Source organism: Neodiprion fabricii, chromosome 1, assembly GCF_021155785.1.
Source record: "Neodiprion fabricii isolate iyNeoFabr1 chromosome 1, iyNeoFabr1.1, whole genome shotgun sequence".
In the NCBI taxonomy this organism is placed as follows: domain Eukaryota; kingdom Metazoa; phylum Arthropoda; class Insecta; order Hymenoptera; family Diprionidae; genus Neodiprion; species Neodiprion fabricii.
In genome coordinates, this window is record NC_060239.1 from 37,666,891 (window position 1) to 37,806,053 (window position 139,163).

General features: G+C 39.1%; 16 protein-coding genes across 21 annotated transcripts; 5 read left to right on the forward strand and 11 right to left on the reverse strand.

The window, feature by feature from the left end:
• Positions 1-426: 426 nt before the first annotated feature.
• On the forward strand, positions 427-4,297 carry LOC124188079 (putative GPI-anchor transamidase). The gene is made up of 4 exons (XM_046580432.1): positions 427-618; positions 993-1,586; positions 3,682-3,792; positions 4,002-4,297. Exons 1-4 carry the CDS (start codon positions 556-558, stop codon positions 4,236-4,238), a joined length of 1,005 nt encoding a protein of 334 aa, XP_046436388.1. The 5' UTR covers positions 427-555; the 3' UTR covers positions 4,239-4,297.
• Positions 4,298-11,862: 7,565 nt separating this feature from the next.
• Positions 11,863-29,164, reverse strand: LOC124188107 (acidic mammalian chitinase-like). Of its 2 annotated transcripts, XM_046580470.1 has the most exons (5): positions 29,061-29,164; positions 28,607-28,673; positions 27,751-28,424; positions 27,347-27,639; positions 26,460-26,881 (listed from the first exon to the last, which is right to left on the reverse strand). In XM_046580470.1, the coding sequence occupies exons 2-5, from the start codon at positions 28,671-28,673 to the stop codon at positions 26,722-26,724; spliced, it is 1,194 nt and encodes a 397-aa protein (XP_046436426.1). In that variant the 5' UTR covers positions 29,061-29,164; the 3' UTR covers positions 26,460-26,721. The 2 variants fall into 2 exon arrangements, with proteins under 2 accessions (XP_046436425.1, XP_046436426.1); XM_046580469.1 differs by lacking the exons at positions 26,460-26,881; positions 27,347-27,639; positions 27,751-28,424; positions 28,607-28,673; positions 29,061-29,164 and adding exons at positions 11,863-12,182; positions 12,547-12,839; positions 12,937-13,607; positions 13,949-14,173.
• On the reverse strand, positions 14,935-18,515 carry LOC124188108 (probable chitinase 2). 2 transcript variants are annotated; one of them, XM_046580472.1, is made up of 6 exons: positions 18,173-18,515; positions 17,966-18,085; positions 16,651-16,718; positions 15,622-16,292; positions 15,247-15,539; positions 14,935-15,167 (listed from the first exon to the last, which is right to left on the reverse strand). In XM_046580472.1, the coding sequence occupies exons 3-6, from the start codon at positions 16,715-16,717 to the stop codon at positions 15,023-15,025; spliced, it is 1,176 nt and encodes a 391-aa protein (XP_046436428.1). In that variant the 5' UTR covers position 16,718; positions 17,966-18,085; positions 18,173-18,515; the 3' UTR covers positions 14,935-15,022. The 2 variants fall into 2 exon arrangements, with proteins under 2 accessions (XP_046436428.1, XP_046436427.1); XM_046580471.1 differs by lacking the exon at positions 17,966-18,085.
• Positions 19,734-22,749, reverse strand: LOC124188109 (acidic mammalian chitinase-like). The gene is made up of 5 exons (XM_046580473.1): positions 22,620-22,749; positions 21,429-21,535; positions 20,531-21,201; positions 20,156-20,448; positions 19,734-20,076 (listed from the first exon to the last, which is right to left on the reverse strand). Exons 2-5 carry the CDS (start codon positions 21,493-21,495, stop codon positions 19,935-19,937), a joined length of 1,173 nt encoding a protein of 390 aa, XP_046436429.1. The 5' UTR covers positions 21,496-21,535; positions 22,620-22,749; the 3' UTR covers positions 19,734-19,934.
• Positions 29,165-34,991: 5,827 nt separating the features above from the next.
• LOC124188110 (39S ribosomal protein L54, mitochondrial) lies at positions 34,992-35,896 on the reverse strand. The gene is made up of 2 exons (XM_046580474.1): positions 35,736-35,896; positions 34,992-35,412 (listed from the first exon to the last, which is right to left on the reverse strand). Exons 1-2 carry the CDS (start codon positions 35,836-35,838, stop codon positions 35,108-35,110), a joined length of 408 nt encoding a protein of 135 aa, XP_046436430.1. The 5' UTR covers positions 35,839-35,896; the 3' UTR covers positions 34,992-35,107.
• Positions 35,897-36,026: 130 nt separating this feature from the next.
• Positions 36,027-42,197, forward strand: LOC124188102 (protein brunelleschi). The gene is made up of 13 exons (XM_046580463.1): positions 36,027-36,332; positions 36,644-37,620; positions 37,699-37,972; positions 38,048-38,246; positions 38,338-38,549; positions 38,671-38,869; positions 38,983-39,397; positions 39,486-39,706; positions 39,780-40,140; positions 40,277-40,433; positions 40,518-40,692; positions 40,804-41,027; positions 41,104-42,197. Exons 2-13 carry the CDS (start codon positions 36,683-36,685, stop codon positions 41,293-41,295), a joined length of 3,567 nt encoding a protein of 1,188 aa, XP_046436419.1. The 5' UTR covers positions 36,027-36,332; positions 36,644-36,682; the 3' UTR covers positions 41,296-42,197.
• A 57-nt stretch (positions 42,198-42,254) lies between these two features.
• On the reverse strand, positions 42,255-44,592 carry LOC124188104 (ATP-dependent DNA helicase PIF1). Its single transcript, XM_046580466.1, has one exon. It carries the CDS (start codon positions 44,333-44,335, stop codon positions 42,479-42,481), a length of 1,857 nt encoding a protein of 618 aa, XP_046436422.1. The 5' UTR covers positions 44,336-44,592; the 3' UTR covers positions 42,255-42,478.
• A 5,303-nt stretch (positions 44,593-49,895) lies between these two features.
• Positions 49,896-50,712, reverse strand: LOC124187920 (eukaryotic translation elongation factor 1 epsilon-1). The gene is made up of 4 exons (XM_046580099.1): positions 50,626-50,712; positions 50,296-50,502; positions 50,119-50,214; positions 49,896-50,027 (listed from the first exon to the last, which is right to left on the reverse strand). Exons 1-4 carry the CDS (start codon positions 50,710-50,712, stop codon positions 49,896-49,898), a joined length of 522 nt encoding a protein of 173 aa, XP_046436055.1.
• Positions 50,367-54,042, reverse strand: LOC124188105 (inosine-5'-monophosphate dehydrogenase-like). The gene is made up of 2 exons (XM_046580467.1): positions 50,802-54,042; positions 50,367-50,502 (listed from the first exon to the last, which is right to left on the reverse strand). The coding sequence occupies exon 1, from the start codon at positions 53,819-53,821 to the stop codon at positions 52,247-52,249; it is 1,575 nt and encodes a 524-aa protein (XP_046436423.1). The 5' UTR covers positions 53,822-54,042; the 3' UTR covers positions 50,367-50,502; positions 50,802-52,246.
• A 977-nt stretch (positions 54,043-55,019) lies between these two features.
• Positions 55,020-58,284, reverse strand: LOC124188103. Its single transcript, XM_046580465.1, has 5 exons — positions 57,909-58,284; positions 56,309-57,803; positions 55,949-56,193; positions 55,646-55,836; positions 55,020-55,453 (listed from the first exon to the last, which is right to left on the reverse strand). The coding sequence occupies exons 1-5, from the start codon at positions 58,270-58,272 to the stop codon at positions 55,385-55,387; spliced, it is 2,364 nt and encodes a 787-aa protein (XP_046436421.1). The 5' UTR covers positions 58,273-58,284; the 3' UTR covers positions 55,020-55,384.
• A 1,955-nt stretch (positions 58,285-60,239) lies between these two features.
• On the reverse strand, positions 60,240-67,149 carry LOC124188106 (solute carrier family 35 member F5). The gene is made up of 10 exons (XM_046580468.1): positions 66,882-67,149; positions 66,247-66,462; positions 65,298-65,435; positions 64,984-65,040; positions 64,148-64,411; positions 63,880-64,062; positions 63,469-63,785; positions 63,127-63,375; positions 62,952-63,004; positions 60,240-62,819 (listed from the first exon to the last, which is right to left on the reverse strand). Exons 2-10 carry the CDS (start codon positions 66,406-66,408, stop codon positions 62,794-62,796), a joined length of 1,449 nt encoding a protein of 482 aa, XP_046436424.1. The 5' UTR covers positions 66,409-66,462; positions 66,882-67,149; the 3' UTR covers positions 60,240-62,793.
• Positions 67,150-68,322: 1,173 nt separating this feature from the next.
• Positions 68,323-77,874, forward strand: LOC124182359 (Bardet-Biedl syndrome 4 protein homolog). Of its 3 annotated transcripts, none has more exons than XM_046569510.1 (10): positions 68,323-68,579; positions 68,809-68,951; positions 69,058-69,170; positions 69,488-69,582; positions 69,656-69,818; positions 70,111-70,264; positions 70,890-71,012; positions 73,723-73,909; positions 75,712-75,920; positions 77,565-77,873. In XM_046569510.1, exons 1-10 carry the CDS (start codon positions 68,498-68,500, stop codon positions 77,664-77,666), a joined length of 1,371 nt encoding a protein of 456 aa, XP_046425466.1. In that variant the 5' UTR covers positions 68,323-68,497; the 3' UTR covers positions 77,667-77,873. The 3 variants fall into 3 exon arrangements, with proteins under 3 accessions (XP_046425466.1, XP_046425476.1, XP_046425485.1); XM_046569520.1 differs by having other exon boundaries at positions 68,324-68,469; positions 77,565-77,874; XM_046569529.1 differs by lacking the exon at positions 68,323-68,579 and adding an exon at positions 68,632-68,649 and having other exon boundaries at positions 77,565-77,874.
• Positions 72,122-73,035, reverse strand: LOC124182374. The gene is made up of 2 exons (XM_046569541.1): positions 72,710-73,035; positions 72,122-72,614 (listed from the first exon to the last, which is right to left on the reverse strand). Exons 1-2 carry the CDS (start codon positions 72,873-72,875, stop codon positions 72,403-72,405), a joined length of 378 nt encoding a protein of 125 aa, XP_046425497.1. The 5' UTR covers positions 72,876-73,035; the 3' UTR covers positions 72,122-72,402.
• A 3,558-nt stretch (positions 77,875-81,432) lies between the features above and the next one.
• LOC124180938 (G-protein coupled receptor dmsr-1) lies at positions 81,433-111,545 on the reverse strand. Its single transcript, XM_046566894.1, has 6 exons — positions 111,369-111,545; positions 110,959-111,269; positions 89,006-89,721; positions 86,150-86,261; positions 85,629-85,819; positions 81,433-84,466 (listed from the first exon to the last, which is right to left on the reverse strand). The coding sequence occupies exons 3-6, from the start codon at positions 89,512-89,514 to the stop codon at positions 84,064-84,066; spliced, it is 1,215 nt and encodes a 404-aa protein (XP_046422850.1). The 5' UTR covers positions 89,515-89,721; positions 110,959-111,269; positions 111,369-111,545; the 3' UTR covers positions 81,433-84,063.
• A 3,558-nt stretch (positions 111,546-115,103) lies between these two features.
• On the forward strand, positions 115,104-116,257 carry LOC124181098. Its single transcript, XM_046567307.1, has 2 exons — positions 115,104-115,837; positions 116,028-116,257. The coding sequence occupies exons 1-2, from the start codon at positions 115,180-115,182 to the stop codon at positions 116,105-116,107; spliced, it is 738 nt and encodes a 245-aa protein (XP_046423263.1). The 5' UTR covers positions 115,104-115,179; the 3' UTR covers positions 116,108-116,257.
• Positions 116,258-125,898: 9,641 nt separating this feature from the next.
• LOC124183073 lies at positions 125,899-130,742 on the forward strand. Of its 2 annotated transcripts, none has more exons than XM_046571085.1 (3): positions 125,899-127,933; positions 128,181-128,438; positions 128,817-130,742. In XM_046571085.1, the coding sequence occupies exons 1-3, from the start codon at positions 126,634-126,636 to the stop codon at positions 129,071-129,073; spliced, it is 1,815 nt and encodes a 604-aa protein (XP_046427041.1). In that variant the 5' UTR covers positions 125,899-126,633; the 3' UTR covers positions 129,074-130,742. The 2 variants fall into 2 exon arrangements, with proteins under 2 accessions (XP_046427041.1, XP_046427050.1); XM_046571094.1 differs by having other exon boundaries at positions 128,181-128,339.
• The last annotated feature ends 8,421 nt before the right edge of the window (positions 130,743-139,163 follow it).

The window sequence follows — 139,163 nt, forward strand, 5'->3', positions numbered from 1 at the left end:
TACTTTAAAGACTGTGGAACATTATATAGGTGTATAAATGTTTAAATAAATTATTATAACGTCGACATAATTATTTGGAACCGTGATTACGATAAATTTGTCGAGCAAATTCCTTCAATCTCTAATAGTACGGCCTGTTTCAGCTTACATCATTCCAAAATCTTATCGAAATCTCGAATCTAGAAACTAATGACTCTGGCATGAATTGTGAAATCACGTGATTTTCGACAAGATCAACTGTTCATAATTAATGCGGCGTACAAATTGATAGCTTTCGAGCCAACCAATATCCGCGTAATTGCAACATGGTTGTCACTCTGCAGGCGTGAATTGGCCGCGCCTAAGATACCGCAACCGTACATACACCGGGCAATCAAAACACGCAGATTCGAGATAACAACTCTTCGATACCGGGAATCGAAATCTCGCACGCTGTCAGTTACAACATTTCGTGAGGCAAACAACGCGCACCTGACCAAGCGAAATACGCGACGAAACATGAGAATTGAAATGTGTGATATTTGTCTATAATACAATACACAGAAAATAGTAAACATGCGATCTTGGGTGATACTTTTCACCCTCTCCACGTGTGTCTTATCCGCGTTTTCACTCGAGGTAAGATGAACAACACACAACTCGTATGGTTACAAGTCAAGCTTTAGGTTAGGGTCAACAAGCTTCAATGCCAAATCTCTTTTACTCTCAGGGCTTGAATTTATTCATGTAAATGTCCTGAGGTACGCCTCATGCTTGTCATTTCTACCGCGTCAAAATCCGATTTCATAATCAACGAATAACCGAATGATTCAAACGCAGACAAAGTTATAGGTTATAATTTTTTCCCTGCGACGCGAACATCGCCCAAAATCAACAACGATGCCGCTGTTATAAACTAAAATAATTTCTGTGTCATTTTGTTGCACGGGATCGTAAGATCTTTGAACCTACCATGTCAGAAAATGTGGTGAATGTAAATGGAATTGTTTCAGGCAACAGAAACTGGGCACTCGAACAATTGGGCGGTGTTAGTAGACACGTCGAGATTCTGGTTTAACTATCGACACGTAGCCAATGTCCTGTCGATATACCGAAGCGTGAAGCGTCTCGGCATACCGGATTCTCAGATAATATTAATGATAGCCGATGACATGGCGTGTAACCCGAGAAATCCTCGGCCTGCTACTGTTTTTAACAACGCGAAGCAGCACATAAACGTTTACGGCGACGACGTAGAGGTCGATTACAGGGGCTATGAAGTCACCGTGGAAAATTTTGTCAGGTTACTGACAGGCAGGCTTCCGCCTGAGACCCCTAGATCTAAAAAACTCCTCACCGACGAAGGGTCAAACATTTTAATCTATCTTACTGGCCACGGTGGAGACGGATTTCTCAAATTTCAAGACTCTGAAGAGATAACCAGTCAGGAATTGGGAGATGCCTTAGAACAAATGTGGCAGAAGAGGAGATACCACGAAATTTTATTTGTCGTCGATACCTGCCAAGCGAGTTCTATGTACGAAAAATTTTACTCGCCTAACATATTAGCCGTGGCGTCCAGTTTGGTCGGAGAAGACTCCTTGTCGGTAAGTATTTAGTTCTAAATTTAAACCATACTTTGATTACAGTTTTTCAATGTTTTGTAATGTTTTTTATCGTCATTTGAGTGCAGCTATTAATGACGCGTGTGAAGTTAGCATATCATTTCTCAGCATATCAAAAATTAGATGGAGTTCTATTTGCATCCAACCGAGTTTTATAGTTCGTGATAGTTTTCAACAATAGTTCTGATCGTTTATTACAAAAAAAAGAAAGTTGAAAAAATGATGTGCTAACTTCGCATAGCATATCACTATTTCGACACTTACTTCTGTTGGACTTTTTAGTATTCGGTGAGTTCTATAGTTCTATAAACAAAACTCGAGGAGTTCTGTCAGAAAAACCATGAAAATTTGTTTTTTTTCTATTTAAAAAATTTATAAATCATATTTTGAATGTACGATCATGATATGCAGAAGCTTTTACGGGAGTTCCAGGCTTTGATAATTTTTGACATCGTAGTATTTGTGTTTGTGAACAATCTTCCGAAGAGTTCCGGCCCTTGAGCATCGCTGAATAATTATAAAAAATTATTAACTTTACCCGACTCGTACAATTGTGATATGCTGTCGCTTCTACGTGAGTTCTATGCTTTCATCACGATTTTAATGCCAGAAAGTCGTATAATTTTTTTTGTTCGCTTCGTTCAGTAATCCATGAATACGTATAAATCAACTGAAACTGTAAAATTCGAAATCTTTCAAGTTTCAATGGATCTATGTATATTTATGACTTTTCAGGCGAATCCAGAAAAAAAAAAAATTATACGATCTTCCGACGTTAGTAACGCGATGTATTGTTAGACAATTCTGACAGAACTCCTCGAGTTTTGTTTATAGAATTATAGAGCTCACCGAATACTAAAAAATCCAACAGATGTAAGTGTTTTTTTTTTTTGTAATAAATGAGCAAAGCTATTGTTGAAAACTATCATGAACTACAGAACTCAGTTGGATGCAAATAGAACTCCATCTAATTTTTGATATGCTGAGAAATGATATGCTAACTTCATACACATCTATTAATGCTATTCTTGCCTTTTACCCCCTCATCTTTGGCTCTGGACTGTTTAATTCTTTAACATCGATTCGACTTTGAACGGAAATTTGTAAACCATTGAATTTGATTCCCCATGGCTATGCCATAATAATGCTGGATTATTTTTCGAAATTTCTGACTTGCAGCATGCGTACAAATTAAAAATACTGCCTCTCAGTTTTTGCACAACATTAAATACGACATGTATTCTGTCTTCTTCGTTTTTTATCGCTAAATTTAAATTTCAACAGATTTGAAGATCTGAAGTAAATATGTATTTCAATTTCAATTTGCTGAAATGTAAAAACCCGCCTTGTGTAACTTTTAATTTAAAACATAAGATTTATGAGTCTCGGTTGACTTAAACAACACGGAATTATTGTATCTTGGCTCGTGCGAGATCAAAGGTGGCTGTCTGACGGGAAGATTTTATCTTATACTTCCAAGTTGACTTAAATATAACACGAAATTGGTTCGCGAAATAAACTATCATACGTACAAAGTATACCACTAAAACAAATATGAAAAAATTATCTTCAAACTCCTCCTACCACTTTACTTTTTCTCTCTTTTAACCAACAATTTTATGGTCTAAAATCATTCAGAATTTACACTTCCAATAAAATATAAGTTCAAGAAATTGCTAAGCATAAATAGGCAATGTCATTCGTAAATCTTCTATTTCATCGTGATTAACTCGATTACAAAAATAAAAAAAAATCAAATAAAAACAGATATTGGATGATTATTTAGTATACGACGACACCAGCCGCACTAAACTCTCAGTTCGCGGAGAGATCAATTCAGCTTTAACGATTACTTTAAATAAACCAAAATACATCGCGCCACTCACAATCAGTCATGCTTATCGCTGACTGTTGAAAAGAAGCATTTTTTATTTCATTTTCTGATCAAATTCGGAGGCTTCAGCGTAATGATTCATGTAATGGTATCGTTAATGAAATCCGGTCTTTTCCGTCTTACCGCAAAGATATCATTTACGTTAAACGACTGTCCCTTTTCATAAACATATCTTCTTTCCAGCATCACGTCGATCCGGCAATCGGAGTTTACATAATCGATCGTTACACCTATTACGCATTGGACTTTCTGGAAACGGTAGAACCTTCGAGTTCTAAAACGCTGAGCGAATTCGTGAGTATAAATAATTCTTAGCTCGATACGTCCGCGAAAAATGAACAAACATTTTATTATCGAAACGAGAACGTTCGTCAGTTACACTGGAAAAACTCCATAGGAAGAAAAACATTTTATTATTAAACTGAGTTCCGGTTAATCGCGGTTCGATTGAATTTTCAAAACGTCTGTCTATCTCCTAACCATTTATAATTCATTCCCTGCAGCTAAAGGTGTGTCCGAAAAGATTTTGCATATCAACTGTCGGTGTGAGAAAAGACCTCTTCAGAAGGGATCCGAAGAACGTGCCGGTCACCGACTTTTTCGGATCTCTCAGACCCGTCGAGTTGACTACAAGCACCGTAAACGTCAGTCCGGTTCAACTGAACAATACTAATTCGCCAAAGAAACCTGTGATCAAGTACAAATACGTCGATCAATTTCCCGACTTGTCGTACGTATAGTGTAGATAAATAATTGATCGCCGACTATAAGCGATAAATAATATAAAAACTGTACCGTACATTTGTTTGTGTGGTTTTTTTTTGTTTTATTTTTTTTTTCTAACCTCTGTTTCGTTCGTTCTACTTCCGACCTTGATCCTGAGCTGCACTATATATCTTTATCATTGTCACATGTCCAAATGCGTATGTATTTTTAATCGATCAATCACCAAAATCAGCCTTCACCTAGTCTTCGCTGTTCATGAATGGTCGTTATACATAAGTAATCATGAATGTATCTGTGTACATCGTACAACGTTATTCAATCGGCGATGACGTTTGGTTTACGTTCCTTATCGGCTATTAGCGCTGATTATTCGTCGTCTGTTCATCAGCGTGTACCAACACTTACGCGGTACAACGACAAAAATAACGATAAGTAACGAACGTGGTCCAAACGAATCGTAGATTTTTTCTTGACGAAGAAAGATAACTAAAAGTCACGTCAAACCTGGTTGAAAAACAGTCGCTTCAGTCCGCGATAGGATTCGTGTCATTTAAATTTTTCCGCTTTGCTACTTTTCCGGTTGCTATCGGAGCCAATTATGGATAGATGAGTGACTTGTGATAAGTTATGATCGAAGAGCGGATTGTGATCTAAAAATGCCATAATATCGCAAATACACGTCAAGATCTCACTTGAGCAAGGATCGGTGTAGATATTATATTTCGTTTCCGCTTTATGAAGTATTTTTTTCTTTTACGTATCCGAAAATTTCGTCTCTAATTGCTTTGCAACGAATTTCGAACAATAATTTATGTTACGTTTAGTCCGAAATAATCTGTACCAATTTCGTGTGACGAAATATGATTGAATTTCTTACGTCATGCGACATGTTATAGCTGTATATGAATATCACGAAAAGCCTTATGTCTTTATACCGAGAAGCGTTTACTATCAGTAGAAAAAATAATTTCTCGAAAGGAAGGCTGACATGATTGATTTCTCTTATTTTTCCATTCCCGATCACGAAAAAGATACGTGTGAAAATAGTCCCGCCCAACATTGGTACACATCCATACACCTACACGTGTAAACGATAAAAGTCACACAAGCTTTGACGCAATTATTATTTCTAGTAATTTCAATTGCGTTGTATCCTAAGGTCAGTTAGCTATCGTACGAGGAAAAAACAAATGCCCAGATCGTATAAGTAATTATATAAAGTCATGAACAAATCTTAAAGGCCGCCTCGTAAACATTTTCTGATGTCATCGCTGGATACTCGGTATATATTCGGTAATTCTATCTAGACGATTCGATAGCAAACTTTCTGCGGTAAAACACTTTTTACGTTTACTTTCTTGCTGTATGCACGATACTGAAATAGGAAGTTCGAAGGTGGAAACGAAGATTACGAATCTCGTATAAATTGAACTGAAAATGTGATGCGATGTGAGTGGATTAGGAGTTTATTAATTTTTGAATTGTATTTTTTATAGCTAATCTATTTAAACTGACGAAAACTTGAAAAAATGAGTTTCGAATTTCAAGGAAATCGACAAGTCGAAATATACGTGAATCAATTTGGCTGAAGATAAATAAATATTCTACTTGTTTTTCCTCCCGTTGAATTAAAGTTTTCCTATTATCAGATCGGTCACGGTCAGTTAGCCCTGACCGTTCGACCCTGCTGTATTAGGTCAAGAAGCGCGGGTATACCGAGTACTGAGCGAATGATGATTCTTCGTAATTAAGGTGATAACGAAAAAACTGGAATATATATAAGCGTGACATCTCGTCGAGAAGAGCCAGTAACGACTCTACAAAAATTCCGTACACATCTTAATCGCGTATATAATATACGTTGTTGCACGAATTCCCGTGATTCAAATAATTTTCGTCCAGTTCGAGAAGGACAATTCTTGATCTAATAATCTGCGTATACAAGTTTTCCGAACAAATCGTAGGGCAACTTATCGTCAGGATATTAACGCTTCTCTGAAATCAAATTCGTGCAGAATATTTCAGCTAAGAGTTCAAAAAAATTCAACGGTGAGTAAAAATCATCATTCAATAAATCTGATAATTTCTAAACACTCTCAAGAATTCTTGGATAAGATTTAAAAGAAAATCTTTAACTTTTCACGTCGGTGGGTGAATTTTGATACGTCTGAAATTTGTGAAAACATATTTTTTTTTTTTAAATTCATATTTCTGAGCAGAGTTTCCGCTCTCCGCTTGTTCACCTTTTGAAGGGAATACGAATTGAAAATTCCCGCGTCGTTTGCAGGTTGAAAATGAAGGCGGGAATTTCAACGGTATGTTTGACTCTGTTCGCCCTGGTTAACGTGGCATGGTCTTTGCCTCTGTCGGGGAACCAGGACTTTGTACCTGCGAACATCGTCGCCAAAGAATCGATGCCCATATATCATCCGATGGAACCGGCGAACTACATTTACGCACGGGAACCGTACCTCTCACGTCCGGTGTGCGTGAAGGAGGGATACTTCCGGGATCCTTACAATTGCGGCAAGTTTTACCAATGCGAAGCAGCCAAAGCCGTGCCAAACGCGCTCTACTGCCAACAGGGATTCAGTTTTAATACGGAAACGAATTGGTGCGACTATCCGGAATACGTAATATGCTAGCGGAACATTTATTCTTATACGTATGTAGGTATAACGTGTGCGCATGTGCGATATGCTGCAAAGATTGTAGAACAAATCACTTTTTGTACGTCGATGCAGCTTGACATATCTCTTCGAGCCTCTCTGTCGACGATGGCTGATGAGAATTCCTGTATTCTTTTAACGTAAGACTTACATGTGTAATCTTTTTTAAATTATTTCAATAAACAGTATAAATTATTTTTGTTAAACGTATGATATTCCTTCACATTCCTTCGACAATATTGTTAGTCACGTTTTTCATATCACAGAGTCACGATTATTCTTAAATCAATACGATTTTTCTTCGTAATATCATTCATATTTTATTTCGTTTCATCGGTAAATACTTTGTTCTATAATATCTATCACCAGAGGCCAAATTGAGACGCTTCCCGGTCCCAACAACTTCGCGTAACTTGCGTTTTCGGTTAGGCTTCTGCGGCTGAAAAACCCATTGTTGATTAACAATTCGACGCTAAGTCATTGCCCATTCAATCAACGCTAGATTCATTCGAATTTTCTATTCTATATGTCCTGATCATGACAACCTTCGTAGTAGTTTCGTCTTGTGTTTGGATTAAGCACTAGGCTATCTATGTCCAGTGTACCACTAAACTTTATCACGCTGTAGATAACATTTACAACACATTATTTTTTTTTTGCTATCGTTTCTGTTTCGAGTAGTTGGGTAATTGCTTGACGAATTGCACAGTAGAGACTCTATTTCGATGAGTAAAATTTGTTAAACTACAAAATTTCCGATAATCAATTTTTTCCGCTACCCTTAAAGATTTCAACGTAAGACCAAAGGTCAGTATTATATCCCATTGTTGATCTCACTTGCGAATCTATTTACAACTAATCGTTCGTAAGTCGAAAGATAAGTAGCGTATTTTCAATATAGTTTTGTGTTAAGGCGTGACTACTTACACTTTTCAAAATGAGCTAGCGTAAGCTTACTCATTGTCGGCCATAGCGTGTAAATCTCAGTGAACATCCGCATGCTTGCGGCTGATAATAAATCAAAAATCGCAAGTGAACCTCGTAAAACAAAAATGAGATTCAGGCGTGAATGAACTTGTTTGTCCGGTGATTATCGCCTCATGAGAAACCCGTTTCCCTTGACGACGCACGATGTATTTCATGCCTAATCTTAAGTGGTCCTTAATTTCAATTCTCAACTTCTCTTGTGGTCGCACGATTTCCTTGCACCAAATTCTCACTAGTGCAGATTACAAATACACGTTAAGTCACACGCGAGCTTTTTTGCAAGGATATTATTATAAACGTGTAAATAGAGATTGAGATAAGTACATAAACGTGACTTGTTTCAATTCTTTCCTCTTTTTCAAATAATCGATTCATTTTTTATAAATTAAGCTTCAATCTTATACCCAACCTGAAAAGATCACGCAATTGAGCGCATTCGCAAAACAAAATGAGTGAACAATCAGTGAAAGAAAAAGCATAAATGTGACTAATAAAAAACATTGAACTGCAGCGCAAATTAAGTATAGCTTGCGGAAGATGGCTTTATATTCAACGGTGCACGTCTCGATTTTTGATGACTAATCTTCGCCGTCAGAGTTAAAACATGTAAGCAAAATCAAGCAAAGGTGATGCAGTTTTACTGTAAAATATCGGAACTCATTTTTTTGTTCAGTTAAAACTTGAAAGTGAGTGAATTTTTGTATTAGTTACAAGTTACTTAGTTACAAATCATTGCCCGTGGACTTTATCGGGAACCTTAAGATCAAAATCATCGTACATTATCGTATGTCATATCATACATCATACATACATAGTATCAAAGTTCGAAGCCAAATTTTGGATGCTCGGAAGTTCAGAAAGTGACGTCACCCAAAATCTGTTCTCACTTGACGTCATCGATCTGTAATAATCGTCGACGACCAAAATCAGCTAGCCGAATTCCTCAGTCTGGATACAACCACGCGGTAGAGAGGACGTACGAGAATCGCGCTCCGCAGATTTCGAGTACCGGGTTCTCTACCTCCGTGGTTCCTGCACTCCGGGTTCGCTTCTTGGTGCAACTCGAGTTCCAGGACAAGCGCTCCGTAGTTTCTATGCTCCAGGTCCGCTACCTGGTGAAACTCGAGTTTTAGGTCAAGCGCTCGGTAGTTTCTGCACTCCAGGTCCGCTACCTGGTGAAATTCGACTTCCGGGACAAGTGCTCCGTGGTTCCTTATAGTTCCTACGCTCCAGGTGATTTACCTGATGAATTGCGAGTGTCAGCTCTTCTACCAGGTGAATTTCGTCGCAGACCCACTGCTAATTACGCCCTCATTTTCTGGATTCGTGTGCCGGTTTCCATGAAACAAACATTTTCTACGTTTGCACGACCGTTTCAAAATTACTTGACTGGCAAAATTATCTTAGCTCCGCAAAAGTTTAACGTAGACTGAGCATAATCTAATAATCGATTAACCGGTTCGTATGACGTGCCGCGACAGGCCCGGTGCACTGTCTCACTAAAATTCGTGCAGCTTCCATAATTCCCCGAATTTTTTATTGGTTATGGGGTTAAAATATTCTTAGAAGATGGGGCTATTGAAATATACAAAAAAAAAATCAACGGTTTTCTGAGAATTAATAAGTGTATGTACCCCCTTAAACGACAGAGTTTTTAGTGATTTGAGTTTCTCGCAACCCCTATAGCTTCTAAAGTAATGTGAAAGTTCAGCATTAAATCCAATAGTTTATTTTCGGTGAGAATTTATGTACAACTTGTTACTTGTTAGAGGAACAAAACGTGATTAGTATACGTGTAATTTACCCACATATTTACAGTCATGGGAATATGCGAAATCGAATCCGCTCAGCAACAGCAAGAAATATGTAGTGAACATCCACATATTTGCAAGTAATAATGAATCAAATCTCACCGTAATGAACTCAGTACATTGTGAACGGTATTCGATCGTGAGTAGTCTAACACAGGTTTCAAAATATTCATATTTATACTGCCCCCTTAAAGTTACATTCGTCCGCTGATTATATCTGAATACTCACAAACCTGCGTATCTGTCGCATAAATGTTTATCGCCCCGTAAATTGTACGGAAAGTGTTTTCCTGCACGATGCACGACATACTTCGTGCCTGAGTAGTCCTTGAATCCAACTGTCAACACTTGCGGTTACACGATTTTCGTGATTAAAATTCCGGCTAACGCAAATATCAAATTATGAATGCTCGCAGTTTCAATCACGCGCAAGCTCTTCCGCAAATATCATTACAGCATAAACTTGTAAATATTTTATATTAGTAAATGCAATAAGTATGTATACTTTGCATTTCAAAATGACTCTTGATTCTTCTCTCTTCCCAAATATTAGATTTATTTTGTATACTCTGTCAAAAAACGTACGGTTTACTGCATCGATACTACAATTGGAAGAACATTGAACTCACTTTCACTGTGTACATCTATTGCATTTACAAGTACAAAACAAATAAATGAAGGACGTGATCATGGCTTATAAAATACGTTGAAGTAAGACGGGCAGATGATTTCTTCAAAGCAGCTCTGCTATTGTTGTATACAATGTCCGATAGCGCAAGTCTTGGGTTTGAAATGCCGAAACTTTGCGTTTCAATTGAGATATGTATGAACAAAATTAATAACGATAATACAGTCACAGCCTATAGTCATAATTCGTTCTGGTTAACCTGAAACTGGCTGACGTTCGACTTGAAAATCACCCATCGCCTAGTTGCGACAAAAATAAACAGAACGTAGCATTCGCTCTATTAGAAGACTTTTAATCTGCCGTAAACTATAAATATAATAAATATCACTGGCGCTGTTGAGAGTCGGGCTTAATCTACACAGATCCGGTACGTAAAGTTAGTTCTTTAAATTAGAATCACTGTTACTTTTGGCACTAGAGAACAAACTCGAAGCACGTGGATCAGGGCGTGCACAAACGAATATTATCCCTGCAGATGCCCTAAAAGTCGTCGAATTTTCGAGGATACCAATAATCAATACACATCAAATTGATCAGATTACACCACAATATAAATTTCATTCGGTGCACCGATTATTTTCCGACAAATTATTTGCGATGAAACAACAAACTGTCACGGATCAGGTTTTGTACACAAATTCCAACTTTTAACATGCAGTGGTAATGCGACTAGTATTGTAATTATGTGAAACAGTTCTCGAACATTTCTGAAATATTTCATGTAAATATGCCTGATGTGTTATCGAAATGTTTTGAATGTGAAGATATTTCTACCATATTTTTATAATGTTGCAGTGAAATATAACATCAACCTGTTCCGATCTAAGATTTTTGAAATGTTTCAAAAATATTTTAAAATTAATAAAGTTGGATCCAAAATTTTCTGAATCTGAAATTCAACACAGTGGCCCGAATTCAAAGTTTAGCGTCGTTTTCACCAACACATTTGATGATAGATTTTTACACGCGATATTCATGAAAATCACAGAAAAAAATTGTATCAGCGGAATTATAAAATATTACCGCATGTTGAAAGTAACGAATGAGTATGCGAAATCATGTTTTTATAGTTGACCAAGCTCAGGTTGCAGCTCCGACGAAATTGACGAACATGTAAGTGCACTTTATAGTATAGAAAAAAGGATTTGATATCACCACACGCATAGGTATTTCATTAGGATTTTTCAAAATTACGACGAATAACTTCACTTTGATATAGTTTGTTCTAGTGAGGGATGAATGAATTATAAACTGACAATTATCGAATTCCTATCTTCATTATCGATTTATTCAAGAAACTAGCATATGGCTTATCGGCGGTTGCGACATAATTTAATGAACAGAACAATCGCCTTGATTACAAATCATTGCCTGTGGACTTTATCGGGAAGCTCAAGATCAGAATTATATTTAATAGCAGATACAATTTGTAGAAGAACCTGCAATCGGATACGAAAGCTATAAATGAGTTACAAGTTGTAAGTAAATTCTTAAACCATCGCAATTCAACGACATTTTTATTTATTAATCTGTTAAACCTATATATCATTGCATACGCGTGTTCAAATGTCACTTTTATGATTCTAATAACGAGAACTGTTCTAGTCTGATTCATCGCTTGAATCTTCGTCAGACTTACTGCTGGAGCTGCTGGAGCTATCCTCGTTGATTATTTTATTGAGAGTTTTAACAAGAGGGTATTTCTCCCCGTAGAGACCTCGAAAGTCATCCAAGTCCATGGCCCAAACCGAGACGCCACCCAGTCCCAAAGACTTGACATAATTTACTTTTTCTGTGAGGCTTCTGTAGGTGGAAAACTCAGTGATCAGTGATCAGTGATCAATTGATCATTCGTCGATTATTAATTTATCGCCCAGTCATCACCTGTCTAACCAACCATATATCCATTAAAATTCTGGTTTTTTGACTACCACCTTGACAACTTCGACAACAGTCTCGTTTTGGTTTTGGATTAAGTACAATGTGTGTGTTGCTCAACAGAATCACACTGTTACGAATAATCTGAGAACATCAACCGCGGTCTTTAAAATTCCACCATTTATCGCTCCGTAATAACGAATCTCATATTATTCGATCAAAGACTGTTGTTTTAGATGCCCAAGATACACAAACGACCAGTCTCTAGATACCCGTGAGCACTACTTACTTGACATTGTCATATGTGACCCACTGGTCACCACTGTAAGCATAAGGCACCCGCTGCTCCTCGTCGAAAACGACAGTCCAGTTTCCCTCAGCCTCATTTTTGAGGATTTCGTAGTAGGCCAGTGTTCCATTTTCCTGGGTGTACGGACCTGCATTACCAACTCCAGATACAGGTGATCCAGGTGCGTGTACAGAAGAATCTACAAGTGTCCAGGTTTTTCCATACATGGCTGTACCAACCAATACCTTTTCAGATGGTGCCCCCTGATCCAGCCAATAATGTATCGATGCATTCTAAGATCACAATAATTGTGTTAGTTAGCAATTACTCTAACGCCGGAAGGTTTTGTCTAGATTAATGACGGGCATTGCTGTTACCACGCAGACTTACAATATTGAGGGTTTGCTCGAATGTCGTATTTTCTCTTCTCGCGGCATAGAGAGGCGTGTTGTGCCCAGTGAAGTTATCCCAGGAACCATGGAAGTCGTATTCCATGATATTGACAATGTCGAGGTACTTCGAGATCCCTGGAATATCGTACGAGATACTTGCTGTGCCTTCGGAGGCACCCAAGGCCGCGCTCAAGATCAGATCATACTCGTCAAAAAGTGCGCGAAGTTCCTGAAGAAGAAGAACGAAATTCTCGACATCCGTTTTGGCACCGCCACGTTGAGCCGGATACTCCCAGTCGCAGTCGAGACCGCTAAAATTGTAACTGAGCACGAATTCGAGTGCGTTTTTTGCGAACGTTGATCGCAGTGTGGAGTTGCTAACCACCGTGGAAAAATTCGTGGATCCCTGGCTCCATCCACCAATTGACACTAGGGTTTTCAATTCAGCGTTCTGATCCCGGAGGGCGTTGAATTCCTCGAACCCACCCAATCCACCGTCTGTGTAGAGGTCTCTGTACTCGTCCAACACCTGGACTTCGCCATTCGGGGTGATGCCAACGAACGCGTAGGCCATGTGAGTGCAGAGAGTTGGATCTATATCCGATATATTGAATCCTCCCTTGCCGGGTCGGTAGAATGACCAGCTTCCAAAGTAGCAGAATACTTTATCTGTGATCATCAAAAATGGTATTTCAATGCATTTCTTTTGTTATACATCCAGAGGATGATCACTTATGATGTCTATCATAAAATTTCCAACGCCACACTTTTTATTTTTATTTTTTTGCTAACTTCACAGCCACGTAGCGTATTACGGACAATCAAAATTCGTTAAATGACAGAGTTTTTAGTGATTTGTGTTTCTCGCAACCCCTATAGCTTCTAAAGTAATGTGAAAGTTCAGCATTATATCCAATAGTTTATTTTCGGTGCGAATCTACGTACAACTAATTACTTGTTAGAGGAACAAAACATGCTTAGGTATACGTATAATTTACCCATATACTTACAGTCATGGGAATGTGCAGAAGTGGATCCGCTCAGCCATAGCAAGAAATATGTAGTGAACATCCACATATTTGCAAGTAATAATGAATCAAATCTCACTGTAATGAACTCAGTACATTGTGAACGGTATTCGATCGTAAGTAGTCTAACACAGGTTTCAAAATATTCATATTTATACTGCCCCCTTAAAGTTACATTCGTCCGCTGATTATATCTGAATACCCACAAACCTGCGTATCTGTCGCGTAAATGTTTATCGCCACGTAAATTGTACGGAAAGTGTTTTCCTGCACGATGCACGACCTACTTCGTGCCTGAGTAGTCCTTGAATCCAACTGTCAACACTTGCGGTTGCACGATTTCTGTGATTAAAATTCTCTTTAACGCAAATATTAAATTATGAATGCTCGCGGTTATAGTCACGCGCAAGCTTTTCCACAGATATTATTACAGCATAAACTTGTAAATATTTTATATTAGTACATGCAATAAGTATACTTCGCATTCCAACGTTACTGATTTGGATACTTATCTGTTTTCAAATACTCGATTTATTTTATATACTCTCGCAAAAACGTAAAGCTTACTGCATCGATTGAACCTACAATTGGAAGAGCATTGAACTCACGTTCACTGTTTACATCTGTTGCATTCACAAGTACAAAACAAATAAATGAAGGACGTGATCATGGCTTATAAAATACGTTGAAGTATGACGGACAGATGATTTCTTCAAAGCAGCTCTGCTATTCCTGCATTCAATGTCCGATAGCGCACGTCTTGAGTTTGAAATTACCAAACTTTGCGTTTCAATTAAAACATATATGAACCAAATGAATGACGATAGTGCAGTCACAGCCTAAAGTTATAATTCGTTCCGGTTAACCTAAAACCTGCGAACATTCGAAGTGAGAATCACTCACGCTTTCGCTCTATTAAAAGACTTTTAATATGCTATAACCTATGATCATATTAGATGTCACTGGGATAATCGAGACTCGGACTTAATTTATTCAGAGCCTGTACATAAAGTTAGTACTTTAAATTAGAATCGCTGGTATTCTTGGCACGGGAGATCAAACTCGAAGCACGTGGTTCAGAGCGTTGAGAAGAGGATACTTGTCTCCGCAGATGCCCCGAAAATCGTCGGTTTCAATGCTCCAAACCATGGCGCCTCCGAGCCTCATCTTTTTGGCGTATTTTGCCTTTTCCGTGATACTCCTGCGGTTTCGAAAGTCACAATGGGACATAAATGTGATGGTAAGTAATTTGGAGCTACAATCGACGATCAAATACTCACTTAACGTTGTCGTAGCTGACCCACTGATTGCCGTTGTGGGCATAAGGCACCCGCTGCTGCTCGTCCCAAGCTGTAGTCCACGTGGGCTTTACCTCTTGTTCGCAGATCTCGTTGTATCCCAGCATTCCGCGTTGCCTGGTATACGGACCTGCTGTGCCAGGCCCAGAAGCCTCAGATCCAGGCACGTTTTTGGCGAAATTCGAAAGAGTGAAGGTCCTCCCGTAAAGAGCTGTTCCCAGGACAAGTTTTTCGGCTGGTGCGCCCTGGCTGAGCCAGTAATGCACCGATGCATTCTGGGCTCACGGCATTTGGAGTGGTTAGTCAAGAGTCGAGCATCAATGGAGGACAGTAAAAGAAGTGTCGGTGGATACTCACGACGTTAAGACCTCGAGCAGTTGCTGTCGTCTCTCGCGTTGCTGGATAGAGAGGAGCATTGTGACCAGTGACGGGATCCCAGGAACCATGAAAGTCGTAGGTCATGATGTTGATGAAGTGAAGGTACTTCGAGATTGTCGGAATGTCGTATGATAAGCCGGCAGAGATTTTGGCTGCGGCAACAGCCGCGGTCAAGATAAGATGGTGCTCGTCAAACCGAGCCCGAAGTTCCTTCAAGAGGAGAACAAAGTTTCTGACGTCCGCCGGGGTGCCACCTCGCTGATTTGGATATTCCCAGTCGATGTCGAGGCCGTCGAATCCGTATTTGAGTACAAAATTTACCGCGTTGTCAGCAAAATGTGACCTTAGAGCCGGCTTCCCAGCGACTCTGGAATACTTCTCAGAGCCTTCGTTCCAACCCCCGATTGCCACGAGAGTTTTCATTCCTTGATGCCGCTCCCGCAGGGCGTTGAATTTCTGGAAGCCAGCTTTGCCCCCGTTGTCGGGTAAGTCGGCCCACGGATCCAACACCTTGACTTCGCCCGCTTCTGTGATTCCAACGAACGTGTAAATCATGTGGGTGCAGAGGCTCGGGTCCAGGTTCGATATCTCGATTTTTCCATTTCCAGGACGGTAAACCGCCCAACTTCCAAAGTAGCAGACTATTTTATCTACGTAGGTAAAAAATTCTCTGTTAACACTCATGGTTCCGAGAATAGCAAAAAATTGTCTTGTTCTACAGACTTTTCAATGTTACATTCAAAGTATGACAATATGTCAATACCTTTTCTATGAATTTATATCCTCAGTTTCAATGTAAAAATATGTGTATTCTATAATATTGATTTTCCATTACAGACAACTCAAAAAAACTAATCAACCAACTCAAATCACTTTTTTCTATGAATTTATATCCTCAGTTTCAATGTAAAAATATGTGTATTCTATAATATTGATTTTCCATTACAGACAACTCAAAAAAACTAATCAACCAACTCAAATCACTCGTACGTTCAGATACGAACTTACCAGGTTCAGTTTTAACTACAGTGAGCCAGCTGAGTCCCAGGATGCAAAATGCGATGAGCAGCCGCATTCTGTAAATGATAATGTTGATTTGTTGAAACGAAAAATAAGAATACGATACTGAAATTGCAAAAAAATCGATTTGTCACAATAAATCTAGCAAACTGCAATTTACAATGACAATAAACAATTGTTCGCAACACGAAACGTGCCTGAGTGAACCGTTGTGATGGCTTTCATTTTTCTGACACTACCACATGTGCACACGTACAAGTGAATTTCGCATGATGAATTCTCAAAGACGAGAGCATACTTTTCAAATGTTTTGTGACGAAATGATTCCTTATTCAAAATTGTTGTGGGTGAAATAGCAGTGGGATATTACAGTTAAATCGAAAGTAACGAAATAAATTATTATAAAATATTCCGTCAACAGCTGATACACGTATTCTCTATACACACACTCTCAACGTCCACGTGGCTACAATGGCTACGGCTGAAACGCCTGCGATAGCATTTTGGTTGTTCAACGATTCACAGCACTTAGATACTACTAGAATTTATTTCACCCACAACAAAACAGCAGCTCCAATAGGTTAATTGCAACACCGTTGTTGGTTAATCTCTATTTACTGATATTTGACGACGCGAAAATTCAGTGATGAAAGATGGTGCCACCGTTAACTTTTCGGCTCGGCTTGGAGCTGTGCTGAAATATCCAGGCATTTGAACAAAACATGTGAAACTATTTGTATTTATTATAATTTGCCAGATCGTCGTATTGGCCATATGAAATGCATATGAATTTTGAATAACTTGTGAGGAAAACGATACGTAATTTGCGCGTGTAACCTAAAACTTATCATTGTTTACCTCTGACGAAAATCTCCACCGACATATAATTGAAAAGCGACAATGAGATTCATTGACAAATTATTCTGAAGTACATTATTTGTTATTCTGCTTTCGACTTCAGATAGAATGTTAGTGTTAGACTCGCCGTCAAATGTTTGGGGATACATATTTTAGCTCCAATATTACGAAAATAAAGTTTTAATCGTGGAATATGTTACCTAGTGGAAGAAAAACTGGTTAAGCCTAGGTTACTGCAGTTATAGTTCGTAAATCTAATCATAAAATTTAATTTTATGAATATTAATAAACAAATCAACATTTGTGAAGTAGTATTCCGAAACGCGACAGAAAAAATTATGTCGGTTGTGATTGAGCTAGGATTGTACGACAGGATCTTTAAAGCGACTTCACAACTTAGTTGGTATGCTGAAAGTTTTCTGTATAATGTAGAAATAGTCTTTACCTGATAAGTTTATATAAGAAGGATCTTCGATATGTAGGTCATCAAAACAACAATATAGTTTGCATGAACGTTTCGACCCTAATTCCGGGTCATCCTCAGGACGGTTTAATTGAATTTTTTCTATTGTCAAACAGAAACCTTATTTTGACAACTTGCTGATAGGCGAAAGTGCAAATGAAACAACTTGAAAAATTGATGATAACTAACCTTATAAGCGAAACACCGTCACACACGATTCACTTCACTTGAATGGTAAATTTATTATATACAAACTTTCCACACGTATGATGTATATTTTGGAATACATCCAAAGCACATCTCTTGTTCAGATAGGACGCCAAAGTTGACGTTCTAGAAAACGTTACGGTTATATATAAACGTGGTATGATGTCCACCTCTTTCTCCCTACCCATTAACGAAGAGATTCGTAATACGAGTATTCGAATCAAAGTTAAATTGTTATGGAGTTACTGCGTAGCTGGATTTAACCGACATCGCCCTGCGTGTATCCTGGCAGCCGGAAAAAGCCAGATGAAACGACCGACCGCACAATGCACAGTTAGTCATGCATTCTCTAAATTTAAGCTCATACATGGAAACAAAGATAGAAACATATTTTACTTGAACATTCAAGCAGCCGTCGATGATCACAAGGACGGTGAGTGTCTGCGGTTTTTGACACTGCTTTGTTTTGCTTACAGCAGTCCAGTAAAATTTACATATTAAATTTAGTGACCATGAGACCCAGCAGGTTTCACATCTTGTATCTATACGATGTGATCATTATAATTCAGCTCGGGTGCAATTAGGTAGGAGACGTCATTACGAAACTCATTTTCGGCATACAATGCGCGAAAATATTCGACATCTTTTGTTGAGTATCGAACTATGGTTGGGAATTCATGTCGATGAACTACTCGAACTTTTTTTTATTTATCGGGTGTTCTCACGTACGTGAATTTAATCTCGAATGGTGGTAAAGAAAAACAGCTTTGTTATCCTTCCGTTGACGAATATTGATTTTGGTATTTGAATTTATTACTTTTTAACTCAAATTGAACACGCCGTGCTCAAAGTATGAAAAATATAATGTGAGAATTCTAATGAAACATATCGTATTAATTACACAAAAAAAAATTTCATAATACACGTGCACGTATTTGACAAAAACGTGAGTTAACTTTTTTGAATACAACTTATCGCTGGCATTAACTTAAATTGATGGAAAATCTAACAATGGCATCGATCATGAGCTCTGAACGCAATATTAAAGTGCTATGGGTACATGATTAAGGCAAGCTATTCGAATCAAACAGATAGTTTTGTAGCATTAAAGACTTATTGAAATAATAATGTTCTTTAGATTTCGCGATGGGTTCGTATGATGATCACTTTGATATTGAACTACAACATTTTCAACGACCCATTTTTCGTTTTTTCTCTTTCGAATAGCTAGACAGCCACTTGGCCAATTGCATACAAGAGAACATATTCTGATAGTCAAATATTGAACTGCAAAGTTCCAAATAATTCATCCTTTTCTCTTAGTTTTAAAGCTTCTAAGGTGAAAGAAAAGTAAAGCCTAATATCCAATGATTGAAGTTGGGTGCAAATCTTTTAACAATTAATTAATTCATATTGTGATTTAAAATCAAATGACGGTGATACGGTCTCAGAGATATATTTTTTTTGAGTTATTCTGAAACTAAGTAACTTTCGAGGTTAGAATCTACCGCTAAATTGGGGGAAAATAAAAACAGTACAGCACTCTGTTTTGTAAAGGGATTTTTATTTATCGTAACCTATATTATACATTGATGAACAGCACTTAAATTGTTGAGACTCGGACCTATTCTACTCGGGTTCAATACATAGAAGTTGTACTCTTGGTTAGAAGGTTTCATCATTGGTACTCCTGGCATAAAAAGTTTAACACGAAGACCTTAAAAAATTGAACTACGGAACTATCCTAACGAAGCACGTGATTGAGGGCGTTGAGAAGAGGATATTTGTTTCCACAGATGCCCCGAAAATCGTCAGTTTCAATGCTCCAAACCATGGCGCCTCCGAGCCCCATCGCTTTGGCGTAATTTGCCTTTTCCGTGATGCTTCTGCGGTTGCGAAAGTCACAGTAGAACGTGAATGTGAAGGTAAGTGATTTGAAGCTACAATTAACGATCAAATACTCACTTGACGTTGTCGTAGCTGACCCACTGATTGCCGTTGTGGGCATAAGGCACCTGCTGCTGCTCGTCCCAATCCGTAGTCCAGGTGGTCTTCACCTGTTGTTCACAGATCTCATTGTACCCCAGCATCCCGCGTTCTCCGGTATACGGACCTGCTGCGCCCGGCCCAGAAGCCGCGGATCCAGGCATGTTTTGGGCGGAATTCGAAAGAGTGAAGGTCCTTCCGTAAAGAGCTGTTCCCAGGACAAGTTTTTTGGCTGGTGCGCCCTGACTGAGCCAGTAATGCACCGATGCATTCTGGGCTCACGGTATTTGGAGTGGTTAGTCAAGAGTCGAGCATCAATGGAGGTCAGTAAAAGAAGTGTCGGTGGATACTCACGACGTTAAGACCTCGAGCAGTTGCTGTCGTCTCTCGCGTTGCTGGATAGAGAGGAGCATTGTGACCAGTGACGGAATCCCAGGAACCATGGAAGTCGTAGGTCATGATGTTGATGAAGTCGAGATACTTGGAGATTGATGGAATGTTGTACGACAAGCTGGCGGAGTTTTCCGTCGCGGCAACAGCCGCGGTCAAGAGAAGACGGTGCTCGTCAAACCGAGCTCGAAGTTCCTTCAAGAGGAGAACGAAGTTCTCGACATCCGCCGGGATGCCGCCTCGCTGATTTGGGTATTCCCAGTCAAAGTCGAGGCCATCGAATCCGTATTTGAGTACAAATTCCAACGCGTTGTCCGCAAAGTGTGACCGCAGAGCCGGCTTCGCAGCGACCCTTGAATACTTGTCAGAGCCTTGGTTCCAACCTCCAATTGCTACGAGAGTTTTCATCCCTGGATTACGCTCCCGCAGGGCGTTGAATTTCTGGAAGCCTGCTCTACCCCAGTTGTCGGACAAGTCGGCCCATGGATCCAACACCGCGACTTCACCCGCTTCCGTGATTCCAACGAACGTGTAAATCATGTGGGTGCAGAGGCTCGGGTCTAGATCCGAAATCTCGATCTTTCCATTTCCCGATCGGTAAATCGCCCAACTTCCAAAGTAGCAGACTATTTTATCTATGTAGGTGAAAAATTCTCTCTTAATATACACTCTTCTCAAAATAGAAACAATTACTCTTGTTCTACAGAATTTTCCACGTTGAATATATCAACACAATCTCGTCACCGATTACAATTTTTTATCTAAGTGAAAAAAACCGTGTCGTTGAGCGATCTTCGCTTTAAATGACTAAAGTGATGAACTCAATTCAAACCTCTCGTGTACTTATAACGTAAGAACTTACTCTGTTCACTTTCAGCCACGCTAAGCCAGCCGAGTCCCAGTATGCAAAATGCGATGAGTAGCCGCATTCTGTGATTGACAAAACTGAATGGAAGATCTGGAGTCAGCCTGTTGAAAGAACCGTTATAAAAAAATTATCCGTCAAAGAGTGTATTTCGCGCGCGATACAAGTTCAAAATGTATATCGGTAAAATCTCTTCGGTTAAAAGTCAGTTATAGATTGGAGCCCCAATGGCGTAACACTTCACTGTAGCGATACGTACAGAATCGCACTGAGTTCGCAATCAGGTGTGTAAACTCTGGCTGATTATCCGAGTCAACGTATGGTAAATCTCTGATACATGATTGATCAGTCGCGTTCTTCGACTCACTTACAATCAGTTGATTTCGAACGGTGACCAATCACATAGTATTACTACACCTACCCATTCACCATACGTGTTATCAATGTACGTGTATACCTACCCTTACTTCTTTTAAGTTCAATACAGCCGATAAAAACATGCGAAGTTAACCCGATAACAAACAGTATGTACATAACCACATCCTATGGTGACTAATATGTATGTGTATTACATACAAACGACACGTCGCAATACTGATTACGCGAATGATATTGTAGGAAAATATGTTTGCGAGTCATCACTCCTGCCTTCATGAGAAGTAACAATGTAACCACATCCACCGGTTTGTTTAAAAAACCTGACCTAATTATCTGGTCAATTTTTAAACCGATCCGGTTATTCTCAAAATGCAGACACGATCTTGAGGCAAACCCGAAATCTGCTGACTCGTTTTTTCACTCTTTCTGTTCTTGTCGACGAGTTTAGTGATTTTCGATATCGTCGGACGAACGTTGACGGAATAATTTAAAATGCCCGGATCCTGGTACGGATAAGTAACGAATACCGTATGCTAGCCATCCTTTACTAACTTCTATTAACGAACTGTATCACTTATCGTGTGAAAATATTTGCAGAGATGTAGAAAAAGTTTACCTCTGCATAGGATAAAAAAGATAATAATACCAGTTATCTGCAAGACGAATCACTTCGATATCTGACAAAAGTATTTTACGCGTTGCGAAAATCCGTCATTGACACTGCAGAAACTACTTTGTCACAATTAGTTAACCGAATCTGTTCAACTCAAACTTGCGATTGGCAACGCTAGCGTGCCTGAGTTTACTTACCCTTCAATTTATGAATGATTTCTTTAATGTATACTTCACCGAAATTAACGGTTAGTATAAATAAACTGTGTCTTCTTCCAAATGGCGTATATCGCGTGCACAGATTGGACACTGAAATTGACGCTCTGGAAAACGATGCTGTTATATATGTACACGATTTATGATGTTCACCTCCTTCTTCGTTCGCATTAGCAAGGAAATGTGTAGCAGTACGATTTCACAACAAGTTATTGTGTTTTTATCGGGTTTACCCCCGATGTCATCCTGCATGTTCTTAATAAACGGTAAATGTTGTGAAAAGAATACTTATAAACACCGCAGATCGCTTTTTTCAACTTGTTGTTTACCGTACGTGTGAATTTAATGGAAAGAAGTTGCTGTTCGAAATTCAAAATTGAAACCCAGACGTGAGGTTGAGCAACGTTTTTACGATTGCATATAACAATAGATTTTCATATCAACTTGAAACGCGTGAAAAATTTTGTTTATAGACTTGCGAAATATTGTCACATGATTAACATTGCATATCAATTTGCGAAACCGACTGCATGTTTATTATCGTGGAAGCTCAGGATGCGGCTTTGATGAAATAAAGTGGAAATTAAGATCAATGTAACCGTTCTTTATAGCGTTGAAATACCGATTTCGCATTAACACAGAATAATAACGATAATAATAATAAACATTATTTATTATAATTTTGTTTGTAAACAAGGGAGTAAGGAGACAAGTAAACTAGGTTCGCAATCGCAATAGAAATACCCTGTACAGATATGGATATTCAATTGGTATTTTTTAACGACGCAACTATTAATAATGTCATACTATTTTCAGGGTGATTGAATATGCGATGCCGATAATAAAATTCCTGTCTTCGTTATCGATTAATCTGTGAAACTAGCAAACGGCTTATCGACTTTTTCGAATAGATTCAGTGATGATTGCATCGTATTCACTGGAAATCTATGTCCCTAGTCTTTCCTAGGAAGTTTAAGAATTAGATTCACTAAAAGACGTAATTTCTCGAAGAGGCAATCGTACCCGATGGTCATGAAGGATATGAGTTGTCAATTGCTTTTTGAATGCTTTGGGATACAAGGATATTTTTATTTATCCGAACCCAAATACAAAAATTATGTTCCAATCATTGAAAAAAAATATTTGGAAGTGTTTTTTTTTTTTTTTCTAATAATATGAACCAGCCCGTGACATAAATTCATCTTTTAACATCAATTTAGAACCAAGTTGAACAAAACTCAACAAGCGGTTTGAAGTTCATCTGGCAATCGCTCTGCGCTTTATAGAGCTATATGCTGACAATGAGTGGAATGATGATTATGATTATTAAAATGCTGGAGCGTAGATTACTGCCTGCGTTATTTTCAATAACAAAACGAGTTTGCGTGAAAGTCGAAACAAAGCAGATTACTTATCGACAGAATTTCGCGCGTTCCTGCATGCGAACCGTTTATAGTATGATAAAGTCTAACAATAAGATAAATAATAACACACGTTTCTAAATCAGAAAACTCGGTTAGAATGAACTGTGGATTTGTTATTCCAGCGTGCCAATTTAATATATCTATGACGAAGCATCTTATTGTAAAGAATTGTAACTTTATAATAAAGCAGACTGCCCTTATACATTTCGTTCCTCTACAATTCGAGCTTGCAGTTCAGTAAATCCCCCAAAGTTCATATCTTTATACCTATAAATTCTTTTCCCTGTATAGACAACTACAGATAATCGTTCGTTTTCTTTCAGCACCCGAAGACCGCCTTCCGGGATGATGTTAACGAATGTCTGCATCATGCGAGTGCACAGTTTCGGATCCACTTCCGATATTTCGATTATTCCATTTCCGAAACGGTAAACTGACCAGCTTTCAAAGCGGCAACTACTACAGCCGTGCAGGTAATCGAATATTGTTTGTTAACGCATATTTTTACAACTTCAGAGTTTCCGATCATTTATTTTCTCCCCCAATTTTAGAGCTTCTGAAGTGAGTGAAAAGGTTTACATTATATTCAGTGGTTGATTTTGGGTGTGAATCTGATTACGACTAATTATTCTTAAAAATGACAACAATTATATTTATAGTGGTTTATATTCAAATATTCTTGTGTGCAGATTGAGCATTTATACTTATATTCACGGGAATGGCCTAGAATAAACCCGCTCAATTGCATCAAACCAGCATGCAAAACTCAACAAACATCCGCATATTTGGTAGTGATAATAAGAAAAATCACAGATGAATTTAGTATAATGAAAGTGATGTTTGAACACGAATAATGTACGGGACTTTGGAGACCTTCATGTGAACGTCCGCTGATTTATGTGTATCAGTGTATGCAAATAGTTCATCCTCTCAACGATAAACGATATATTTTACGACTAAGTGGTCTCTAAATTCAACTCTCAACGCTTTTGGTTACAACGTTTTCTTGCAGAAAAGTTTTACTAATCGTAAAACGTATTGAAAATGCCTGCTGTTTGGGATACGAGTGGAGCTCAGTCGCAGATATCGCTGCACTTATAAACAGGTAGATTTTGCGATCCATGTAAAGTGACCTGTTCGAATTTTTCCCTTCCGCAAAATTATGCTGGATTCAGATTTCGCAGTCTCAAAAATTTCAAACTTCTCAAGCAAATAAAAGAGTGACATACTGTTGCTTTGTACCATATCTCGAATAAATTTGATTGAATTCCCCTTTACAGTTACTTGGAAACAAGGTTTCCCATCGAGGTACGTAAGGGTTTTCCGAATTGTTAAAAACTTCATTTTTCTACATCAATTATTTCACGAGAAATTGGAGTTGAGAATGTAAACTTTTGTCGGAATGTTATATCAACGCTGCCTTTTTAACGTAATTTGCCTTTTTCAAATCTGTGAGTATTAATATTGAATGAAAGATCTCGAGTGAATCTGTTGCAACACACGGTTATAAATATCCTGTGTTTCGAAGTGCGTATTGCGAGTGCGATACGGGTTTACGATGTCTATCGCTGAAATCAATTCAACTCTGAGACGATAATATTCGAGCTTGAGTGGCCTGATATTTCAGTGTGGCGACATGCACAGATTCGCACTGAGTTCGCAATAAGGCGCCTATACGCTGACTGGTTATCAATAATCAATATCAATGCACGGCACAACTCTGATGGATGATCGATCAGTCACTTTCTTCGACTAACTTACAATCGGTTGATTTCGAACGATGACAAACGACATAGCGTCACCACACCCATTCATCCGTTACACTTGTTATCGAGGTATACCTGCCTGATTAGGAGTGACCGAGGCGGTAAAAACGTGCAAAGTTGACGACAAATGGTATAACGACATTTACGATGTGCGTCACACGCCAACCACCACTCGCAGTATTTGACACCTTGGTATAATATAGGAGAATATGTTTTGCGGGTCATTACTAAAGCCTCGTTTGGAAGTAGCAGCATAACGCCCTACAACAACCTGTTTAAATAATCTGGTCTGTTTGTCTGGTTATTCGGTAAACCGATCGGGTTACTCTTCGAGCAGACTTGATCTTACGCCGGTACCAAGTTCGGATGACTCGTTTTAAATTTCTTATTTATTTTTTATACATAAAAGCTCTTGAGTTCGAAATTGTCGATTTTAATTTGTTTTTAGCCTGAGCAGCGTTTTGACTACGGCATTTGATCGGACATAAATTATTGAACGCGATATTCACCAAAATCACGAGAAAAAATTTTGTTCGTAAAAATGACAGATATTGCGACATGACAAACATTGCGTATTAGTCCCTAGGAGGCAAAAACCTACAACTACAGTCTGTGAGTAGCAGACGTTGTTTCTCGAAGCGGCAATTGGATACGAATAGGTTATCGAATGAATTTAACGCTTCACGGTTCAAGGATGCTTCTTCCTGATATGTACGTATAATGGCATACTGTTGTTGAAATAGTACATGTCATTATAATATCTGAAGTCCACAACTGTTCTAGCTTGAGCTACTGCTGGAGCTATTGTTGAAACTGCTGGATCACCTGGCACTAAAGACGCCAGAGTCGCTGGAGCTGCTTGAAGTGCTGTAGCATCAAACCCACCTAGTCGACCTAGCTACTGGTGCTAGAGTCATTGATTCTTGCATTCAGGGTCTTCAGTAGAGGGTACTTTTCCCCGTAAAGGCCGCCGAAGTCATCCAAGTCGATTGCCCAAATCGAGAAACCTCCTAATCCCAACCCCTTTGCGAAGGCAGCTTTCACATCCAGACTGCTGCAGGGGCATAATTTATTACACATTAAGTTGGTTTCATTCGCGTCATTAATCTCCTAATCAGGGCCTGTTTCGGTAGGGTTGAAAAGAGCATCTCAATCTTGCTCCCTTGCCTACACCTCATTATTACGCAATATAATTGTTTTACCGATTCGTTACAATTTCGATTTACAAATCACCTGGCACTGACAATGAGTAATTTATTCTCATTCCAGTCATTTATAAAGCGATATAACAATCGCGTTCACGACTACGGAGTAGGATTCATTATTAAGGTAATGCCAGCGATTCAATAGTAACGAGAAATGGGCCCGATTTGTGCCGAATGGCACGATTCGTCTCAGAGTCATCCTATTCTCTGAAATCCGATCGACAAACAACAAATTTCATACCACCATTGAATTGTTTCGTATACTCGGTTCTCGGCGCAATACAGCCTCGGATACTTGTGGGCGCATTATTTACCTGGGATTATCGTAGGTGACCCACTGGTCACCTGAGTAGGCGTACGGCACCTGTTGCTCGTCGTCATAAACGGTAGTCCAGTTTCCTTCCGACAACTTCTCGAGAATCTCGTAGTAAGATAACACTCCGCTTTCCTGAGTGTAAGAACCCGCGTTACCAACACCGGTAACCGGTGATCCAGGCGTCGTTTCGGAGGAGTTCGTAAGAGTAAACGTTTTTCCATAAAACGCAGTGCCAAGGAGAAGCTTTTCAGCCGATGCTCCCTGTTCCAGCCAATAATTCACGGACGCGTTCTGAGCTCACAAGAAATAATTGGTACATCAAACTCCTCGAACGTGTCCACTGTACTAACGGAGTTACAAATTCCGTATACTTGAATGTCGTACAGTATAACTTATACTCACGATGTTGAGAGTTTTCTGGGCTGCCGCTGTTTCCCATGTCCCGGCATAGAGAGGTGTGTTATGGCCTGTGTAGGTATCCCAGGACCCATGGAAGTCGTATTCCATTAGAGTGATCATGTCAACTGCAGCTGAAATTCCTGAAACATCGTACGACAAGTCCACGGTTGATTGGGAAGCTCCTACTGCCACGGTCAAGAGTAAATCCTCGTCGTCGAAAGTATCGCGAAGTTCTTCAAGGAGAAGAACGAAGTTCTCGACATCCGTGTCGGCACCGCCACGTTGGGCCGGATACTCCCAGTCGACGTCGATACCGCTAAAATTGTACTTGAGCACGAATTCGAGTGCGTTCTTTACGAACGTTGATCGCAGTGTGGAGTTGCTAACCACGGTGGAAAAATTCGTGGATCCCTGGCTCCATCCACCAATTGACACTAGGGTTTTCAATTCGGAGTTCTGATCCCGAAGGGCGTTGAATTCTGCGAACCCACCCAATCCTCCGTCTGTGGAGAGGTCTCTGTACTCGTCCAACACCTGGACGTCGCCATCCGGAGTGATGCCAACGAACGCGTACATCAGGTGGGTGAACATTGTTGGGTCTATATCCGATATCTCGAATGCTCCTACACCGGGCCGAGCGTTTGACCAGCTTCCCAAGTAACCAACTATTTTGTTAACTGTGATAGAAAATTCATCATCAACTAACTTTTCACGCTTGTAAAATCTAAGAATTTATGTATAATTGATTGCAGTTACTAAATTTTAATAAAAATTACTCGTTCTTTGAATTTTTAAAAAATATGCGAAAAAAATTAGTTCAATCGGATCAAAGATTATGCATTTCGAGGCATGGACTTACAATCGCTGGCATCGGCCAAGGCAAGGCAGCTCAGCCATAGCGTACAAAATGTGACGAACACCCGCATCTGTGGATACAAAAACTTCGTTTAAGCAATCTTAAATAATATCCATAAGCTTTGTGGGTACATAAAAATTTGTGAATTTGTGCGGAGTGGAATCACGATTACGAAAATGTTGAAACGTGGATTATTATTACGAGCTTATTCCAAATTACAAAACAAGTTTGCATGAACGTGGAAACAAAGAAAATTATTCATCACAAGAATTGCAATATCTATACGTGTAGACCATCGATATGATAAAGTCAAAATAACTGTAATACACGTAAATACCAGTATAGATCATTGATTGCGATTTTATAAAGTAATGTTAATGGTTGCAATGGAATTAGGACTTGATAATTGGTTCGCAGTAACTCAGAATTGTATTTAATAACTGAATATAGCGCTCACCTTTTCTGTAACCGATTTGACGATGTTCACTTCAGCGTCAATAAGGTATCAAGTTGCGTGCTTCGGTGAGCTTGTGCAGATTTCAGGTGTCTATTCGACTTATATAGTGGAACTCGGGGCAGAACGGGGTACCCGTGGGGGTACCCCCCTTACCTGCTAATTAATACGCCTCCGTCTATCGGAACTGTCACTAATCTTATTTGTTGGTTATTAGGCAATGTGAACATCCATTCTTTAATTTTCACTCTTACGTTACAAGTCCGTTCTGAACGTTTCCTGGATTCACGCACCAAGCTCGTTAGAAACACATGAACGTTGTTTTAAGATAAATGAGATTTCGTATCTTTTCGAATTAATTTCAACCAGTCAATATATTCACATCACATCATTATTTCGACAAATTATTGTAACCGTACCGTTTTTTTTTTTTTTTTTTCACAACTAAACTGGCTAGTCTGGCGAATATTTCCCACGAAAAACTAATAAAGTGTTCCAAATAGCGTAGAAAACGCTGGTCGTAGTCGTTTCCGACGTATTTTGGGACACTTTCGTACCTCGGCGGATAAACAATTTTTGCCAGGGTATATTCGAGGTCTGATCAACGCCGGATTTCTGGTTTCGGCCGCCAAAGGCAGTCCCATAACTCGTGAACGTGTTTGGACAGCGAAGATGTCGAGTGGGAATTTACCATATCTGCGCTTCTTGCAATAAATAACAAACAGTGTACGGGGCAACCGCCCTTTTATTCATTGACGGTATATTCAAAGTTCCTGTTAATAACTGCGCAAAATTCCATTCTTTTCGATGTCAGTAACCATCTCATAAATAGCTTCAAACATCAAGTGCCCGGTTCCGCCACGGGTTCCCTTACTTGCGACAACACGTAAAACTTGAGTAAATCTAGTCCCAATTATGAAAGTAACATCTGAGTAAATACTCAGTGCCATAAATACACGGTATGTTCCAAGGAGAAAAGCGGCTGATTGAAAAAAATCATTTGGTGTTTCGCTAATGAACCTCCTTTGTTCCAATATTCCAAACGACGACATCGCCATCGCTATTGACGAAATAATCCGTCATTCGAGTATTGTACTGTAAAAATTACTATGATACGTTGAGAAATGAAAACTTGCGATACCACAATTTTGTATCTACATCTGCATTAAAGAGAACTTCCGGGCGATTCGAAATTGAAGCAGATCGATCCACAATTCCAAGTTATTCAGCACAATTCAAAACAAAGAAAAGAAATCCAAGCATCATTCTCATTCTAAAAGTTAACTCGCATAACTTTTTCGGCGTAGAAAAAATAGATTCAAAGCTAGGCTCCCAGGCTCTTTTCGCCTCAAATGTCCAGTCGCAATGTTTCCAATAATTTTCTGCAACTTCGATGCACGCGTCGATTAGTGTGCCTTTTTTCACTTCTAATAGATGTTATATAATATTTGATCAACTGGATCTGATCAACGAATCTTTATTTCAGAGCTATTTTCACACGGCTTGCATATACTTCCGACCACGTGTGAATCTTAAGTCAATCCAGTCCCAATTATGCAAACAACATTTTAATAAGTTATAAGTACACAGTCTGGTCTACAGAAGAACAACATCCGAGTGGAAAAAACCATTTCTTGCTTTGGAAATAAAGTTTTTGTTCCGATATTTCAAACGCCTATTATTCACGTATGGAACCGCAAAAATTAATTTATTGCATTGAAAAATCAAAATTCACCATGACACAATTTTGTACCTACATTTTAAATAACGCAGATAACGGAGAATCAGAAGTCTGAATTACGGACGTCCCGAAGTTTAAGCAGATGGATCCAAAATTGTCGAAATTATTTAACACAATGTAAAATTGAGGGAAGAGTTGCAAACACAATTTTCGACGTTCGTAAATTTTGCATTTTTATGCAATCTTTATCTGATGTAGTCCTCCAAAAGTATTAACTTATCATCCAAGTTTCATTACTGACCAAGCTTATTTGAAGAAGTTACAAATTTTCACTTTTATCAAATAACTGCTTATGTCTGTTGCCAGAATCTTCCACCAATCATACGAGTGTGATAATTACCTACAAAAATATGTTGCCCGACCAAAAAAGTGATTCTATTTCGAAAGATTGGTTATCCGTCTGTGAATAATTGGAGGAATATGCGACTGCCAAGTTGATGAAACATGCAATGAAAAATAAAATTGATAAACACAATGTTGTGCAAAACAATATCTGAATGTGTTTTGATTCACAATTGCTTACGAGTTTGAAATAACCACATCAAAACACGATTTTGTTTTTCATATTGCAGCGATTGTACAGCATGGATCTCTACTTAAATTATTGTTTTTGCACGCTTCTTTGAATCGTGATTTCTTTCCAATTTTCGCAACGCTGTATTCACTTTGAAAGTGAATTTCAACTTCCTTCATAAACATCTGCATATCAATAGTATCTGATTTTAACTTTTTCCAGTTGAATAACAAATTTTCGCAGAAAGATTTTTCTTGCTGGCGAACATGTTTTTGTCTATAATTGTTGCTTTCGTATGATTGGCAAATAGTTTTACCACCAGTTCTCAATTACTTAAAACTAACAAAAATTCGTGATGTTGACAAATTCATAACTTCTTCAAAAGAATCTGGATACTAATGATACTTGCACGAAAACTTGGTACTCTTTGGAAACTATCGTGATAAAAATTGACTAATGAATGAGAAAATACCGAACTGCCGAAAATCGTGCTTGTATTTCATTGCTTTATTCCACCTTGTATTGAAGAACTTCGAATAGTCTTACATTTTGGAAAAAAATAACCGAAATCCATTCGTTCAAAAGTTGTACCTTTTTTTGAAATAAATGCATTGGCAATAGTCGTAATAACGGAATTTAGTTAAGAAAATAGTGATAATCCCCCGTGAAAACCAAAATCAATCGGAGCAAATTACGAAAATACGAGTCTTTAGAAATTCGCTAAAGAATAATATTAATTTTTTTCATTTCACTTGAATTTTTCGTTGCAACCTTCCTTAGCAATTTTGATTTATAACCGGTCTACAATAGATGGATTAATAAAACTATACGACTAAATTATAGTGGTACCAAATTAGCACCCATTTCCATTAATTGATTTTCATGTTCCAGCATGTGCTAAGCCTTGACGTGAATAATTCCTCTGAGAGATTCAAACGAATGTTTGACAAAAAATTGCGGAGTTTTTCAACTGAAAGATCGCATACTTTGTATAACTCCCAATTCCGCTTCATACTTTAACGGAAGCCACAAAAAAGGATGGTCGTTAAGAGATTTATTGATTTCCGAAATTACCGTACAAACATTAGACTTTTGCACGCGCAGAACGAATCATTTCGTTCAGCTGACTGAACAACCAGAAGCGACGTGCCCAAAGATTTGAAAAACGTTTCCAGTTCAGTATACGCTTTTTACTTTATTGAGCACTTTCATTTTTCTTATTGCACATAAATATACGATTTGAATTCTGGGTGAACAATTACGCCTTCAATTCAACTTGAATCAGCTGATAACAGGAAATCTTACATTAGTATTAGCCTATATCGACTGTTGCCGATACTTCATGTCTCCGGCATAAGGTACCTTTGCATATTCTGATCATAAAATCATTTCTCTTTCGGGAATGCGATTTCTTTCATTTTTCATAGTACATACGTTTTCATTACATCATCATATTATTCAGATAAGTCGGTGATAATGAAAGATGAGGCATGAACTCGCAATCGACTTGACAATCGTTGACATTAGTTCTCATATCATCTACAGCTGTGTAAAGAATGCTGTGAATAGCCGCGCGGTATCTGTGCAAATGAAAATTTAGATTGCACAATTTTGGGCGATACCTGGTAACCAGACTACAACTGTATGAAAATTTACAAATAAGTCATTCAACGTCAAACCGAATTCTCTCGAAACATGACCATTTTTAATTCGTCTATAATTTTTCAATGTATTCTACAAACAAAAAAAATGGATACGTAATTGACAAAAAAAATGTAGTTTCCATGTTTTCGTTTTTAGTGGATTTTATATTTAGAGTATCATTTCAAATTTCAAATTTCTCATACATGAGCTCTCCTAATAGCTATATCTTCAAAATTGTTGCGATATGACAATTTAACTTGTTCTAGCATAAACTTGGTTCTTCAAATTCCTGCAGGTGACACACCTTCTAGCAAAAGCTATATATAAATATATGTGTTATCCCTAGTAAGTTCTTCGTAGTACTGTATAATAAGGTAAGATATCATTTTTTTTTTGTTTTTTTTCTACCAAGCAATGTTCGTTTATTTCACACCCCCCACCCAAGGCAACAAAAATTAATGAAGATAAATATTAAGTCGCCGTATTCTACGTCAGAGAGCCAGCCTAACGGGAGTTGGCATGTAAGTAAAATTGAATGGTAAGCTACCGACAATTCAGAGAATAGCCAGTAAGTATGCGTGCCGCAATACCGGTATGTTCGTTGAACTGACATACTGACATCAATACCACACCCTTTTCCATCCCACTCATTAGACGAAGCTAGAAAACCCAACGTTACCGACGACACGCTTACCGACGTGTGTTTTATCATGAAACACCCTAAAATTGCTAACATTACGGGATAGCACTTGCCCCCCTTCGCTCCGCCGCGTGCCGCAAACAATTTGAATTTTTTCTTTTTGAGAAAGATAAACCGTTCAAAATGCTGATAATTAGCAGTGGTAAGAACGTTCTGCGTATGAAATTAAGTAACTTAGTTTTCAAACAAATACACGACAGCGATACATGGGCCGTTTGCAGTATGAAGATTTAAACAAATGTTTTTGTAAAGGTCGATCACCTGACAAAAGGTCTGCGCAAATTTCTGATCCTCGGCTGAGAATCGTCGAAAATATCGGCCTAATTTTTTCAAATTTTCGATCTCAACTGTAACCCGTGCCGACAACGCGTGGATTTTCCCATTTAAAATACACGTGTTTCGGAGACCTTTTCAGCATGTATTTTATTGTAAGAGGAAAAATGCTCAAAAAAATCTGTAACTGCAGGGTTGTTTTAGTAGTCATTCGTTCTACTGTCTAAGAACGTCTTCACATCATCATACCATGCAATCGCGACGACTTGCATGCAGGTAACATGTATATGTACTAGTATGTACATCTTCCATATCATGTTCCAGTCACAATCACTTACAGAATTTGTTCTTTCGTCGTGGTTTCTGCAGGCGTGAAAAGATCATAACTAATAATTATTTTGAGCTTACTGATCGAGCGAAAACCGATTGCTTCGTATTCAGGAGAGCTTCTTGGTCTAAGTACCCTTCCTCCTTCATTCTAAGTAACCCAAATCGAATCCAGTGCGATAAAAATGGAATTGACACGAGTTGAAACAAATAAAAACAAATTCAAAAGAATCGCCACACGTTTTTCCAATTCGCTTTAATTCGACTTGATTCCGCTTTTGGATGTACTCAATTCTATTCAATTCGTTTTGGTTTATCGGGTTAAGCACTTCTTTCCACTGATTGTAAATAGGTGTACGAATTGTGGTTCCAGATTAATTATCACGTGCTCATTTCAACACATTGTATAATTAAACCATCAACTTAGCCAGATTTAGTACGCATACGTATGTGATGTACGTACGTCAAGTATGTCCTCCAATCTGTTTCGAAATCATTGGCATTGGTTAACAGAGTGCACAGAACGCTAGAAATAGCCGCATCTTTGAATACAGAAACAGAATTTACGATATTTTCACGAGAATCACAAAAAGTATGTGAAATCAAAAAGGTTGAGAATTTGACCGGCCTATTTCACTTACATACGTGTACTTGTACTAATGTCAATGATTCACTTTGGTACAAAATAATACTTGAAAATCGTAAAGTGGGGAGTGAGTGTTTACAAGTTTCAAGTCAGTTATGAATCTTTATTTTGACTATTAGTGTACACGAACATTCACAGAGCTTAATGTAGTATCTATTTTTACATTGTATAAGAAATCGATATAATCTAAACTACGAAGGTAGCATTAGAAGGGTTTCAACTTGGCCATCAAATTGGTCCTCCTCATGGCTGCTTTCTTCACCCGCCTCCAGTATTTTTTCGTATCTGGATCCAGCTCTTCCAGTTTAAGAGGTGGGCCTATGTGTATGTCCCAAAGCCAGTCGGGATATTCAGAATCTGGCTTAATCTCAATGTCCTGTCCTTCTTTCATTATATTACTTCCGCACACGAATTTTACCAATTTTTCAGGATCTGTTTCAACTGGAAGTACCTTCCTCTCCAACGGCTGACTTAGTTTCAGCTTTTTTTTCCCCTTTCCGAACATACCACCTGAAACAGGAAATGAAGATAGGACAAAGATGGCACTTACTTTAACTGCTTGCGCAATTAATTGACATCAAAGAAGCAGAGCTATGGTTTTCCATTATCAAGTAGATATATCGAAGTATAACAGTCGAAAGGTAGGAGAAAAGTATTCGACGTTTAAAATACGCGCTCTTGTGGGACAAACACGTGATATATTTTCACCTCTCGGTTGGCAACACGAAATGCCGTTCGTATGTAACTCATAACTTAGTCTAACCTAATCTAAACAATTCCGGAGGAACTATTTTCAATGAAAGATGTGAGATTTGATATGCATTAATACGTACCGGCATCTGCCTTCGCGTAGCCTTTAATCTGCACTACATATTGTGACGGAACTATAATATTTTTGCCTAAACGAAGCAAATAAAGTGACGAGGAGAGACTCATGATAACACAATCGTGTCCCTCACGCGACCCTCGTGGGAGATAACCAAACTATTTGACCAATTGGACACAACCGTAGAGTACGTATTTGACACTAGAGAGTATGTGCAACAATCACTTCGTTATAGAATCCGGATTCGTGAAAATAAGATTATATACATATATGACACAAGTCTGCCTTGACAGTTTGACTATTCCATCTGGTTGATCGACACAAATTTATTTCTCATTACTATATTTATGTGGAAATGAAAATTTGGACGGAACAACATCCTTTCGTCCGATTATACAAAATCCATTGATCACGTAAACATTGTAGAACGCTAATAAACTGTGAATTCACACCGGCTATTGACTAATATCACCCAACCTGACCTAACCTAGCTTTTATTTGTCAGCTGAGTTGAAAGCTGTCAAACGGCAATTCCCGATCCATAAATTAAGGCTCTGATCAATTGAATTTCGTTGCACGTCGTTGTACAATGATCACCGCTAAGGTAGGTAGAAACTCGGAAGTTAAAACTTCTCGCAATAAATTAGCAGCGCGGAATAATTATGAATTGACTAATTTTGACTCGTCGAATTTATGTCTATCTTGTAGATGTTCCATTCGCGTTTTCACGAGTATGAATGAAATACACTGAGTGAAAAAGAAAAGAAACACAACAAGAGTAACTTCTCTGTAATCCGTATAAGGTTATCCAAAATGTGCATGTGTACCTAGCAAAACCAAAGAAATATGATATTTGACGATTGATGTAAGCCTTGAACATTCATGTAATTAACCTTCCACTTTCTATGTCTTCAGGTCACATTTGGTTGTTGCTTGATGGTAGCGTTGGTATAAATGCGGTCTGCAGTCAGTGTAATTCTGTCGAGTTCGGTGCCTGACAACAAGATGTCTCAGCCCGACTATGAGCAGACAGCTCACGACCACGCAGCACTGTTGTTGCTATTGAAGCCAATTGGCACACAAACGAAGCAGAAGACAGTAACAAAAATAGGAGAGAGAATTATAAAGAGTGGAAGTAGATTCACAGTGCTTGATTCTACCGGTATAACGCGTGAAATTCTTGCCAGATTTGTAAGGGAACATCCAGTTGAAAATAACGATTGGAGTGAATTTCAAACGCACAGAAGACTCCTAGGCCTGATTACGATAGGAAAATATGACAGCCAAACAGAGCTCGATGAGCTCTGTAGACTGCATGAAACTTTGAAAGTGAAATATAGCGCGACCCTCTACGATTCCAGAGCAATTCTTTTTGGACCAGTTGAATCTGAGAATTTAAATGAACCACCGAAACCATTTACGACTCCTTCAAATTTTAAGACAAGGGCGCTGTTCTACGCAGATGAAACTTGCCCAGACCTTGAAGCTCAAATTGCTGAATGTCTAAACTCTCTGTTTTGGATCCTAGAATCTAAAAGACTTGAACGATCCAGGGAAAAAGTTGACCGTGTTCCTTTGCTACTTGCACCGTTTGAAAAGAAGGATTTCATTGGTTTGGACCTTGACTCGGGTACCATGAGAAAGAGGTGCGTCGGACGAATGACCAAACACTTGGGAGATCTTTGCCTCCAGGCCGGCTTACCTGCCGATGCTTTAAACCATTACAATTCTGCTGCTAATACTCTGCAAGCTGTTAAGGATTGGCTCTGGCTCGGCGCTGCATTTGAGGGGTTGTGTGCTGCTTCTGTTCTAGTCTTATATCCAAATATGTGCCGGAGTCTTCCCTTACAGAGAAATTCGTCCTTGCAGGAAGGTAGTCCAGGGAAACAAAGGTAAATATAAGTTTTAAAAGTTGTTGAATTGAAAAGTAAGTCTGCAAGGTAATCAAGAATTCCCATTTTCATCTGCAGAAGGGAGTCTCAGGCCTTGAATACTTTGCCACCTTCTCCTAATATAGAGGCGATCAAGGCTGAGATGCCGCAAATTTTACCGCCTGAAGAAATTGCAAAAAAATATCGAGAAGCCATAGTTCACTACAGCAAACACAAAAACGCAGGGGTAATTGAGACGGAAGCAAGTTTCAAGGCGACAAGAATTTCTATAGAACAAAACTGCACTTTGCAGGCAGCTTCTTTTCTCAATAATGTTGTATTCATCAATTTGAACATTAGCGAGCATGAAAAAGTAAGCAAATTCAGTTTTCCACTCATTGCATGTTTTTGAGATAGTGCTGAATACGTTGGAAATATTCTGTTCCAGATTGAACGTTTCACTACATTGTCAGAACTGTTCACTGCCTTTGGCTTCACGCGCAAAGCCTCTTTCTGTTTACGTCTAGCTGCTACGAGGCATGTTTCTCAAAATAATCCAAATCCTGATTGGCAGCAGTGTTATAATCTAATGTTGCAAGCGGCACCTGGGCTGAAGCTTAGTCTTGATCCAGTGGAAATGCCTTCTGGTGAGGTTGCGAACAACTTTTCACCAAATTGAACCGCCAACAACTGGAAGTATAAACGACTCACTATTAACTAATTCTCCGGTTTTTCAAGATGGCTTGCGGGGTTGGCCTACTTTACAAATTCAGCTCATACAAGAGCTGGTCGTTGCCGCTAAGCGAATGGGTAATCCAGCTCTCGCCACTCGGCACATGACATTCTTGCTCCAGACTATGTATGATCATATGAGCCCTACAGAACGCAAGGAATCAGCTTTACAACTTCAAGCTGTGTCGCAGCAATGTGAAGGTGCACCAGTGCCCCTTGTATGTTGTTCTTTTTCATGTACTGCCAAGTATGGTTAAGTTATAAAACAATTAGTGTTCATTATAAAAGTGATTGCGTTGTTACTTACTACGATATGTCACATGTATTTTTCCTGTGCAGGTGTTAGATTCAGGGATGGTCATACCACCAGCTAACTTAACAAACATTCCAAAAACTAAATCATTCACTTTGAAGAATCTTCAACCACATCTTCAGCCACAAAAAATAGAGAGAATCAAAGAAGATCACGGCCCCTTTTTATTTACTCCTATTAATTTCGGGTCTTTGGAAAGGAAAAATACTTTGAAAAGTAAAATGGGTGAGAATTTTATCATTGTTTTTTGAATTAATATATAACAGCAAATCGAAGTTGCAAAATTTCCAACTTTAACTCACTATTCTATATGATAAAGCTGAAATATTCCATCATAGACTATCTTTGGGTGGAAGGAGATATTTGCGAAGTATCTATGCAGCTCATAAACCCATTACCGTTTGAGCTTCACGTTTCGAATATGCGACTACTTACGAATGGAATAGTGTTCGAATCGATACCAGAAACAATCACCTTGGCTGCTGAGTCTGGCCCAATGGCTGTGACACTGGCAGGAACGCCTAAGGAAGTTGGTGACCTGGAGATACTCGGCTTTAGCACACATACTTTAGGCGTGAAATCCAATTGCAGATTAAGACACATGGAGAGAATGCCTCACCCACAATATTCTGTTGAAGTTGTGCCTGCCCTGCCGAAAATCGATGTCTCTACAAGCTTGCCGCAGACGGCTAGTTTCAGCTCTGGTGAAAACATAGTTACTAGTGCAAGCATCTCGCTCTATGGTGGTGAAAGGTAAGCAAAATTCCAAGGCATAATATAATTTACAAAAATCAGATCGCAACCCGACACGAGATATAATAACGCGAGAATTTTATTTCAGCGCAGAATTTACAGTCACTTTGACAAACGTAGGTGTGATTCCTATCGAGATGATAGAAGTATCTGTGCAATCTGCTCTCGACACGTTAACAGAGGGTAAAATCTTCAAATGGAGTGAAGAAAATTTAAAAACACAGCTGCCGCTTCTCCCTGGGACGAGTGCCAGTTTCACTATTTATTTGTATGCCGTTGCTGACTTTATATCACCTGTATCTCGAAATGGTAAGTCGTTTTTGAAACAACTTGGATACATATATTTTCGTAATTTAATATATTCGTTGTATTCGGATTTTAGATATGAGCAGTGGCGCTTATTTGAGTCAGCCGAGTAGCTTGATGTCGCAATCTGGTCCAAGTTCTTTACCTTCCAGATTGAGCTCACCTTCTCATCACACGAAAAGGCAGTCGGAACTAACTTCTTCTTTTCGATCTGGCCTCAGCTCTCATTCTGGACATTCGTCACTGGCCAGCACACGTTTATCCAAACTAGCCGTACCACTCCATGCTTCCAATATAATCGAAGGTCAGTTGAAAATCAAATATTCAGGGGGAGGCGGACTGACTGCTGGATACTGTCGGATATCTTCAGTCTATGTTACCATTGAAATGCTACCCAGTGTGCAGATTACTAGTTGGGATGTACTTCCTGCTGAAACGTGAGTCTCTTATACATTGGCTTATAATTAACTTCCTTGACTACATTCATTGTTTTAGAAACAACTCTCCGAGTATATGTATATATATTTAAAATTCAGCATGACTAACAAATAAGGAAACTTTGATTCATTCTAGGCCCACACAATTCTATCTTGTGTTAGATGTAACAAACATGACAAACCATGAAATGGAATTACATTATACCCAGAGTAAATGTATCTATATGGAAGGAAGAGAACCTTGTCGTATTCCAGTTCCTGTAAATCGATGCCCATTGAATAAGCTGTCTTCGGTAATTTATGATATTTCCAAATGATTCAATTATTTTTTACAACAAACGAAACATCTATTGACCTTTTTCCCTTTTTTGTAACAGCAAAAGGAAATCAGTGATGCCGAGCTCGAAAAAGTCTGTTCAGAACATATAGCTTCTCTGGTTGACTTGAAGTGGCAATTACTGGGTACAGAAACAACAGGCAAAGCAACGCTTGCAGGCATTACACTGACTCAAGATATGTTAGATCTTGTTAGAATGAGTCCGTTACAATGGGGTATGCAAAAGAAGCAGAGAGTAAACTTTAGAAAAATAGAACCTTGCATTATATATAAAAATAGTTTTAGCTCTACTGAAAATAACCAGAACTTGTATCATTATCTTGCAGAAATAACCATTAATGATTCAGCAGTCAAAGCTCAAGAGGAGTTAACGTGTGGTTTAGGCGAATGCATCAGTGTAGGAATTGGCGTATGCAATGCTCTCGAAAGACCGCTCAGAGATTTAATACTCTCAATTAATTTCTATCAAGACCATCACAATGGCGTAAACAATTATAGATTGGATACCAGATTGTCGACAGCTGGGGCTAATAAAGTAATGTTACCAATGGTATGTATCATTTAAGATCTTTATGTAACTTTTCCTCACTGAAAAATCTCCAGAAATACTAAATACGTTTTTACAGCTCGAGGAACATGGCCGAGCTCATCACGAATGTCGAGTAGTATTTTTCACAGCAGGCCAGTACAAAGTAGACATTCAATGCAGTAGCAGCGAGTCAACTCCTAGTACACCGACATTGTGTTCCGAACTTATGAATGCTGGTCATACGTGGCGGTACATACCGCCTATTGAAATAACTGTCGACGGTTGCTGATCTCGAAAGAAAAATCATTCACTACGAGTGGGAGACATCTTGCGATAATAACTATTTAAAAAAAAAAAAGTATACAACGGACTGAATGAGAATTATAAGTTTGTGTCCATGACAAAAGAGTGTAAAAAGGCAGAGATTGTACTCAAATGCTTTATTGAAGTAAAAAGAATATGGTATAAAATATTGTTATTAATATACAGTCTACGAATATTGTGATACTTTGAAGAATGTAATAAAATAGCTGAACATCATCCACAACTGCCTTAATTAACCATGTTGAAGTTAGTACCGTTATCGTATTAATTATCGTTAGTTATTGGCATGGGTCAAAATTAACAACATAAATTTTAATAGGTATTGTCATGGTGCCTTATTGATTTACTGCAATTAATATAGCAACTACGTTTATTATTATTGATTTTATATGATTTTATGATTTGTAAATTAGGTATAGATATGAGTATGGTAGAGACATGTTCTTGTTCCCATCAGTAAATTGTCTTAAAACGGCAAAGTTCAATTTGCTCAAGAAGTTCTAGATAGATCGAATCTTGGATTTCAAAAGAACAGTATGTGTAATTCAATTTCAGTCCTCCATGTTATCTTAATAGTGTTATCATTTGGTAACTAGTTCTCAGAATCTTTGTGCACACAACCCAAAGTGATAGTAACATAGATGATTCTTCCTAATTTTCAAATATCATCATTTATTATAAATATAGAATTAAAAAATCAACATAACTTAAATCGAATGTGTGTTTGCTATTAAACGAAACACATAACTATGAAATAATACTGAAATAAATCAGAACAATCGATCAGTAGTGAGTCTTATTGCACTTGCTTTAAATGTTTCAATTACTATTGGGATCCAAAATATGGGCATAGAAATAATGCGTAATGAAAAGTAACCAACTGATCATTTTATAAACAAATAGACAAATGCTAAGTCATGAAAAAGTAAGTAATGTACTGTTAAGTAGTAGTGTCTGAAATACTGGATCCCTTTTCAGATCGATTGCAATACACAAGACATCCCGTGCACCTCTGTAACGTTTTTCTTGATTATAAAAATATTCTACTCCCTTAATATTAAGTCTTGGAATTTCTTATCACGGAATAAAATTGGATAAAGGAAATGTAGTTGTACCACAGTCAAACCATTCTTGCCTTAAACTAGATATTACACTTTGCGTGGCTTTTTCCCGAGAGGAATCATTTCCATATCTCTTAAATGTCTTCTAAACTTTTTGTAAAATTCAAGTACAACTGGATTAGCCGATACTTGCTTGGCACTAAAATCCAAAACTCTTAAAGCCTGTAGGTTTTGGGCCCTAGACAGCGCTACATAGGCTTGCCCGGCATCGAAAACTCGTCCAAGGCTCATTTCAACACAGTCTAAAGTAAGCCCTTGACTTTTATGGATTGAAAATGCCCAGGCAAGTTTCAGTGGAATTTGTTTCCTAGTAATAACTAATCCAGCAGCAGTTTTTATCGTCCATTTATCTAATTTTGCTCTGTACTCTTTGCCACATCGAAAACGAACTACCGGGGCATCTTCTGCAAACTTGATTACTACGCCTCTAGCTCCATTTACTAAACCATCAGCAATGTTGATGTTTTTCAAGAGCATAACTTGGGCCCCGACTTTCAAGTCTAATTTACTTGCAACTGGTAGCTGCTGATCCAGAGTTTTGGTCATATATGTATCGGAGTCCTCAGCTAAGAATGTCCTGCATTCTCCATGTAGCTGTTCCAGTTTAGACTCGTTAATCAGATTGGCGTCATTGATATGTGTGCATAGCCTGGTAGCCAGAATTCCATCTTTCTCAATCTGTTGACTAGAAGTTGCTACAAGGATTTTGGCGATTTCATCAGTGACTCTTCCTATCCTGACGTTATTCAAAATATTAATAAAAGTCGGGTCGGTTTGTCTGTGAACTTTTTGGAGTTCAAAAGTATGTTTAACACACTCTCTCCAAGACTTGCTTTGGAAGCAGAACTTCACCTTATCTGTAAGTTTAGCAACCGGAGGAAGCTGCAGGAAATCTCCGCAAAGAACAAGCTGTATACCCCCGAATGGTTTATCGTTCTTTCTTATCCTTCGGGCCACAGCTTCGATTTTGTCAAAATAATCTCCATCGACCATAGATATCTCATCAATAACGAGGTGCTTGGTTCTCCGCCAAATCTGTGCTGCTGTCGGCCTTGATGCTAACTCATAGCACTTTTCCAGAGATGCAGAACCGATACCAATACTAGCGAATTGATGCAGCGTTATTCCCCCAATGTGGCAAGCAGCTACACCTGTACTAGCTGTGGCGACAGTAACGTCAGGTGGCAAGGCAGCGATAATTCTTTTGAGCAGAAAAGATTTCCCAGTACCTGCCGAGCCAGTAAAAAATAAACTTTGCCCAGCAATAGCAGCGTTCAAGACAGCGGTTTGCTCCTCAGTAAGATTGGAGACGGTTGGATTATTATAGAGTTTCTTAGCCAATGGAATTTTCGGCTTGCTGTGATCAATAATTTTTCGTTTCCTGACATTGGAAGGTGATGGGGTAGTGAATGTGGCCCGGGAAACTCCAATTGCTTTTTCCTTGGCTTTGTTTACCTCGGCTGATGTAGCTGGACTTATTTCTTGGACCGCTTGCAGGGGCTTGTTGGACAGGAGCTGGTCACGAAGTGGATTTTGAGATGGATTCTTACCCGGTTGACTAGTCATTTTGACGAATATCATTTTAAGGAATGATATCAGCTGTGCTGGCGGAGCATTGGACATGAACAGGGTGCAATTCTGCTCTAAAAATTTAATTGACGCCTTGCCTTCGGTTATAAACTTTTTGAACACAGTAAAGCCTGTGAGCGGGAATTCTACTCGGCCATTACGCTTGTCCGGTTGGATTTCCATGAGCATTTGTCGTGTACCGTTGCGAATTATACGCAGGGTCGCCGAACTGTGGGACACTTTGTTTGACAAGGATCCTTGATTGTTGAGGTATTGTAAAACCACGGCACATTTCAAGAAATTTGTAGAATCCATTGTTTCACCACCGTTAGAACATGAGAGTGATCCACGGAGGAGTGACCCATGGACGAGTGACCACGACCATGGTGTAAGAAAACAAGGTGTGCTTTAAACGGAGATGCGCAGTAGTAAAGTCACGTGATAGCCCCCACATGACGTCACGACGAAAATTCCGAATTTGTATTCTGACGTAAACAGTACAACATAATCTCTGTTATTGTTTTCAAAAGTGACAGAAAACTTCAATATTTTATTACGAAATGCCATCTTGTTATGTAAAAAATTGCCGTAATAGAACAAGTGGAAAAAAAGCAGCAGAGAATATTAAATATTTTCGTTTCCCAAAAAGTGATGATTTAAAAAAAAAAATGGGCAACAGCCTCTGGGATGACGTCCGACGAAAATACCAATTACAGCTTAGGTAAAACCATTCATTTTCATGAATATTGATCATGATAGGTATTAACTGCAAAATAATATTTTCTGGTAGTAACAATTCATCAAAATTTAATTTCTTACGATGATTTATCTGTATTTCGATGTACACTGAATGAGAATAATCAGTTCTCATACTGACTATATGCTTTATACAGCAAGGGTTTGCTCTGCACACTTTGATGCTGCCTGATTCGAAAAACCATTGCAACACATCCTTCTCAATTATTCACTCAAAAATGGACGAAAGTTAAAGGAGGATTCTGCGCCGACACTTAATCTACCATCACCCTCAAATCAAACATCAATTTCACTGTAACTTTACAGAGTTCAACATAAATTGTAAATATTTTTAAATGCGATTACATGGAAGTGAGGCATTTTCTTATATGATAAATATAAAACTGGCTTTGTAGGGTACATCAGGATACCAATCGGAGTCAACATTTGCATAATCTAGTTCCCGGGGGTTCATCGACATGTGTTATATCTCTTCCAAACCCAGCGACAGATGATGTATTCGAGAAGTTGAGACAATTTGGAGAAAGAAAAACACTGACCCAGGAAAACAAAATTTTAAAAAGAACAGTACTTGAACATCAACGAGATTTAAAACGAATGAAAAAAGAAATAAAATTGGAGACCGAAAAACAGACAAACGATGTCCTTAGTCGCGTTTTTACTCCTGGGCAAGTACAACTGTTATTGAATCCTCACAAGAAAAGGACTACGTGGTCTTGTGAGGATTTAACATCAGCGATAGCCCTTCGAAGTGTTAGTACGAAGACTTACCTTTTTTTTTGACCAAAAAATCTTTCGTCTCGGAATTGATTTGTATGACCCTTTTCCCACCAATCGGACCCCCAGGAACTCATAAAATGCAGCGAAAAGTACGTGGAATCATCAGCAGAGAAGTTACGATAAAAAAAGCACCAGAAAAAAAATGTCCAAAACACAGGATCTCCTTTTTGGCTGTAAATTTTGATCAGTCGCTGGCAGCGTATTGGGACTACGCCCAATCGATTCCTTTCGCAAAACTACGTCGGACTAGTGCCACAAAGAATTCATTCCAGCACTTTTCAAAAACGCCAAAATTTTCGCCAAAAATACAAAGGGGTTAACCTTCCTTTTTTTTTGACCAAAAAATCTTTCATTTCGGAATTGATTTGTATGACCCTATCCCGACCAATTGGACCCCCAGGAACTCAGAAAATGCAGCGAAAAGTACGTGGGATCATCTGCAGAGAAGTTACGATGAAAAAAGCACCACAAAAGAAAAGTCCACAACACAGGTTTTCCTTTTTGGCAGTAACTTTTGATCTGTTGCTTGCAGCGTATTGGGACTACGCCTAATCGATTCCTTTCGCAAAACTACGTCGGAACAGTGCCACAAAGAATTTATTCCAGCGCTTTTCAAAATCGCCAAAATTTTCGCCAAAAATACAAAGGGGTTAACCTTCCTTTTTTTTTGACCAAAAAATCTTTCGTTTCGGAATTGGTTTGTATGACCCTTTCCCGACCAATTGGACCCCCAGGAACTCAGAAAATGCAGCGAAAAGAGCGTGGGACCAACGGCAGAGGAATGACAACGATAAGATCTCCAGCTGAAAAATGTCAAAAACGCAGGTTCTGGTTTTTTGGCAGTAACTTCTGATCCGTTGCTCGCAGCGTAATGAGACTGCGTCCAATCGATTCCTTGCGCGAAATTACGTCGAAATAGTGCCACAAAGAATTCATTCCAGCACTTTTCAAAATCGCCAACATTTTCGCCAAAAATACAAAGGGGTTAACCTTCCTTTTTTTTTGACCAAAAAATCTTTCATTTCGGAATTGATTTGTATGACCCTATCCCGACCAATTGGACCCTCAGGAACTCAGAAAACGTAGCGAAAAGAGCGTGGGACCAACGGCAGAGGAATGACAACCATAAGATCTCCAGCTGAAAAATGTCAAAAACACAGAATCTCCTTTTTGGCTGTAACTTTTGATCCGTCGCTGGCAGCGTATTGGGACTATGCCCAATCGATTCCTTTCGCAAAACTACGTCGGAACAGTGCCACAAAGAATCTATTCCAGCACTTTTCAAAATCGCCAAAATTTTCGCCAAAAATACAATACAAAAAATACAAACCTTCCTTTTTTTTTTGACCAAAAAATCTTCCGTCTCGGAATTGATTTGTATGACCCTGTCCCGACCAATTGGACCCCCAGGAACTCAGAAAATGCAGCGAAAAGTACGTGGGATCATCTGCAGAGAAGTTACGATGAAAAAAGCACCACAAAAGAAAAGTCCACAACACAGGTTTTCCTTTTTGGCTGTAACTTTTGATCCGTCGCTGGCAGCGTATTGGGACTACGCCCAATACAGGTTCTGGTTTTTTGGCAGTAATTTCTGATCCGTTGCTCGCAGCGTAATGAGACTGCGTCCAATCGATTCCTTGCGCGAAATTACGTCGGAACAGTGCCACAAAGAATTCATTCCAGCACTTCTCAAAATCGCCAAAATTCTCGCCAAAAATACAAAGGGGTTAACCTTCCTTTCTTTCGACCAAAAAATCTTCCGTCTCGGAATTGATTTGTATGACCCTTTCCCGACCAATTGGACCCCCAGGAACTCAGAAAATGCAGCGAAAAGAGCGTGGGACCAACGGCAGAGGAATGACAACGATAAGATCTCCAGCTGAAAAATGTCAAAAACACAGGTTCTGGTTTTTTGGCAGTAACTTCTGATCCGTTGCTGGCAGCGTATTGGGACTAAGCCCAATCGATTCCTTTCCCAAAGCTACGTCGGAATAGTGCCACAAAGAATTTATTCCAGCACTTTTCAAAATCGCCAAAACTTTCGCCAAAAATACAAAGGGGTTAACCTTCTTTTTTTTTGACCAAAAAATCTTCCGTCTCGGAATTGATTTGTATGACCCTGTCCCGACCAATTGGACCCCCAGGAACTCAGAAAATGCAGCGAAAAGTACGTGGGATCATCAGCAGAGAAGTTACGATCAAAAAAGCACCACAAAAAAAAAGTCCAAAACAAAGGTTTTCCTTTTTGGCCGTAACTTTTGATCTGTTGCTTGCAGCGTATTGGGACTACGCCTAATCGATTCCTTTCACACAATTACGTCGGAACAGTGCCACAAAGAATTTATTCCAGCACTTTTCAAAATTGCCAAAATTTTCGCCAAAAATACAAAGGGGTTAACCTTCCTTTTTTTTGACCAAAAAATCTTTCGTCTCAGAATTGATTTGTATGACCCTTTCTAGACCAATTGGACCCCCAGGAACTCAGAAAATGCAGCGAAAAGTACGTGGAATCATCTGCAGAGAAGTTACGATGAAAAAAGCACCACAAAAGAAAAGTCCACAACACAGGTTTTCCTTTTTGGCAGTAACTTTTGATCTGTTGCTTGCAGCGTATTGGGACTACGCCTAATCGATTCCTTTCGCAAAACTACGTCGGAACAGTGCCACAAAGAATTTATTCCAGCGCTTTTCAAAATCGCCAAAATTTTCGCCAAAAATACAAAGGGGTTAACCTTCCTTTTTTTTTGACCAAAAAATCTTTCGTTTCGGAATTGATTTGTATGACCCTTTCCCGACCAATTGGACCCCCAGGAACTCAGAAAATGCAGCGAAAAGAGCGTGGGACCAACGGCAGAGGAATGACAACGATAAGATCTCCAGCTGAAAAATGTCAAAAACACAGGTTCTGGTTTTTTGGCAGTAATTTCTGATCCGTTGCTCGCAGCGTAATGAGACTGCGTCCAATCGATTCCTTGCGCGAAATTACGTCGGAACAGTGCCACAAAGAATTCATTCCAGCACTTCTCAAAATCGCCAAAATTCTCGCCAAAAATACAAAGGGGTTAACCTTCCTTTCTTTTGACCAAAAAATCTTCCGTCTCGGAATTGATTTGTATGACCCTGTCCCGACCAATTGGACCCCCAGGAACTCAGAAAATGCAGCGAAAAGAGCGTGGGACCAACGGCAGAGGAATGACAACGATAAGATCTCCAGCTGAAAAATGTCAAAAACACAGGTTCTGGTTTTTTGGCAGTAACTTCTGATCCGTTGCTGGCAGCGTATTGGGACTAAGCCCAATCGATTCCTTTCGCAAAGCTACGTCGGAATAGTGCCACAAAGAATTTATTCCAGCACTTTTCAAAATCGCCAAAACTTTCGCCAAAAATACAAAGGGCTTAACCTTCTTTTTTTTTGACCAAAAAATCTTCCGTCTCGGAATTGATTTGTATGACCCTGTCCCGACCAATTGGACCCCCAGGAACTCAGAAAATGCAGCGAAAAGTACGTGGGATCATCAGCAGAGAAGTTACGATCAAAAAAGCACCACAAAAAAAAAGTCCAAAACACAGGTTTTCCTTTTTGGCCGTAACTTTTGATCTGTTGCTTGCAGCGTATTGGGACTACGCCTAATCGATTCCTTTCGCACAATTACGTCGGAACAGTGCCACAAAGAATTTATTCCAGCACTTTTCAAAATTGCCAAAATTTTCGCCAAAAATACAAAGGGGTTAACCTTCCTTTTTTTTGACCAAAAAATCTTTCGTCTCAGAATTGATTTGTATGACCCTTTCTAGACCAATTGGACCCCCAGGAACTCAGAAAATTCAGCGAAAAGTACGTGGGATCATCAGCAGAGAAGTTACGATGAAAAAAGCACCAGAAAAAAAATGTCCAAAACACAGGTTCTCCTGTTTGGCTGTAACTTTTGATCCGTTGCTGGCAGCGTATTGGGACCGCTCCCAATCGATTTATATCTCATAATCACGTCAATACATAGCATCAACGAATTAATTCAACTGTTTTTCAAAATCGGCTTTTAGAGCCAAAAAGTTTGGTTCCTCAGATCCAATTGGTGCACCGTTTCCAGAGTAATTGGACCCTCAGGAAGCCAAAAAGGGCATCCGGAACATCGGAGATTGAACCATTGAGGAGACACACAGAAATTGGGTTTTCTTCCAGCTTTTTCAAACCTAATTTCTAAACTCAATTATCTTTAATTTTTGTCCGTTAAGCCCTTCATTTACAAGTCATTCAAATCATGCGTCGTATCAGATTATATTAAAACTGTACCTGTTGTCATACATTCATCACATAGAGAAAATGTTTCCTATGTATTATTCATAAGTATAAATTGAGCAAATCAAAGTTTACTAATTGCAGTTTCTGCCGAATTTCATCGTCCTGCTGGATGTTGTCAAACCATCTTGAGATGTTGACGTACTGAGCTTTTTCTTGTTGACTTAAATCTTTCTGAAAAAAAAAGATATGTTTTGAGTTAGCTCATTTGTCAATGCTGAGCAGAAATCGCATCATAAAACTTGTCGAATGTAACTATTCTTACCACTATCCCATGCAGAAGGTGATATGACACAACATCTGCTAGTGTCATCTCGGTACCAGTGATGTAGGGGCTACTTTTCAAAGCATCATTCAGATCCTGTCAAATGTAATATGGTCAATCTACCATTTCTCTTTCAATAACGTGGAAAACCTTGAAATCAATTGTGAATATTCTTACTCTCAAAATTCTCTTTGAATTTAACGCATTGTCTGCATAGTTGATACGTAATACTGCATATTCCAACCATTGTCGTGTCAAAGCCTGTTTTTCTGTATCGCTTCCAAGGTGTCTAGCAGGAGAAGTGGAATTCATAATCAGTGCTTGAACTATTGCGCTGAAGCCCTCAACGCATTGATTTGGGAGAATGTCGTCCGACGCTAATATCTATATGGCAAAAAATTATGGATGCATCTTTACTTGGAAGACTGTCAGCAGAAGCATGGGATCAGTATAACCTAAAAATATTTCGGATTCATAACGCACGAAGACCAAGTTCTCTGTACTTACATTATTTTCCGACATATAAAGATTTCCAGGTGGTATTCGCAGATATTGTGAAACACGTTGCACACATTCTACACTACACAATACCATCGTTGTTGCAATTTGCACAGGTTGCAGGTGACGTTTACGAGCTTTTCAAACTGCTAGTCTACGCCTGTACGTATGGCAACTTGACTTACGGATCTATGCGCATGGCTTCATTGGAATATAATCCGCCAGTATGTGGATAACTCATTTCACAGTTCCAAGCTCCTTTACACCGTTGTAGGTGTGCATCAATGCCTTGTAAATGCACGAATAATAACTTTGAATGCTTACACTTTGGCACTACTCTTGCACGTGAAAACATTTACCTGCAGGTGTGCGTAATATAGAGACGGGTAAGATAAATTCGGGACATCTCGTCATCTTGCAATTGTATTTAATTGAGGTATTACAATAATATCTTGGTATAAAATATATTTGTTGATAAAATATCTGGTGTAAATAACGTGGTTTCGGAATATTTTCGAATTAAAATTACTTACAACAAAATGATGAAATTCATTAGTACGGATACGAATATCGATCCGTATGCAGTTTTGTTTACTCGAACTAAATTTCTTTAATGTAATCGACATACAAATAATTGGTCAAGTTTACTGAATATTATGATAATCCACCTCAGATTATTATGTAAGGTCTCAGGATTGTGTCAATTTGAGACTTTAAGTACAGTTTTTAGCAATCCTGTGGGCGATTACATGCTCAACCTAATGTACTTATAATTATACCGAATATATAAACTAGAAATATATGTATATCTATGTATATGTATGTAATACACACAAAATATTTTTATGAATTTATAAAGACCTATGAAATATTTATATTAATTGAACTGGTTACAAAACTGGAGACGCCAATTGATTTGGCAAGGTTGTTTGAAATACATCATGAGCAAAATATATACATATATGTTCTGATAAAACAGAAATTTGTCAGTACTATTATAAATAAACAACCAAAACTTTTACATTGTAACATTATAAAATACGTTCAAAATAAATCTAATTTGAAATTAAATTTCACTAACTTGTAATTCAGTTTGGAATACCGTTAGGAAAAATACGATGAGCTGAACTTTCATTTCTACAATATAAAAGTACTTAGATTCTTGCAGCAATCTGTAAGATCAGAAATTGTGAAGGAAAAAAACAAAATTAAATAAAAAACTATGAGTAATTCTATCACTATAAATTAGTTGTTTTTGATGCTTAACTATAAATTACGATAAAAATAAAAAACGATAAATTTGATGCTTTACTAATATTATGCAAACACAAGTTTATCATTCACTATACCATAAATTAGGGTGAAGTTGGAGTAACATTATTGCACTGATGCATTCATAGAAAAAATCATTACTTCGTAACTTGAGAGTTGAATGAAATTTTATAAACCCTCATACATCATGAACAAACTTATGTACTGGATATTCAACTCCTTGCAAGTTATTCTGAAGATATAAAATAGTGATTTTTATCTCAATTTTTCATTATGATAATGTTACTAACTTCAGCCTCAAAAATTAAGGTCTTTCAATTAAACCTGCAAGTAACCATCTAGGAATTGAAGGAAATATTTAGTATAATCTTTTTTCATATGAAAATAATCCATGCACGTTACCCTCTAACTGCGCTGACTGTGATCGCCTTTCAAATTTGAGCTCTCCGCTGTACATCATGGATCGTAACGCTGATATGGATTTGGCTCCAATATCTTGACAACCATGCTTGATTCCGCATTGGAGGTATGGCAGAAATTTGAGAACTGTGCCCTTGTCAACTATCGATCCACTGACCCCTTGCGCTACCTTCAGCTTGTCCATCTCGTTATGAAAGTATCTATCCATCGCTGAGCCCCTTGCATCTTCCCTGTTCATAGCGTCCAGCGATCCCATCCCTCTGTACTTCTTCAAGCGCACTCCATCACTGAAGAAATACTCTCCTGGAGCTTCTGATGTACCAGCCAGCAGCGATCCCATCATTACTGTACTTGCACCTAAGCTCAGCCCCTTGATTATATGGCCAATAGACTGTATACCACCATCTGCGATCACAGGGACTCCAAACTTCCTGGCATACTCAGAGACGTTGTATACTGCTGTGGCTTGTGCCCTACCAACAGCTGTCACCTCCTGAGTTATGCAGATCGATCCTGACCCCATCCCAACTCTAAGACCGTCAGCCCCTGCTCGTATGAGGTTTCTGGCTTGCATACTTGTAACAACATTACCTGCGATGACTTGCAGCTCTGGATACTTTGATTTGATGTACCTAATCATGTCAATTTGGTACTTGGAGTTTCCTTGTGACGAATCCAGCACAACTACGTCGACTTTGGAAGCTGCCAGCAGTTGTAGCCTCTGCTTATCTCCCTCACGAGTTCCAATCGCTGCGCCAACCAGAAGCTGTTTGTTCTCATCCTTGCTGGCGTTTGGGTAGCTCCGATTCTTCTTCAGATCAGTTCTTGCCATCAGGGCTACAAGTTCACCATTCTCATTAATTATTGGGAGTTTGCCTTTTTTTGACTTTTCAAGGATAGAATTAGCCTCCTGCAAAGTGACTCCAGAAGTTCCAGTGATCAGATTGTTCAGTTTGGTCATTACATTTTCTAGTTTTTGGTTCTGTTGGCTGGGTATGTCTTCGAGAAAGTCAATGTCCCTCGATGTTACAATCCCCACAAGCTTTCCACCAAGCCTGCCGTTTTCTGTTATTGGAACCCCGCAAAACCCATGTTTGGATTTCACTTTCAGGACATCACCGACCGTGTGGTTTGGGGAGAGAACGACCGGGTCCCTGATAAATCCGTGCTTGTATTTCTTCACCTTGTGAACCTCGTTTGCCTGATACTCCGGAGTACAATTATGGTGGATTATACCAATTCCTCCTGAAAGGGCCATTGCTATCGCCATATCGGACTCTGTGACTGTGTCCATTGGGGAAGAGACGAGCGGTGCTTTGAGGGTGATTTTTCTAGTCAACGGTGACGAGAGATCTACCTCGTCAGCAGTGAAGTCGATGTACCCAGGGAGGATGATGAAGTCGTTATACGTCAAGCCGTCCCCACCTGAGAGAAGCTGCGCTGCTGAGAGGCCGTCTTCTCGGATGGGGAACTTCTCGTCCTGACCAGCATCGTCGATCACGTAGTCTGCCATATTACCGTGCTCCTTCTCGGTTCGACGGGACGGCCAAAGATTCTGTGATATCAGTTATGGCTACTTTAATTTGTTGCACACTACCTGCCTCCGCTGCGTGGCTTCTCTTTACGGATCCGTGTGAACCTCAAGTCTCCCGGTGGGATCGGAAACGTGCCGCCACTAGCTTCGTCAAGCTTCGCCGACGAAATGACCGATATCAACGTGCTCGCCGGGCCTACGTAGACCGCATACTTATATAGATAATTCTTGCGAAGGCGCAGAGCGACCTGAGCTCAACCAATGGTTCGTCACAATCAGTCCCCACTCCTTAATACTAAAGCATTTCATTCGTCAACGCTCCTCCGGCTAATTATGCTTTGCTTGCGATACGGACGTCATCTCGTGGCAGAAATCGAAATTGTTCAAAATCATACCGCGAAACAAACTTCTGTCAACGCAAACGTCCTCTCATACGTTGACTCAATCTTGTATACATAATTATCAATTATGATCACGTATATGATTACATATGTGATGTTCGTAAACCAGTCATTCACCGAATTATAATTATGTCAATACACGTCTTTAAACGACGTGATAATTAAGACAAAATAAGAGCTGGTGGTTGTACATGATTTCTCGATATAATTATTTTCTTTGTCCAATTGATAGGGGGGGGGGGGATTGATACTTTAACAAGGGGATCATCCAGGCCCAAACATGATAATAATGGATTTTGATGGGACTCAGTACTACAGTTTCTGCACTAAGGCTTGGTTTCTAGATTGACTTGGGTTTCAGCGAACGTGAAACTTTACCGTCAATTTTCTCGGAAACCAAGCCTGGTTTCCCGTAAACCTGGTACTTGGAGCAAATACCTCTACAACATACCTGAATCCCAGTTAAATCCATTATTCGTATGGTTGAGTCTACTTTAAATCCAGAATTTCGAACAGTTTTTGCATTAGCTTCAGCCGCCACCTTGAATTCATGGAGGTATTTTTTGGTGTCAAATAATTCATCTGGTTTCAACATTTACTAAAAATGGTCAAAAGTAAACTAATAAGAAAATTAATTCTTTACGGAATGTAGAGCAGTGTACAATATTGAAAATCAATGCATATGATAGATTAAAAAAACAGGAAAGAAAACCACAGTCTTACGATTAGATAGACCATAATCGAGTAAACATTTAATCACAAATCCGTGTACATACATCAATACTATGAATTAAGACCATATGGAAAGAAAGCAGTACAATATATCATATAAAATAGGACTCAATATAGACATTATATCAAACAACTATCGATCAACTGGATTATACCCATGCTAGGAGTGATCGGCGTGTTACTTGAAATTTATGTAAGATTATTACATTTCTTACAGGAACGCTGAAAATTAGAAGCAAAAAAATGCTGAGTTTGACAAGATAGTTTCAGGGTATTAAATCTCGTGACAAAGTTGGATCTACTAAGCAAGCACCATAGTTTAACCGGTCAAATATCCTAAAACTGTATTTTCCTGTCTCTTTTTGTTTTCTCTATACTATCTAACATTTTTGAGTCTATGTATCTCAAATCAGAATAGGTGTTGTTTGGATATCTTCTGTCTCCACCTGCCGCTTGATAATCGCTGCATTCGTGCATCCTTGTATGTTAAAAAAAAAGATAGTGTTAAAGAAGATTGCGGAATTTGTTGTATGATAAATGTGAAGCAGATGGGCACGATCACCACAAAGCTATTGTTAAGCTGAATACTGTTATTAAATTGAAGTCTTATAGCTTTGTCAAGTCTCGAACTACGGCATAGCATGTAATTATATATTTATGGTCAACGTACCGGCTTTAAAAATATTTTATTCATCATGTCGAAAAACACTCCACATGCTTCCTTGACAGACGAAATAATGTATTCGAATACTACCTCGATATAACTCAAGTCCTCATATTGATCATGCTCCTCGTAGAAGAAACAATCATAGATCATTGGAAGAAATATAATCATAGCGTACACCATACAGCCAAAGAAGACTGAAATCAATAATCATAATTACGTACTGAGTAATTCTATGTGAGATGAATTCTTTGGATGAGGGATTTTACCATACTTTGCTACCCGATATACCCTTAATAATAGGATTACCTATTGGATGTTCACCGATAGACTTCAGTTTCGATGTTTTGTTGCTAAAATCCTTATCATGCTTATACTTTTGCGTATACATAAGTGTTGAAGAAATAATTGAGTCCTCATTTTCACCAGATAACAACTTCTTCAGTATTGCGCTCTGAGTTCCTGCGGTAGGATCGGAAGATGATCTCATATTGCCATTCAAGTAAATTTGTTTTGTTTGTAGCGTTTCAGACAATGGTTGCAGTGCGGAATCCCTTACAGTAAAAAAATACAGAATACATTGTGAATGAACAAGTGGTTTAAGTTAATTACTGTCACTGTACCATACAATTGTATTTCAGCGGTTAATGATAATGTCCATCAACTTACAATGTCTTGTTGATCATAGTCGACAGAACTGAACATTGTTCCAAAGTTCTGATTTCTGGTAAACTAAGTTCCATCTGATCTTCCACTTGCGATGTATTGTTAGACTCCTCAGCAATCGATTCCGGCGCTCTTCTTTTCTTTGATATCGGTGCTCCCATTGCTACTTGACCAAAGTACTGCTGTTGCGGACTTTTACCACTCACCATTTTATGCAGCTTCAATTTATTATAGTAATCCCAGTAACTTTTGTTCAAAAGCTGTTGAGTTTTGACTGGTATCGCAGTCGGCTTTTCAGTAGGTACATCTGTATCTGCTCTAGGAGATTGAAGCGATGATAAATTCTGCTTCTCCAAATCCAGCGACGAGGTAATTTTAGCATCTTTATGAGGTGGTCTTTGGTATGGCTTGATACAATGTTCTGGTTTTATTCCGTTAAGGTCCGTAGGATGCGGTACTCTTGCATTAATTTCGTTACAATCAATAAAGTTTATATTATCTGCTTGCATGGTATGTTGTGAGCTTGGAAAATTTTCTGTATCATCCGATGTCATATTATTGACGTTTTCTCTATGATTAGACACAGGTATGCGCTGCTGAGTCTGATACATGCAATTACTTTGTGGATCAGGTGTTAATTGTTGTGTGCACTCTGATAGGCATGAGCTTGCTTTTTTTAAATACGGAGTTTGGGTTCGTCTTCGATTCGTTGATATATGTGGCTCCGAACTTTGGATGCGTTTTTTATTAAGCATCAAACGTTGTTCCGACTTCATTTTTCGTTTCTGACGCAAAGATATCACCTTGCCTTGCTCACAGAGCTGCAGAGTCTGATGTTTCCAATCCTGATTCAACACTTGTGGTTTATTTTTTTCAAAATACACGTTTTTCTGTTTCAATGACTCGAACTTTTTGTTTTGATGGTCTTCTATCCCGTCAAGGAAACTTGCGTTCAACCTTTCGGCTGGCTGACAATAATTTTTTTGCATTTTACAAAACTGAGTTACTTTGTCTGACACATGCGAGTCTGTGTCTGTAGTTTGCTGTTGTGGCTGAAAGTACGTTTTATTCTTGACTAAGCATTCTGTTCCATTGTCAGGATTACGATTTTGTTTATTAAAAGCTCCGTATCTTTCAGGTTCAGAATCAGTCGTTACTAGCTGATACTGTGGTGCTTGAATATTACACAGTTTCTGCTGTGCATCTGTAGTGTGTGATTGAAGAGGCTGTTCTGGATGACAATAAATATGAAAATCGTGCTTGGGTATGACGTTATCCTTATTAAAGTTCAAAATATTTTGTTGGGGTCTACTACACTTCTCTTCATTGCGAATATTTTTCATTAACTTTTCTGAATTTGATTTCAATTCAAAATCGCGATCTCTATTCGTTTGAAAACTTAGTGGAAAATTGGATTCAGTTGTTAATTGACGTTGTTTATCTTTGTGGAATTGTAAATGTTGCTGCTGTTTCAAATCATCCAATTTCTTCTTTGAACCTACGGAAATATGTATATTTAGCATGTGCATCGCGAGTAGTGCTGAAAAAAATACTGTGAGGGTAAATATGTAAATGTTTTAATCAGTATTGGTCAGAAGCTCACCTATTACTGATTGACTTGTAGGCTCGGTATTTAACTGAAAATCATGACTTTCCAATGTTTGACTCGAGAATGGATTGCTCGTTATTTTAGAAAAGCTTGTGCCCAGACTCATGAATTGAGGAGTAACGTCATTAGGTAACTCCAATTTTGGAATATTAATGTTCTTGAAAAGAGTCGATATTTGGGAATCAGGAGATGACGAAGACGAATTATGTGGCGGAATATCAACCTTCGATTGTGGCTGGGTTGACATTTGAACTGGTAAATTTTGAAAGCTGAGCACTGGTACTTGCACATTATAACACTGAGTTGTGCTCTGACTTTTTTTTCCAGGTACAAGATCGACTTTGTTTGTGATCGGCATATTCGTTGCTTGAACCTTCTTTTCTACCGTCAAAAAGAGCTGCCCATCCTTTGCCTAATATACAAAAGATTTGCTTTCTTCGTCAAATATTAATGATTATAGTATAGCCATGCTCCCTTTTTCAACCCAAGTAATTCAAATTTGTCTGCTTCTTTTGTCACCTCTGCCGGTTACACACAAACTTTCTCTCCCTTCTAGACAAATTTGAATTACCGGCAGTGAAAAAGGGTACTATATAAAGTGAAATAAGCTTATTGAAAAAATTGTCTTATTTAAGTTCAAATTTCTTTCATGCTTTCCACGATATTCACCTGACAACATTGCAAAGGACGTGTTTGGTCAAATTCAGAACTTTTCAAGTCAATCCTTTCCGAATTTCTTAGCGTTGTTTTCCCGACTGAGGTGCTAGGTCGTGGTGTATCTCTTTCTGAATGTGTTGGACCACTCTTCACTGGACTGCAGCTTTTTCTTCTCGATTCGGCATATCCAGAACTCTGCTCGTTTGATTCTTTGATGGTCCGGACTAATTGAGTCGAGTCGAGCGCAACTTCTGATGATACTATTTGCACAGTTTGTACACCAACACTCTCCATCCCTTTTGATTCGTCAGGTTTCTCAGCCTTCTGCTGAATAACTCGGGCTCTATGAAACAAACATTGAAATTGCATTTATATAGTGACAGAATTAAATGGCAATTACAACTATTATTCAATTTTAATCACGCAGAGATGACAGCTATCATAAAATTTGTAGGCTTTGTGCTTGAAACGTGATTGCGACATCGATACATTTATCAGCAAGGATTCTGTCGTACTGAGTCGAATCTATCCATGGTACAGTTTTGTCCGCAATAGATTTGCAGTCTTTTGATACAGACATTCCTGATTCTTCCTCTGTTCTAACTTCTCCTAGATCAGTTGACGTCATTTGACTTCTCACAGTTGTGACCCTAACAATGTGTCATAAAATTGAAACTTATATAGCTGAGATGGAATTATATCGGCGCTCAACTGTAAATACAGCCATAAGATAATAACATACTTTTTGAATCTTGGATCAGGACAGCCAGATCTTCTCTTGGGCTGTTGACTTTGGGAATATTGCTCTTTTCTAGAATCTTGGGTCCCAAACATTTTTGAAGATCTGAATCAGAAGTAACAGAATGAAGAATAAAGGAGAAGCATAATTGTTTTACTTTTCTTCGTACAAACTGAGAAAGAGTTCGAATATTTTTAAATATACAGACAAAAATCAATTAATGTGCAAATGAATACGTACTGAGATCGTGGGACCTGTTCGATTGTCCGGCTTCGCCTTGGCGTGCCGGTAAATGTGACAGTATACGAAGGTTGTATCAAATCGCCAGCATCATCTGCCAACCTACGCTGTGGTATTTTAGGCCAAGAAGGGTCAGCAGGCAGCCTGAATTCATAACGAATATGAAATTTACTCCGTACATGCTGATCGGTAACAAATCAGCGGAGGTACAACATACCTTAGTGAACCAAGGTTGTATTTTTGGGGTGTAGGCAATAGGTTTTCACTATTAACTAAGAATCAGACATCTATGAATCATAAAACCATGAAAGTTGCAATCACATTTTTCACATTGGCTACCTTTTATATTCAATCTGAGAGCAGTGTCCTCATCGTGGCACGCCATGTCAAATGAATCGTACATAATTGTTCAACTTTTCAAAGAACCTCCAACGTTTGCTGGATAGGAAATGTCCAAGAGGTAGAACGTTAAGTCAAGTGAAAATTACATATTGCATCTACTGTATGTAAACCGTTAGTATGTCAATGTCAATTTGGTTTGACAATTCGTCCTTTTTTTTGTTTTTAAGTTCACCATGGTAATAATAATATTTTTGTTTTATCTCAGTGGACTTGGATCATTATTAATGAATAGTGCTCTGCAGTATAGATTCCAATCTAAAAAATGTACTTAAAACACAGGTCACTACTACTGCCAATATTTTCTTTTAATTCCTCCGTATGTATAATGATACATGTATAGAATTCCATTCGGTAATTAAGGTTTCTTAATATTTACATTAGATATACAATTATAATAATACATACAGGAACAGTCAGCTATAATTAATTATAATAAATAATATTGATCCGTTTGCGTATTAGTGATGAAACTGTATATTGTATATGTATATACGAATGTTCATTTTCCTTAAACTGAATTCAGTGTGCAGTACAAACATCTTGGCGTATTATCACCGTTTTCCTATGGCATTCTGAGACCTATCAATCTAGTCTATAAAATTTAATAACACTTTTCTCAACGAATTATATTGCAAAAAACAACAATCTTCCAGGGAAAGAGTGTTGTCAGAGTGAAACAAAGGATGGACAATTATTGCTCATTCAAAGTCTGTAAACCGAGATGATTTCGAATTTGACACACGTGTGTTGATAGGGATATTTTGACTCCATGTATAAAATTACCTGATAATTTATATGCATACATACATATAGATACACAGTTGCACTTTAAGGAGCGTGCAGTAATCTATTCATAAGTCTCTAAAATATATATATACATATCTAATCATCAATTTGATTGATGAATATGCACATTTGTGCGCATTAACTGAATTGTATTTTGTAATGTATTTATAATGAACAGGCATAGTTAACATTCATAGTTAGTAGTTATTGTACATTTTTGCGCAAGAGATCTTGCCTGACTTTTAAATCATAATACAGGTATTGGAAATACAAAGTGACAAAATATAAAATTTATCAATCCTGTTGACTAGATTTTATTATGCGAGATAGTTTGCTTTATTATACTTTCGAAAAATTGGTAAATAATCTTCGACTGATTCGAACACATTTTCAGAATAGTTTCGCGTTTAAGTACTCTGCAATAATTTGCCGAATATAATTTCATCGCTTAGCAAGTTTCAATATACATATACATACATACATACAAACACATGTATATATATATTATATATATTTGTAACAATTTTATTTCAAGTTGGTCCTAAAGTGTAACCAATTATGTTTATTGTTCCTCGACCGATTTAAAACTATATAGTAATATCTCACTGATAGTGTCTTAGAAAATTTAAAGTACCTACTCTATATATTTGGCTGGCTTTTGTAAGCTCGAAAAACTGAATAAAAACACGTCGCATAATTCCTAACTATTTATCAAATCGAAAACAGCAAAACCTGAAGAATGTACGAAACCGTTGCAACAAAAGGAACAGGTTTATTAGCTATCCAAACTTCAAAACTAGGTAAGTTTTTGTGTATTTTTGAAAAGCGATACACATACTGCACTTCTATAAATATGTTTCCAAGAGTTAGAAAGCACTCGTGAACAGCACAGGATTAACTTTGAACATATTTCCATTTAAATTTTACCCAAACCGACCATTAATCAGTAATAATTATGTATAACAAACCTGTGAGGTTTGTACCGTAAATTAAGCGTAAATTAAAATCTAAATTTTTAACAGCTATAGTATGAATATGTACAAATTAGAGGTTGTAAAATGGCAAATATCAACAATACATAAAAGTTCACAGTAAACAATTATGGAAATATAGTTGATCCAAAGCCTATAAGAGTTTAACTGTCTATACAATGAATATGATATCACAAATATAGTTTATACGTAAACATTTTGCATTATATCTTTTAAGCCTTGGCAAAATTATGAGATGAGCTTTCCGTTTCTATACAGTTCAATCAGACAATTTCATGTAATAGCCATCAAAATAACTTTGCCATCTATAACAATAAATTGTAGTGCTACTATCGTTCTCTAGTCCTAGATTTCATTCATAAAAAATAAGATAACGAGGCAGTAATGCCTTCAATAGTCTCCATTACTTCTCTTCACTCAGTAAATGGCAAAATCCGCAGGAGAATTGTTATAATTTAATTGTTCAGGAAAAGCATTTTAAACAAATTCTTACTACCCGGATTAGCCAGCTTAAATTTATCAGCAGTGGGCTTATTAAATTATATTTATCCATTTCAATTAAGCTTTGGTTTGACAGTTATAAAATTTGAAAATGATATTTCAAACCTGGCTCATTCTCGAAGTCGACATTCTTCAACGTGTTCTGAATTTTACTTAGATGAAGCAATTAGATATCAGCACATGCATTTTTTATCGCGAATGTGAAACATACTCTGAGTGTTGTAGAACTATGCTTGACGAACGAAATACCTATAGTTATTACAGTGAGCTGTCATTATTATTATTTCTATTGCTTAATATAGCTGCAGCTATTTAATACGGAATATAGAAGCAGCATGGTAGAGTGGTTATCACTACTTTCGCATCAGATTGCATGAAATTTTAGTTTTTGACAGATGTCTTTACTTTGCCCAATTTTATACATATATAAAAGTGTAACATGTGACAGAATGTCAGGTTTTTCATGTCAATTAATAACTAAGCAGATAAATGACTATAGTGGAATGATGAATTGAATAGTGAATCGGTTTTAGACGCAGGCTGCTTATAAGAAACTTTAGAACTAAGACACGAGTTGTAATGCATCTTCTAAAAATAAAAGAGAAAGTAAAATTACAAACGAAAAAGAAAATAAAAATAATTAAACTGTTCAGTGCTGACCTATGTGAGGAACATTTTAACAGCCTATATATTTATTGTCAGATTAGGCCTCGTGCTCACCATTGTTTATACAGATCAAAGATTCTGTTTGTTCTGCTTCCAAGTCTTGTATCCTAAAAATAGTAAACCTATTAAAGCATTGCAATATACCTACGTGCTCATTTGTATGGTAAAGCATGACGCTCTTGGCAAAAGAAAGGATGGTAGCAAGCTAATTGATAATTTGTAATCTCACCTAACAGAGGATCTGCTCCGTCTGCATACCCATGTATAAAGTCTTTTGACACCTTCCAAGACTGGATCCCAATTATCATAGTACGATAGAAGTGACACAATAACAAATGCCAGCAACATGGGAACTGTGCCTAAGTAAAACATACACGGGTATTCAACCTTCTTCACTAAAACGTCAGCTAGCATTGACATTGGCATTGTCAAACTGACAGCCAGCGTAGCAATAAGAGATGACGTTAGGAAACAGCCCCTAGAAAGATATTCAGTTAGCCAAAGTTGTGTAGATAGTGTGAAACAACAGCTGGAAATATTGAATGATAGGAATAGCTGGAGTATATCTTACCACAGCCACAGAACTTCGCTTAAAACAGTACCAATAAGTCCGTTGATGATTAAAAAGGTCCACTGGTGAGTATTGGGCCATTCAAAGTCCTCCCAATCTCCATAGTGGAGTATAAAAAATAAAGGCCACAGAAGTGTCAAATTGAACAGTCCGACAAAGCCAAAGAACATTGGAATATCCATTTTGTCTTCATGGTCAACTTTTCTCCTTAAAAAAACTAGGTACGCTGCATAAAAAAATGCACTGACCAGTGCCAAAATGATACCTATCGGTATCCTGTTGGCTTCAATCGTTAAATCTGACAAGCTCACAAGTACCTGCGAAAACGAAATGCATTGACTTGCGTTTCTATTGCAGCACTTTCTTCGGCAAATGTATCCAGAAGAAAGATTTATTTTCTAAGACACTCACCAGTCCAAGTATGCTGATTAAAACTGCAACGAACTTTGATAGTGTGAATTTATCACTACCGTTGCTGGGAAATACTGCAGCAAGGAATAATGTAAATAAACTGGATGTCGATGATAATACTGTTACGATGCCTGCTTCAGTTCCGATCAACGAAATTTGATAGGTGTAATTGGCCATAAACCACTGTGAAATTGCGAAAGTTCGTAAATATTCTAAGGTCTTAAATTAATATTGAAACAGGATAAGAAGTAGTTACAAATATTCGTACCAATAGGCAGAACATAAGAGCAATTTTTGCTACTTTCTGCACTGAAAACTTGTTGGCTTGCCGCTTGGCATGTTCTCCAGCTCTGACACTAGCTTGATAACTAAGCCTTGCCAAAAGTGCTTCTGTAGCATCACATTCGGACATGTGACGAACCTCTGCCAATTTACTAAACCTGACGGAACGTATTGAAGAGTCATCGCTTTCGGTACCCGACGAACGGTCACAATGTTCAGGGGTTTTGATTGGTACAAATGTTGGATCACTCTAGAATAAGATTAATTTGTTTTGTGATTCGTTGTACACATTCAAGTTATTTGCACTAGCATAGATTGTTTGCAGTACGATTTGAAAATGAATAATTATTCGACTCCTGCAATGCTGCTCGTCAACAAGTATAAAACAGTTGCACATAAGATGGTTTCAAAAACGACAATCTCTGTGTGAATCGTTTTATTCTGACAGTCAGTTTAGTATCTGTATTCATATTTGTGAGATTGTCAGGTCCAGTTAAAGATTAATAAATCTGATAAATCAATGCAATTACTTTATAGATAATTCTTTAACGAAATAATGAGCAGAAACATTAATGCCAGTTGTGAACGATCGAAAGTATAAACTGAAATATCAGAATATTTTCTTATAATATTTTTGATAGTTTCTAGGAATTCAAAGTGAGAGCAGATTTCTGTTAGTATAAATAGCTGTATTTATCAAAATTTCAGATCAGTCATTATGGTTGATATACGAGGTGTCATAAAAATGAAAAACAGAAATATTAAGTATTCTGAGAACAATGTTAGTGATAATTTAAGAATAATAATCAAATAGTGTCTCACCAGACTTGTGTTTGCTTCCGCGTAAAAATTGTCATCCTCCATATTCGGATCTATGAACTAGAGAAAAAACGTGATATTTATATGCTGTGGCGAAGAACTGACATAGATTACAAGGCTGAAGTTAGTAACATTAACATAGCCAAACATCAGAAAAAAATCATTATTGCACAGTTTTAGAATGACTTTTAAGGGGTTGGTTTTTAAAATATAAGTCTGTTTAGATTATGATGGTCTACTGAATTCTTCATAAACATTGATCGTTACATTAATGTTACCAACTTATTCCTCGTACTAGATTAGTAATAAAATCATACCATGTAAGTTGCTGGTTTATTACACTGATCTCGCCAAGGAGGCCAAAAGCAGAGACCAAGCAGATACAACGTGAACATTGAAGTTTTGATGTATGTACTGAAAAATGGCTTTTTAAATGCGGCCTCCTGATAAATGTACTGAAAAATATAGAGATTACATTTGAGTACAACTTTTGTACACCTGAATTACTTTGACGTAATCGTAATACAAAATTTCAACTCTAAAGTATCTTATAATTTTCAGGTTTCTATGCCCAAAGTATGACAACATTTTTTCATTGATCAATATCACATGATTGAGAAATCATACCAGGAATAAAGTTTAAGGAGATGCAAAGTAGCATAACAAACGTTCACTTTGAAAAGTTTACCATCGCCATAAATTTTATAAACTTAAAGCTATGTAAGGTTTTAATATTTGAGAGCAAAAAATATACTACAAGTTTCCAAACTTTTTTCCTTTACTTTTTTCCTACAGAACTTATTTCTACACGCATTTCAATGGGGAAAAGAAAAATAATATCATGTAATTGTGACAGTGACATTTATAATTGATTCTGTCGATACTAAGGTACTGTAGTCTTCAAAAAAGTATTTCTGGATTTCTAGGTTTCTAAAAAACCTGAAAATAAGTACTGAAATGCTTAATTTTATAGAGAACCAATTTTGTACTACACGAGAACAGCAACTCTAATTTTTCTTTGTCATTTGAGTCAATAGATAATCATATTCACAAAATCGTTAAGCTTGGTCAATCAGTGTCTACTATGAAAAAAATATTATGCATCATTAGGCAGATCTGTTTACTCAAAATAATGCCAAGGTAAATTCTACAATTTAAAATGAATATTCAAATATGCACAGGTTTACTCTGACTAATTTGGATTTATAATAATTGTGTTTTGAAACGTTTGGTTCAAAAATAAGAATTAAATATCAATAATCATACTTTGGTGAGTTCGGAACTGGACACCCATATGATATCGACTAGGAGTAAAACCAATAGACCTAAAACGAGTCTTTGCGACTTGTTCATTATAGCTGCGAGCTTATGAGGATCCTCTGCCATCCCTTGTTGTCTTTGTTGTCTCAGTTCCACCGAACAACTCATCTCACGATCCGAGTATAACGTAGTTAAATCTATTTACACGTCGCCATGGCGGATCTGTTGGAAGAAACAGAGGAATACGAAACTATCAATACTTTGGTGATGTGGTAGAGATCCATAAGGTTCTCACAATATTTTCAACGCATGGCAGCCATTTGAACCTAGTCTCACATGCTTAATTAAAAGTATACCTGCACACCTGCATATGAATGTTTTTTTCTTTATAAGTTCGTGTTACACAGTTTAATACACAAATATACCCCGTTCGTTGTCAAGGTTTGATAACAGGTGGTAGTTGCGCGAGATGACAAAACGAATGGGGTGTAAAAGAGCAACAGAGTAGGAAGTAAGGAGAAAAAAACCGGCGAAAATAAATTGAGAGGCATTTGGTAGGTGGACGTAAAAGTTTGTCGGAAGAAAACACAACGTTACAGGGGAAATAATTGTATTGAATATCTTATCGTGAAATTACTCACTGCGATAAACCGGGCTCGAGTTTATGTCATGATTGATGAGTTGTGTACGATAATTACGTTCGCGATGCTTTACACCACCAACTGGTCTACATTTCAGAACTTTTGTTATTTCACCGATATGGTTTAATAACGCCGAGGCGTCTCTTTCCATAAATATTCTCCGATTATCGGGGAATCTGTATTCACCATATGTATTTTTTTTCAAATTATTCTTATCGTTGTAAGGATATTTAACCGTAAACACGTTTGGTTACATCGCTCGCCACAAACTAACTACATCGATAGATCAACTGCCATGTTGAATTTTCGGTGACGTTTTCGTCTACTCAGTCTTAGCGCACTCTGCCGGATTTTTGAAAGAACTAATCACAATGAGTGTTCGAATTTTCCCGCCGATTATTGCAAAAATGGCAACGGTTAGACGGAATTCTACCTTTCAAATTGTGGTGGAACTTTGGTGGTAGAGGATCCTCCGTTCAAATGTTTATAATATTATAAAAGAGTATCTGAATGTTAGAAAGATTTCGGTAATTAAAGATAAATGTTGTTAATTTACCTCAATTCCCTGAAAATGGAGGACCGAGCGAATCCGTCATTACCGTCTTTTTCACGAACTAGAACCTCAAGGCACAATTGATGAAACGTATAAATTATAATAGTCTGCGATCGCTTCATCATTTGCATACTGTAACACCTGTGTTTTTGTTATTTGAAGGACGTGCTGCTTTTGACGTCTGTGATATTACGGTGTCTGTATATCTCACGCTACCACTTCGTTCGATATGATATATGAATAGAACATTGAGCTACGATATTGCATTGACGGTTATCTCGCCCATCAGTGTGTGCACTACGGGCACTGAATGCTAATGAGCTTGCTGATCCTCTAATTTGACTAACTACGTGATAAGAAACACCGGGCTGTAGCGGGAGCATTTTATCAGACACGAAATTGCTGCTTGCAATTTTTTAGTGTCACATACTATACGTAAACCTTGGCGCAGTACATATAATTCACTATTTCTGAACGAGGATAATTTGTTTCAGTTATACGTTGCTATGTATGATGCTACGGGATTTCTTTATTTGAACCAGATAAATTAAACGCTCTTTTGTTTAAAGTGTCGATCGTGTATTAATTTAAATTGGTCACATTTATTTATAAGTTTCCAAAACTGATGAAAATATGAAAATTCAATGCTACAATTTTATATGGGAAAAATACCGATTTTTCTTCTCATGCCTTATATATTGTAGTCCGTATTTTAAAAATATTTCTTAACAAGAGAATAAAAGTACTTTAATTATTGCATGAAATAATACGGGACGCTCATTTTACGTAAAAATATTTTTCTAACGTGGTGTCTTATACTGCGATATAAAAATTTGCAAAAGGTATAGCGATCAATGTTCATTGTTGAAAGCAAATGTGTGGGAATAAAATGTAGTTGTGCAAAAAGATGCACGTGGTTCCACTGGGCGCCCGCGTTGCTGGGTAACGGAACGGAACAACATTGGACACTTGTCATCGCATCCTTACTAACAGCAGTTGCTTTGTGATAGCAACCGCGGAGCGCTTTAATACAGTGTAAGATTGAAAACAAGTAATTTGAATAATGGCTAACAACGTGTTGAGTAACGGGCGAATTCACCATTCGACAATGCCACAAAGTTTGAGTATTGATAGAGGCAAGAAAGGTATATAATAATTAACAGTGTTTACGAGAACTTAACGTTGTCGCAATTTTTACTTAAGATTATTGCTAAGGTCGGTAATTTTTCATTTACACGATGTCATGACACCATCGAGAAATACGGCGATTGTTTTTCAAATAATTTTTTCTGTGAGATTTTATATTCAGAGTTACATGAGAATCGCATAATTATCAACAGGTATAAATTAAGATCATGTGAATTATTGTCACAGTTCCAGACATTCCAGCAATTGAAACTCGAAACTGGCTCCTCCATAAACATTACACGCGTCACGAGTACAAAATCTGCAAGATACTCCTCGAGGAAGAGTTGGCAAGGTCCAACGGTCACAACGAATATGCTTCTTACTTGAAGGTGATACCGCTTTTGAAGAAAGTAGAAATCGATGAAACTAATAAGTTAGTCCGGTACTCTTCACTCATTTGATTTTCATCGAAATCTTGAATACAAATAATTTCAGGGACTCATACTCAGGAAGGAAGGCAAAGTACAAGACTCGATGGATTGCTTCCAAGTTTGTTATACGGTCAATACAAGAAACATCGAAAATGTGAAGCAAATAGCCAAGTCGCTGTGAGTGAATTATTATGATTTGCAACAGTATCACCGGAATGCTTCTAATAGAAGAAAGACACAAAGGATAACTATTGATATATTCCACGAATCAGATACTTACGCACACGTTTTTTTCATCAGTCTAGAGTAGCTATAATTGCTTATAACTTATAATAATACTCGTATAATTTCTCATTCAGCAATGTCGAATAATTTACCTCGCATTTTTTTAAATATCCACATAAAATCTGGCAGCTTATTTATACACAAAAAATAGAAAGAAAAATTTTTTAATATTGCCGATAAAAATAAACTTCGTTGTAAATTTCGAGTAGATTTTTATTAGGAAGTCACAGACGAGCGCTCGAGGCGTACCTGGAGGCTGATAGAATGTGCGGGTCGCCGGACTGGGAGATTCTTTATAACTTGGGTAAGAATAAACCGTATAAATCGTAAATATTTTATAAAAATATCATGGAAAAATATGTCGGCTCTTTCCGCAGGCGAGTGCTACACTAAATTGAACCAGCCGTCGGACGGGACGCGTTGCTTGAAACGAGCTATCGGCTTGACCGCCGATGAAAGGCCTTACCTAAGCTTGGCCAAGATTTACGTTGCGGAAGGTCTCATCGCCGAAGCTGTTCAGGTTTACACGTCCGCTCTCAGGTCGGTGAATTAGCACTAAGATTTAGGGTGCAGCTGCACGAGGTGAGCTAAATTTTGCCAAATCGCCTTTGGTCGATCGAGCTCTGCTCGGCCTGATAGCTTGATTGATAATATCGGGTATTGGAAGTTCGATCAAATAATCCCGGACATTTACGCCCAATTAGTTCTGCTCGGTTGTGGAGCGCTGGACAACCGTTGTTGTGTCTACACCGTCTTCCAGGACACGCTCGCACCTATACCAAGACTGTAATTCGAAACCAGCGTAATCGCATTCCTTCTTGCATGTGTGCAGCGTCTGTTCCGAGAACATCGACGTCGCTGTTGAGCTCGGTCTCTTGTATCTCAAGCTCGGAGACACTCAGAGAGCTTTTCAGCAATTCGGACTTGCTCTCGTCCAGCAGCCGATCTGTCCTGAAGCGCTCTTGCCCATGGCTTCTGTGATGCAGGTCTGGAAAATACGATGTTTCTTTCGAATTTTCAATCCCCTGGAAGTAGAAATCAGAAAATTGAAATCAGTACTACCTTTGCTCAAACGATAATTGTTTGGGTGGGGGTCAAGAAGCAGAATATCCATGAAATGGAAAGGTCGCGATGTTAAATTTTTATGCATGCGGATATCTTATGCATGAAATTCGAAAATGTGAGAAGTTTAAAATGTACCTCGTAAGACAAAAAATAGAGTCGACAGAACTCTAATAAACGTATATATACATAGAAATTTTGAAGATGCTGTGTAGTAGCTTTTTCGTTATTTTATATTACCACATTTAAGTATTGTAGCAATTTATACATGTCCGCGTTTTCGAAAATGCGATATCGTGATTCTTGCGTTATGTGGCCATTCTACTTTTCCACCACCACCCAGAGTTCCAAATAGGTTCTGTTTCGGCGAAAGTGTTTGCTAATACATTGACAAGTCGAGCATATTACTCTGTACCTGACGAAGAGGTTTGTGAACTTCGCCAATTGAGAAGTAAACGAAAAGTAATGGAGACAGTTCTGCGAAGGGGTCGAGAAATCGATTCGCCTAAAGAACGTGATGCACATACTTGATTGTGTGTTTGGTTGCAGGGTCACCAGGAGTACGACGTCGCGATGTCCAAGTACAGAATAGCGGCTCAAGAGCATCCAGAGTCGGTCGCTCTGTGGAACAACATCGGGATGTGCTTTTATGGAAAACGTAAATTTGTAGCAGTGAGTGAAATTCAATAGTTATATTTGCTTTATCACTTTAGAAGTCAGTAGGATAAACACGATTTCCTCTCAATTACGTCCATAACGTTTGTATAGGCTGTACGCATACATGCCGTCGCTTATTGTTAGTTTCTAATTTCGTACGAAAATATACCACGGCGAACGTATCGCCTTCCAGGCTTGAAAAAAAATTGCCAGGATATTTGGCCCTCTTCAAATGGTGAATACTGAACCAAGAAAAAAAAAAATCTGAAAATAGAAAATTTGTATAGGTATAAAGTAATGGGATCAACAGGGAAAGGTAAAGTACTGAGGTTTGAGCGCAAAAATATATCTGTATGGAGATATGTTCTCATTTATACTTTGACTTTTACCTTCAGGAAATACTGCAGACGCATTTCAAGCATTATTTCCCTGCTAGAACAGAAGTCATAAATGAATATAAGATATTACGTGCTAGAAGGCGTAATGAGAGTTTTTGTTAAACATTAATCATGCTGTAGCTATCGGTAGCTTACGGATAGATGATTGAGTTTTTTAACAGAAAGAGGAGAGTAAAATATTCGTTCATCTTGTACATCGGCTATGTACGATATTTTTCAAGTATTCTATTCGATGCCGTTAGGAAAAATTGTATACTTCACAACGAGCACTTCAGTGCCTCGATTTTGTACGGAACCAAATAAATACTTGAACGGTCGAGTTTTTAAGTACACAGAATTGAAAAAGAATTTTGCGAGGCAGACCCGGTGAATAACCGGAGATTATTATGTTGAAGATGATAAACGCTATATAAATTGCTATACACCAATTAGTCAAATATTAGATTTATTCATCTTGTTCGATTTCATCCAGGTATTTTTCTATTTTTTGTTTTATACAACCTTTAAGGTAGCCACAAATACAATTGTTTTTGTTTTCATTTTTTAATTAAATTGTTATAAATTATATAATAATAAATTGATATAAATAAATACAAAAATATAGACAAAATAAATAATATGATAGACACGCATACAGTTACGAATCAAGTATTTGAAATAAATATTATGGTTAAAATAAGTACAGTATCACTTGTTTTAACTCAAGTTTAGATTTTTTGAACATTTCGATTTGTTTTCAGAAGTTTTTACGTAATAAGAAAAATAAAAGACCAGAAATTCGTTATGGGAAAATTTTGGGAGCTGTAAATTCAGCTCGTCTGTGTTACAGAAATAGATAATTCTCAAATTTTCATAAAACCAAATATAGGATCAAGCAGTAGATGTTTTTCATTTTTAAATTTTGGACTTTATCAAGGTAGCATTTTGTTAAACTTAAGGTACTGAATTGAGTTTTCGACAAACGGAGAAGGTAAAGCTAGAGTGCTTCGATCAGCATCTTGTATTCTTCAGTCAACGGCCGTTGAGTTGTCTGTCGCTTCTTCGGTATTTTCGATAATTTGATTCAACAGGTAATGCAAGGCGATATCAATACTTGAGTCTATAACACGTTCACCAATTCTTTCCCCCAGCTTTTCCAAAACTTTGTGCTTTCTGGATTTGGAACGTTTAGGACCACGTTTACGAGACTTTCGCGTTTTTCTAACAAGATTTTCAGTTTCTGTGGGATAAAGTGGATGATCGTGATTCAATGTAAAACAAAATACAAAACGTGAACAATAGTGCGGGATTTTTTTTTTTCATCATGAAACTCACCTTCCGGAAGCCAATTCGTAGAGAGTAATCCAAACTCTTCGAGATCTGCGAGGCTCGTGGAGTGTTTAAGAATCCCCTCGTCCAAATTTTCGGTTGGCATCGCAGCTACGGAGACCACCAAAGCAGCTATTCCAAAAAATACGAGACACAATGAAGTGATCTTCATTTTAGACGTTTTTTGAGCAGTCCTTGGTTATAGTAACAGGCGGGATGCCGACTTGCGGAATGATGTGATAATCCGTTGGGTGTGAATTTATAAGTGCAAATACTTCCGTGTCCGAAGCGGACATTCAAAGTTTTCTCCGCAAGTGATAACATCCGTTGGCAAGAGCCGCCAGTACAACATATCTTCAATAGATAACTAACCACTGGGATGACGTCATTTTGCGTGATTTGAGACCGCCTAGAATTGATCATCATTATTCTTTAAAAATTATATTGGCAGAACGACGTCAATGACATCGATTCATTTCCGCGGTTGAAACATTTCCCACGTTTGTATCCTGTATTTTTCACGATTTCCAATGGAATAAATAAACCGGAAAACCACATCGTGAATAAGAACTGGAAATAACGAAATATTTGTAAACAGAACTATAACTAGAAACATATGTGACTTTTCTGGTGTACGTTCTGCAATATCGTAAGTTTTCGCAAGATTTTCAAAAGCCGGAAGAATACGATGGAGGATAATAAGTGAAAAATAAAAAAAAATACATCAGCAGTTTCAAAGTAACTTAAGCAACAGCAGATAGTAACATCCTTCATGTGACCCACATCTACGAGGGTTTCCCCAATTTTATTGAAAGATTCCCATTTATCATAAATATTGTAAATTTCGGTACGTCCTTTGGAAATTAGCGAATAGTTGAGAAGGAAATTCCTTTTTTCATCCCAGTTATATTTTTCTTTTTCAAAAATATTTTCTTGTTTTGTTGGTCTTCTCCATAATTACCATAGATGCACGCGCATCTTTAACTATTCACATTTCATATGTTACGGTGGATTCTCAGGCGATCACCTGCCTGAAGAGGGCGCACTACCTGAACCCACTTGCCTCGTCGTCAGCCTTCAACTTGGGCATCGTTTTTCTCTCTACTGGACAGCCGGCCTCAGCTGCCATTTATCTTTGCAACGCAGCAGCCTCAAGCACCTCAGTAAGCTTGAAACAAGCTGGACAAACTTACATGCTGTTGGGAGGTCAGTGCAGGGTGTGAAAATTTTTTAATTACCTGAACTTTTTTTCAAACGTTCCTGAAATTCCGCCGCAAAGATTGATCTGACAAATGGTTGTGTGACGTATAAAAAATCGAACAATTTCACAGATTTTTAAAATTACTGAATAGGTTGCAGTTGCAGTTAAACGCTTAAATGAGAACCAATACAGGTGATGTGTATAATGTTTTATAACATAGGTATGATGACAATTCTCTGTGAAAAGTTGCAGTGCTCGTATCGATATAAGGTAAAAACTTTTGCTGAGTTTTTATCGCAATTTTATACATCTGTAACGATACATGTTGTCAAAACATTTCAGCAAAGGTTCAATTAGATATTTTCATTAATATTCACGGGGAGTTCTCTGTGTGATAATGGGAAAAACTTGCGAACGATACCAGCTCATAAATCCATTTCATCAAAACCAACTAGATTTTTTCTTCAAGCTGTTATAAACCAAATCATGGAATTTTCAAGTGAGATTGTATTTCGAAAAACTGAGTTACACGGTTTTATTTATATCCCAAAAGTACGCAATTTCGAGGCGCAAGAATAGCCATTAATAAAGAGCGTATGGTAATTTTACGGCGATGAATGCGTGGCCGGGTATTTTCAGCCCAAATTTATTGAGGTAAATTTTTTTACTATCTGTTTTCAACGTGTGTGTGTGTGTGTGTGTCGTGTATTTATGAAATTTTTAATTTCCTTCGATAAATTTGACAAGCATATGGAGATCCTGCTGGGTATCCCTCAGGAAATTTTCGTTACGATGCCAATAATCTGTTTGCTTTTCGAAGGGCCTTTGCGGAACATCACAACTCGGTAGCTCGAGTATTACATATTATCGCTATAACTACGGTTTTTTAAAATTACATTCTATATTAAAGATACCACGTTCGTTCGTCAGCTCGAGGGTCTGCTCAGCTATAACGTTAACTAGATTACATAATAAAGCTTTGTTCGCGAATCGCATTATCTTAGGTACGTACATATATGTATAATGTGTGTGTATATCTATATGTAGCTTTAACATTATTCCATATTACCGATTGAAACGAGTCTACGTTGAGAAAAATTTTTTCGATCTAAGATCTTGAGAGTTTCGAATAGTTGAATTCGGTTCTTGATCTCTACTATACGAATCTTTTTCTCCAAGCGCTGGAGAAATTAGGAATTTACCGAAAGAACAAACTTCTGTCCCTGAAGCCATAAAGCTAATTCAAATTTAAGGGGAAAATTAGATTTTTTGTTTTTCCTTTGACCGCGAGCGTTTCACCCCGTTCGAATCTTAATTGGAACTTATACTGAGATAGACACGTGTCATCAAATTCCCCGTGCAACGTGTTTTAAAACTTGTGAAAACACTTTCCTTCGTCGGGAAATTTTCCAAGTTTGCACATTACAATATTTTGGAGAAATTTTAGTCAGGGGTGGAAACCCACTAATTACCGAAGTTGTGAATGTCAGGTTTCGGTCAAATCACGTCTTTGTAGTTACCTGGAAGTCACAACCTTTGATACCTTCTGCATATAATTATTTTACAGGCTTACAATATCAATATTTTGGGAAACGTCTTGTCCCGATTTCTGTGTCTTCGGAAATCAGATGAAAAAAAGCTGCTGGCTCGAGTCGGCAAAAGACACTTTATTTTTTTTTCTGGAGCTCGGATTTGAGCTGAATCAGTATTTTTAGCTCAAGGTAATAAGAGGAGAGGAAAAACAAAGAAACACACGGAACATTATCCTGGCAGACAGAGATGACTTTCCAACGATGTTTTTCTGCAGTTGCCCTGAAGCAGCTCGAGGATTATGAGGGGGCGGAAAAGGCGATGACTAAAGCTTACAGCCTGACGCCTCGGGATCCTTTGGTCTTAGTCAACTTCGCGATAATCATGGAAGCTGGAGGGAAGAGGCAACGTGCTTTCGACCTTCTCGTGGAACTCAGTGACGTTCTTGCAACTGTAAACGACATCCCTTCCAGGCACAGTTCCGAGGTAAATTTAGCTGTAATACGATATGCACGAATGTTTTTTTGTTGTGTTTTTTTACGATCACTCATTACAAACACAGCAGCTTGTCGGTGATAAACGTTTAACGAATTTCCCTGTCCTATTTGCGTCAACCGCCAACGTCAATTTTCCGCAAGCTGGGACTGTTTTATATTCTTTGGAACTCGAATATACAGTGTCGAATTTCGACAAGCTGGGAGCTTTGCTGTCTAGAAAAGCTTCGATCGTTTCAAAGCTTTGAATGGCGTTGAGTTAGCGGGCGATTATCTATCTGTTTCGCACTTTTTGGAAAAGTTTCCACGTTATCGTATCGCTTCAGGGCTTAGGATTATGCCAACGGTTTTTGTTCAACTTCCCGTATCGGGGCGGGGTTGAAATTCCGAATTTAAAAAGTTCCGCATTCGCCAAATTCCGGGTTTTTTGGTGTCGAAACTTGAAGTAGAGAAATCAAACTTGGACGAAACATCAAACTTTCGAATGGTGCGAAACACGACACTCAATGTTCCGAAAGGATAAAATGCCGAAAGGGCATAACTCTGACAAGTCAAAGTTTCGAAAGTGCGAAAATGAGAAAATCTTAAAATCTGAAACACTTAAATTCCGAATGATCGAAGATTTTCAGTTCTGTGAATTTTTGGCTTGGCGAAAATTCACCACTTTGATTTTTCTCTATTTTGGACTTTGGATATTTTTACGATCGAAATATTGGTCATTATGGTTTTCAGTTTTTCTGATTTTTTACACTCACTCTTTGAGTAAACTACACCGTGTGAGTTTATTTTAACTTTTGAAATTTGCCTCCATCGAAACTTTAATTTTCGGAATTATGCTCTATCGGCACTTTATTTTTCAGAACTTTGCTCTATAGTAATTTGGATTTTCGGAATCTTGTGTTTCGGAAGTTCGAAACTTCGGGTTTCCAATCATTCGAAACTTTGTGGTTTCGTAAAGATTTGATTTCTTTACTTCAACATCGCCAACAAATACATCGGAATTAGGCACTTTCGAAACTTTTCAAATTCGGAACTTCAGCTCCATCTCCCCGTACGACGTCAGAAAAGGAAAACGAGATATGAATTAGAAGACCAAGTTATAGTCAATCCTAACGAAGAAGCGGAAATTCCTCTCGCCCTCGGTGGATTCCGTTCTATCACTCGTCGTTATGATACGATATAGGAACTTGTTTTCGCGCACAGCGAGAATATCCCGAAAGCAGAATACTTCTTCCAAATCTTCTCTTGTCTTTCGACGAGGGTCTGGCAGGTTAATGGATTTGCGAATCGACAATTCCCAAAGGATCTTATCCGTGTAGTTTCAAGCCAATGCGGCACGGACTATACGGCGGTTTACCCTCGGGCGGTGCTCCAACCCATGGACAATTCTGAAACTAATTAATTAACAACGGATTACAGAGATCGGCGATACGCAGCCTTCTTGTCTTTTCATCACTGCGGTCGCAAGTTCAGTGTTCCGATTGTCAGTCGCAGCTGTCGATTTCTATTCCTCTGATTGTGAGCTTGTGAAACGAGCATTAGCATGTTATGTAAAGTTCATTGAACTGTCTTCGTTACTTGAAACCCTGACTGTACCCATGCGAATTTACGTACTTAAACTTCTGACGATTTTCAGATCACGGAGACCGTCCGGAAGTTGTCGGCGAAGCTGGAACAGACCGAGGAAGAAGCTCCATCAGCAGCCGAAGCTCGGGCTCTCAGCGACGACGAGGTTTAATGTAATTTGACGGTATTATTTGTTCTCAATACATCACCCGAGACTATGGAATTCTAACTTGAATTAATTGCGAGAAGTGCTGTGAAGAGGATTTGCAATACGTCGGAATATAATTGTTCCGCTGGTGAACGAGTAATTTCATTGTTTCATTCCTACCTCGAACCGTTTATCATGCACTCCAGATTCAAGAATCAGAACTATTGTAGTCGATTACTTTTCTTCAATGTTTGAAAGAGATTTTATATAATGCGAGCATGTTGCATGGGTTTATCCGCGCGTGTTTTCCGTACACAAGGTACCCGTTTCTATAACGCTTGAGTGAGTCTGCGAATGCGCATGCGCGGAGTACTGGAAAAACCACTTTTAAGCCCTAGGAGTGAAAACTGATATTTTCTGTACTGCGCGCATGCGCTGTAGCGAACAAATCTGACATTACGCGACACTAACCTCACTTTCATGCTTCGCGAAAAAACGCGTAACATACTCTTGTTATATAAAGAATCGTCTGCAAGAAGGAGGAAACGGTCTTTTCGTATTTGGCTCACCTACGAATCATATCGAAAACTTACGCTCAACTCGAAAAGACTGAGTTTACCTTTTTGTTGGGCAATGAACTATCGATTCGTAAGTATTTTGAACAGTGTCAGAAGAATATAACGAGAAGTTTGTTCGTCGATCTTGCAGGCCTATGATTTCGAGCTCATAGCCAAGCGTCGTTATAATTACCATTCACGGAGTTACAATTTGACTCCTATGATATTTTTGAAAACCATGCGTCCAGCGGCGTAATATCCGCATCAAGGTGACTAGCGTGCGGTTGAATTAGGTACGAGCAATTTAAGCGGACAGCGAGGCTGGGCCTAATGAGAGGTTGATTCTCCCCTGGGATTGACCGCCATTTGCCGTCTATGGGGGCTTGTGTGAGTAGCGAATCGTCGCAAAGAAAGGAATCGACTGCCACCGGCGATTTGTATGGATGGACGAGAGCACGTGAGCTTGCGACATTGACTTCTCTCGGTCACGAGATGACATTTCTCTGGAAAATTCCACCCCCGATGTGTTCGCTTAGAGGGATGATCACCGACACCTGTGACTGGATTTTTTAACCCTAACCTAAGCTAACCTAACCTAATCCTCGTCATTTTTTAATTTCTTCAAAAACTTTTCTGCAACTGTCCCAACTCTGAAACAGTACCCTCATTTTTTCAGATTTTTTATTCAACCAGTTTATTATATATAAATATTGAGAGCTATTTCGAATAGGACCTTTTTGAAAAGTCTCAAAAGAATTTCAAAAACTGTACTGTATTTGCCAAATATTGAAAGATCGGGCCCATGACGGGTCAATTTTCTTTCCCTTTTTTTAGCACTCTTAATATTAGTTTTTGAGAATTTTAGAACAGGTCGTTTTCAAAATCACTTTAAATATTTATAAACAATTACGTAGATGAAAGAAAATCTGGAAAAATTCAGGGTACTGTTTCAAAGTTAGGACAATTGAAGAACATTTTTTTAAACCTAATCAGAAATGGTGAGGAACAGTCGTCGGTTGGGTTCGCATGGAATTCCACGTATATAGGCGTACATATATGTATACATAGCCAGTAATGAAACGTGTGTGGTAAATTTACCGTGTAATTTATACACTTGAAAAACGACATTCAACCTAATGATACGGATGCATAGGTACATTTTTCTCTCTCGTGATACAAGCGATTTAATCCCCGATTCAGTCGAGCACGAAGGGAAAATTTCTATCAACGAACTCGCTTCAGTGTTAGTACGGCAGCTATATCCGTACGCGAAAATAAAGTTGAAAAATCTGCGCGACCTGTTCTGTACTCTACATTTTAACCACGAAAATACAAATCTTCCAGGATATGTGCTCTCCTCAAAATTGAAGAGAATTAGCGTATCCTCTTTAAGGATTAGAGAGTTTGCGGTTTCGGGGATGGTAACGAAGTTGGGTACTTGATGGATTACGAAGAAGGGAAGCGAGTTTGGCGATTCGCGAGTGGCTCAAGCATATTGATTAAAAGTTTACCTGCCGCTTGATAAATGTTGAACAATTTACAGTGATGAAATATATCATTATAATATATCATGTACAATATACCGCCGAAGAAGAAAGCGTGGAGCTGAAGTAATTATTCGGGGGGCTAAAACTGAGCGAGACCGATCAGAAAATTGGATGATTCATCTCGCAGATCCGATTATTGGGAAACGACATTTGACCTGGATGGACTGAATGGTGTGATAAATTATACCTCGTCTTTTTTGGAGTTCAGCTTTTTACTCTCGAGATAATTTTTTGAAAGTAGCTAATGGATCAAGCATTTTCCATCAGTGATTATAGATTATTTTAGGTAACTGTGAACCCCAAGTTTGAACGAGCTACTTTACTCATCTCGACGACGACGACGACGACGGGATCAATCTCATATGAAGGAAAATATTGCCAAGGATTTTTAAGAAGCTCCGCAAAATCAGAATACGTCGGTCCAGTTCGTTCCGCTTTAAGGCTACTTCGGTAAATACGTACGCGAAAACATGTATTTCCGGACAAAAATCCCAAAGGTTAACAATATTGTTATAATTGGGAATCAGACTGTAACCCAGAGAGCTTCATCCGCCGCTGATCATCCTTTGCTTTTATCCGTTGGCCACGTTTTGATTTGATATTCCTCTTGGCGTAAAACGGCGGAGAATATCGTTCTGCCAGTATTACGTTTTTACATTTATGTCGATAAGAATAATATGAAGAATTGTATTAATAAACGGAAATGGGATTTTGGTTTGCACCGATCAGTCAACGATAAAAAAATTTCAGAAAAAGAAAATTACGCGCACTGTCGATAGAGTCAAACTTTGACTTAAACTTGTAATGATTATCCGAGTATAACGTAAAAACATTTTTAAATTCGTTGGAAAAGTTAAAAGCAATTTGTGCGCTTCGTTTAACTTGAGCGAAAGTGAAAGGAACCCTGTACCACTCACGTCAATATGGTAAAAAGGTGATGATGGAAAAAAAAAGTGACTGACAATAAAACCGAGAGTGTAACAATAACATTATGCATACATAATAAATTTAGTCAATGCATAGAGCTTTCTACAGCTTTCAAATTGAGATCGCGTTGTGATTGCATGATTTTTTGAAACAAGTTGAAAGAAATAAAAGTGTTGTTTTTCCGACATTTTAAAAACTATTCAAATAAAATACCACCTTCCATGAAAGTGGAATGAATCATTATTTCACTGGTTATTACCGATATGGAATAATTGGGAGGAATTCGAGAGGGTCGGATAAAGAAATATTCTGGTTTTATCGAATTATTTTTTAATAAGTATGCCGTAGATCTCCTCAGCATAATAAAGCACATCGATAAAAACACGAACTTGTTGAAATAAGATTTGTTTTTCATTTGAAGCGATCAGATTTCATACTTATTTAAACAACGATATCAAGTGTTAAATCAGCTTGGTATTTCGCCTTTATCATTTATACGTAAATTTACTCGTCTATCGATAGAATGCTTAAATATTTATATTCCCACGATATTTTGAAATTCATTCGCGAACACAATTCTATTCAGTCACTCGTTACAAGCAGCTCAGTTTTCCAGCCAGGCTCATTAGCTGGAAATCTTTGCTGCCTAATCGATCTTTAATCATATTATCGACTATAATAACATTAAAACATTACAGTGATAATTAACTAGACTAAACTTATAATCCTAACCGTCGGTAAAAATTTTTATTCCTTATCAATAAATAACCACGTTTTTATTTCAACTCTTGTCTTCGTTTACACTCATTATTTTTACACCGCAACAAATTCATCGATACATACAGGTATATAAATATTCATACGATCATTACACATTGCTATTTCGACGAATAGCGAATTTTCAATTTACAAATAATTAACGGACTTCAGCTAACCGTAATTTATAATACACACGGCTGTCTTCGTCTCGTTACCTAGCCAATTGGATTGGTAGGTCAGATATCATCGGGGATACACGGAAAAAGGAATGAGAGCTGAACAATTAGAAAAGTAACGCACAAAAAAAAAAAAAAAAAAAAAAAAAAAGAAAAGAAACACTAGAAACAGAAGAGAAAGCATCGAATCGTCACAAATCTTTACTGCGTTTCCCTGCGCTTGGAACGTGAAACTTGATTTTTCTGTAATTGATGTAAAGTCGGTCAATTTAGTTCGGAACCACGAGAGGTGGGTCATTAATGAAATTAGAGCAGCAGGCACAGCTAATTGATTTAACTACAATCAAGCAATTTCCCCGAGAGGAGAGTATTTCATTCTGTTTATTTACTTTTCTTCCCCTCCCCCTCCCCCCCGTGCCGAGTAGGTACAAGGATTTTTCCTCAGACCTTATTCACCCTTGACCCGTCGCTCCGCGTTTCCCGTTCGCTGATCCCCCCGACCCGATTTCTACGGTTGAACGAAAGTCATTCGAGAAAGAGGATAAAATTGTTTTCTGCTCCGTGGGCTCGCCGAACCCTCCCTATTCTCATCCCACCCTCTGTAACCATGCTAACCCAATATTCATGTATTTTCAATTTTCTTACCTCGCCTTGGTATAATACTTAAAACAGTTTCAATTCCTCCGTAGATAAGAGCTATCCGAAACATATACATATAGCAACGTTTATGCGTCGTTGAGGGAATTGTGGTTTGATTTCGAAAATTTTTCACCCGGAAAATGGACCCGTGGAATAAAAGAACCCGCTATTATCTCGGTCTCAGGTATTTACTCTATTTTTTCACGTTCATGATAATCCCCATAGAATTGGATTCTTTCGCACAAGGTTTTTTATCACCGAATTTAATCGAATGGAAAGTTGCGTTGAAAAATCTGCGTGAGACATTTTTTTTAGTTTTTAATTTCCAATTCCCTGACGTGAAAGGTTCCACGTCCATGATTTCATTGAACAAAGGAAAATCTCAATTTCGAATGTAAAAAATTTTGAAATAATATCGGCATATTTCAGGACCTCACATTGTTGGGTTCGTAATAACAAAAACACACACACGGCAATATCGATGCTTGTGAAAACATTGCTTCAGATATTCTTCTTTATCACTTCAAGGACAATCCGTTGCCAAAGAAATCTAATAATCTGAGGATTATCGTTGATAAGCTTGATAACTTGTCGACAACTTTTCCGGCAACAAGAATAAAGATTCCGCAGAAATTATTCTATTGATTGTAATATAATCGCAATATCAGTTTCATATATAATCACACAATTTGACAACGGCAGAGGGTTTGGGTAAGAATTCGGGAAAAAATGGCTTCCGATGGTTACGCAAACGCTGACGCTTGAAATTTACGTAATTAAATTTGTAAGAGAAACAGCCGTTTGTCGTAACTGGATAGAATTTTGAACGAGGTTGTTCGCCGCTCGCTCTTTATCGAATAAAACGAATACCTAGTTACATAATGCCTATAAGTATACGTCCTGGCCTGTCGGTGCATCGAGTATTCTGGGAGTAAACTTTGACGGCAATTCGATAATCTAAGTTCATGCGACAAGCGCGAGTTCTTAGCTTAAAAATCGAGTGAACATTTTTTTCACGTCAATCACCTTACATCCCCCTCGCTTTCTCCGTGCTGCGTACATATAGTAATATACGCTTTTTCTTACCTTCATTCTTTCAAGACTGTGATGTATGAGAAGTGAAATTTTGACACCCCTGAATGATCACAAGGATCGTACCTTTAACAAGAGAAGAAGGTACTTTTACGATTTAAAATATGCAAAAAGGAATTAGCGTCGGGATTTGATTTCGAGTAAGCACAGCTTCCGATGCTTTCACACAAAGTAGAGTATACACTGAGGAAAGTTTCCATCGTTATACTTACCATGGAAAATTCTGCTTCGAATCACAAGAAAATGTGATACAATTAACTATTTAGAATAATTACAGTTGTCAGTACTAGATTTTCCGGTAATTGCAATATTAAATCTGGCTGCTTGGTTTCTCGATAAAGTTAAATAGCCGACAATATCTCAAAAATGATTGCAACAGTTACAATGAAAATATAGTACGATTGAGCATAATAAAAAATGGAACAAAAACACATACCCACCTATAGATGTTCTGGTTACATCTAAAAAGCTCATTTATTCTCATTTTGTACCGAGAAGTATATTTCTCGTCTACGGTAAAAAATGAAAATAGTCAAGGACTGTACAGTGACCACAATTAGGAATTTCTTTCGGCGGATGATCGAGTTTTCAACACGCGAGAAAATACAGATACAGGAGTTTTTGCACAGCCATTTAGCGCGAGGCATTGCAGGGGGTATAACGCAACGAACAGACGGAAGGGTTAAAAGCAGCTGACTTGAATCGGGGCATTGGCAGGCCTGTATCATACGTAAGTGCTCTGTATGTCAGTCTGCTGCGTCGCCGGGTGCCACTTCTTCATTATCCTGGGCTTGAAGAGCTGGCCGAAGGTCGTCCGGAATTGCCGCGACATCGAGCAGTAGAGAATGAAGTTAATGGCGCCGTTCAGTAGGGCGAGGATGTCCATAATCTCCCCCAAATTGTGGTAGCAGTTCCGGAAGAAACAGTCGCCCAGCACGCCCGAAAGCAGGCCCAGAATCCCCTGCGGGAATTCGGTGACGAGAAAGAGGAGCAGCACCGCAACCATCATCCGAGTTGTCCGGTCAGTCCGTCTCTCGGATTTACTGGCTCTCCGGGAGCCTCCGTTCTTCATTGTGTTAATGGCGCACGGATTGTAATCCCTCAGCGCCTGCTTTCTTCCCTTCGCCCTGTTGAATAGATTCAATTTTTCCTTCTCATTCGCGCTTTGTTAAGTCTCGTAGTAAGCGAAAAGCATCGACAGTCAAGAGAGTGACGAAATTTTTCGCCACTATTTCATAAAAATAACTCGTAATTTCTGAATAGATAGGCTAGGGGGCTCCAGGGTCGCCAGAATCCCCCCCCCCCCCAAGTCGCCAAATCGATCTACTGCGCAACGGCGGGAAATCCGTGAAGGTGGAATGCGCGGTAGATGGATTTGTGGACTTGGGAAATACACCGTTTTTCTAGGTTCCTTTTCAAATTTTGCATGGAGATGTTGAAGAAAAAATATTTAACAATATAGCAACGAGTTTGCTTACTCTTTTTTTTATCTTTTTGAAAGTAATTACTTTAAAGAGAATAACAGGGTAGATCCACCATTTTTGGTCACTGTACGATTCGTCGCTGCTATTGTAAGACTTTTTAATCAATAATTTCGCTGCCACTCACGTCAATTACTAAAACACGACGCTTAAGCAAGTTTTAGAGAGAACTGTTTCATACTCGATACAGTTTTTGTTGTTTAAAAGTAGACACTTGCGTGGATCAAATCACTTTTGCACCACGTGTGGTCATAACCTTACAATTAGGTTTCATACATAATGCCGAAATTGGATCAAACGATGGCAATAACTGGTAAGAAAGCCATAAAAAGGGATAAATCTTCACCATATGGAAGATTAATATTGCATGACCAGAGCAAAGCCGGAGAAGTTCATCGCCCGAAGTGCATGGATGATCATGACTATACTTTTGTCATCTTGTTTGCCGCATCAGGTTGATAAATTATAGAAGAATCATATTTTTGAAACCCTTGACACAAACAATCTGATCCGAAAACTCGACCTACCCGTCAACTCTAAGCTTTTACTCGTGAACAAAGACGCGTTAGTTTTGTTCCACGATTACAGTTTGTCTGTTCGATTCAGTAAAGTGACGTCATATCAGAAATAAATCCACATCTAAAACACCGAATTTGCTGCTATTTAATGGCCAATGTTTCTATAATTATACCAAACAGTAGACGGTTCGAAAAAAATTCGAAAATTATCTACAACCGATAACAAGATTCCAAAATTTTTCTCTCGATCAGAGATTTTTATGCAAGTAAAAGGACTACAGCTGGCTTACTTGTACAAGGCTTTGATCAGCCAGCAGCTAATGACGGTCAGAATCAGGCAGGGAAGGAGCTTGACGACTACGGCCAACACCCAAAAGTTCAACTGAATAAGGAAGCCCTTTCCCGTCGTGTCTGCGTCCATCGCATCGACGTAGTAAAGTATTTCCACCCGACCATTTTCCTCCAGCCTTTCCTCCCTGATCTGCAGACAAGGATTTGGTCATCCCGACGATTTATTTCAATCACTGTTCCGCAAACCTACAGGGTGTCCCATTTTAAAAAGTTTGCTCAAAAATATCGAAAACTATGTAAGCAGCATTAAATTGAAAAATGCTTCGGACAGAAGTTGTTATATTTGAAGGGGAGGCTCATCGCATGAGCATCCAAGTTTGTGGGTCCGGGGCCTTTGCTGGGCCCATTGAAGCCCAACTTAAGTCTTTCCCGCTAATTTGTTCAGTTTTCGATGTATTTGAGCATATTTTAAAAAATGGTTTACCCTGTAAATCAGAATCTGTAAATAACGTGAACTCACCCCGAAGACCAGATAGCTTGGAGCGCAGGCGATGAAAGGGGCGAGAAAACTGCTCCAGAGTGCGACTCTGCACCGAGCAGCAGTGCACCAGGCATGATTGTGTTGCGGGAACCTGAAATGGTCCAAAAGCTAGTATTTGTTCATGGCGGAAATTAAAATCGTTCAACCGGGAGGAAGCGTTTCAAAAAGTTACAACCGCAAGCGGATTGGCCGACATGTGAGAACTGAGCTTCCTCTCTGAATGCCAATATTTATGCAGAGTTATTACTTCCCCTCCGGACCGAAGCCTGGAATTTGCATTATGCCGGTGTATTTTTATGGCCACCATTCCACCCGTACGTCACCTTTGATAGGGAACAGTATGTGCCGCGTTCCACTCGTGTCGTAAAGTTGCCCGAGGAGAACTCGATGTTAACGGATTTATAAATATTTATACGAACCCAATTCCTCCCCCCGCGCTCATGTAATATGTGATACGCCGGAATCGGAAGACGCGTTTTTCGCGCCATGGACCTCTTCACGCGTTATAAATTGCGTCGTAGAGTCGATAGGCGATCGGATTACCGTGAATTTCGGCGGTCCGTCGCTCCTGACCATCCTTCTTCCACCCTTTTTTCTTTTTTTTTTAACGTTTCTGTGAAATTCGGTCTCGATGGCTTCCTTTCCGCGCTGTTTACACCTTTGATCAACCCTTATGTCACTGCCGGTGCCTCTGTCAGACGCCTACCACTTTTTGTAAACCCTGCAGTGTCAACGGTCCGCACAGTAATGGCCTCGTCGAGAAACACTATATCCTTCGGATAATATTGCCCGAGCTATCTCTGCCACCTTGGCATCCTCCGCAAGCCGACTCGCCACTCTTTTTACCAAAGTTTTTTCCACCAGTCTGACGCACGGGACTGTTTTCACTCGGCAGACGTTTCCATAATTTACTTACGCAGCTCATATTTCCTACTTTTCATCAAAACTTTCTCCTGTATTTTATCCAATGTATACTTTGGCCTCCCCATGTCGGGGATGATATTCCAGCTGCACTTTGTCGGCTTTTGCAATAACGGGATGGCCAACTATATGTCTATATAATCTTCGTTATTCGAGTTTATTCTGTAGTAATATAAGTAACCGCTTAATTGTGTTTCGACTTGACCCTAAATTATTGCCACCACCCGAAACGACTCTTGACTGTTCCTTCTAGCCGGTTAAAATTTGATATGTTAGTCGTGATTTATTACTGCTAACGTAACGATTCTACGATTCTGGAAGAGGTTGACTTGGTCGGTGTTGAAATTCCGTTGATTATTTGTCTGGTCCCTTTTACCTCATCTTTTATTTCGTTTTGCTAGGACCATATTAGGCTTTGGAGGCTGAAAGAGTGCCGAATTCAAACTTTTGTTTAACTTTCCTAAAAACTTTGTTGGAAACTTGAAAAATCGGGATCCCAAGGACCGCAACACGCGCCATCAGACTCGGCCATATCCAATCGTAATGAAAAATTTATGAAGGCTTCTTTTGAGCGCCACTATTTCGTACAAATTTATTTTAGATTCGTAGCACTTAGGCGGTACGATTATCGTCTTGAAAAAACAGAGACGCGTTAATATTCCGGAATGAATCTTGTCCGTTAAGGCAGAGAAAACAAACCCAAGCCGTCTTCATCGCGAAATAACTTTACGACCTACGTTAGGAAAATATATAATATTCGATAGAGTGCGCACTGGAGAATGATCCTCCTTCCAAAGATACGACCATACAGCTGAGTTACGAGCTAAGAATTGGGGCTTGCGAAACCTCACGATCACGGGGAATTCGTCAAAGTGCTTTTTTGTCAGCTTGACGCGACATTAGAGAACATCTGTTTGATCAGACCCTAAACTGTCGAAAGAAGTTTCGGGAGTGACAATTGAGTTAGAGAGGCCGTTCAGCTTGGCTTGTGGTCTCGAATCACGAATCGAGGCAAGAGGAATGGAAAGAAAGAAAAAATCAATCCATTTGCTCTCCGTGTCCTATTCGCGGTGGACAGGAAGTCAATAAAAATGGATTTCCAACACGGTCTGGGGTTGAGAAGAGCACGAGGAGCATTTTCACTTTGGTGGGCCGTGTAAATCGGTTCACCACGTTAACTCTCGGAAACTTTTGCCATTGGGGAGAATGCGCTTGAAGATACCAAAACTGAACCTTAATCCCGCACCCTAATCGGACAGGGATCACCTCCGAGGGTGAAGCTTAAGTGTACAACTCGAGGACGATCGATAGTGCATTGGCAATGTTTCGGTTCCACGACATTACCTAATTGCCACCATGACTGAGAGATGTGGCACGGGTACAACGGGTTTGTCATCACGCCGCCATATCGCTGGAATCGTTTCCGAACCGATTCCTGGTCGAGTACCTCGTCACGATGTGGAATTCATTCGTTGTAAGCTGCGGTCAGCTTGAGCGACAACCCGGAGGCGATCGGGTTCCGATTTCAAGCGGAAAATCAGCGGTCAGGTGGTGCGATTGCAGTGAAATATATACCATCAAAGGCGATTCTACACCGAGGTAAACTGGTTCAATCAAAATCCACCGCAGTCTCCGAAACGAATCTGATCCTATCAACTGCTTTTAACGATTACGTCGCATCAAGCACGATGTTGATAGCCTTCAATGACGTTTCTGAGTTCAGTTTGTTACCGGAGGTAATTACATCTGCAGGCTTTACCATGGTAGTGCAAGCCTAGTAGACCAGGTTGATTTCTTCTCGTCATATTACGACGACCAACGAAAAGTCGTACGAGATAGGAATGCGAGGGCATGAAAGAGTCGCGTCAACGGTCCCAATAAATTCAATTCGTTCGTAAATTAGGGCTTACTGACCTGATGGCGATGTACCTCCAGACGGCAAGAGTGAGGGTCAATCCTATGCTGATGGTGTGCAGGGCTTGGGCGAAGTGCATGTGGAAGAGCACGAAGACCGCCCATCCGTAAGGAAAGACCTTGTGTCCCGGAAGGATGAGGTACTTGTAGACGGCGAATGGAACGTACTCGAACATGACGAGCATATCGGCGGTCGCGAGTCCTGTGAGTATGCGATTTATGGGTGCCGAGGCCATGTCCTTCCGGGTGAGAACGACGATGTTCAGCATATTCGCGACGCTTCCAAATATGCAGACTATCAGGGCAACGTAGCCGTGGTAAACCTTGTAGGAGAGGGCAAGGTCGCGAACGACACCGTTGCAGTAGCAGTATTTCTCCTCGGTCGAAGAAATGGTCGTCCTAGTCGTCGGAAGGTTTGGGAAGCTGAAGTTGTTCAGGTAGTCGATGTCCTCTTCGGTTATATTAAGCTTCTTGTACAAGTCCGATATGTTCTCGTGGCGATTCATCATCGTTACTTCGTACAACAAGTGCTTAAGGTAGAGTAGCGTTCAGCTGATTCGCATCAGTCTGGACTTCCGCCAGGTTGTACAGCACATTCCGGTCCAGGCTTACAGATCTCAGACCCCAACCCCTGACGCTTAATTCCAGGTTCCCTCTTTTATCACGAACTACCAGCTCACTCTGTGGTGCTGGTCAATATTCTCTGCAGGGCGCCACTATTGACAGAAAAATCAAAACGGGGTTAAAGCAGGAAAGGTCCAGTTGCGTTCGGTTGGAAAATATAACTCGTCAACGCTGTGACGTATGTAGATAGGTCTGATTTCGACAAATACGTTTTACAACGATGCTGCCCAGATATTATATCGGGCTGGCATCTGGTGCAGTTACCAATATTCGAGGTGGTTATTTACTTTATTAATGCGGCCAGCTTTTGACCATCGTATCGTTCGCGGAAAACGCGGATTTCAGAGTAACTCGCGTTTGACGTCGAGGAACGAAATAATAACTCCGATGTTATGACGAACCAGACTTAGCTTTATCAAAACATCGATTCAAGACCTTGCGGTCTGAGAAATCAAAAGCGTTCAACGGACATGAATCCAAAGATGAATATACCAAACGAACCTGACAAGTTGCATGAAGTCGATAAATTTGATCGTGTATAAATATGATTCAGAAATCATGGGTCGCGAAAGAATCTTACGCCGATATGAGGAACAATTGGAATACGAGCTTTTGTAGAGTCGGCTAGAACTTTCAGCTTTTCATTTTGCATTACACGTTTTTTAATCTTCTTTCGGCAGCTGTGACGTTTCGTTTGAATTGGAGATTCGAGACGCGTTTATGCTTCCTGCGGTGCGACAGGCGAACCCTTAAACCTAGAAATAGACCGAAAGGAAAACAGTTTGGTTGGTATTACGGCAATGCGCGGTCAGTATAAAATTTCGAGAGAAGTCGGTCGGTGGAACGAGCTTTTATTTTAGAGTATCGCCGAGGGACCGATTGTGGAAAAACGAGGTTCGCAATTTTCGTGGGAGGAAGAGAGGATTGTCATTCGCTTTTAGCACTCTACTCTCACTGCGTTGTTCATGTTTTCTCGGTGAGAATATCGAAAATTTAATTGAAGGAAAGCAGATCGTATTTTCAATTCTTTGAGAATATGTTATGACGTAAATGTTATGTAACTACAGTTCTTTTAATTTTGCGAATCACCAGAGGATTTGTTACGGAGTCCGTTTTTACCTACTTATGTAAAAATCCCGCAACTTTTACGTGGAATGTAACAAGGATGGCAAAATAATTATAATCCGACACGATTATAAGCGTGGGTAAACTTTGTTAATGGATTAATGTAAGCAGCACTGCAGCCACGTCCTTGTTTCATAACAAAAACTTTCGAAGCGAGTATCGGGATCGTATAATTATATATTTTGGCTAACGTTACTTCAATTATGACATTAATTATTAACGAATAAACTTCCAAAAGCCGGCGTCTAGTGGATTTCCGCATACGGTAATAAATCGTTTTGAAATATGCAACAAGCTTTTTTAATATGCCTAATATTATACCTAATTTTTAATAACCGAGGGTCCAAATGCAGCATCGGATAAACTTTATATGCCCACCCATAAGTAAAAATTTTATGGCCAGGGTGAAAAACCGTACGTTTTCTTTCTTTTTTTTTTTTTTTTATCAAATGTATGTACAGTGCCTTGTGGATTACGTGGCGCGATATTTATTTATTGATTTACGACGCGGGCTTTGTCGAACTAATTGATAATTTAATATATGAAAAGCATCGTGTATAAATAACGCTGTTGCTATCGGTTTATTAGATCTACGTGTTACACGTGAGCCTCTATTTCGATGTTAAAAACACCCCAATTCGTTTCCCGGTGATCAATCTACCGAAAAAGTTCTCTCTCAAATACATATAAAAACCTCCAGCGACTCGCGCTGTAGTTAATTTTATTTAATTTTTTTTGATGTATTACACTTGTTCAAAATGGTAAAGGAAAATTTTTAAACTTTCTTGATTACCCAAACTGTTTTACTTTCATTTGAAAGCTCACTCGCTCACTTTCCAAGATTCTAAAAACGAGTAAAAACTTTACACAACTCGACGGTTCCTCGTTCTTTCCGCAAAAATATTGCCGGTCCTTTATCATCACCTCGCAGATAACCTCACTGTATACGAATATCGCGACTGGATAATATCCCGGAGGAAATCAAAATTCGAAGACGAAGCGTCCCGCAGGTACATCTACGTTGATCAGCAGGACGACAGATGGAATTCGCACGGCTACAGAGAGGGTTATAAAACATGAAGGTGCTTCGCAACTCTCGAACAGATGTTTCAATTTGTCGCCTAGATTATTCCGCCTTCGCTCCGGCTCAACTTCTTCGCGAGTACCGATACGATTTTCAACCGGGCGAGAGGCGACGGATCGGCTTTATTTAATTTCATTTTATTTCGGCTCGTTCAGAGGTCGGGAATACGTAGCGTGAATTCTAATCGCCTCGGAGCTTTTCTCGGCAATCCAGCGTCGCGTCGTCGTCTTTGAGTCAATCACGAGACTACAATAATCCCAGAATTAAATTCCCGTTCATGCAAAGTGACTTAGACTCGAAGAACGCGGGCTCCCCAGTTTTTTTTCCCCACGAGTGTTTCTTGTTGCCGAGTCGAGTGCTTGGGTATAAAAACCGACTCGACGGTCTCTGGGAAGCTTCAAAAATATTAACTCACAAGTTTATACTCGCCGAGGCGCTGTGAATTATCTCTCTGCTTCTTGCCAGCACGATCGGGCCAGGAATGGAGGCCTTGGAAAAACTATGTTCTCATAGATTGCACGTTGCGCATGCAGGAACAATTCTCCTACCGTAATACCTTTAATTCCTCGGATCAAGCGAACTGCGCGATTCGACCGGTAAACCAAAAGTATCCGCTCGTATCTGTAATTATACAGTTAGCGCAGCCCGGCGTAGTTCGATTCGTTCTCCGTTATCTCGGACAATTATTGTTACAACTATCACAGCTGGCTATCCACAACCTCCTATCAATTCAGCTTCGGGGGAATCCAGAGAGAGGGAGAAAGAGAGAAGAGAGAGAGAGGGAGAGAGCTTTGCTCTTCGATTGGCCGGAACGCATTGGGCAAACCGTGCAACGTATCGTCACGTCGACTGGGTTTAATTTCGATTCCAATTATGCGGATATTAGTGTATTTTGAAAAAAGTAGACGGAGAGACTCGCACTTGCAGAGGATTCTCTGTTCATACGATTTAAGAGGAATAGTTTATCTGCGCGATAATTTAATTGAGATGTGAAAAAATCCGCCGGGGTTATACGCTGATCCATTCCGTTAAACTCACGGGAACGCGCATTTGGCTTCATTAAATTGGCAAAAAGGAAATATGGATAAAATAGGTGAAACAACAATTTGAGTTAGTCCGGAATGCGTCGTTAAAGACTGTCGTCAAATCGCAGAGGTGAATTCCACGTGTAGCTTAAATTTCCAACATCGGATATTATCCAAGGACGAAGGTTGAAATTTTCAAAATTCCTTACCAATATCGACTACAACAGTAGAATGCTTGTCAGTGCCCGAAATGAAGAAAAAAATAGACTACGGATTGGGGAAAGCATGTCTCGGAGCAAAGATCCATAAGATCATGATTTCGATCAATGGGCGATCTCGGGATTCGGTGAAAGCGTAGAGCACAGCCTCTCCAAGTATTTTTGACGCCTAGAAAAGCGGATTTGTTCGAACATTTCGCCTGTAGAATCTCGAGTCTTCGATACAGATTTTATCAGGGCACGTCGGTCTTTTATCTCGGTATTTCGGTTCCATGCCTCCCGATGATGAGATCAAAGGGCCCTTCTCATATTCCGGGCGGATGCGTCTTTTAATTTCGTCCGCATTGTTTTCGTCGTTAACTGTTCAATTTCCTCTCCTCGAATCGACTCCCCGCACTTTGATCATACGATCTGGCGTTATTTTCGATATTGTTCATTGTCCAACGGAGAAACAAATATGGAAACAGAGAAAGAAAATTTCCAGAAGTTACGAGAGAGCGAGTTTCACCCCTTGTAAAATACTCTCCAGACGTCGCTTTTTACGTCCCTATCAGGTGAATAGATACAGAGGCACGAGATGATCTCCAACTTACTTTCCTGCGTCAAAGGACCTGCTCCCTGTTCTCCAGCCCGGAGTTTCAAGTTTCCAGACTTTCGCGGTGAACCAATCTTCGATGATTAACCGGTTTAAGACGTCGAATGCATTACCGCACGTGAATCGAGTCTTGACACTCACTTGCACACGTTAAATTGTTACTTTTTTGTTTATCAATGATAAAATGACGCCCTTGATGTGAAAATCAAATTTAGCTCTAACGCTAGACGGCAGCTCAACCTCTTTGATGATCTCGGATTTACTTCGAATTATAAAATGTATTATGCGAGTATGTCAGGGCAGCCTTTAAGCCTGCCTTGGACAGATTCAACGAACAAAACGAACCACCGTTCGAAAATCGGTTACGGATCCGTATTCTTGATTTTGTTATGGATATAAAATACAGTCGCTCTCTTCTTTCAGCGAGTTTTACAGCAGTTGGCCCCTTTGTCCAACGCAGGATCATTTCGATATCTTGGGAACATCTCTCGTCGGAGATATTTTTTCATCGAAGGGACCGAGGCTCTGAGTTAGCAGAAGGTTGTTGTACCCGGCTGACAGTGACGCTAATTGCGCCTTCATCCGATCGACCTATCTCAAGTATATAGCAGATAACAAGGGGGAATTCTTTCGCGAAACAAAAAGATCGGAGTAACGTGCCAGCGGAATAAAAAATTTTTGCGGAACTCACAGGACGAAAATTATAGCCTAGAATTTTGTCCGTTTCTTTCTCAGTGGGGTTCAAAGCCGTCGACGAAGATAAGCCTTGATTTTCTCCGGTCTAATTTTCTCGCTAGATGACTTCCAGAGAGTAATTTTTACGCCAGGGTTCATATTTATCGCTTCAAGCGGATCCTGGCCAATTAGCGAATCCCAGACTTCCACGAATATCACGACCTTTCTACATCGCAATGGAAGCCAATCTATCCGTAATGTAATCCGACGGGAATCATCGCAAACTAAATCGTTACACAGATTAAACCTATTATAACAGCTATAGGTGTACCTGATCAAAGCCTCGATCAATTAGTCTAACTCTGATTTAGACTAGCTTCGATGTACGTTTGAAGTTGTTGACAAGGCATGGAATTACTCGTAGGAATGTTTCCAGCCTCTGTTTGTTTTCAATTCTGGCCAAAATTACAATCATCACGAAGCACCGCGCGAGGAATTTTTTACCGAGCTTCAACTAACGCAGACTTTACGCCGTGCATGAATATTTACTGACAGAGTGATCCGTGCAGATCAAATGTTTTGCAGTGAAGAACGGTAACAAAGAGTACCTTTTCTCCGCCATCCGGACAAGCCTCTCTCATTTCCTTTCCAAATTTTCCGCTCTTCCACTATTATGATCCCCTACTTCTGGCAGAGAAAAGGTCGGGTGCCAATAGACGTCGTCTCGTCTTAAAGGAAGAAGTTTGTTTTACCCCCTACAACGGCGTCGTTTGCTATACTTGGAGGACAACACAAGTGGATACTGAAGACCGAGTATCCACTGTCTGCTATGTAAACAATGTATTGTATCCATAGACATTCCGGTCCTCTTCTTCTGCTCCTTCTTTTCACCCAGCGTAAAAAGAGGCTTCTCACGAAAGTTGACGGAGGATCCATCTTGGTCCAGGAATCCATGGAAACGAAAGTCCAGCGACGAGACGATTAGACTCTCGCCATTGTGCGAAAAAGATGCGGTTGATGGTCGAGAGAACAAAACTTTCGATTTGACGACCGTTCGGATTATCAGCTAATTGCTTCTACTCGATCAGGATCATTTCGATTACTCTGCATTATGTCAAGTGTTTCTGCAACATGGGTTCGCTACTGATCCTGATCAACGCAGCATGGAGTCAACCAGTAGCGAGCTCGTGTCAGCCTCTGTTGACGTTCGACAAGGAACACCAGTGAGGTATCCTCCTTGGAATTCGTTGCAACTCGTGAATGTTGTAGACCATTAAAAACTAAAATACATGAATTTTCTTTTTAACGCCGCATCGTGGTGCTGGAAAAGCGGTTTAAACGAGTGAAAACGATCCCCAAACACGGGAATGGCGTGATTTCTTCATGCGCTTCATATATTCGAATGAAACCAGCGCTGAAACGTTTCTACCGAATGATAACATATTTCAGAGTTGGTTTCATTCGAGTACATCAAGCGCATGAAGAAATCATCCCATTGGGTGTCCATCTTTGCGAGTCGTTTTCACCCTTTCAAACCGTTTTTCTGCCGAAAAGGCGGAAAGAAATACGTGTATTTCGGTATTCGATGTTCCACAACATACGTAGGTAGCAACGAAATCAGAGGGGGACACTAAACTGACGTTCCTTCCGAGTCGACTTCATGCAGAATCGTAACTTTTGTCAGATTAAAATCAGTACAGCGTTGGCAATAAGTTTATACCTTGGAATTGAGGCAGCTCATGAAGCGACGGTTGTTGATTCGAGTCAGTTGATAGTAAAAATTTAGTTCCATGCATACCGACAAGGTTATACTTCCAGACTTCTTCGGCGGAGACAAAACGCTTCCAACGGTAGTTTGCCTTCTTGTTCCATCTCCGAGAGTTGTCATTACGAAGAAATTGAATTACCGAGAGTGCATCCAGACCGCAGGAAGCTGCGTGTCTCCTCTTCCTTACTTCCGGCGATAGCATATTGCTTCGAGATTATTTCCGAGCGACTCAGTGCGAGTACTTCAGACCCACGAATCACGTTCCCAGGATCCTTTCTGGCATTCAACTCTGCCCTATGGTGTCAGCTGTGGGATACAATCTGGTACAAGTGTCTGGAGGATCCAAGTGATCCCGGAGAGTGAAATTTCGTGGTGAAAACCCATGATACACCCTGTGTCTCGATATTTTCAAAGCTCGAATATCTAACCGTCAGCTATTCGATGTTGCCTTTACTTGTCGCTTGAGAAATGACGAATACACGTGTCAGCATTGTATTTTATCCCTTTCGAAAAGAGGGATTTTCGAGCAGCTTATCACAATGTTCGTAGTTGTTCAAGGCTTACGGAGCTATAGACACCGACTAATCATTGCTTCGCTAAATGGGAGGGTGATATCAGTAATAAAACCGGATGTCCGCTTTTTCCCGCAGAGTTTAATCCAATTTCACCCCGTCATTTACCCCAAATTATACAGACTGTAATTGGCCCTGCTCAAGCAATGAGGATTGGGGTCTGCTAATTACGGAAGCCATTTAATCCTGATTATCCTATGATTTAAAGAGGTACAGCGGTGTGGACGAAGTTTCAACGATTAATTGACTTTCTCATTTTTTCAGGGCTGATAGATCACTTTAATTAGACGTGATGATGACACGGCGTTGAAATCGTTTCTCCTAATAACACCGTCAAATTGACAGAATAACAGAGGATGAAATTTTCATCTTTATATATACATGTATGAATAATGTTCTAACTAAAACTCGGTTTGGTTTTTAATGATTAATTTCTCGCGGTGAGAAACGAAAAATAAAAAATAAACCATGGAAAAATAGAAGAGAGGATGAAAATGTCGGTAAAAAATATGAAGCGTCAGCGGTTTAGCTGAATATTGAAGCTATGGACGTATTATATAATATATTGGAAAAATTACACACTGATGCGTTCGGTAACATGTTTATCGTATGTTCTAAATATAGTGAGTTAAAGATTTTGTTAGACGAACGCGGTGATCGCGGTTATTCGGCGATAAACCGGGTAAATATCTACATCTATATTATATTCATATCGTAGAATATTTCGGTCGTGTTTTTATAATACGTCGGCTTTCATCGTATAAATTTATGTACGCTCCTGAACAGCTCGAGGGGTCGGAAAAATTACGGCCTACGTGCGATCTCATAGATAGGTACATAACAATATGTATATAGCTATAACGTGTTGTGCGTCATCTTGGAAATAATATAATTAGAAGAAAAGAAAAAAAAGAAACGGGAAAAAAATACACGAGGTAAACGAACTATAATAATAATACAAGGAAATCAAAAAAGGAAAGTATGTGCGGATACTGCTTAAGGAGCATGATTGACAAAAGGAAGACAGAGTGCAAAAAAAATTAATTCTACCATTTCGGAGGGGTTGGGAAAAATTTACGGAAGTTGCGTTAACTCGCGTGCCGTAAAAAAGGGTCTGAAGGACGGGTGAAAGTTTTGTGGGGCTATTTTCCGGATGAAAAAAGTTTAGGAGCCCCCTGTTGGCATTTCATAACGTGGGTGTTTACCTGTGCTCTGTATTTACACCCATATAATAATATAAATTTTAAGTCGAACGGACCGGACAAATTGGAGATCGATATATGCGATCGTAAATACCGACATTCGTTTTTTCCATTATATGCGAAAGTAGCTTCATCGCTAAGTTATTGAATGAGTATAGACGGTGGAATTAGATTTTTTCCATATTTTTTTTATCCTCACATTGGAATTCGACAATTTTTTAGCAAAGTTTTCTTCGCAATATTCTTTATTAATTCGTGTAAAAAAAAAAAAAAAAAAAACCATTGTAAATAATTCTTGAAATTCTTTTCAATTCTTTTTCTCCATCATCGTACAGTTGTTGGAGTTTTACAAGCCTGTATTATTACGGGTTAGAAAATTCATTGAATCCATATTGTAAGCGGGGCAAAAAATAGTATAACTGATTTTTCTCCGGCTTTATACGCGTACTTCGGTAAAACGAATACAAACCGTTTAAGAAAAAAGAGAAGATGGTGTAGAAACAGAAATGGAAAAACTGACTAGGGGGTGAATATTTTTGAATAATTCGTTTCGGATGCCAGATTTTCCTCATCCTTCGATATATATTCGATGAGCTGAACTGTTTTCATGATAGCTTGTGTTATGGAAATTGTTCTCTCTTCGTAAAATAATGAATGATTAGATTGAAGAGAAAAAGTATGTGAGATGAAATAAAATTGTGCGTCGACGAGTGTAATTTTGGGAAACTGGACGATCGTTTCACTTTGCCACGGATTTATATTTCGGAGAAAATCGAGCGGTGTTTTTGTAACCGAGGGTATTTAATTGTAAAAGACGGCGATGAAGCGATAATTTCAGAATTTTGTTTTAAACATTATCCGGAGCAAATCGAAGGAAGCGCTCTCGGTTTATTTCGAGCTCAAGTCTTTCATCTTGACACGCGGTCCTCGCTCAAGGGATGCCGGAAAATTAATTTATCTTCGATCACTCCGCGTACTTCGGCCTCGAACAACGTCAGCCGCGAAATTCTGCCCGGTTAGGTTTCCCGTGGCAATAAAACTCGAGGGTCTGAACGAGAAAAAAGCATACATCTAACTGAGGAACCGTCGAGGGCTAAGTGCCAGGAATTACCCGCATTTCGAAACGGAATGAAATTCCGGACATTCTTGACATATTTCATGAACTGAGGATCGCTCAAAAGGGTTTACCCAAAAAACGGTGGGAATTTATCCTGGAATACTTCACATTCGTTTTTCGTCATTTCTTCATTTTCTACTCGATTACTTTCCGACTGAATGCAAAATTCGTCTCAGAGAAGTTATCATCAGAGAATTGACGGTTAAATCGAACAAGTTCTTAAGGCAGAGTTTGCACCCCGTTTAATTGTAACGATCATGATGCAATCGGTTGGAATTAAAATGATGTAAGAAAAATATCCAAAATTAAATATAGTAAAAATTCATTCCTTTTAGAAAAATCGAACTCCACTCACTCAAATAAATATCTTTTCTTCGTCGAGCAGCATCTCCATATTTTTCCTTCTTAATATCCGAGTCTGAAGAATTACTCAGTCAATTTTCTGTTCAAAATACTAAAAGTTCACCGAGTTGTGACTTTTTTAGTAGAATGATCAACTTTCCGATACTTTGTTGTTTTATGAAGCTTTTTTTATAATTAAAACATCATTTTGACAAAAATAACTAATTTGCTTTGAAATATTATAGTTCAAAAGTATCCCAGAATGTTTTAAAGCCCTATTTGTTTTTTTTTTTTTTCGGAACCGAATCCATGGGATCTGAAAGCTTGAATACGTTCAGCCAAACTTCTCCTCGTCGGTTCAAAATCAGAATATCCGTTTACCGACCTGGAATTAACGACATGTGACGTTATATCCTCCGCTTACCAGCTTTTCTTCTCATACTTGTTACTGCAGAAGCAGCGATGAAGCAATTTTCCGAATTTCGCCTTAACTAATTCCCAACGTTAAATTGATCCCGAGAGCTGAAAGGATGTATAATGCAATGTCTAGGGTATTAAGGTTAGATTGGGTTAGTCTGATCGGATAAGAAAGGGGGCCCCGAAAGCTGTCTGCATCGCAATAATCAGTTACTCGTTATCCCCGTCAGGATAGACGACGGCGATACGCTCATCCGTATCTCAGTTTGCTAAATGTGTGATAATAATTATGTGTGCAAGCTTATTTCGCCGCAGGTGAAGCAAATTTCTTGTTTGGAAGTTTTTTACTTTCGCTTTTTTTTTTTGTTAGGGAGGGTGTCAAAAAAAAATTGTCAAGAAAACGCGGGAATTACGGATCAGTAAAATAATTACGAAAACGGCGGTGTTAAACGTACTGAAATTTTACTTCCGTTCTCTTAATCGAACCTTGAACTTTGACTGTGCAAGGTATTTATTTTTTTCATAGAATTTCTTCATGCTTTCACCGTTGGTATATTAGAATTTTTATCAAAAAGGTTACAATGTTATGTAATACTAACTGTCGGATGATATAAAAAATCGAGATGCGTGCGTCGGTCAAGATACAGAATTTAAAGAATAGTATATTGTGTAACGAGGAGGAAAACTCGGTCTTTGTCAACCGAGCGTAAGTTTGCAGTATGAGTCGTAGGTGAACAGAAGACGAAAAGACCGTTTCCTCCTTCTTGCAGACGATTCTTTATGTAACTAGAGTATGTTACGCGTTTTTTCACGAAGCACGAAATTGAGGTTAGAGTCGCGTAATATCAGATTTGTTCGCTACAGCGCATGCGCGCAGTACAGAAAATATCACTTTTCACTCCTAGGACTTAAAAGTGGTTTTTTCAGTACTCCGCGCACGCGCATTCGCAGACTACTTGCCCGTAATAGAAACGGATACTTTGTGTACGGAAAACATGCGTGAAAAAAGGCGTAAAACACGCTCGCGTTATATAAATAAATGTTTTGAAGCCATATGAATAATTCTTTTCTCTCAGGTTGAAATAAATTTTAAAAAAAAAGTCATTCGAATTGTTCGTCACTTCTGTTGGTTCAAATCGATGTTTGAGGAGGGATCAAATACCTTGATTATTTTTCAATTGCTCGCGCCGTAATTTCACTACACGAATATAAATGGAGACGGTGAGAGAGAAAGATGGAAAGAAGACGGGAAAGGTTTTCCCTGTGGGATTTTTGGCAAGGGGATTTCAAGGACCTGAGGAAGGTACAGGCGAGTCAAACATTCGTTGCAACAATACCAGAACGAGTAAAAGATACGGAAACTGGTATTGAATAAGTAATCAAATTCAATATGTATCAAATTTTACTGGTATCACAGATCTGAAGTTGAATGTTATTCAACAAGTCTTCGTGGTCTCAGAAATATTTTCAATCACTCAATTTCAACTGTAAGCACCTCGTTATTCACAATTTCAGGACAATCATATTATACTATTATATTTATAACGACAAATCCACGTAGAAATATTTCGTCCAATTCACAAATGAATTCCATATAAATCGTGTGAGGCGGTTTTTTTTCACGCACTCGCTAGATGTGACAAAAAAAAAGACTGTCGTGTAAACTATTCATACAATTTATCGATGATAAACTCAAATGATTCGTCGAGAAATACGTTATTTTTATCTAAAATGTAACTCGGACGATGTTCCGAATATTTATTCACGATTCAAATGAGCTGTTTTTCGTTACAATTGTAAAATCAGTATCAATTTGTCGGTGAAAAAATTATAGAGTAGCATGATTTCTCTGATTTCGTTAAATCATGCACAACGAGGTGGTGATAGTCAAAATACAATAGTAGGTATACAAGGAGGGATCTGGTTCAATCTTCTTTACCGACCGAGTCGAGTACACGGTCGGTAGGGAAGATTGCATCAGAACCCCCCTTGTATATTTACTTACAACGTTTCAAGTAAATTTCTTGACATCGTTAGAACCTTTTCAGTTGTACGTAATGAGATTAGTTTCGATGATACTTTTCGAAGCTCAGGTCCACGCGTTTTTCTTTGACTAAAGATTTTTCACCTGACTGTACGTCCCGAGCATCCTTAACTTAATTCACTCGAGATGTTTTTGGGACGTCAGACTGAAACGAGATTTCAGTATGTTACTTGGGTCATACTTTCGGATTCTGTCACATTTCTTCCTCTCCCGTTTCTACGTACGATGTAATAAAAGCTGTGAAAGAAGCTTTTCAAACAACGTGGCGACAAATTTTTTCATGCATTATGCATTCATCGCGAGCTCTCTTAAATCTTTATAACACGCTCGTATGTGATACTGTACAGAGGAATTTTCCCATTACTCGTTTATCTCGTTTAACAACCGTGATATATTATTGTCACGTCGTTTTTATTTGCGTTAAGAGTTCGTATAACTCCAGACAGAACGTCGCAGGTCTAACACGAAGACATACGATAAATATGACGACTCGTGAAACGAGTTGAACCAGTGAAACGGAAAATGAAACAGCGATTGATTCAATAGTTACGTTGCGATTTATACAATCTTACGAGAAAGTTGTGCACAACTTTTTGAAGCAATTAAAAAAAATAAAAAGCTTAAGATAATCAGCAACGTTCAATTTATATGTGAAAGCGAGAAAATTAGTAGTTTATCCATGAATTAATAGAGTTTCGAACGCAGCTTGCGGATGCAATGACTGCACATTTATCGGCTCTATTGACGCACCTTGAAAGCTCTGGCAAGTACGATTTCCCTGCTAAAAGAGCACTCAAAAATTGTCAATGCTCACGCTTGCGCGTATAATCATTATTCAGTCTCTTTCACTTGTTATTCGATGCGCGTATTTCACCGAGTAAAACGTATGCGAGGGAGAGCACGACTGAATCGGATGTAGCGTTGAAATAAAATAAAAATAAATCACCGAGGCGAGAGACGAACCGGTCGAATTAGGGCATTCAGAAAATTTGACTGTCGTTGATCGAGGCTTGCAATTTTATGTCCAAAGAATCATTCGATCTGATTTTGAGTGCTGGCAAATTCTTTGATTTAATCATACTGTATCTGAATTTTGAATAACGTTAAATGGGGGGAAGGGGGGGGGGGGGGGGGGGGTACATCTTGGACGGCCGACAATCATACCTATTTTTAGAAGTTTTTTTTTTTTTTTAACAAATTGAAAACGCTTGGAGCAATTTGCAGTTTGGGGGTATTATTTATAGATTCACAAACATTTTAGAATTTTTTAATTCAAATTAACAACAAAATTGCAGCATGGTGCGTATAAGTAGCGAACGACTCCGAAATCGAAGGCTTTTGAGGTGTCGCATCTTCTGACATAAATGTCCAACTTGCGACAGATTGGAAAAATTTTTTGAGTTAAAAACACCTTTTCGGGTGCGAGCTCACAGCCCAAATGTCAAAAAAAAAAAAAAAGAAAAGTTTTTCAGGTATATACGATTGTGAACAAAACATTTCACTTGTCGACCAGAGAATTGCTGAAAAAAATACTTAAAAAAAAAAGTTCTGAGGTTCGAATTCAAAAATCTAGCCACTACTCGAAAGGATAAACAAATTTTAAAGATTGTGTCGAAACTTCAAGTCGATCGGATATAAATTGACCGAGGAATCTGCGCCATCTGATTGAAAACAGGAGGTATGCCTCCATTCTGTGATTAATTTCAATGAGAAAATTCTAAAATATTCTATAAGCTATAAATAATAAGTCCCTCAAATTGAAATTGCTCCAAGTGTTTTCATTTTCTTTAAAAAAAAAAAAATTGCATGATTTTCGACCATCCAAGCTGACACCCCCCCCCCCCCCCCCCGCCCCAAAAAAAAAATTATTTCCATCATAATTACTACACTTATTTTACATGCATGGGTTTATGGTGCAACCTTTGTACAGAATTAGTTGTATGATGGGGAAAAAATTTATCCCTACGGATGATTTGTGAAGAGGATTCATTTGCCGCTAAAATAATTAGCTATGAGCTGCAATTTATCTGTAATTGTTTAAAATCATACACTGGATTTGCGATTTATATTCGTGGATTCCAAATTACCAGATGGTCGAATTTCATTGTCAGCTAACATGGAATTTTAGGTTGTCAGTTTGAATGTCTGGGGCGGATTTCACCAGGATTGTTTCGGAGCTACTCGAAATCGCTGAATAATTAATCTTACGGTTTCTCATCTTCACTTCGAGTCGTAATTGAAATTCTTCGAGTCGCGTAAGATCCTCGGTCAATGTCCTGTCATCAGTTAAGATCGAGCGATCAATCAATTCGCTTTGAATCACGGTGCTGTTTTTTTTTTTTTTTCCTATTCGTCGGACGTACAGTCACGTCAAAAAAGTATCGAATCAAATACCTGATCATGGAAACGTTTAAATTGCGTCATTCAAACAAATCTACTTACATCCAGCTAAAAATTTTTCAAAACAAAGCAAGGACGTTATTCTGCCATTTGTTTCTACCGAAAAATTCGTATTCTTTGTCCGATTTTGAGTAACAATAGATAATTTCGTTCGTGAATCTAAATTTTCCACAAATTGTCTGAATTTGATTTTGTATAATATCAGCAATGTATTTTCGAATTACAAGTTTATTGTCTGTAACTTATAAATGTTGCGTGAAAATGTCGGAATTTTTATGGCAAAACGACAAGCTAAAGAAGAAATTCATGTCTCAGAAGATTTGAAGAAAATTTATCAACGAATAAAAAGAGGTCTTTTTTTAAAAACCACAATCAGACAAAATATATTCTTCGAATTTATTGATGGTGATCAGGTGTTTAAAGTTGAAATTCAGGGTCGAAAATTTCTCCTCAAAATCACCGGCACATTTTAAATTATGTATTCCATGCATCCTGAAGGACCGGAATACGAGTATGAAAAATGCGAAGCCTGCTCCATAATTGTCGTTATTAAACCAGAAGCGCACTTCGAGCTTGTCAGCCGGAGTGAAAAGCTTGACTCACATATATGTATGGACACGGTAATCCAATATCGAATGGTTCAGCTCAATATAAAAGGTTTATCGGTTAATGGTTAACAGGAGCACTTCCAGTTGGCGAGCCACAGGCGTTTCCTGTTAGAATCGATTACTTACTTCGGATATAGAATTTCCAGCGAAAATGGGATTCTCAGAAGCGCAACAAATTTAGAACGACGTTAATTCAACATCAGCCACGCCTGTTAAATTCGATTAACAAATGGCAAACGCTACGGTACAATAAATTCAGTAGTTTACATCAGCCCTTCACCACCGTCGGTGTTTAACGAATTTAAAAAATCGCTTATTACGAACCAGAAGTCAGAATTACGAGATTCAAAATGGCAGGAATTTTCTGAAAGTTCCAAATTTTCTTTTATCAAAAAACTGGCGTAAGGAAAATGCTGAAAAAAATGTATATTATAAAACTGTGTATGGAGAAAACGTACAAAATAATTTCAGAGCCACAGCTGTTTACGTTACGAAAAAACCAATCTTCTTTTTTGTACATTAATTGCTTACAACCAGCATATACGTAAATAAATTATTGCAATTTTGTATGAAATTTTTATAATTTAGGCACCCAAGTGTCTAAAGAGTGTTTGTGCTTTTTACATGCAAAAAGGTGCCAAAATATATCAGAAAAACGAAGAAAAAAAAACTTAAGACTAAATCGGTACCTTTGAAAGGTTTGAGTCATATCCTTTTGTCATAACTCCTGCGGTTTCCGGAAGAAACTGACGATATCCTACGTGGCACACATTTTACATGGATTAGCGAGTATTATGCATATAATATGTTGATTTTTTCTCTCTCAGCGCAATCATTTTTTATCTTTATCTCAATCGTGAGTTGATCCCCAGAAATAATTTCCTCCTAGATCGCAGCGACTTTCTTAATTCGATCAGCTTCAACTCGATCGTCAAAAGCTTCAGTCACCCTGTTTAACTTTCGTTTAGGTTTTTTATTCGACACAATTTTGACCTGACTGTACGTCCCACGCATCCTTAATGTAGAAAATTCGAGGCTGTAACAGCGATTGCGAATTTACAATCATCGACTCCAAGGATTAGGCGGAATTTTTTTTTTGTAAAACACGTACATCGACTTATACACCCGTCACGTCAGAGTGGATTTTTTCCCTACAAGCAATTAGCCAACGTCAACGCCTTCGAATCACCCGACCGATGTGGTAAACAGGTGAACGACCTTTACTTGCTCAGGGGGTTTTTAAGGGGTTATACACAGTTAGAATTTTCAAAAAACCGATTTCTTTTTTATTTTATTTTCTTAACGTACATATATTCAAGAATACACACAGAAAATTTCCCTTCCCTTCTAATATATTTAGATGCGTAAAGCAAAAGTGTGCTATTGTTTCTTTTATACCTGAAAGGTAAATTTTTATTTTTCTCTCCCCAAACTTTAAACGCGTTTTTTTCGAAAATAGTGTTTACAAAGTCGGTGACCAACATTACTCAAAAACGGCTAAACCGATTAGTCTCAAGTTTTAACACGAGCTTCTTAAATATATTTTTTAGTAATTAATCGAAGATAAATATTTTTTTTTTTATATAAACAATTAAAGGCCGAAATTTTGGTCAAAAATCGATTTTTTTTTTTTTTTTGAGAAACCGCCATTATGTCAAAAAAATTTATTTTGCTTATTCCTTCGATTAATTACTAGATTTAACATTACTTTAACGAAATCTGTTTGGTTTTGTAATTTCTGAGGATCCAATTCAAAGATATAGTCGTCACCGCAAAACGTCTTTTTTGAGAGGAGCTCCCGGAGATCAGCTGTAGGTCCTTTCCAAATAAATATTTTCACTAATACTAAATCTTAAAATAAATTTAAAAGATACCGTAATATGTGTACAAATTTTTAGATCAATAAATTTAAAAGTTTTCTCAGAAAAAATTCTGGAAAATTCGCTTTTCTTCGGCCTTCTAACTGTGTATAACCCCTCAAGCAAGCAGAAACGTGGAAAGAGGATATTTTCGAAAGACGAAGAATTTCCTAACGTAAAGCGGTAGGGAACGTTCCTTCCCCATGATTCATGGAATATATCATCCGGGTCGAAATTGCCCGTCATTTCAAAGCTGGATGCGACGTGCAGCTATTATATACAGTACGTGATACGATATTCGGACGAAACGAGCGAATATTTACTAGCGACACAAAATTGCGTTCGTCGGTGCGACGCTTTGTAAAGCGGATAAGAAAATTCGACGACATTTCTTCCATAGAGATTTTCTTTTCACTATTCGTACGAAGGGATCAATTTTTTATTTTTTTACTTTTTTTTTTCTCCCCTTATCAGGACCATTTTTCTCCCGATATTCGAGACGTTTCCTTTGCATCGCAAATATTGTACTCTTCCCTCTTTTTCTTTTTTCTTTTTTAAATCAATTACAGCGCTTCCAACATTCACGTTATTTTATACATGTAATAATTTTTCACGCGCGGCTCGGTTTGTGCGGAGAATAAGTAAAACGGATATAAGGTTGACTCTGTTATTATTTTCTAGTGTGCTTGTGTTAACCACATTGCGTGTCAAATGCTCGTTTATTACAGATATAATCGTGTTCGTAGAAGGCTTTGCGGAAAAGTGAAAGGAGTTTCCGTAGACACGTGTGGTTGTTTACGTTTATGGCGAAAAAATGGATATCAAATAATATTTAATAAGTACACTGTTGTAATCGTCGAAAAAAGGGGAACTTTTTATCATGTTTTTTTTTCTTTCTTTTTTTTGGCCTTTTACAGTTAGTTACGAAGAGCTTTATTCCGATCGACTAGAATACCCGGCGCGAGTTACTCTACAGAGTGAGAATGACCAAAAATAATCGATTATTATTTTCGCGATTAATCGTGTATGATCGAGTATTTTATGAACTCGATCGCTTTTCCTCAAAATCAGTTTTGGTATTTTTACTCCCACGAATGACGCAATACAATATCAATTTACGTAATTAAAGTATCAATTACTATTATTGTCTTACTAACTAACTATACTTATTTGATACAATTATTGCAAGATAAATTAATATATTCACCTAATATTGAAAAATATTTTAAATGAAACTATAAATTATCAAAAAACTTTTCCGCCATTAAGACTGCAGACTGAAGTTTGCGAAATTTTGGCTTCAAGTGCACGGTTTACAAAAAAAAAAAAAACACGAAATAATCGATTAATCGACTAATCTTTATGAATTAAATCGAGTCGTATTGGATTATTTATTTTTTTTGGACTCTACTAATCGATGCATCGATTGTTTTTAGCTTACTGTCCATCGCCACGTACCAGAGCCTCTTGATCGCGTGATTCCGCTGCCTTGATTCGCGACGAATGCGCGTGGAAGAAGAAGAGAGAAAAAACAAAAAAAAAATTGCTACAAGTAGGCGGGGGGAGTAAAAATGGATGTTTATGAAATAATAACAAACGGAGTATTGTCAACAATTACTATATCAGAGAGAATCGTAGTACATAAGCTTTGACGACAGATTACGCGACGGTGCTGCAGGTTATCGCGGTTTATCTCAACGTTTTCACGATAGAGATCAGAATCGCGTCACACCGTGTATGACCCGAAGCCTATAAACCAACTTCTGCCGGCATCGACATATTTTTTTTATCAAGTAATTACGCCGATAAGCTATACCAAAGCCCATGCACGGCTCTTCGAGGACAGCCCTTGCCTATCGTTTGGCGGATCGTCGTTTCACGATATTGCAAAGAGACACAGGATCCGATCGCGTATATATATATAACTGAGCACCGAACTGATCGACGACGCGATTAAAACCTCGGAATTATTTATGGCTGCTCGTCCTCTAGTGTTGGTTTTTTTTTTCTTTTTTTCGGTTACATTTTTTTCAATTTTTTTTTTTTTTTTTCTCTCTTCCAACCCTCATTCCATACCAAAATCGCATACGAGCAGCGAAAAGTCAGGGGTTAATACACAATAACAACAACAACAACAACAATAATAATAATAACAACAACAACAATATACGAAAGACCGTTAAGTGCGGTGTAAACATGTAACGTATAAAATATACGATGTGCGTAACAATATTTTATTCGGCGAAAAATTTACAAACTGTTCGAGATAACGTGTTATTGATACGCCGAAAAGTTTTTTTTTTTTTTTTTTTTTTTCTAAATTCTTTTATTTTTTTTTTTTCTACTTTTATCACAGTTTGGCAACTACTCACCGACGCGATAAGAGATATTGCAAAAGGAAATAAATGATAAGCAATAAGGAGAGAGGAGAAATATGTTATACGAGTACGTGTGGAAATTTATTTCGCCTAGGCACAGCGCAGAGTGTATAACTATGTTTTCGAACATTTTTCTACCTGTCAAGGCGCCTGAACGGTATCCGCTTTCTCGACCTAGTTTCCGGCCCCTTTTCCTCTATTACTTATAGTAACACCGAAGGAGGTTGAGCTTTTTTTTTTTTAAACACTTTAGCTGAAAGAAGATTCTGCCATAATTTTGGTCATAAAATGATAGGCGAGGCGAATTTTGATGCCAGGAATTCGGAGAACTGTTTAATTCAACTCTTTGTGGGCGTGTTTGTGTATGGAAAATTGATAGTTTTTTTTTCCAAGTCCCGCGCAAATTTAGTTCAACGTGAATTATGTGGGCTTGATATACCTTAGGGTGAATCTGGAGAGGATAAAAATCAGTTAGCAGCACGACACGACAGCGTTTGATCACCGATTCTTGATCGCTCGACCGTTTAAGTTCGTGTTAAATGAAACGCTAGCTGCAATATCGCACGATTGATGGTGCGGATTTAAATTCATCATACGATAATGGACGACACGATTAAAGAAACGAAGAGTCGTCGGTAAGTTATAAGGATTCGTGACTTTACGCGGTTCACAAGCGCCTAGCCATGATTAAACGGAACGTAATCGATCGGCATTATTTTGGCGAAAAATGTTAGGCCGCGAGAATGATGAAGTTAAACGTGTTAGAACTTTTTGGAAATAGAAAAATGCAGTCCAGTTGCACCGTGACGAGATTCTACTAAGGTATCGAGGGTTCGAGATATTTGAAAAAATTTTGAATTTCGGACTTTCTTATCTTATTCGAATGAACATTGGAACCTTTGGCTGCTAATTTCAGCCTTGTGCGAGAATGAATGGTCGGTAAACAAATTACGCTCGATTAATGGTGGATTACATTAAGCGATCAATAAATTTTCCCCTACCTTAGCCCTAAAACTGTTTCTCATGACACAAACTGGACACTGAGTCGTTCATGGTTTTTTCAAGTTTACATATTCGAGGAAACTTTTAAAGGTTAACGCCACTCTCGGATTTTGGAAAATTTGATTTTTTTTTTTACTTAAACAATATTTTAGGGTCATGAAAACAATATCCAGATGGTTCTATAGCGTCGAAAAAAATTTTGAATGTTCAATTTTCGATTTTGAAACAGTAAAACTTTAAACGCATTTTTCTCGAAACCACTTTTTTCAAACTGGGAGGACCGATTACTTGAACACCGTTTCGTGGGTCGATTTGTAATTTTGACAGTAATTACATTGTCTGTGGAAGTGGGCAGCCTTTTTTTTATAAACAATTGTCTGCTTATTTTTAGGCCAAAAATCAAATCATTTTTTCAAAAGTGCATCACTCCAACAAAATGTGATTAAAAAAAAAAAAAAAACAACCTACGTAGTTCTATAGGCAATAGTGTATAAATTATATAAATATTTGGTTTCTTTTTCCAGGTCTTATACTTTACGAGAAGTTTTGAAAAAAGGCGATTTCAAAGACTGGCTCCGTCACCGCCATTTTGCAGCACAATGACAGAAAAAAAAGATTGTCTTTCATAATTTAATGCGTGTCAAATACACCCTCTGAGAATAAATCCTATTCCATTTTCCATACTCCAAAAATAAATCGTCAAAGTTAGGCCTTTTTTTCTGCTGTTAGAGTGGTTTTACCCCTTAAAAGAACTCGGGACCATACAGGTTGATGTCTGTATTGTAAGATTACGTTCAAACATGTGTTTTATACCATTTATTGAGGACAAAATGACCCGGCGTGCTGTTGAAGAGTTAAAAAAAACCACAATAAGCACAGCAAAGTATGTCAGACTTACATTTGCGGTTGATGTTTAAGTGTTCTTCCACCGAAGGATCCACTTCCATTGCATTCCCCGTCATCCGGATTCACCCTTGTTCATCGCTCGACGTTCACCGATTCCATCCGCATTTCTGTTCGCAACTCACCATCGATACAATCAAATTGCGATATTTCTTCTCCAAAGCAGCGTATGATCGGTTCTTGGACTTCAAACCGGCGCAATTTTAAGTTCCACGTTACGAAGATCCGAGAAACAAATTCGCAACGTTGTCCATGAACATGTCCAGAGATTGTTTCAGCTCAACGATTTTCTCCCTTTCATCCATTCTATTCTCGAACCGAAAATAAGAGCGGTAATAATTATTATTCACGAATATTGTTCCTCTTTTCAGCGCGTCATTTCAACCGAAAACTTGGATTAATTACAAAGGAAGGGGATGATGGTTTTCCCTTCCGCAAATGCCGCTGTCCACTTCTTCCTGATGTCAGCCGAAAATAGCGCGAGAAGGTGAGTTTGACGGGCGCAGAGCGGATCGTCGGCAACAGGTAAATCCGCGATAACTCTCGAAACGTGGTGCGGGGGAGGAGACGATCACTGACGGAGCGTCGCGACGCTACTGGCGTAAACTCTGCTCGACGCTTCTCGTCTCGTCTCTGGTCTTCTCTTCTCTCGCGCGTGGAAACCTGCGCTGTGTTTCTGGTCCACCGTGTTTCGCCCGGTCCAGATTGACATTTTTTCTTCGCTTCAATTCACCGTTTCTGCGTCCGTGACATTTAAATCAATTCGTCGCCTCCCTTCCCCAGAAATCTAAGGACGGTTAGATCTGCCCGAGGAGAATCAATTTACTATCCTGCATTTCTGACGATTCTTTTTACACCAATGTGTTTATCCGCACACAATTGATCGTCGATGCGATCCTTTTATTCTTTTTTTTTTTTTTTGTGTATAATCGGACTGTCATTGAGATTCCGAGGATTCCAAAACTCGTTCCCAATGGCTAATCGATCGTTTCTACAACTTTCAAACATTTCGGATGGCTAAACAATTCTCCAAGAACTCAAAGGTGCCACGGGATCGAAACAGATTTTGCGTGAAATTTACTTTCGAAGGCTTCGGAAATAACATCAAACGGTGGGTTTAAAGCGGTTTCGCAGACGACTGCAGGTGTGCTACTACAGATTTCAAGGGCGGTTTACCTCTGGAATAGTTACGAAAATACCCAGGGGTTCAACGATGACGATAATTTTAGGCGATTTTCAATACCATCCAATGTCTGCGACGCTACGACTCGATGTAGTCGAGTTTGTTATTGGCAGATAAGGCAGCTCGGAATAAAACGCTGCGTTTTTTAAATACACATCCAATCAGTCTCTTATCGCATCCAGCCGCACATGTTGGTACATGTTGGGTTATTAGATACGTCAGGAAATTTGATAGTGCGATGCCTGGTAAACTCTGCCACACAACCAGTACCACCAGTACATATTACACAAGCCTGAAACTGCTGCAACTAATCGGTGCAAGATCTACAATGATATTCGAAATAGCTCAAGCCAAAGCCCCCCAAGATCTTGGGGTGATTTTCCAGCTTGCGGTAACCTTGTGGCCATTTTCCATGAGTGCGTGATTGGAATTGATGCCGGAAACCAGCGGCCACGAAAAATCCGAGTCCATCCACTGTCTGAAGGGGTAATAAATCATTAACATCGACCTGCAGTGGGAGGGCGCGAAATAAATCACAACTGTCGAACGCGGGGTGGAGATCGGATCCCTGAAAGAGAGACGCAGAAGCTACCTTCAGGAAAGCTACTTTTGTTTTATTACCGAATTTTCGATCTCCTCTTTCGACGGCTACCACATTACACTCAGAGACCAAAGTGTCCCGTTTTCATCGTAGTGTCGCAGTGTTGCAATATCTCACTCGCCGTTCGTACAGCACTACGGTGTCCGTTGGGCAGCTGTTGCTGTCACCGAGGTGGACACGGTTATGAGAACAAACGAGGATGATCTCCGATGATATGTTAGTCCCATTCTGGGTTGGAATTTTTCCTGCTACCCCGCGTCATTGTATCCCTTTCGTTAGGTACAATTTTCATCGATAATGAATGTCAGGGTCACGTAACGCCTATTTGTCACTTTTTACAGTCGAAGCATCGCGTCTGGCTCTCTGAGGGCATTTTTTCCGATCAAATTATCACTCACCACGCGACAGGTGCTCGGACTCCACGTTGTAAATTCGTATAAGTTCAAATCGAATCACCGTTCGTGGCTGAGGATCGTTTCGTTCGGAGCATCACGCAATCGGTCATAATTTTATTACTCTGTGCAGTGCACGCACAATGTCTGCGAGAAATCCAAGCGATACTACTTTGTGCACACCCTGAGAAAGGATTGTTTGCTTTGATACCAAGCATCGGGAATCCATTTTTTTACTGCTATCAAAACAGCTCCAAGATCAACAACAACTTGTCTACCATTTTTTTTTCCAGCTGTTCGTTTCGTTTTTCACAAGGATATGCCGTTCGAATCGCCTCTCTGAAAAGAAAAAGTATGCGACGAACGACGCGACGCGACCGCTTCAGACTCCAGTACCAAAGAATCTGTGTAAACGAAGTGGTATTTATATTCCGTCTAGTCTGTCGTTAACATTGCTTCTGGGAACTGTGCCCCTAAGTTTCTGGTATTTTCGAGGGTCAGGATTCGAAGGAAATATTCAAAGCAACTACTTGATCGGGCGAAGGACATCTCCTGAACATCGGTCAATCCCGCAACTTCTGCACCGAGCAAGTCGACATCAGGTCTGTGTCAGGTTACATGGGTAATCCAGAGCTATTTTTTTTTTAACGCTCAGTAATCCCCCATGTTACTTTTAGAGGTTATTTATTGTCTGCGTACCACCTCGTGCATAGAAGGACGGGAACAAAGTATCAAAATCAAGAAAGGTCTTTCATAGAAAGGCTAGAGTTGGCAATGAGGTCGATTTTGATTGTACCAAAGGCCAAAGATAGGGAATAATCGCTTATTACCGCCACAGGCACCAATTAAAATCTTGGTCTGGTCAAAGGTCAACTCTCGGAGATGTTTTTACTCCATTTGTGGTGGTGGTCGGGTCACCGTATCAAAAGCTGGAAGACCGCTGTCCATGGATTATTCGACTGGAAATTATGAACGACTAGACGACCTAACGAGCCAATAGCGAAGATGATCGAAGACTTAGAGATTTTTTTCAGCGACGTATAGATATCTACTTATTTATGCACCAGAATCCAAAAGTACAAGGTCATCTGCTTGAAACTTGTGATAGCTAACGCGACGGTGGTTCTTAAAATCTATAGCAAGAGTGGAGGGCTTTTAATACATCTGACTAATTTGTCAGACTTAAAGTTTTAAACGGGTAATCGTATAACTCGGAAGGTATATACTGTCCAGACGACGCAGACCGCGGAACTTGTTAATCGGTGGCTGACGAAGCAACCTTTAATGCCTGTTGTGATTGAGGATTTCAAAGGACCGAACCAATCCACCAGTGTTCTTACAACTGCTTGGACACGTTTGCAATGTATATCTGTATGTATAATACATATGTCATTGAACTTTTGCCCAATAAGTATCTTAATTATAGTCAAGCTAGAAGTGAAACCTGCGATAAGTTTGCGAAACCGATCGATACGAACCTGGTCAATTTTTCAACTCTGATGAATCTTGAATTCGTTTTGAACCTTGGAAGAATTTCTCGCCGGCTACTCCCAGCATGGTAGTGCTCCGGATAAACCTGCGGTTCCAGCATCCGCACGGCGACGAGTTAACAGTTGGTTCTAGAGGAAAGACGGACAGCCAAGTATCGTTTTGAAGATGGAGTATACGTGTCTGCAAGCGCAGTTACGAACTTGGAAAAATTGGTCTACAGGGTTTCGTTACGAGTTCGAATAACTACGGGGTGATTAGGAATCGACGATGTCCAAGTCAGTGCGATGACTTTGGAAAGGCAGCGCCTTCTCAACAATGAACACAAAGATTTCACACCGTTCAATGAAAACTCCAGGTTCCTTGGACGGTCTTATCTGTGATGATTATACGAAAACCGCAACGGACGTGAGTCCAAGACTCGGAGAACACAGCCACAGAGCTTCCTGCGATAAATGGTATAAATCCACGCCCAAGTAGCAGCGAAATCAGTTCCTCCGTGTGTTTTGGCGAGGCACAATTACACGTCGGTATCAAAGTTGAAAGACAATCATGAGGGTCACTTTCTTGGCGGTGTTCGCCTTCACCGCCGTACTTTTCGTCGGCGCGATAGCTCGCCCTGAGGGTATGAAGGAGCCCAAGAGACGTTTTCGGCGCTGGGTTCAAGAGCGGGATGGGTCCAGGAGAACCTGGGCCCCAAACCCTTCGCCGGCTCTACGGGAGCGGGAATCGATCGATCTTCGCCCCTCTAACAGCTACGGTGATTCGAACTTATACCCGTCTGGACAGCTGCCGGTTGAAGATTTGTCGTTTCAAGAGGGTGCCTATGGGGATGAGGCCATGGAATGGGACAGGAGCGACGACTTCCCGGGTACGGATACGGGTCTACGCGCTTACTTCGGACTACCCAAGTTAGACGACGCACGAAAACATCTTCCACAAAATCTGGATTTTGATGGTGACAACGAGATAAGCTACCAGCAGGGCCGCAATAACCTCCAAAAGTATGACCAAAATATCGACAATGAGTATTACGACAATGGGTACGATGATTACGAGGAAGATCTTTCGGATCCAAGTGATACCTACGATGATGAGTCGAGATCAGACGTGGAGACGTTCTATCCTGAAGAGCATTCTAAATCTGGCGGCGACAACTCCATGCAAAGGGATGGATATCCAGCCGCTTCATCGCGCATGTATTCCAACGGTGAGTTTCTCTTCAGGAATTTTATTACCGTATAAGAATACGCCAAAAAATCATCAAAGGCACGTCAGCTCTGCCGATAACTACAATCAGTACGTTCCTAGGCATTTGGATCATAAGGAATTTATTCGGCGAGAAGTCAACGATATTTCTCTTGCCGTTTTTGAGTGAATAATGTATTTTCTGTTTGCAGTTGGTCGTAACTTTCGCATTGACAAGCGTATAGGCGCCGATCTACCTCCTAGACATCAAGCCGAGCAAAGACGTTGGTGAATATTGGATTTAATTAATGAATCAACGACTTATTTGTATATTTTCGTTCGATACCCTTCGAAAACTTCTGGTCGTAGGGTGCAGCAAAGTATGTTATGTTATAATAATTTTCATGCGTGGTGTGTATAAATAAAGCATCTAGTAGTCCCATTTTCGTTTCCTCTTTGTCCTTTATCCATCTCTCTCCCTCTTTCTCCGAAAGTATTTCCATTATTTTCTTTAACGGCTTAACGACATAACCGGCCAGTTGCTTTTTCCTCAGAGTTCTGGGCCCAGTTAGTTTCAGTATAATTATAAGATATCCATGATTTCAGACATAGTTTCGCAATAGTGCGTTTAGTCATTCTATTACACATAAGCTGCTGTGTGTTCCGTTGCCAAAAAGCAACCTGATATGTGAAGGGTCGTTTTTTTGAATCATTCTTTATTATGGCGCGGATCAAACAACGCCGCCACTCGTTGCTCATCAACTTTCCGGACCAATGCTTTGACAAGTATCACGGAATATTTTTGAAAATACTGATATTGCTGTGCTTGATAATCTAATATGAAATAATATGAACCTTACGACGTTGCTTGAACAGAGTAGACTTCGCCAAAGCATCGTGCATGATGTGATCGTATCACTTTATGCTTCCACGAAGAGTGTGGTTTCAAATTAATGCGACGGTCTTATCTTTGGAACTCCGAACTTTTCTTCAAATTGCAAACCATAAGACGAAACTGGAAGTAAGTATAAACTGTGCGAGACATCATGACAAGGTCTCGACAGACGTAATCGAATAAATCGGCACTTCGTGTAAACCATATAACTCGGAGAAGTTTTTTTCAGCCTGCTGACTCTTTGCGGAAGTTGAAGGTTTGAGAAACTTGCTCGGTACGTACGAGGAAAAATATCTGCACAGGAAATCTACGGCATCCTTAGCGAGGATGTGGTCTCGGGAATTCCGGGTATAACACTCGCTTGTTTTATAGCCGCATTAGTTGTCGCCGCTCCTACTCCTCATCATTTTATTGAGGGCCATTCTTTCAGCCCATCAACTCTCCTCGCAGGCTAATGAATACCCGGATAACAGAGTGAGGCTGGTACTTTGCACATTCTCTTCTCCCTGCAGATGCCTCTCAACGGCCATTCGAACATCATCCAGTAATTCCTGCACGACTTATTTTCGGCGGCGTATCTCCGTCTCTTCATCTGGGTCAAACCACCTCCCGAGGATCACGAATGGTACCACGAGGCACCTCTGCAATGGGGAGCAGAAGATTTTTGCTCATGCTTTCTTGGCGAAATTTTCATAATCCCATCACCACCCTCTCCCTGGTAATCTCGGATTCTCACTTCGCGACTCTCGTTCTACTGGTTGACGATCAAGCTCAACCTGACGCCCGGATCATCCTTCTGAATAGCCGCCCGGCTCTGGGATCTCGCATATTTTCACCACCCAGAAGAGTTCGCTTGTACTCCGATCTCGACCGTGGCGACCTCTGTGCGACGCGAAAAATCCGCAACTGCTCATCTCGAGCTGCGCAGAACTGAAACAATGGATTAGAATATATTAGGAATGTCACTTTTATCTTTGTTTAATAAAAAGTTTTCTATTCGTGTAGAAATTATCATTGACGAAATGTAAAGAGAAAGAAAATTTTATAGAAAATCTTTTCTCACGGAACATCTGGCCTGTTACGACTATCGAATTACTATTAATTATATATAGACGATTTCCGCGCTAATTGACGATTGAGTTTTGAAAGTGAAAGTTACACAGTTCTTGGAACCGTCATATGGAACGCTTCGACGGTTCAAAGCTTCAAGCAAACGTAAGGTAAATTACCACTAAGTCGGGCAATCGGGGAAGCCTGAAGAGAAACTCGATCACTGTAGTTTAACAGAGATATTTTTTACCCGCGGAAAAGCTGGTGGGCAGCATGATCAAACGACTATGTCCAAGAGGAGAGATTAATGGTTTTTTCTGGCTTCGACTCCCACCGCACAAGGCCTGGATAGCTGAAAATTTGTAAGCTTGGAAAGTTTACGCGTTAGTAAGGAACCGCAATGTACCTTCGGTTTGGTCAGAAATCACATGTCGGAATAAATGGTAAAAGGATTCAATACTGAATCTTGATTTAAAAAGATATCTTGACAGTTATTATGCGTATTGCTTCAATATTGCACGAAAAAACTAGAAGTGTAATAATTCAAACAGAGGATTGTAATTGCGAAAGAAAAGCAAAAAATTTTTTAAATTACGTGAAAAAAAATTGCGACATAATTTACGACGCGTAAACGAATTCTGTATAAAAACTAACTACCGTATTATTATTTTCTATCTGGAACGAGTTGATTATCGTATAAATTCCGAACAACGCCCTCCGCCGCATACGTTCTACGTATATACCGTGTATTTGGAGGTTCATGAAATTTGAAACTGCTTCGACAATTTCACAATAACAATAGACATGACCAATGTGATTGTACTTTGCGGTCAGTTTTTTCGTATAATGGGTGGCCGAAGCATCATTATTCACCCTGAATCAAGCTAGTCTGAATTGGCTATATAGCTTCGAAAGTTGAAATATTCAAATAGCGGGCTGTATAGTTTGCAGCAGGATAAAAGGTGAAAATGCGCAAGTAATTGTTTCCATTATTTTTCTTTTTCGGGGGAATAACGGCCCACTCGACGGGAAATCGCATTCGAATTCGACACGAAAATCCTTTTGGATTGCCCAGCGTGCAGTCGGCGATCGCTTTTATATGCCTACAAATACAAAAGTATACAATTAAAAGTACCTACAATCATCTTTCCGGAAGAGAAGCCAATATTTCTTTTCTAATATCTCAATTCTCGTTTTATGTTCCAGAGTAGAGATGTTTGGTTTGATAATATGAAATATACAAAATCTTTTTCAAACCTAAAAAATCATTTAAATCACTTTCAGCCGTTTCGAAAATCACGAATCCGTTACAACGTATCGAAAGCTCTTTAGCTTGCCGAGATTAAATCTCCTTTCGTCACCCTCCGCGTTTACCATCGCCATACGTATGTGTGTACATAGGCTTACTCGAAGGTCGTCACCTTCGCGTGTACCGAATTATTTCAGCGGGATCCGACCTATAATCGATGATTCGATACGGATAGACATGGTGCGTGACCCTTGCTGTAGACAACCAGTGCTCTACAAGATAACGAGTGTCGTTATACGGACGAAGATAAGGTTATTCATAGAAATGTTCATCTAGATAAGGTGGGAGGTACTTTCTCATGCAATTATTCAAGCAAGTAAGATACTCTGTTTCTCTATCACCAATAAAAAAAAAAATACACTAGTTTCCTAACTGTAAGATTTGGTGCCAAAAAGACGTTTTTATTAAATCATTTATTTCCGAAAAAATTAAGACACACTCTCTGTGTTTCGGAAAACAGTTTATCTTGTTCTTCTTGCGATAAAAAATATGAACACGGATAGCAGCAGATTTTTCTATACTCTAGATAAAGATAAATGATAAACTCGACTCACATAATTTCCATCTTATAAGAACAAAGTTGAGGTGAATTTATTTAAAATGATTGTCAGTGAAATTTCGACATGATATACTTAACTTGGATGAAGGAAGGCTTATTAGACGAAACGACGGATCGAGAGGTTCACATTTCACGGCAAAGAAACACCTCTGGAAATTTCAGCAGAATCGAGGAATGCGGAGGGCTGCAGATACTTAATTAATTCCTTGTCATTCGTAACGCAAAGCACGCTGTCTCGGATCGCAACGCGATATGCGACGGTTTTTACTTCCGGTGCCGGCATTCCGCATCCGCGTTATCAGATAAAGGAGAAAAAACGCAGTTTCTCCCTCTCTTCTCAGTTATTTCTTATCTACTGTAAGTTAAAACGGGATTCAATTTGTCAGTAAAAGAGTGAATCGTTCGGCTCGAAACTCGCGCCATCGATACGTGACTAGTGTTCGAAATTAACAAGGATTTTTAAATTTCAACTCTGATCAAATTTCACTCGAATCTCTGGAGAAAAAAAGTAAGGAATAGAATCAATACCTTCGATTTCATGCTAAGTTCTGCGAGAGAGAAAAAACAATACGTGTGTAGTGTTGAATTGAAAGCGTTAAGTGAAGGAATTAAATATGCTTCAATTTCGAACAATTATCTAGATTTTCTTTTTTATTGGCCATTTTATTTTTTCAGAGAAAATTTCGACAGATTAATATACAGTTTTTCTGATTCAGGGTTTCAAATTTTATTGCTCGGTTGTATAATCAAATTAAACGAATTGGAGTGAAAAATATAAGGTTCAACAGTTTTCACGATGTATTAACGGGGTTTAACCCTTTCAGTCGCGCACTTTTCAACTCGATATTTTGACCTGAACTTTGTTACTCGGGGGTTTTTGGGGTCACTGATCACGAATTTGAAGTTAGAATTTGATCATTTTCAAATCCAAGATGGCGGATGTAAAATAGAAATAACTGAGAGAAATTTTTCGTTCCAGTTACGCTCAGCCCTCAACTATTTTCATTTTTTACCACAATAGAAAAATATAATTCTAGGTAGAAAATGAAAATTAGATTTCTGGCTGTTACCAGAAAGTCTAGTATCCGTTACTATTCTTTCTCATTACGATCACTGTTGCTATATTTTCTTGTAACTGTTGGGAAAATTTGATGCTTGTGCAACAATAAATTGACGTTAAAGCCTTATTTAACTAAAAAAGTAGAGTAAACCTCAGAAACTGATTTTGCGTTGCAATAACCAAAAAAGGATCGACAATAGCGCAAAATGGTTAGGCGTACCTCGTTTTTCCTAATTCCAAAAATGTTCAAACAGTTTTTTCAACGATACCTGTTTTACTGAATTTTTCTAGTTGCTATAACAAACGAAATTTTTCTCAGGTTATAAAAATTCGACAATTCTAGCCTCGAAATTTGTTACTCGAGGGTTTTTGGGGTTATACGAAGTATGTAACAAAGATTATTCAAAGTTGTAAATAAACTGCGACAAGGCTATCGTACGCTGAGCATCCCACTGTGATTGAAAAGGATCGAGAGCAAAAGTAAAATACGTTTTGTCTCTTTCGATTAGAAATGAAAGCGTGTAATTCTAAGCTTTGCCATAACCGTATCCATTTAGGTTACATGCCGTTCGCAGTGCGTCTAACCTGAACAATTCGAGCTTGTTAATCAGAGGGAGAGATGAATCCGCATTTACGTAACTGCAGATATTAGCAGAGATGTGAAAGGGGTTAATTTGCCGTGGGCATCCGTGCCGATCGCGCATCCGGTTTCAACCAAGCGAAATTTTCACGTAGGTACAGAACTGTAAATAATTTTTTAGGCCTTTGTTAATCCCGAGATTTAGAATCGGGAAGCTGCCAACTCACGCAGTGCTGTATACGTAACATCCACATCACCATCGCATCGACCCTGCCGATTTCTACGCTCGGAAAACCCGCAATCTTCCTCCACCATCCTCTATACATATTTGCTATGGAGTATTTGAAAATAATGAGCTTTGGGCTCATCACCGAAGGCGAGTGAGCGTACGATACTCGCGGGATTCGACCTTTCGGAAAATGTTTGAAACTTCAACGAATTTAGAATAAAAAGACACGGCCCAGTCACTTTGGAAAATAAAGAGCAACGAGGAATTTGTTGCACGGTCTCGTTTTTATACCGGAAATAACGTATCGAAAGCCAGCATCGATTACGTTCGGGTGAAAAGTTTCAAATTGGTGGGCGAAAAGTGCAGAGGAAATAGAAGAAAAAAAAAAAACATTCAATGACGCTGCAGTTCCGACGTTGACAATTAAAAGCTTTTTCATTTCTTTGTTTATTCTTTGGACCTTGTTAAGGGATACGATTTATTGATTTATTCACAGCTCATACGTGCTGTCGGAATTTCAGGAGGAGAGGAATTCACCGTGTGTAGATGTCAGATAGATATTAACCAGCGAGTTACTAGAACTCACGGTGCCAACCTACATTAAAAAATCAATTTTACGGGTAGCAACATTGTCAGAAAAACAAAGTCTCTAATGGCGGATTGCTGTGTGCATAGTTATGTAAGGTTGTAATAAAAGTGAGAATAATATACATTTATTAGCGAAAACATTTTCGACACGTGGTGCAGAACGATGAACAATGAACGAAAGTATCAAAGTTTGTTTTAATGAGAGCTTACAATTAGACCGGCTGAAAGATTATCCATGATTATACCGGTGGGAATGAGAATGCCGGAATCCGCTTACTCGCATAGTCTGACTTATGTCCGTATGTAGGTACGTATTAAATTCGAAACATACACGACGCGTATCATGTTTTATGAGATAAATGTAACACACGGTCAGCCCGCAGTTTGCGGACTGTTACAAAACTGTGGTTAAATTTATACGAGTCGATAATTTTTTCACACTTCCGTCAACCTCAAGATTATTTACGCGGCAGAAATTACGCTGTAGTTTTTACTTTGTCATTTTGAACGTTGTTTCTGAACTTTTTCGAATCAATATCGCTAGAATATCAAAAATTTTTCCATCATTCTTTCTCCTGTAAATCGGTTCCTCGCTCACATTATTATTCGAATAACATGACGACAAGAAATTCGCACAATCTTACGAGCATTCTTTCTGTAATATAATTGAAAAAAAAAAAATCAATTTCTCAAACGTTCGGAAAAACTTTAAAACATCTTCGACTCCGTGACAAACTTATCAAAATTATATAGAAAATAAAATTGATTATTTACTAATTTTTTTGTTGCCGTTTTGTACCGCGCATGATTCGAACATGTTTGCCACAGAATGGAAAAGATCTCGGAATTATTTCAACTAAATTGAGGATCTGCATTCATAAACAGAAATGCGCGAAGTGAATCGTATTATTCAACCTCGTTGATTAAATCAGCCAAAACAAACTTTTGACGCTACATAATATGCACGGATTTTTCCGATGTTCTGGGCCGTATTCTAACTTTATCCGAAAACAAAACTAAATTAAAGCAATTCAAACACACTGGATTATACACGTCGAAACTCATTCGCTCATTGAAACCTAAATTGAACACGTGCGGAAATTGAAAAAATTCGCGGCAATGTGCGGACGTGATTAGTTTCTAAATTGGAAATAACTGAAGTTACACGAAACTGTTCCAAAGCCTTCTAGCTCCACGTAATACTGTCTTTACCTACGTAAAGTCGAATGTAGATTGCTCGTGATTGTTTTAATAACCGGAGGCTTCGTCGCTTTTACATGGCCAATAAAGCTTCTACGGTATTTCTCCCATTTGTACTTATGTAACGCTTATAATTAATATCGATACCCGATACGATTCGTTGTTATTCATTGATACCCGTGGACGTTTCTCGAGCGTACTAAACAAGCGTCACGACACTGTCCTAAACAGACAATTATCATCCGGAAGGATTTCGATCGATCGATATCCTTCCGTATCACTGATTTCAATCACTTTGAATGTAAATTTTCTTCGAATCGAGTTGCTAATTTATCAGGAAAACATGTAGATAACACAGAGAAATGGACTTTAAAAAGCCAACTTTGCAGCGTCTTAGCGTCGGCACGTCTTAAAACTGCCAACTTCCCGAGGTTTCACTGATATTTTCATACACACGGAGACATAGTCTCTTAAAGGATACGGAGAGATCATTTTAATTAGGCACGACTCTTTGATCATGAATTCTAGCTTCTGGTGCAGAGCTAATTTGTTACATAGGACAGAGACACGGGACTAAGTAATTAGCGCGTAGCCGCGAGACGAAAATCAGTTCAAGGAACGAAGGGTGCACGACGAAATATTCCACCTGGTTGAATTTGCGCATAAATCTGTGCCAAGAATTTCGCGATGAGATCTCGAAAGTTGTAGCAATAATTGATAAAGTTGGACAACGCCTAATTGGAATTTTTCCTCTAGATAATCATCACACCTACCCGGCAACCGATCTTCCGAGTTAGTAATTTCATTAAATAATCAATGATCCGTTTTGAAATAATAATCGCACTTCCGAGTGGAGATCAACGGAAAATATCGGAGGCAAATTGAACGAAATTAAATGAATTTATTTGCGAGCAGAGGCTGAACGAGATTCAGAGACAAGTGACACATGCACGGTTAACCGAAAGACGGATGACAAGATTGAATGAGGATCGGAAAGAATATTACAATATATCCCGCGGCGATCCAATAAGCCGCTGATAAAAAAATTCCATCCGATACTCAAGCTCAATAAATAAATTATGAATTTACGAAAGAAAAGATTAATAAACAAATTCCATTCACCGTAGCTGTATCGGTATTTTCTTTTTTTGTTTGTATTTTCTTCTCCTTTTTCCCCCGCCTTTACGGGGTAGCAAATTTCTTTCCTATCGGGGGCAGAGACAGAAATCAACTCGATTGCAGAGCTCGTTATCCACGAGTGCGGTAGGGTCCAATAAACACGCGGCAAATCACCTTTAAGCAAACACAAATCATCCCCAACCTGGATCAAATGCCTCGACTAAAATTCTGCGCTACCGATTCCGGGGTTCGGGACTCGTCGATGATGATATCGCTCGGTTAGTAAGCGGATAGGATAGTGAAGGGAAAATTAGTGGTTGTTGTATAATTATGGTGGGAAGGCGAACGCAGCCGTTCTTATCCGGATTCGCATCTTTCGCGTCTACGATCCGTGTAACGATGCTTGCAGAGCAATAAGCCGTGCAAATTTGGAAGTAAAGAGACAACGAGAGTTTAAATAACATCAACGGATTATTGGCAAACGTCTATATGCGTGTACTTGAATATAAATTATCGAGTCGTGCGTGTTCCGCAGATCTGCGGGAGGGAACTTATGTGTCACCGCTGAGAGCTCTTGACAGTGTAATATCAGTCTTTGACTCGGTGATTCGGGACTGTCAACGTCGCTTCTCGTAGGATTCAAGTAGGCTGGGAAAGTTTGGTACCTAATGCGGTTTAATATATCTGGAAGCTCGTTCGGAGGGCGTAGTTACAGCTTGTACGGCAAAAAAGGGAATCTGATTTAGGGTGAGATAATTTATCCGACGGTTGTGTATTACGCGAGAATTAAATTTGAATTAAGGTAAGTGTACCGGTTATTAACCCTGTTCCAATTAATGACCTTTTTTTGGTTGTATCTGTTTGATCTTTAGTTCTAAAACTACTAAAAAGTACATTTTTAGTGACTAACTCTCTAGCGATTGGTTTTAGTCACCGATAAATTCACAATTTCTACCGTCAATTTAGAATTTTGGAAAACAAAAGGGTCAATAATTGGGTCTTAACGTGTCAATAACTGGCACACTTACCTTAGCTCGGTTTCACTGATTCGCTGTATACTTTTAAAAAGATTTTTGTTCTTATTCGTTCCGCGATTCTTTATCAAGGAAACAGGGATTTTTTACACATACGAGAATCTTTCCACGCTATTCTCTACTTTACCATAATTTCTTGAAAAACTTCGAATTAGTACTTCGATGAATTTTTGACTCATGATGGTAAATTGTCAACTTTCGGAGATAGCCAAGACGATTATTCTAATTCAGAAAATTATTGTCATTCAGAAGGAAATTTCAAAGACTGTTCTAATTAGAATACAAAAAGAGAGAAAAAAAAAACAGTTCAAATTAGATGCAACCAGATTATCTTGAGTGATACTTTTAAAACATTCGTATTCACAACGCTTCTGTTTCAAAAGTTTTCCATCCCAACTGTACACCTAACATCCATAAACGCTGAATTCTGTAGCTGATCTGCAAATACAGTAGTTATAGAGAGAAACGCGACTCGATATCCCTGAACATGAAAACTGCTTTGTGATTATAAAACTGCAAATGTAATCGGTGCTCTAACAGAGATGCATGAACAGGATTGCGGTCTGATGGATGAGAGTGCAAATGAATATACGTGGATCGGTTGTCACGTGACGATTATCAAACACTGTCGGTGCCCCTGATGCACCCAGATTCTACAAAGTGCAGCAAAGTGCGACGGGTGTGTGTTTGAAATCGATTTCAATTGACGCTGAGACCCAGATGCATCATTCGTGTTTACTCGCAGATTTAATTTCCTGAGAGAATGTTGGGTACCCGGATTTAACCACTGCCCTTAAGATACGATCGAATTGTTCCAGCAAAGTCTCTCAATCACCGTGCAAAGTTCGCTTGATCTCGACTTGAAAGGAGTCGCCAACACCCGCATTGAATCGTCACAAAAAGTAACAGTGCTCCGATGGAATAGATAAAAACTACGTGTCGCTGTATGGTATAGATAGAGTAATGTGTGAAACGTGGGAAAAATTGATGAGGTTAAAGACGGTGTTGATAAATCGGCGTTCCAGGAGGTGGAATAATTTATAACGCACCCTACGGACCGAACAAAGTGAGGCCAACCGTTGAGTGAAAGTGGTTATTTATGGAGTGGAAGTGGCTGGTGATTCGTAAGGACTGATTGAACGGAGTGAAGAAAAGGCTGAAGAGGCAAGAATCGAAGACAGTCTGGAATTGCGCGATGAATTCCCACCCGCATCGTGTGATTTTCTTGCTCTTCCTTTACGCAACTTGTTCTCTGGAGTCGCGAGCGGATCTGATGATCCTCCAGCTGGAGAATCCCATCGAATACGAGTCGAAGTTGAACCGATTGCTCGAATTTTGCGGCGACGATTACATGTACAGAAAATTGACGGTGATAGCGGAGTCTGGTTCAAGAGACTGGCTGAGCTCCAAGGTCTTCCGGAAAGTAAACGAGGCTTACCAAACGCCCGTCGAGCTCTTCGACGACATAAAGGCACTGAAGAGCGTCGGTTGGCAAGCCTGCGTCGTGCTCTGCATATCGGCCGAGACGGTTGTCGCGTTCTCCAGCTCGCCGGAAGAGCGTCTCTGGATCCCAGGCAATATGTACGTCATCTACGTGCCGAAAGGACTCGGCGAAGTATCGCCCGAGGAGTTCGGAAGCTTGGGCAGCCTCCTCTGGCGGCGGAACTACGTTCATAAAGTCGTGCTGTCGACGGAAGGTAGGAACCTTTACTTCGACCCGTTCGAACCCCGCGAACTAGGCGGCTTCGGGGCGCTCAGAAACCTCGAAGACTCGGTGGAACCCCTGAAGAAGCGGCAGACCTTCGCTGGCTACGAAGTGAACATCTCTATGTTTCCTTACTTGACACTGCAGTGGAAGGATGGTCGGTACGTTGGACTCGAGGCGAACTCCATGCTCGAAATCTGCGCTCGGATGAACGTCACTCCGCAACTCTACGAACCACCGGAGAAGTTCGGATGGTTCTGGAACGGTACCTTCACCGGGACTCTCGGCAGACTCACCTACCACCAGAGCGACCTCGCCTTCAACGAGTTCTTCGTCAAGAACTACGGGACCGAGAACCTCGAGTACACGACCTACCTCAGCCTCGATCAGATATGCGTGATCGTGCCGCGCAGAGCGCGGGTACCCGAGTACCTTATGATGGTCAGGATCTTCAGCCCCCTCACCTGGGCTCTGATATCTTTTGGTAACGCCGTGCTCGCTTTGGTTTACGTAATCGTGACCCACCTCAGCGTCGGTCGGACCAGAGATCAGACTTCGGCCAAGTCTTGTCCCGCTATCAGGATACAAGACTTCGTAGCTGCCTGTGTGTTCTACTCCTTCTACCCCATGAATTCCAACACGAAGTGGATCAGCGAACGGATTCACATCGCTTCTGGACTTGTACTCGGCGTAGTTGTTAGCGGGTATTTCACCAGCCAGCTCGCCTCGAGCTTCAGCAAACCTGCATTCTTGAAGAACATTGACACTCTTGAGGAACTCGATCACAGCGGTGAGTAATTCCATCACTCACGAGGGAACAATAAATTCTCAACACATTTATGTTTGATTACAACTTTAATGCGATCTCATCACGCGTATTGGAATATGAAGATACTAAAGATCTCAGACCTCTATTGGCCTCGGAATTTTGGTCCGTCATCGACATTGACAGGGACGAACACTGATAAGCAGCTTGATGTGTTTTTGAATCCAAGCAGAGAGACGTAGGAGCGATGACTGATTCTGACTCATTTTAGGACTGAAGATCTTGACGAACTATCCAAATCTGCTGTCGGACGTGTTTGCCGACGACGAGCCGTCAACGCTGCGGAATCTTCAGGCCAAGCTGACGCTAAATAACGGCTCGGAGATCGAATGGCACGTTTTCCATGCTCGGGACGCAGGATTCCTTGAACGTGAGCAGAGCGCTCTGCTCGAGGGAAGCACCGTTATTGGACTGCACGTGGTTCCGGATTGCCCGAGAAAATACCACCTGGCCTATCCAATCGCAAAGGGTGAAGTCCAAGAAACGGCGCTCCTTTTTCTCTTTGTATTTCTTTTCTTCTGGCTATCGTCTTTCACGATACCAAAGTATTCTCGTGTTGTTACAAGTGTTTCTTTAATGTTGGATATACCTATCTTCATGAGGTGACGAAATGAGGAATAATGGATCTATCAGGGCTTATTATAGATCGTGATACATTCGAGAATACACATGATAGAAAACACGTGAAGTGGAAGTCAATCAGGATCATGCGGGAAATATTGTATTCCTCGTTAAACAAAACCATGGTTTTTATATTATCTTTTTATTTTTCAAGTAGAAGTCGATGTAGTTCATAGGCAACTCCGCAAACGACCTGAGCAATGACTGTCAATTTCTTTCCCGGCAGGTTCGCCTTTCCAGCCACGACTGAACACCTTAATCGGAAGACTCCACAACGCTGGTTTCTACCGCAAATGGTTTGAGGACCTGAAGAGGCGGCCCGAGCCCATTTACAATAGCAGACCAGTCGTTATAAGGCTGCACCACTTGTACGTGCCCTTTTTCCTACTGATCGGAGGGCTCGGAGTATCGGTGGTTGTATTCTGTTCCGAGATAAAGGGGTCATTTGTGAGAACGGAGAAGAGCGGCAAGAAGAAAGCATAACGACGAAGAACCATGGCTTCACGTACTTCGTCCGCATCGGTTTCAGTTTTCCTGCACCTCCACGGCTCAAGCCTTGAGAGTAGAACGACCGACTTTAGCTCCCTTCACATCTATTCCCCCTTCTCGTTACGTAACTTGCCCGAGATAACGGGCGCTTTTACCATCAAATTGTAGGAGCTATACTCAGTCAGGTTTTTTCAAAAATCGATTGTTTTTTATTTCACTTTCGTAATGTACATATATTCAAGTACATACACAGAAAATTTCATGTCGATCCGACAAATATTCTTGAACTTACACGCACACTTGCAAAGACGCCTCGGAGCGTTTTAAAGTGCTTGTGAAACTTTGAACGCATTTTTCTCAGAACTATGTCTTCAAAGTCGGTGAGCAAGATTTCTCGAACACGGCTGAACCGATCGGTCTTAAATTTTTATACAAACTTTAGGAATATATCTCTTAGTCCTTAATCGAAGGTTGTTTCTCGCCGATAAATATTTTTAATTCTATAAACAAACTAAGGCAAAAATTTTTATTGTAAGCTTTTGAGAAGGCGCCGTTTTGTTAAAAATTAACATTTTGTTTATTTCTTCGATTAAAGACCAGATAATACCTTATATCAACTAAATCTTTTTCTTTCTTTCATTTCGGATGATCCAGTCCAAAGATATCTCGCTCACCGCAAGGCGACTTTTTTTTAGTGGTGCTCCCGGAAATCGGTTATAACAGCTTTGAAAATCGTGATTATTAAAAATAAAAAATATCAGAACGAAGCTCAATGTTACCCCGATATGTATATACATTTTTATATCAATTAATTGAAATGTCTCTTCATAAAAAATCCTTGAGAAATCGCGTTCTTTCGCCCTCTTGACTGGGTGTAACCCCTTAAATCGCGAAAAATCTTTTTCAAGTCGTCGATCAGACAACCCGCCGGATATCCGAAGCAGGGAAAAGGGCTCCGCCAGAGATTCCTTGGGTGCACATGCATTATACACGGTATAAAGGGGGGATCAAATTTTCATGGTAAAAGCACGCGACCCTCTAGTTTAATTCAAAGCAATCTGTGTCAGTCGACAGACGACCTCGATGAGATCACCCGTCTCATACCGGAAATGTCGTTTCCCGAAATTCCGCTTTTGGAATAACGATAAAATCCAACGGCCCGGACAAAGGGCCGGAGTAAAAGTCGTCGCGCGATTTTTCCCATCTTGTATATACGACGATGGGCGGGAAAAATTTACGGCGCTCTTATTAAAAACCAAATTCGCGCGCTGCAGATCCCCGTTTTGCATAGTCCCAAAAACGGAGGGGACTTTCGAAACAGATTCACCGGCAGCAACTGCTTCAACAGGCTCTCAGCGTCTATTTTTTTTCTTCTATGAATCTTTCACGCAGCCTGTAACATTTTTCTTCAAGTATAATGTAAGGCATGTAATATTATATATACATGACACGTAATTTTACTGCGGGTATAAAACAGAGTCTGATCTCTTTTTCACCACCGTCTTTTCATCACCTACCATCGAATGATTTGTAAATAGCTATAAATCCTCCCTCCCGCGACGTTCCTAAGATTAAAATGAAGAAAAACATTCTCGGTATTTTATAACCATTATATACTATTATATATAGTGTTGGCATCCTGTTCCACATAAAATGATAGACAGTTGCACGAAATCTGCGAGTTATTTTCTTCTCTCCTTCCTCTACCACTTATTCTTTGTTTTTTGTTTTTTTAGAAAGAGATAGATAGGTGGATAGCGAGAAATACATCCACCTCGTACTTTTCTGAAATGGTTGTAGCGTATGAAGCAATCTCGTCGGGAAATCAACTCCACTCGCTCAAAACTCGGTACGAAACTCCGATTCTTCTGGGATAGCATCCACGCCATGTATTACACGTGATATATACATATTTTTCTCACAATATCGAGCAATTTAAACTTTACCAGCATCTGCACCGCCCTCTTCTTCAGTCTCGGCTTCGGCTGCGATTTTGTATCTATTCGTGAAGCACCCGCAAGGTGAACGGTTTGGAAAACTATAATTCAGTATGCATTTCGGGTTTCTTTACATTTCAATTAAAACCCGGACCGCAACATCGTCTCGGTAATGTCTATAATCAAAACGCAGCACACCAATCGGCGAAGAACTTTTAATCGAACCTTAAACGTGAATCTCATCTCAAAGTTTCCTTAAAGACGAATTTGATCTAAGGTTAAAGTTGAGATTGAAATAACTGAATATTGGAAAGAAAATTACGAAATTGTAACTTTAGAACTTTGAAATGGTGTTGTTGTTGAGCTTTTGGAATATCAATATACCTACGTTTTGCTTTATTACATACTGTCGCTTGAATTATGCATTCCGCGACAATGATCGCAAGGACGCGAAATAACAGTTTTATTTTCAGAAATGCATCGTTGTTTCAACGTTAGCTTTAACCCCGTCGCAAGAGCTCAATTTTATTATAAACTCACAACCTAATATACATTTTCTCAAACACTGCCTGAGCAATTATTTTCATTTGTTTCCTTATTCTTTGAATATTTGCCGCAATTTCAAGAGCCAAGGATGCATTGTGCTGTGCTAACGATTTTCTCAGACGCATTCAAGTACCCAGCAGATTTAATCCTACATATTTAACAGCGTACGGTCGAGCCTTGTATTATGATCGTTGTTTGCTATTTTACAACGAGTAGTAAGTTTGCGTTTTAAACTTAGTCGATAACACAAAGGCTGCCGTCCCAAGCGGAATGCTGAGTAAAACTTGAAATAAATATAATATAAACTTGGACAGTATTATTCCAGTAGCAACAATAAAGTAACTTCGGGAGCCAAGAGCCCAGACTCAATTGTACGCTACTCTTAGACCGTACAAAAACTAAATTCCAATCTCAAACTGGCGTTTAAACGATTCAAAGGTTCGAGAAACACGTGCGCCCAGTCCTTGAGGTTCATCGGGCTCCTGCTCTATTTGCTTTACCCTTTATTTCATTTTTTTAAGAAAGTTATTAAATCACTGCGAAAGAGTTGTGAAAGGTGGAGAGGAGAACAATTAAATGAGCGATAAAAGCTATCAATTGTCTAATGTAATTGGCAAAGTTGGCGAATTGAATTACTTGGATTGAGTTCAGAGCTGCAGACGAAGGTTTCTTGCAACATCAAGAGAAAGTTTTACTTGTTAATGCAATTTCATTGAATTGAATACGTACAGGTGCACAAATTCCTTTTTCTCGTACCTATTCTACCTGTACTTCAGCTACGTAAACTTATTTCGGTATGACTAATCGGTTCTGTTCGAAAATAAATGTGGGAGCTTTATGGAGATGGGAAAAAACAAACAATCTCTGGGAAACTTTTCATCGAATTAGCTTCAAGGTGTTAGCCCAGAATAGGTTGGTACAAGAGTTAATTCGTTCTATCAACAAGCCACGTGTCGGGCCTCTTACTTCGTATAACATTTGATTCATAGTGTTTGCTACTTCCCTCATTCGGGGTCGGCATAAATTAGCGGATATTCGATAAAGTGCCTGAATCACTGGGAAATAAAACTTGTAACACACGTATATATGCGTATCTGAAACGACTATTATTATATTATCAGCGTCGTCGAGCGTTTTTAGTTTCAGTTCCACTTTGAGGTAAAAATAAATTATCTAGGATCTGATCGGATCAAGAAGTGTCGAGGATTACTTGACATTTTGGATATATATTATTGTAATGCTACGTATTGCAATGCTGAATTTTATTGCCGTTGTAATGATACGTTTACCGTCTACGGAGACGCTTGGCAAAATATTTGATAACGCTTATGTTATTTCACCCCTACGTTATAAATTCATTAGCAATTTTGACACACCCGATGCGCATACCGCATTGCGAATTTCGAGATAAGAATTCGCCACGAGATCGTAGGCTGAGGCTCTTTGAAGGCTTTTGCCACGTCCATTTCTCACTCCATATATTATATTTCCACTGCGCACAACAATCCGACGGAAACGCCCACGACGTGATGTTATCATATTGTATACTTAAGGGAAGGAAAAAGAATAAAAAGAAAACAAGCAAGAAGAAAAAAAAAGTGGAAAGGGAAAAGGGAAAAAGACATTTATTTATATCTTCGAAGATGCTAAGGACAATAAACTCGGAAAAATTGCGCAGAAAAGACCGGAAAGATAATTTTAAAACAACCAATAATCCTTATAATGAAATTTATGAGAAGAAATAATTCAAATTTATGGGTATAATGTCCACTTGTACAGTTTGTCGAGACACCTGAGCGAAGTAGTATTCGAATTTTAATCTCTAAAACATTTTCACTGGGGTAAGCGTGAGTATAACAATAGTAATAATAATAAAAACAATATTGAAAATTACATAAGGAACTTACTGAGAGACCGCGGAAATAATTGTCGAATGCAAACTGAAAGAGAAGATTTATACGGAAAGGCTGATAATTTTATTCATGGGTATAAGAAGGCTGTGTAAACGAGTCGAGAAACCGAGTCGGGTGAAAGCTTTTTTCTTGAAAGACTAAGCAAGCCGTTTTCTCGCCTCAAACTGGCAAAGCATGTCAATGAGGTATTATTCGAACCTGAAGAGACGCAGGGGAAGAAAATGGGTGTTGTTGGTGGCGGAGGTTGATAAATCCCCTGGGAGAATGTCAACGGCCTTATACTGGGAGACGAAAGAAGAAAAAATAAAGACAAAAATGTGTTGCGTTAGGTATATTATTGCGTACTATTATTATCGTGATATACATATATGTATATTATAAACCAACGAAGAACAGCAAAATCAAGGAGCCTGATGGCAAGTATGGAAATATGACATGAATATTAGAAGTAATGAATGTAGGTGTGTTACGAGTGAAAAGATCGAAAAAGGACCGAGTAGGACGACATTCCAGTCTGGCTTCTTTCGTGAAAAGCGTTTCAGAGGTTGAAAGAAAAAACGTTGGGATCGTCTGGCTCACTCGACAGGTTTTCAGTCAGGTTGGAAATGATGAATAGACTGGTCATCATCCTACTGCAGACATCACCCCAGGTGAGCAACCGATATGGAAAGTTTTTTCGCGATCTGTTTGAAAATGACATTTGGACAAGACTGGGTGGTGAAAAACTAGTCTCAAAGCTAGGAGAAACAAACGCGATAAGAAACGTAGGTTTTTCATCGATATTGAAATCGTGTACGAAACAACTGACAAGTCATTTCACGAACTGCACGAATACCGGTATCAGACAGCAACTCACGAAACCTTCATCAAATTTCATTCTCATTTGAACGTCGCGTTGGAAAATGAGATTATGAAATGGAACGGACGTATCATTGTGGAGCTCTACTTGCCAAGGGTAAACTTTGCAGAACGGTTAAGATCTCGTGGTGGGCTTTGCATTAATTTGAAACAACATTGGGATTCGGAGAGTCACCATTCCGGGACAGTTCCACCATTAGCCAAGGATAGCGTTGTGTAACGGCAGAACTTGCCCGCGTCTCGTACACTCTCGAAAACGAAAATGGAACCACCAGCCGCACCATCAGGCTTTAGACATCGAGTAAACAAAGCGGAGTATAAGAGAGGAAGGGCAGGGCAAGAATAAGCGGAGAAGGTAAAGTAAGACGCCACGTGCCAGACAGCGGAATACTTCTTCACCCTCTTTCTCCAAGGCCGGGATTACAAGGAGACGAAAGAGCAGGGTGGTAGGTATATTCCTAAAAGGCCAAACCTAAGAAGTAGACCCACGTAGCGTAAAGTTGGTTCTCAGACCAATATTCAAGCTCGGCGTGTCAGACGCTGATGGAAATCTGCTCAAAGGAAGGTGCCCGCGAACATGTCCAAATTCGTGACTTCACAATGGACTCTTCATCCGACTCCAAGAGACGCTGATCGATTCGTTGACCCACTGCGCGAACTTTTAACCGAAGCTTAAGATGAACTCGGGGTCAATGGCAAAATGCATCCCACGTTCCTCTCAGCTTCCTACGAACACCGTAATTTTATACGCAGTAAGCGCGTGGAATAAAAGAGCCTGAGGTTTTTTACACGCGATTTGATACCGCGCGTTATCCTCGATGCGACAGAACTGCAGGCGGTGCAAAGAACTGAAACCTTTGTTTTCGCACGACCACGTGCGTCTTTATAAGCTACTTTCAACAAAAGCTTATCGTTGGAGGTGTTTATAAACCACTGGTTCTTCAGAGTACCACGCCACGGGTTCGGAACGAAATCAATCCAGGAGATAAAGCTTCAGAGCAACTGAATTATCTCAGTGAATGATTTCCTTGAACCAGATCCAACATGTCATGAATGGACAGTAACTTTTGACGAAATTCACTGTGAGAAGAATATCGCGTCAATGTTTAGACAATTCATCAGGACATGGCGATATGTTCAACTTCTCAACGTCAGTTTAGTTATGGATTCCACGATATTTTCAAGAATTCCAAGAAATCTTACCTCCCGTCTTTGGCAACTCTGAGTTCCCGGCTCATCGAGATTCTGGACTGATAACCAGAGAGAATTCTACCGCCCCCTAAATTGCATTCAGAGTCACCGGGATGAGATTACCCAAGATCTCCGAGCTCTCAAGTTGTGCTCTCCATTTCAGATCATCCTCGCATCCTTCGCAGTCCCATCTTCGCATGCCTGTGTAGTAACAGTGAGTTCAGCAATTGGGAAACTGACATCGTTTGACATCGCTTGAAGTAAACTCCGTATAATCAGATACCGCGGTGAAACTAATCGTCAGCAAATCTTGATCACGTCTGATCGATCCTTTTGTAAAACATCTTGACGATGAACAGGTTTCCCAGATTGAAATCCTACCTCTATATCTTTTCTACCTTTTTATGCATTGTGTGTTCGCGGAATTCGAAGAGGTCGATGGCACAAACAGCCCGTGGCTACCGCAGGTAAATATATCATATTTACCCCCGCTTGATACTGCAAACCAAACGGTACGATGTATTTTGCAGGCTAGCTCTCGCAGATAATGGGCTCAAGCTTTACTCAACCATTGATCGAACTTTGGCAGCCTGGGATGAGCCTTTCAGGGAATCTGTTGGGTCGCCTGATTTTTTTGCCGAACCCTTGTAAGGTCCACGAAATGGAAACCGTTGGAGTTGGGTTATGCATGATCACAAATGTTACATACTTGATCCTCGTGAAATAGCAAATAAATGGATTATAAAACTACCGCGGTTACAATTTGTTGCGATACTGCGTTGTGCTTAATCATCTTAACTATGAGCACTATTTTTCTTTTCAAATCGCATACAAGCCTCGTGACAATACCGTTTATAAACATGCAAATTAATGCCAACTGCAGTGGTATTTTAATCAAAATTGCAAAGTGTGAATTTGAGGACACAACTTGTGCAGTGTTAATACAAAGGAATAATTGATTTTTACGTAAACGTAACGGTCCTTACGTAAGACGATTACCACTTGTTTCTCTGTCAGAGCATCACTTTCACGTGGAGAACAAGAATGAGTTCAAACATTTCCAACTTTTGGCCTCTTTTGGATAATGGGTAAAGTCACGTTGCGTCGTCTGATACCAAGTCAAAGGATCTGCTCGGAAGCGAAGTGCAGGAAGATTTTCAAGTTTCCTATTCACTCGGGATGCTCCATGAATTCTCTTCCAGTTACATCAGCTCGCCAAAAGCACCATTCTGCATTGCAGATAAAGCTTATTCAAATTTCCAGAGCTTCAGGGGAAGCTGTGTTGTGTCTTCTCTTCTCACTTTCCGGTGCAGGTTGGACGTAACTAACGTCGTTAATTAACAATCGACGGATAGCAACTCAGGGAAGACAAAACAAAAATCCTATCCTCCTCAGTCTGTTTCTTAGCCCGTACTCACGGCTGGGTTATTGATTTCGTAGTTCGAGGGTTTTCATAGCAGATTTAAAGTGCGTCAGAAAGCCACTCGATTGTGCACGCGACTATTCTATGATCCTTATCAACCGCTGTTATATACAAGGTGCGCCTGTCAATTTTCTCACATATCATCCGCGATCGCTAAGCGATTCGGAATTGCGAGTAATCTTATTTGACGGTAAAAATACTCCCCTATTTTTTCATCTCGACCATGAATGGTACAACACAGGACCAAAATTTCTCTTTGAAGTTTGGGGCCTCGGTATTGAAGATTCAACAATTCAGCTTCTTCCGCTCGTCTAGATTTCAATCGTTCGATATATTATTCTTCTCAGGTGAAGGCAGTCTGCTTTCTGTTTTTCACAGTCAAAGCACAAGGACTTTTTACGTAGGACCGGATAATTTGCGAGACCGAAAAATTGAGTGTTTTACCTCCCTGAAGAGAATTATCACATGCATGGGACTAGTCACGGTTTAATTATGTTAGTATAACCGCTCCCTCGAGTAGCTTGTGGCGATGAATCAAGCCCTCGTTCGCTGGTTATTTCGCATACAGTTTGAACGTTTGACAAGTTTGTTTTCTCGCCTCAATTTGGCTATGAGGTATGAAGCGAAATAGCGTTTACCCTCCTTATTACCTTCTTCTTACGCTGGGGAATTTATTCAGCCAAACGACTTACATTCCAATCAGCTTTCCGCTTTTCACCATTGTTATAAGATCATTGCGAAATACAACGAATTCGCACTGCCTCAGCTTTTACTCGTGTATTTGTGTTTTCGCACAACTGATCATGACACATGCATTTTCTAGTCCATCACGATTTTCGATCTCGAATCTCTTGGTTGCATTAGCGCGCGCATAATTGCCGGCAAAATGACAATGATCGAAAGTCCTTGTCTATACGGTTGTCAAACTTTCACTCTTGGTTTCACTTGCACGATAATCGTTTGAAAAACGCAACGAAAAACAGGGTTGAAAAAAGAAGAGGGGAAAAGAGGTTACACATAAAACGAACTCTCGATAGCCCTTTGTTTAGTTTTATTACTTTTCGCTTGTTTGTGACACTAAAATAAATAAATACTGTTGAACATTTTACGTCATAGATTATTCTATGCCAAGGTCAATATCTCAACAAAATTATCACGCATTTTGTGTACCAAAATCGTGGGTTGAAGCCATCCGCACGATTCGTAGATTGAAATGAGTGAGCGTTGAAAGAAGAACTTGCGCGTTTGATAATCACTTAAAACTTTATTCAAAGATTTTTCAGTTCACGCATAAATTAATTACAATCATAATCTGAAAATACTTCTGTATAGTCTGCCAATTTTTGTGACCAATGCTTCGAAATTTTATAAGATAAAGAGGCAGATATAAAAATTTTTTTACTTGTTGGCAAATGAAGAGGAAAATAACTTGATAGAAACTAGAGAGAACTATTCGGATTTCGATCGTATATTTTTGTTTTGACTCAAGGCACGGTTTATCTACATGTCTCAACCCTGGATTTTATTGTATACCAACTTAAATCGCGCATCTGGGCAAAGTCTAATTTTGATATTTCGGAGTGTGGATAATCACATATTATTTATATAATTCTCGGGGAAGAATTTTGCTTGCATGAAGTGAACGACCTCGACTGCCTTGATCCAACCTTAAGAATAATCGGAAAACATCTGCAAAAAATCATTGTCAGATAAATTGAGCACCGACTAGTTTAGCTGTACAAAAAATTGCGGGTGAATGTTTATAACATCCAGTAGTATACCTGCGACCTCACATTTCGTTCAAACAAGTGTGGTCTGAATAATTCAAGAGACAAAAATCCATAACTGCAGAGCTATTATACTAATTGTGAGTAAACGGTGTGCGAGAAATGAAGGAGTTTTCCTTTGGTGTAAACATTGCGAAATGTTTATCAATCAATCTTCTATAGATCCAAAAACAAGGCCAGCAGTTTGGCCGCGGATTTATCGGAATTCAGGCAAGACGCAAGTTGTCTTTTCAATCACTATCAGCCGATGATCGAACCGAAAAGGAAGTGAGCTCGCGCGGCTGAAATTCGTTCCTTTCACTGAAGCAGCTTCGCCGTACCGCAAAGACGCGCATGTGAGTATCATTCAATTTCCTAGAGCCGAAAATCTCGAGTTGATTGATCGAGGAGTTGACCATGCAAGAGGAAGAATTTTTTCATGAAACCATA

Bases quoted from the DNA above. Each gene is read 5' to 3' on its own strand.
- LOC124188079 (XM_046580432.1), top strand. From the start codon at position 556: ATGCGATCTTGGGTGATACTTTTCACCCTCTCCACGTGTGTCTTATCC. The intron at 1,587-3,681 runs GTAAGTATTTAG...TCTTCTTTCCAG, and splicing joins TCGGAGAAGACTCCTTGTCG to CATCACGTCGATCCGGCAAT. The intron at 3,793-4,001 runs GTGAGTATAAAT...CATTCCCTGCAG, and splicing joins CTAAAACGCTGAGCGAATTC to CTAAAGGTGTGTCCGAAAAG.
- LOC124188107 (XM_046580469.1), bottom strand. From the start codon at position 14,015: ATGTGGATGTTCACTACATATTTCTTGCTATGGCTGAGCGGATCCACT. The intron at 13,608-13,948 runs GTAAGTATATGG...TGATGATCACAG, and splicing joins TTCTGCACATTCCCATGACT to ATAAAGTATTCTGCTACTTT. The intron at 12,183-12,546 runs GTAAGTAGTGCT...TTCCACCTACAG, and splicing joins GTCACATATGACAATGTCAA to AAGCCTCACAGAAAAAGTAA.
- LOC124188108 (XM_046580471.1), bottom strand. From the start codon at position 16,717: ATGCGGCTGCTCATCGCATTTTGCATCCTGGGACTCAGCTGGCTCACT. The intron at 16,293-16,650 runs GTAAGTTCGTAT...TTACCTACGTAG, and splicing joins TGTAGTTAAAACTGAACCTG to ATAAAATAGTCTGCTACTTT. The intron at 15,540-15,621 runs GTGAGTATCCAC...CCGTGAGCCCAG, and splicing joins CTGCTCGAGGTCTTAACGTC to AATGCATCGGTGCATTACTG.
- LOC124188109 (XM_046580473.1), bottom strand. From the start codon at position 21,495: ATGCGGCTACTCATCGCATTTTGCATACTGGGACTCGGCTGGCTTAGC. The intron at 20,449-20,530 runs GTGAGTATCCAC...CCGTGAGCCCAG, and splicing joins CTGCTCGAGGTCTTAACGTC to AATGCATCGGTGCATTACTG. The intron at 20,077-20,155 runs GTGAGTATTTGA...TCGCAACCGCAG, and splicing joins GTCAGCTACGACAACGTCAA to AAGCATCACGGAAAAGGCAA.
- LOC124188110 (XM_046580474.1), bottom strand. From the start codon at position 35,838: ATGAGTCTCTCCTCGTCACTTTATTTGCTTCGTTTAGGCAAAAATATT. The intron at 35,413-35,735 runs GTACGTATTAAT...TTCCTGTTTCAG, and splicing joins CTACGCGAAGGCAGATGCCG to GTGGTATGTTCGGAAAGGGG.
- LOC124188102 (XM_046580463.1), top strand. From the start codon at position 36,683: ATGCGGTCTGCAGTCAGTGTAATTCTGTCGAGTTCGGTGCCTGACAAC. The intron at 38,870-38,982 runs GTGAGAATTTTA...ATTCCATCATAG, and splicing joins TACTTTGAAAAGTAAAATGG to ACTATCTTTGGGTGGAAGGA. The intron at 41,028-41,103 runs GTATGTATCATT...ACGTTTTTACAG, and splicing joins ATAAAGTAATGTTACCAATG to CTCGAGGAACATGGCCGAGC.
- LOC124188104 (XM_046580466.1), bottom strand. From the start codon at position 44,335: ATGGATTCTACAAATTTCTTGAAATGTGCCGTGGTTTTACAATACCTC.
- LOC124187920 (XM_046580099.1), bottom strand. From the start codon at position 50,712: ATGGTATTGTGTAGTGTAGAATGTGTGCAACGTGTTTCACAATATCTG. The intron at 50,503-50,625 runs GTAAGTACAGAG...TTTGCCATATAG, and splicing joins TTTATATGTCGGAAAATAAT to ATATTAGCGTCGGACGACAT. The intron at 50,028-50,118 runs GTAAGAATAGTT...TTTTTTTTTCAG, and splicing joins ACCTTCTGCATGGGATAGTG to AAAGATTTAAGTCAACAAGA.
- LOC124188105 (XM_046580467.1), bottom strand. From the start codon at position 53,821: ATGGCAGACTACGTGATCGACGATGCTGGTCAGGACGAGAAGTTCCCC.
- LOC124188103 (XM_046580465.1), bottom strand. From the start codon at position 58,272: ATGCCGATCACAAACAAAGTCGATCTTGTACCTGGAAAAAAAAGTCAG. The intron at 57,804-57,908 runs GTGAGCTTCTGA...ATATTTCCGTAG, and splicing joins TACAAGTCAATCAGTAATAG to GTTCAAAGAAGAAATTGGAT. The intron at 56,194-56,308 runs GTAAGTTGATGG...TTTTACTGTAAG, and splicing joins ACTATGATCAACAAGACATT to GGATTCCGCACTGCAACCAT.
- LOC124188106 (XM_046580468.1), bottom strand. From the start codon at position 66,408: ATGAGTTGTTCGGTGGAACTGAGACAACAAAGACAACAAGGGATGGCA. The intron at 65,041-65,297 runs GTATGATTTTAT...TTTTTTCTCTAG, and splicing joins ATAAACCAGCAACTTACATG to TTCATAGATCCGAATATGGA. The intron at 62,820-62,951 runs GTGAGCACGAGG...TTTTATTTTTAG, and splicing joins TTTGATCTGTATAAACAATG to AAGATGCATTACAACTCGTG.
- LOC124182359 (XM_046569510.1), top strand. From the start codon at position 68,498: ATGGCTAACAACGTGTTGAGTAACGGGCGAATTCACCATTCGACAATG. The intron at 68,952-69,057 runs GTGATACCGCTT...AAATAATTTCAG, and splicing joins AATATGCTTCTTACTTGAAG to GGACTCATACTCAGGAAGGA. The intron at 69,171-69,487 runs GTGAGTGAATTA...AATTTCGAGTAG, and splicing joins AAGCAAATAGCCAAGTCGCT to ATTTTTATTAGGAAGTCACA.
- LOC124182374 (XM_046569541.1), bottom strand. From the start codon at position 72,875: ATGAAGATCACTTCATTGTGTCTCGTATTTTTTGGAATAGCTGCTTTG. The intron at 72,615-72,709 runs GTGAGTTTCATG...TTTATCCCACAG, and splicing joins TACGAATTGGCTTCCGGAAG to AAACTGAAAATCTTGTTAGA.
- LOC124180938 (XM_046566894.1), bottom strand. From the start codon at position 89,514: ATGATGAATCGCCACGAGAACATATCGGACTTGTACAAGAAGCTTAAT. The intron at 86,262-89,005 runs GTCAGTAAGCCC...GGACCATTTCAG, and splicing joins TGGAGGTACATCGCCATCAG to GTTCCCGCAACACAATCATG. The intron at 85,820-86,149 runs GTGAGTTCACGT...CCTTGTCTGCAG, and splicing joins CAAGCTATCTGGTCTTCGGG to ATCAGGGAGGAAAGGCTGGA.
- LOC124181098 (XM_046567307.1), top strand. From the start codon at position 115,180: ATGAGGGTCACTTTCTTGGCGGTGTTCGCCTTCACCGCCGTACTTTTC. The intron at 115,838-116,027 runs GTGAGTTTCTCT...TTCTGTTTGCAG, and splicing joins ATCGCGCATGTATTCCAACG to TTGGTCGTAACTTTCGCATT.
- LOC124183073 (XM_046571085.1), top strand. From the start codon at position 126,634: ATGAATTCCCACCCGCATCGTGTGATTTTCTTGCTCTTCCTTTACGCA. The intron at 127,934-128,180 runs GTGAGTAATTCC...GACTCATTTTAG, and splicing joins TGAGGAACTCGATCACAGCG to GACTGAAGATCTTGACGAAC. The intron at 128,439-128,816 runs GTGAAGTCCAAG...CTTTCCCGGCAG, and splicing joins GGCCTATCCAATCGCAAAGG to GTTCGCCTTTCCAGCCACGA.